The sequence below is a fragment of the Eurosta solidaginis genome, chromosome 4, assembly GCF_040869045.1.
Source record: "Eurosta solidaginis isolate ZX-2024a chromosome 4, ASM4086904v1, whole genome shotgun sequence".
In the NCBI taxonomy this organism is placed as follows: Eukaryota; Metazoa; Arthropoda; class Insecta; order Diptera; family Tephritidae; genus Eurosta; species Eurosta solidaginis.
Window position 1 is genome coordinate 195651215 of NC_090322.1, and position 144179 is coordinate 195795393.

Genomic DNA, 144179 nt, shown 5'->3' on the forward strand with positions numbered 1-144179 from the left:
ATGACAGTCTATTTTCTGGCAGATAATTCCAATGGTCTCTTTTAAATTGGCTTATACTAGTACAAAAGCATAGTAGTATATAGTTATGGTAGGTACATCTGCGAGTAAAAAAAAGTAGAAAATTGGTTTGCAAGTTGCAGCAATTAATCTTCTATTTCCATTTCCCTCTATTGTAAAACCGGATTTACTGATTTAAATAACAACGACTGTCAACCAATTTCGAAACCGTTTTGGAGAGCGATGTAGTCTAATTTACGACGAGTTCCAGGTTATATATATAATTTCGTTCCATACAACAATGAGAATTTTGCTTTGGAAATGATAAAAATTGCGTATCATTTTTGCTGCAATTTTATTGCTCGCAGGTGTATGTACGACATCCAACATTATACAAGCCTTTACACATTAAAATCTAATCCACTGTTCAAAACAATTTAACTAACTTTTTAACGCAGTAAAATATGTCGGATACAAAATCAAAACATTTACAAGTGAATTATCAAAATTTTGTACATAGTTTTGGCTGCTTTAGCTATATGCCCATTTCATATAGGGTGGTGCGTATGCTTTGGTTATTCCTCATCGACCTGGTGCCGGTGGCGAACCTTCTTTTGTTTTGTTAAAAAAAACTTGTAGAGCTAATTATAAGTTCACTCGCGCGAAGGCAAAATATAAAGGAACGGACTCACCCAGTATGTGGTTCAGGTTGCGGTGGCCGGCGTTGGTGGTTGTTTCACTCTGGTCCGAGGTGATCGAGCTAACCTGGTGGCAATGAAATTACGTGTAGACCTTTACTATCTGGATGACTGGGTGCTAATTCTGCCGTTCGTTGTATTACGCTTCAGCGTGCTGCTGGCCCTGGAGGCGGAATTGGTGTCGGACGTTTTTCCGGAGGTGGTATGGTACTTCGTACACGTATAGAAAGGGGTTTATCTTCGGATTGCAATGGTTCTCGTCACCATTTAGCGTAGTGCCGTCCGAGTCGGAATCACTATAACTTTCCTCGCTGCATCACTTGACGTTTTGTATAGTTTATTACCACCTGATTGTTCCTCTAGCAGTTGGGCTAAGGCACCGGCCTGCAATTCCTCGTTGCAGTCTTTTGGTTCTTCCCCAATGCCGCTTGAATACTTGCACAGCCGGCTAGTGTGTTTGGCGATCAGCTAAATATACGTGGGGATGTGCAGTTGAGGCAGCAATAGTGATGATAAGGCAGTTGGCGCCTTGCTGGTGAAGTTGTGTTCACGGATGTTATACGATCCGTTTTTCTCTTTCTCTTTTTCGGCCCCCCTCAAAATTTTGCTGCCGCCAACATCACAATTCTCCGGAAACTCATGGCTTTTTTCACTGTGCAGGGACGTAAAAGATTGAAACAGGGTTTATGTAGTCACAAAAGTGTTGCCCCTGTTCCACAGCATTTTAATTTTTTTCATGGCGAAAATTGTTCAGAGATTTTGACTTTCATTAAAAATTTTATTTATTATACAAGGTTACTTCTCTAAGTGTGAAAAGCATAGAAAACGTAGAGTTTTTCAAATTATTGTGAAAAACTTTTTAAACTCAACAACAAAGTATACCGGTAAAATATTTTCTAGGATTTCTGAATTTCTGTACCCAAGTTCATTATACTTGTTTAATAAAAGAGTTTGGTAACAGCATTTTTAAACGAAAAAACAACAATGTTATTGCGTAAAAATTTATCTAATAGTTAAACTTTCATTAATTCATATTTTTGGCCGCTTCTTTGGTTTGCTTCCACTCACACCACCGTTTTATTTGCGGGAGACTTTCACAGCGACGGAAATTAAGGCTTTGGTTGTGTTGCATCGATCTGAAGCCTTGGCAGGCCCATAATATAAAATTGAGACTCCTTGCCATTTTCTTTGCTTTGAAGCGATGAGAGTTGTAAATCCTTCTTTGAGAATTTCTTAACTTTTTGAGTCCTTTAACATTCAGCAAACTTTGCTTGGCAAAATAAAGGAGCTGCCATAAATTTAACTCATCTGTCGGCGAAGCATCAAAAAATGTATATAAACGTTTTGGTTGCGTGCCTACGCTTTGACGACGCCATACGAAAAACAATCAAACGCCTTGCGTTATCTTTGCTTTGAAGCGACCAAAGCGTTTATATAATTTTGCTTTATACATTTGTGAAACAGCCATAAAAGTGGTAATTTTCACGCTTTTTATTTTGTTAAGTTTCTCTAGATCTTTTTAACTCTAATTTAAATAAATTTTGCTTTTGGTATCTTTCCGCATTGTTGGAGGCTACACATAATAAAAAAAATAATAAATGTAAGGCGCGATAACCTCCGAAGAGATCTAAGGACGAGCTTCTCTTCTAATTTGCGTCGTACTCCTCTTGATTTTCCCTTCCGTTGTTGTTGCATTTGCATGTTAAATTTCTATCCGTATCTCGCTCAAGCCTCAATGGAACGTAACTACTGGTACTGTACACAATGATCCGTCCCAAACTATGTTATCTTCTTTAGATATGTTACGGTCTGCTGCTACGGTCTACGGCCATGATCCCCTTGGGAGCGTGTTCACGCGAACACACCTAGCGATGTGGTGAAAATGGCGATAAAAAAAAAAAAATATCGAAAACCGGAAAAAGACAGACCGGCCATCACTACGAAAAAATTTTTCTTTTAGCACGAGGTTCCAGCAGCGTAAAGCTCGAGTAAGTCATCCTGATAAGAATTTAAACCCAATGGGTAGAACTTGAACATTTTCCAAAGTTCTATGAAATAATCCCTTACTGGTGCAAGGAAGATTGGAAGAGCAAAAAGAAAATATACACAAATACATACTGCGAAGGCTGATGCACAATAAAAGCGGGAACTATTTTGTGGAATTGCTGCTATGTATTGAAAAGTTTAATTAATTCAACTACGCCAATAATTACTTATAAAAGTTATGGTGATCAACGCCAATCAACTAAACCTTAAAACTGCATGTGTTACATATGCACATATTTGTTGAACGTAGAATTAGTCATAAACCAACAATACGGAATCGCGTTAAACAATTGTCGCGACGCCCTGCCGTTCTAGCAAGTTGGGTGGATCATCATCATATATATATCATTACGTTTATATAGTACATCACTGGTTTCTTGGCTCAGCGTAATAGTGTCTTTATAGATTGCAACAAAGTGGCGTATCACGGGCATAAACAAGAAATAACCGCAGCGTCTTGTTCCTCGTCTTCCCAACGCTTGCGACGACGTGTACGAGATTCAACGCCCTGCCACCATCGTACTTGTATACGCAAAGTGGCTAAAATTCCAAATCCCAGCGCTAAAAATCTTATAATAATCACAAAATTTGGTACTTGCATGATTGGATTAGTACCATAATTACAACCAAGACTCCAACATCTGAAAAATTAGCTGGAGGCGCAGCAAAAGAAGCAAACATCAAGGTATAAATTTAGATGTAATTACCCTACAAAAAATTCTGGTCATGAAACTTACCCACGCCATGCAAATGTGACTAAGAACATAACCTATGACTGTATAGTAACGGGTCAAACGGCGTGGAATGACTAGAGCATTTTTGCAGGGTAGTTAAACGAACTTCCAAGTGGTACTTAGAGGGTTTCATATAGCCCGGGTAAACCATTCGACAAGGATCGAATTTTTTTGTCAAAATTACGACATTCCTTTTTTTTTGAATTATAAACATACAAGATGAACAGATAGTTTAACGTACTATAGAAGAAAAGTTACATATAAATGATTGCCACTATTTAAATTTGGCTTGTAAGATTTATCCAACCCAAAAGAATTACCACATGAACACTCATGTTTGCAACTTAACAAGATATTAAAGAATGTAACCACAGTTTAGTATATTTACACATTTTAAAGGTTTGTTCACAAAGAAACAGGCAGTTTTGTCTCATTCAGGTCAAGTAACACCTGCCTGTTAGAACGCGGAACACGAATTCCGACATACGCCGTTTATTTATGAATGCACCTTTTTTACATTATATTGAACCAAGCTCTTTAGATATAACCAAGGTTGTATTCAGCAACTTACGAGAATAATTCCATTTACCTAATACCTACCTAAGCCTTAGCTTTACATAAAAAGGAAAAACATACATTTTTTTTCGATCATTTTTAGAATATATTTTGTCACCTTAAGATGTCTAAATTTAGCTCTATACATTTTATGAATAATAAGCCGGCGCTATCACGTGAAACGTTTTAGCGATTCATTTTGGAGCTCACCCATAAAATGTTAGAAAAAAAAAAGAAAATTTATGCACGAATCGGCTAGAAGATTTAAACTTTCTTTTCTTATATCATTCAAGTACAATATATATATATATATTCACTACATCACATATATATATATATATATATATATATCTACACATATGAATTACTATTGCTAGCAATATTGTTCGAACCACCAGAAGAAGGTAATATACGTGCATATAATGCATAGCGCTATATAAAATTTATCTTTATTGCTTTTGTAACAAATTTTCTCAGTACATATTACATATTATTATTATCATTATAATAGGCGCGTTATACCAAATTGATATTTAGTTACACTCAAAAAAATAAGTTTTACCACAAAGCATATAATAAGTGATTATTGTAACAACGTACTAATGTAAGGGCAAAATGAGTAAGGGGCTAAACCATATAACACTAAAATAGTATGTGCATAGATCAAGTATGTATGTATGTAACTTATATACACTCGCAACCAACAACACCAACACAATCACCAACCCCCTACGATAATAACTAAAACTAGCTAGAACTTTATATATATTTTTTTTCTATAATGAATTGTGAATAAATATTGTAATTAAAATGGGAATGTTGACTACCCTATTCTTTTAGAAGGCACTTAGGGCATACAGGTAAGGGGCCACCGAATTATAGGTGCGTCGGTGGCCATGGTTATTTGAGGGTGGGATAAATGCACCGGGCGTCGCAACAACACCCGCGGCGCCCCCAAGTTATATTCGGCCCTTTTGATGTATTTTAATTTTCAGCTTTTTTTTATTTTCGATTTTCAGCGTTGGTAACCGGTCATGTCCGGTTCGGTAAAATTTTTTGCGGTAATTTTTTTTTGAATTTTTAATTTTGGAATGTTAACGGGTTGTCCGTGGCATCCGGTTCGACCGGATGTCGTTTTGATTTGAATTTATAAGCGTTTTGAGTCGGTCTCTGCGCTTCTGTCAGTTTGTTTTGAATTTGACAGCAGTTCGTTTTGATAGGCATGATATGACCTTTTTTTCTGATTATGGCGCAGGAACAGTAAGGTTGGCAAGGACCCGCCCCAGCCGACAATGACTAGCCACTGTGCACCAACACATCATGCCGACCGCCTTCCTTACTGCTTCCAATGTAAATGCGATTCCATAACAGATATAAGTTTTGGAAAACGCAATAAAGCTGCCGTGCAACGCACACAATTTACTTGATGGTTACCATAGCAACGTGTAGTTGTGTGCGTTTCGGGTGATTGTCGCTTGACCGGCCGCCACACAAGCAGTAGAGTTGTGCTTTTTCGTTCATTTCAGAGATTCGAATCTTTCGTTCTTTTTCTGATGAACGAACAAGTTGTTCTTTTTGTTCATCTGTTCTCTTTTTTCAAGCAAATTTGTTCACTGCTGCTTGCACCCGCGAAAAAAGCCAACAAGTATAGATGGGGGTGTGTATGCAGCAATGCTTTGTGTAGGTATATTTAAATGTGTTATGAATAAATAAGTTAATATATTTGTGTATCATTAACTTCAAAAAAAGTTACAAATTTCGGAAGATCCAGGAAATTGAAAGAGTACAGACACAAATTGTAAATATGAACTTTTCAAGTTTAATAAATGTAATAATTTGTCTCTTACAAAAGATGTTTTTCATAAATAGTCCATACATATATTGTTGTAGCAGGGCCACACACAAAGATGACCACACATATCTTTAGTGTAAGTGGCATCATCGAAATTCGTGCTCATTGTGAATTTCTGCGTACGTATGTATGAATTTACAATGTTCGCGAACAAGAAGAGAGAAAGAATAACATTAGATAAAATGAACTAAAAGAACAAATAGAACCGAAATCGAAGATCTAGTACACTTGTTCAGTTGAGAGACCCGTTCAATTGAACAAGTTCAGAACGAAACGACCCAACTCTAACAAGCAGCATTGTGAATGATAACTAAGTGTGATATCTTTTGCATAGACGTCAAAATTCCAAAGTGATTGGATCACCTGATTTGTATTTGACTATCGCTGTCTCATTCTGTATCTCTTTCTATCACCCGCTGAAGATAGGCGCCGCCATATTGAACACCCTGTCAAAACGCTAAAGGGTAGCCATATTGAACATCCTGTCAGGCATTTGACAGATATCACACTTAGTTATCATTCACAATGACAAGCAGAACACATCAAGCGCCATTTGCATAGTACAGGTATACAAGTAGGATATGTAGCAGCGCGCACATACACAGCCACGCTCACCTGATAAAATGCTTGTTCTTGTTCGTTTTTTTTGTGGATGCTATTTGGCACTGCTGTACTTCTTAGGTCCAAGAAAAGTGTAGTAGCTGCTAACGAAAACTGCGTAAAATTTTTATTGTAAAATTACAAAGAAATATCCCTATTTACTTTCAAACGAGCGCTTAATTACATCTCACTTTAAAATCCATATTTTTTCGACAATTTTAATTAATAAATTGTGATACTTTTTACCGCGGACGATTGCTAAAACATGACCAAAACCGTTGGGGGAGGTATTAATAGACGCGTTTTTGCCTCGCTTCCAATAATTCAAATACTTTTTCGCCTTTGAACTATAGATAACAGGACAAAACGCGTCTTTTCATTTCTCTTTCCACATTTTTGGACGGGTTATTGCAGTCGACCTCGGTTTCAAACTGTGTTTCGCGGAGAACTTTTGAACGGGTAGAAAAACTTAGCACTCGTGTTTCTATTCTTAATGCTGCAATAACGTGTCCTCAGATACCCCAATTCAAGACTTTTGTATAATTTTCTGTAGGACGTATATAGGTGCAATACATTTTCATACTAAATTCGTAAAAAAAATTTACCATCACGGCAACCCACATCTGATATTCCGCTCCTTTTTTTGTTTCCCTGCGTCTATTCCACGACAGCAACCCCGGTAATTTTGACACTTCGTTCAGTGTCAAACGCATGTTCCACGCAGGTTCCACACTAGTTTGACACTGACCGAAATGTCAAACGGCAGTGTGTTAGAAAGAGAAAGGAATTGTTTCCTTCTCATACATATCATACTTGAAAACCTGTACTATGGCCATTTGTATTGAAAATTCGTAGCGTGCAGACGTAAACATGTCATCGGATGACGATTTTTTATTGCTTGTAAATTTTGCGAATTTTCATAAATATTTTTAAACTTCCTTCTAAGAATTTTTACGAGTATGCATTTTTGTAGCTTATTCAATTTTAATATAACAAGATGCTAATCTTAAGCCACTAAGAAAATTATCTGATTTTTGGCAATTTTTTTTCCATCCGTCCTTTGCATTCGTAGGTTTCAATAAACCGCAACGTAAAATCTTTTTCTTCCGCGAAGATGCTCATTGCACGTTCTCACAAAACTAAAGTGGTAATTACCCACCGACGTGTGCCGTACGTACGGACGTTTGTCGTACGAAACACGTTTGAACGAACCCTCAAGCCCGTAGGAATCAATGTGTGCGTCTGTGTACATGTACATAACATATTTGTGTGTGTATTGTTTACAGGTAAGCACTGTTGCCATTGACCATTTTGCATGCATACTTATGGAAACATGAACTTTTTGCAATTTAATTTTTGAAGTTGTAAAAGGCTGGAATTAATATTAAATAAATATAAATAGATTACATATTTATAATCTGCACTTTTACATAATTATTTCGAATTATTTTCACAATTTTTCAAACCTTAATTAGGTGTTTTTGCATAAAACTGCAAACTGTCAAAAATTGGCGCACAAAATTCTATTAGGCAACTCTGTCTAGTGAGAGATCGATCAGCTGACACGTTCTTACGGAAAAAATCAAAATTGATTTCTATGTTCCGGGCTACGTACGTACGGGCGTTGCACGTCGGTGAGTTCTCGTTTACATTGCACACTCATAAGATAGGTCGTGTCAGCTGACACGATTTTGTTACGATTTTGTCAAGCTAAAAAATCTAAAAATTTTGATTTTCATCAACGCGAAGCCGACAACAAATACGTGTGAGCACCACATCGCCCGATAAGCACACCATTGTGAATGATGACAAAGTGTAACCTCTTATCTGTCAACTGCCTGACAGGCTGTTCAATATGGCTACTTTTCAGCGTTTTGACAGGCTGTTCAATATGGCGGCGCCTATCTTCAGCGGGTGAGAAAGAGATACAGATTGAAACAGCGATAGTCAAATACGAATCAGGTGATCTAATCACTTTGGAATTTTGACGTTTATGCAGAAGAGATCACTCTTTGTCATCATTCACAATGATGCACACAACTACACGTTGCTAGGTAACCATCAAGCAAATTTTGTGCGTTGCCCGGCAGCTTAATGCCGGAGTCATTGGTGCCGTATGTCGTATCGCTGTATCCGTATCCCTAACGTAATCAGCTGTTTATCGTTACGACGGTAAACCAAAACCCAATTGGTTGGCTACGATACGGTTACGACCTTACCGGCACCAATAATCGATTGCATTGATTCTCATAAGGTTGGTCGAATCAGCTGTTAAAAGGTTACCGATACGGCTACCGATAAAGCACCAATGTCTCCAGCTTAATTGGGTTTTGGTTTACCGTCGTAACGATAAACAGCTGATTACGTTAGGGATACGGATACAGCGATACGACATACGGCACCAATGACTCCGGCTTTAAGGGCGAATTAATGGTGACTTATAACCATAAAGCCATAACCAGATAAAACAGCTGATCGAACCTACCTTATGGAAATTAATGTAATCGATTAATGGTGCCATACCATAACGGTAACTCGCTTACATTGATTTCCTTAAGGCAGGTTCGATCAGCTGTTTTATCTGGTTATGGCTTTATGGTTATAAGTCACCATTAATTCGCCCTTTAAGGCCATCATGTGCCGTCATCCAGTGAGTTTTACAGCTCCGGCTCACGCTCCATTCTCACGGGAATGCTCTGTATCATTGAGAGACTTGAGAAGCAGATGTCGTGAAATGTGATAGGCAGATGTCGCCGCTGTTTTTCATTTAACTCATACGGCGAAAGGCTACGCAGCGACATCTATTTTTGAAAAAGTAGGTTTATTAAAGGCAGCGTTGCCAAACTAAAAAGAAGTAAATTAACAAATTATCTGGCTAACAAATTGAACCAGACTTCTATCTGGATTTATCTAGCTCAAGTCGTTGTTGTTGAATTTACATGCAAAATTATTTATCTGGCTCAGGATTTTTCCACCGGATGATAGCTATGATGTATTTATTTCCAATTGAAACGGGAAATAAAGCCATTATGGCCTTGTTGCGTACAGTGTTATTGGACCCCACCAACAAAGCCATGGACGCTGATTGAATGCCTGTGCGGTATTCCAAGGCGGTGCTGAGATGTTGGTAATGCGCATACGTCAACCTCCATGCAGAATGTGATCGGTTGAATATTTTTGACGATTTTTCAATGATTTGGAGCAAATTCGCAGAAGTTAATGTGTATGTTCACATATTATATCCCATCCCTAGAAGCTAGGTCATAAAGGCCCAAAATAAGTAAACGCTTCTGTCATAACTATAAGAAAGCAATTAAAACCCTTGCCATTATTTCCGCTTTGATGTGACAAATTATTCTATGTAAATGCGCCCTATCTGTCAAATATACATAATACATAAATGCAATAAATATTAGGGGGACTCATGTAAACGTATAAATGCCTTATAAAGTGTGTAAACGTATAAATTTATCTAGTTTACGCACGAGCTGTCAAATTTTGTATGAAAAATCATTTACACAATCTGTATAAATTTACGCGCACATTTCATTGTGTAAACGCGGTAAACTCAAAGGAATGCAACCTTGCAGACATTACAGACGGCATTTTCATCAAAAATCTCCAACATCAGCAAGTAAAGGCGTTTTAGTTTTGATTTTTCACTTAGTCTTGGCATTTTTTAATTTGTATAACAATCAAAAAATGTTGTTCGGCAATAATACAGCTGAAAAACAATCAAGTTTATCAAGAGTATTACTAGGTGCGTTCATATAACCGCGTGTGTAAATGGATATAATTTTACACCTTATAAGTTTATATGCTATCATGAGTCCCCCTATTAAAAGAAAATAGCGTACATAATTCTATACGACAACATGACACTATTGATTCACGTTCAAGAATATATGGAGGGGTATCAAAGCACGCGTTTTGGATCCAGGATCGCAAGTCCGAAATATGACCACGAATCCCGCCGCACTTCTGGCCCTCGGTAGCTCTTATAAAAAATTCCTGGTTTTTGCTAACGTGTATTAAGAGTGGCATGCTGTCGTATGGAATTACTAAAAAAAAATATAATTTGTTCATAAAAACCACAGTTCAAATAATAACAGTTTTTTGAAGATGGGCATTTTTATGGGAAGCCTTGGCCATAGTGTACCTATACTAATCACAAAACACCCTCGCCGGCTGTGCGCGTAAACAGGTAAATGCCCAGAAACTAGGAAGGAGTCGACTGCGCAAAGTACCGAAACCGTTCATTCCGACAAACCTCGCTTCTATGCGTCTAATTTTGGGTGGTAATAAGCCTTACACCGGTTGTGTTGTGTTGACCCAATATCCAGTTGAAGTAGGTCGGCGTTCACAGTTTCACCTAGTGAGATAAACCCCTTCCTCTACGTTTACGAAGAACACTACCACCTGCGGAAAAGCGTCCGACACCACCTCCGCCTCCAGGGCCAGCAGTACGCTGCCGCGTAATACAACTAACGTCAAAATGGCCAAGTCATCCGGCTCGTAAAGGCCAGCACGAAGCTTTATCGCCACCCGGGTCATTCGGTTACCTCGGACCAAAGCGCCAACCACCACCAACGGCGCCTACTATTACCACGGGCATCACCATCGGTAGTGCCTCCCACAACCCCTTCATTAGCGCCAACCACGAACGCAACAACCACTAGACGTACCGCCACGCCAGTTGCAACGCACGTAGCGAGGCCGCGACGATAGGCTTGCGGCCACTAATGTTAACACCAACAGCACGCGGTACCACCGACAACAATACTAGCCGCAACCTTATCAGCTACGACCATAACGGCTACAATAATACTAGCCGCGACATTATCAGCTACGACCATACCGGCTACAACAATACTAGCCGCAACCTTGTCAGCCATGACCATTCAGGCTACAACGATACCAGCGTAACAATACCAGCTACAACAACAACCGCCGGGCAGCGAACCTAGGCCTGCGGCCATCCCGATTACGACCACGAATATCAGCGGTTAAAGCGGTGAGTTCGTTCCGATATTGACTAAATATACGTATTTGTAGCCTCAACCTTGTTCTTTCATTTTTTTTATGACTCTGCAACATCATATAGTATTAATATACAAACATATTCAAATTTAAGGCTACAACCCTAGTATAGAATCTTAACATGTAATACATACATACATGCATATACTTAAGTTAAAGAGAGCAAGCAGCATCCACTTGTAAAGTTAAAAAAGTAGACGTAACGTAATGTTAAGTTAAAGAGGTTTAATTAACTTAGAAGCAAGAAAAAAAACAAAACAATACCAGCACTGACTGGTAAATGCAAAACAGTTTACGTTTTACTTGAACATGTAAAACGATTTCGTTAATTTTACTATAAATTTAAAAGTTCACGTTTTACTTGAACATGTAAAACGATTTCGTTAATTTTACTATAAATTTAAAAGTTCACGTTTTACCTGAGCATGTAAAACGATTCCGTTAAATTTACTATAAATTTAAAAGTTTACGTTTTACCCGAATATGTAAAACGATTTCGTTGATGAGTATGATGTACTATGAATTTAAAAGTTTACGTTTTACTTGAATATGTGAAACGATTTCTTCGAGGAGTATGATTTACCCCAAATTTAATCTTAATTGCTTTTATAACAAATTTTCTTAGTACATATTACATATTAGTGTCATTATACTATGCGTTATACCAATTTACTATTTTGTTAAACTCAAAATAAGTTCTACTACAATAACATAATAATTTTGTAAGGGGGCCCCAATTATCGGAATTTGTATCCAAACTTTATAGCCCTAAAATATGTTTGTGCATAACAAAAAAAAAAGGGCATTAAACCAAATTTTTACTTTGTATGTAGTATATTTACTATCCATAAGCACATTTAATTACATTTTTTTTCTCACACCAAGCGTTTATAACCCTTATCAAAAAAAAAAGGGGGTGACATAAATATAGGTATAGCTTGAAATATTACGAGCAAAAGTAAGAGAAAAGAAAGGAACCCCCAACAGGACAAACTTAGCTAGACTTAAATATTCATATTAGATTTCGTTTTCAATTTCGGCCCAATAAAGTGGGAAACTGTTGGATCATTTTTTTTTCTCTCCCTTTATATGCTACACGCACTTACATACATTTTCATAGCGTAAATAGCTGCTCGTAGCTCAACATTTTTTTTTGTTCTGAAGTTGTCTTGGGACGATGCTATAAGCAGCCTTGTTTTGGCTAGGCGGTAGCCCTGGTTAAGAAACCTGTACTACCGTAAAAATTTTTTTTGTAGCATACATACGTTAATAATAATGAAATTTGAATAAACTTTGTAATTAAAATGGGAATGCTGGTGTTCTGGCTCATTTAGAAGGCACGTAGGGTTACCAGGTAAGGGGTCACCGAAATTTTAGGTGCGTCGGTGGCCATGGATTTTGAGGGTGGGACATAGCACCGGGCGTCGCAACAACACCCGAGGCGCGCCCAAGATATATTCGGCCCTTTTCTTCTTATTTTTGTTTTTCACCTTTTTATTTTACTTTTCAGATTTTTTTAATTTCAGCAGTTAGTAACCGGTTCAATTAGTTTTTTTTTGAACAGTTTTTTTTTAAATTTTCGTTTTTTTTTTTTTAATTTAAATGTTTAACGGTCCGTCCGTGGCATCCGGTTCTGCCGGATGTCGTTTTCTTTGAATTTCAAGCGTTTTGAGTCGGTCTCTGCGCTTCTGTGAGTTTTTTTTTTGGTTTTGACAGTTGATTTTGAATAGGCATGATAGGAACTTTTTTCTGTTTATGGCGCAGGAACAGTAAGGTTGGCAAGGACCTGCCGCAGCCGACAAGCCACTGTGCACCAACACATCATGCCGACCGCCTTCCTTACTGCTTCCACCAAAGATGCGTTACCATAACACGATACGGTTACGACCCATGGTTCAATTATATGGTTGGCTCATCTCATCAGCTGATTTTATTTATTTCTCAAACTCAAAATGAAACCAACACATTGGCAACATTTTCTTACACATACAGAAACTACCAAGTTTTATGTTTCCATTCTATACCATTCGCACCAACACCAATACACAGATTATGACAATTTGAACAGACATAATTTGTTGCTTTACAGATGAGCCAACCATATAGTTGAACCATGGATACGACCTTAAGCGCCAAATATACGACACGAACGTTTCCGCGATTATTCCCGTTATGTCATGTTTCTGCGACCTTTTCTGTCGTGTATGGTGGTGTTTGCCAGTTCGCGCAAATGTTCGCCAAAAATCAATATATTTTAATTTTTGGCGAACATTTGCGCGAACTGTTCGTGCGTGTATGGCGAAATAGCTCATAATCGTAGTAATTTCTGAACGGAACAGACGTGCGCGGAAAAGTAAAATGGACAATAAAAAATTTCTGAGTGAATTTAATGAAATGTATAAATCTTTGCCATCATTGTGGCAAGTAAAAAGCAAAGATTATTGTAATAGAATTAAAAACTGCTCGTTTTTTAAACCATTCTTTGCACCAAATTCTTTTTTTGCGATCTTCTCTCTTTTTTTTACGCTTAATTGTCACAGCGAGCAATATTGCTGCAGCACAATTGTTGTCCGTATTCATCGCTGTCTGAAAGAGAACTAATGTTCGGCCAAAAGTTCGTATGGTGTCTGGCCAAAGCTGCGAACAAGATTTCGAAATGTTCGCGGGAATGTTCGTGTCGTGTATTTGGCGCTTTAGCGGCAACAATAATCGATTGGATTGATTTTCATAAGGTTGGTCGAATCAGCTGTTATAAGGTTACCGATACGGTAACCGATGGTATTTACTCATGGTTCAACTATATACAGGTTGGCTCATCTGTAAAGCAACAAAATATGTCTGTTCAAATTGTCAAAATCTGTGTATTGGTGTTGGTGCGAATGGTATGGAATGGAAACATAAAACTTAGCAGTTTTTGTATGTGTAAGTAAAATGCTGCCAATGTGTTGGTTTCATTTTGAGTTTGCCATCTCCTTTTGACAATTCCTTCGACCATGCAATGACATAAATAAAATCAGCTGATGAGATGAGCCAACCTGTACATAATTGAACCATGCATTTACTCTTAAAATAAACACAGCTAAAGGGCTAATTAAACTTCCTTAACCCCAACGCCATAGTCGTAACCATACCCATATCCATAACCATCTCCAATGTGATCGATTAATGGTACCTTAACCTAAAAATCGTGAAAATTTCATAAAAATGAAGAAAACACAAAAATTACAAACATATTCCACAAAAAATAAGTCTGTTAGACATAACGTATCCAAAACAATGAATAAAATCTACAAAAAGTTATTAAATTCAGCAATTCAAATATATTTAGGTTATGGATATGGCGAGAAACCATTTCTTCATTGTCCGCCATTTAATTGGCGTATTATATCTGTTTAAGCTATAACACTAAACTCAATTTTAACTATAGTTTAAACTCGCACAAAAATTATGCACAAGTCTCGTTTTAATATATTTTTTGCACACCCGAGGTACACGTCCGGCTTTAGTCAGGGGAGCGAAAGAACATGCCAGTTATTGATAACATTGAAAAACGAGACAAACGATGTTTTAAGGTATACCTCGCTCTCATTCGAATGTATCTTAATTGAAGCAAATGGGATAGATATATCTAACAAACGAGTAAGTGGGATAAACTGTAAAATATTTTAAAGTAATCTATTACAATTTTCCAGGAGTGCATTTGCGAGTACTTAAGCGCAGTGAACTAGGAAATCATTTGAAATTCCAAGAAATTCAGTTCAAATAATTGACAAATGTTACTTCACTTTGTTAAACAACGACTGCGTTAGCTTTTATTCAATTTTATATTGCTGTTTTTGGGCCATTTGAATGGAACTTTTTATGAGTACAGGGTGTTTACTTTTATTGCATTGCATTGGCAAACCTGTTTCGTCTCGTCACACACACGCACGAACACCGCACCAGCACAGAATTTTTCTAAGTTCCATTTTGTATGGCGAGGCGAGACTTTGAAAAATTTTCATAGCAAATTTTGCCTTTGCAGTGTGCCTCGCTGCTTTTGTATTTATATATTGTGTCGTGTTTAGTGGCCAAAAGAATAAATCTTTAGCTGCTAATTGAAGCAGAAAAGTGTGTGCGTGGAATCCATCGAATTATCGAGTGAATTTCCGTCTTAAGAAAAATGAGCGTGGATGTGGCACTAGAAAATGTAAGTACAGATTTGTGGTAACGGTGAAACTTTTACATAATTTTATTTAAGATGTGTCACCAGAAATTAAATACTTTGTGTACCTATATAAGAAATGAAGAAAAAATGCTGGGCACATATAAATTATCTGTAAACCATCATGCGAACATTTGTTTGCAATTATTGAAATATAAATCTGGCCAATATTCAAAAAAGATATATGTATGTCGGCAATTTATTGAACTTATATTTCCTTTGTGTATTGCAACTTAGCTTAACTTGTACGTACATAATTGTCTGGCTGGTTGTTCGTCGGGTCCCACCGCGATCGCCTTGAAATGAAAACGTCAAGTTTTTCATGAAAATGGCGACAAGTCCCCAATAGCAGCATATACGGACAAAAGTGCAATGGGGTAAACTCAGCGGAAGCAACAACAAATTATAGGTACATATCTGCTGATGTAGAAAAAAATTTAAATGCAGTGTATGTAGATGTGGAACGTATGCGTATGCTCGATTCATCGCTGAATTAGTTAATATTTATTTAGTTGTATTTGAATATAATTTATTCTTTTAAATACTATTCTGCCTATACATCTATTGCAACTCATTTGTCGTCTTTAAAAAATGCTTTGTACGGGTTAAGCTATGTCATACATCTACTTGTTCCAGCATTAAGTTATATGTTGTTTTAAGATACACCGCAATAGCTGCAATATGCTGAAACCAGCTGGCTTTTGTTGTTACAGAGAAAGTTAAAAGTCAGAGCCAGTGCAATATAACCACGCGTAATATAAGAACAATATACAAGTATCAATGGAAAAAGGCAAGTCGGCTGACGGAGCGAGCGAGAGCTTTTACGATGGGCTTCGTAGAGGTCGTCGTTGTCGTTGCACGGTGGTGGCATATAAAAAACTTCAAATTCTCCTGGAAAATCAACAGAGTATTCGTTGGTCGATAGTGACGGATCAACATTAATGAGCAACTATTGACTGATATATCGTGGAAGAGGGAATGAATACTTTCTTTCACACGGTATTTATGCTTTGGTGGTTGATGCGAGACTTCAAATATGTAAAAACTGTTGCCAAAAATGTTTGTAATGGTACATATTTAAATTACGTACAATTGATAAAGATTCAGTTTATGAACATATATACATATGTATGTGGGTAGTTGCTAAAGGTCGGCAATGTAAAAGTTTGCTTATTTGCAAGTCGGGAAATTTGTCACATACATGTTGGGGTGAACTTTATCTCAAATAGCCATGTTTTTTATACATGTATATACATCTACATTTCCACATCTAGCGGCAGTTGTTGAAATCTCGCGGCAGTGGTGAAATAAACTCGCTACACAACGGGTTGTGCTTAATGGCAGAGACACTCACATCTATGTTCTTATGATGACAATGAAATTGCGAGTATGTTTGCCATCTTCTTTAAATCAAATTACTCTAATAGCCGTTTGTTCCGTATATTCATACGGAGGACGTACTAAGACTACTATTCCAGCGGACCTGATGAAATACCATCTCTTGTGCTAAACCGTGTGCTGAATTCCTGCTTAAACCTCTTACATGTCTTTTTAACGATCACTAAAGCAAGGGATATTTCCCAGAAAGTGGAGTCTTTTTATAATACCACTTTAAAAAAATGGAAACAGATCCTGTCTTTTCAATTACCGACGATTTGCAATGCGTAGTGCTATTCCCAAACTCGTTGACACGATCGTCACAAAGCAACTATCTCATAGTGTATCCTCAACCATTGACTTGCGTTGTTGTTGTTGTTGTTGGTGTTGTTGTTGTTGTTGTTGTTGTTGTTTTTGCTGTTGTTGTTGTAGTAGCGATAAGGTTGCTCTCCGAAGGCTTTGGGGGAGTGTTATCGATGTGATGGTCCTTTGCTGGATACAAATCCGGTACGCTCCGGTACCATAGCACCATTAAGGTGCTAGCCCGACCATTTCGGGAACGATTTATGTGGCCACATTAAACCTTCAGGCCATTCCCTCCCTCCCTACCCCCAAGTTCCATGAGGAGCTTGGGGTCGCCAGAGCCTCGTCTGTTGGTGAAACAGGATTCGCCGCGGGTAGGTGAGGTTGACAAATGGGTTTGGAGAAGCTATATATTGCGCTGGCAACCTTAAAGCTTGCGCTACACAGCCCCTTGAATCTGGTATTTTAGTCGCCTCTTACGACAGGCATACCTACCGCGGGTATATTCTGATCCCCTAACCCGCTGGGTGAATTGACTTGCGTCAACATGGGTTTTGCATGGGTCTGCTGTAACTAACTTCTTTGAGTTCACAACTCATTTTCTGAACGGATTTAAGATTAAAAGCGAAATTGATGTCATTTATACTGATTTTAGTAAAGCTTTCGATAAAGTTTCCCATTCACTTCGGTTCAAACTCGATCGATTTTGCTTCCCGCCTTTGTTTCTATCTTGGGTATCTTCATACTTGATCCAAAGGAAACGAACAGTTACATATAATAACTGTAGGTCAGTTCCTCAAGGCAACCACCTTGGTCCAGTGCTGTTTCTGCTGTTCATTAACGACCTTCCAAATGTTTTGAAGTACTGCAAGCCGCTAATGTACGCTGATGATGTCAAACTTGTTATGCCTATCCCTTCACCATTGGATAGATCATATCTACAATCGGATTTGAATAGCCTAGTTGAATGGTGTAGCGTAAATGTAATGTCACTAAACCTACCGAACTGCAAGTTCATGTGCTTCACTAGGGAATCCTACCAATCCCACGGCAATATGATTGATGATTATACAATTTACCAATTCATTAGCTTCGTAGACCTTCGCGTTTCGATGTACCCTAAACTTGACTTTAAATTGCACATAGAAGGTGGCGTGAACAGAGCCCAAGGGAAATTTGGCGTTTGTCAAACGATCGTCTAAAGAATTCGATGATTCATATTGAAACGAATTTTTTGAAATTCCTCTTATTTGCAACGTTCTACTAACGTTCGAATCACTAAACTGTTGAATAAATAACTCCACTATTCAATAATGCAAAATGGCCTTTATTAAAGTACTTCACAATAACACTTCTACTTCTCAACAGATAGCGTGCTTAAATCCATAGTACATGTTTACAAGTATAATATGTATGAGAAGGAAACAATTCCTTACTCTTTCTAACACACTGCCGTTTGACACTTCGGTCAGTGTCAAACTAGTGTGGAACTCAGTGGAACCTGCGTGGAAATGCGTTTGACACTGAACGAAGTGTCAAAATTGCCGGGGTTGCTGTCGTGGAAAGCGACGCAGGGAAACAAAAAAAGGAGCGGAATTTCAGATATGGGTTGCCCTGATGGTAAATTTTTTTGAACGAATCTATATATATTAAAAGAAGTGTACATTTTGATTGTCACTCCATACTCGAGAACGGCTCGACAGATGCCATGAAATTTTAGGGAAAAATACAGGAAGGAGAGATGGTGGTTAGTTGATTTTGAAATCGGTTTAGCCATTCTTGAGTTATGATTTTTTTTTAGAAAAAATTCAAAGTTTGAAAAAAAAGTGTACATTTCGGTCCGACCTAACGAAAAAAATCGATCCAACCTATTGCAAGTTAATTTCATTGACAGCATACAAATGTTAAACAGATGATCCTGTCCAAATGCAAATGTTTATCAATCACTTTCTTCTGATGGTAACTATTGTTCACGCCTGCCTTTCCAACATATCTTCGTTAAGTTAATAATTTGCATACATACAAACACACACTCCCACTCATCGCACGCATTCATGCTTTTGTTGTACAACATAACGTCACCGTCTTCGCTTTTGGTTTTCGCTTTTTCTTATCATTTTGCTATTATCGCATATTCCTCAATGTACTGCACTCCCACTCACTCCCACTCCCACTGCAGCAACATAATGCACACTCACCTGCACTAATATTACTTTGCCTATATACTCTTCGCACTCATCGCTTATTTTGTCAACATTAAATAGTAGGACTTTTCCATGGAAAATTCCTAAACATAAATTCTGCTGCCTGAATTGAATTTTTTCTTAGCATATAAGATCATTGAATTTGTAATCGTAAAAGAGTTACGACAAAATAAAGCCATATAAAAACCAAATTTCGTTTGCCTATTGATTTGGCATATACATAGATGTAGAAAACGCTCTACATTTCTCCAAATGCTCACAACTAAACCAAGTACAACAATTACGAAACGCACGTCGTCATAGATCGACAGATCCAAATCCATTAAATCCAGCATCGAGACGAACGACACGACTTTCACGTCGTACTATGCAAGAGATGGAATACGCTGCTTTCGCTTACAATAGCGAAAATTCTCAAGTTGGAACGCCAAAAAATGTGTTTATCTTTGCACCGAACGAAAAAACCAAAAATACCGTGTAGCCACTTGCATTACAAAAAGATACAATAATAAAATGCTTTAAGCGAAAATTTCACCAAATGTGTGTACAAAATTCAATTCAATTTAGAGAACAATAAACTAAATTGTCAACAAACAAAACAGAAAAAATAACGCAACATTCAATCGATCTCGGGCGTTACAACGTACGCCAGGTAAAGCTAGTTTAGTATGAAAATGTATTGCACCTATATGCGTCCTACAGAAAATTATACAAAAATCTTGAATTGGGGTATCTGAGGACGCGTAGTTATTCGCGCATTAAGAATACAAACGCGAGTGCTAAGTTTTTGTACCCGTTCAAAAGTTTTCCGCGAAAAATAGTTTGAAACCAAGGTCGACTGCAATAACCCGTCCAAAAATGTGGAAAGAGAAATTAAAAGACCCATTTTGTCCTGTTATCAATAGTTCAAAGGCGAAAAAGTATTCGAATTATTGGGAGCGAGGCAAAAAGGCGTCTATTAATACCTCCCCCGACGGTTTTGGTCAGAAATCATCACCGTTAATACAGTATCACAATTTGTTAATTAAAATTGTCCAAAACATATGGATTTTAAAGAGAGATGTAATTAAGTGCTCATTTGAAAGTAAATAAGGAGATTTCTTTGTAATTTTACAATACAAATTTTACACAGTTTTCGCTAGTAGCTACTACACTTTTCTTGGACCTAAGAAGTACAACAGTGCCAAATAGCATCCACACAAAAAACGAACAAGAACAAGCATTTTATCAGGTTAGCGTGACTGTGTATGTGCGCGCTGCTACATATCCTACTTGTAGACCTGTACTATGCTTAAATCAAACTGATTACTGCTTCTCAGCTTTACCTCTTTTTATACGCTGTGATTTCCTCGTTCGCATACTTCTAGGCGTTTCTAGAATTTAGCTCGGTTACCAGCTAGAAAATTTTTGAGCTATAACTACAGATGCTCGTGTATATGTGAGTGATAATTCCACAGACGATTGCCTACTTTTGGGAGTATCTCAGATAAAAAAGGAAGCAAGTCGTCTATTGAAAACTATCGTGGAATAGCAAAGCTCTCCGCTATCCCTAAGCTTTTCGAAGCAATCGTTACTAATCACCTTACATTTTCGATTTCTACATTGATAGATAGTTCTCAACATGGCTTTTGTAGACCCAAATCAACCACAACCAATTTCTGTAATGGGTTTAGAAACAATCATCATACCGACGTTATATACACTGATTTCAGCAAAGCATTTGACAAAGTACGCCACTCATTACTTGTTTATAAACTCGAATTGCTTGGTTTTCAACCTGGCCTAACTCACTGGATCTCCTCCTATCTTTGCGGTAGAACTCAAACAGTCATTTTTAAAAACCTTTGTTCGAATGTCATCGATGTTCCCTCCGGTGTGCCTCAGGGCAGCCATCTCGGTCCTATTTTGTTTTTGATCTTTATAAACGATGTTTCCACAACTATAAAATATTCTAAAATTTTAATGTATGCCGACGATGTAAAACTTTTTAAGTCATACGCGTCGGTTGAAGAACGTTCTGTACTCCAGGCGGATTTAAATCGTTTAGTTACTTGGTGTAATGCGAATTTTATGCCTCTCAACATAGAAAAATGTAAATCCATGTGTTTTTCACGTGGGAACATACAGCCAGCTTCCTACACAATTAATGGCCAAACTCTGGAAAGCGTTGATGTTTTTGTCGATTTGGGAGTTACAATGAATTGCAAACTTAGTTTCAACCCTCATATTAATGCCACAGTCAATAAAGCGAGAGGAGTTTTAGCATTTGTGAAAAGATGGGCAAAAGAGTTTAGTGATCCTTACGTTACAAAAACCCTTTTTACATCATTGGTGAGGACGATATTAGAATATGGATCGATAATTTGGAATCCGCGTTATCAAGTTCATGTGGATAGACTAGAATCAATTCAAAAACAGTTTTTACTTTTCGCCTTGAGGAATCTTCAATGGGACTCTCCGTATAATTTTCCTCCTTACACTAATCGATTAAAACTAATAAATCTTCCTACACTCGCAAGTCGTAGCGAAATGCTAGGTGTACTATTTATGGCTAGACTTTTAAATGGATCGATTTCAAGCCCATTTCTTTTGAACGAAGTAAACTTGAATGTCCATGCCGAGTTTCAAGGCATTATAAACCTATAATTCTTAAACAATGCAGAAGCAATTTCCAACTACGCGAACCTTTTCTATGTTTGTGTGAAGATTATAACTCTCACTCGAGAATAATTGATGTTTCGGACTCGCTCTTTGCCATAAAAAGACGGTTCTATCTTCTCTTAATAATTGAAAAATTATATTTACTTTTAGTCTATTGTATTTTGTGAATCTATATTTCTCAGCTGATGAGTTTCTCTGTAGCTGAGCGGTTTTGGATCTCGGCGCTTAAGAAGCCACTGCCTCACAAAGACTCGGTAACAAAAAAATTATAAATAACAAATAAGAATTAGGATACATAAAAAAAAACACAAAAAAAAAAGTATGTATGAATTAAAAAAAACCAAAAACAGGATTAGCCTGGTTTCATCGGGCCACTTGAGGGCAGTGCGCTGCCACAACGTAAGATATATGTATGTGTTTGTGCGTCTCTCTCCGCTGCGTGTACGTACATATCTGTAACAAAAGTTCACTTCGAAACAGCTGATGTTCTATTGTGAATTCGCAGTGAACAAATCGTGCAAATTTTGTAACCAAGCATATATTTCCTTAAAATACTAAAAAAATAGAAATAAAAAATTTATAATGTTTAGTATTGCACTTCGGTTGGTATTGATTGAGCGCGAGGAGATTATAAATGTGAAAGCGATTCGGAGGCAATTAAGGGACAGTTCTAACTTTTTGGAGCTAAATGATTCACTGTAAGCTAAAAAATACTATTTTCAGCACTTTTGAATAACAAGTTAATTTTTTTTTCAATTAGCTTTCGCCAATATTACAGGCTAAACAAGCCGGCATTCTAATGTTTGCTAGATATTCTTACCAACTCCTTGCCACCATTGAAGCAAAAATTTGGAGTTCCACCAATTGTAAAGTTAAGTACATGTCTTCGTTTTTTCGCATAGGGAAAAGGCGTTGGAAAGGACCAGGAAGTGGGTCTTAGCCAATCTTGTTTCAGTGAGGTGCTCAGCATTTTGAAACCGTTGCTTTTTCCACAATGGATAACTTGGCCGGCTGATACGTTGTCATAAAAAATAGAATTTACATACCTAGCAATACAGGAATTTCACTTTTTTCCAATCATCTTCCGATTGTGCATTACTTATTGATTTATTTCTAACTAGCAAGGTACCCGACGTTGTTCGGGATGCGTATTTTTATTAAAGTGACCCTTATTTTTTTTTAAATATCGATATCTTGGGTCTTTAACTGAACAAATTTTAAAACATTTCTGCTAACCTAAATCACGAAACCATGTGCAGGCTCCGTTTATATAAAACAATATTTATTTTCCCACATTATCCCTCCTCCCCTTTTATTGCTTGGTCCATCCCACTTACTTTACTCTGTGCCTTTTTCTGGCGATCCCATTCTTCTTATCTCGCGCTCAACCTCTTTTCGGTATTTTCTTCACTCTTCCCCCACATTTCTATTACCATATCTTATTTTCAGTTCTTTTGTCTAAGCTTACCGCTAAAGCATGCAATAAAATCAGTAAATATTGCTTCAATCGGTTAAAAGTTATAAGCCGTAACTTACATACATATATGGATATACATACACATTCAAAATATAAAACAGAAAATACTTACAGATCCTGTTGATATACTAGAGAATAAAAGATCGTCTGGCCTTGTGCTTTGTTGATTGTCATAGCATAGCAAAGGCTCACCGGGAATTGAACACGTTTAAATCTAAAAGGAAAGTTGTTTGGTATAAGGGGGATACGTGGTATAAAGACTCTCTCTCCTCTGCCACTGCCTGTCAAAATTCCTGCTTCAATTATATTTTGTTTTAGAGAAACAACTTTGAGCCTCGTTCCATTGCACAATTTTGGTGGGCTTAGATAACGCAACAGAATAATTGGTGCGCCGATATTCAAAATAATTTTATGGGATGGAAGTCCAGGTGCACTAAGGCTATTTAAAAACTCCACAGGGAAATTTGTTAAGTCATCTTGCTCCAAAACTCTGTTGATTGAAAAGTATTCGACCTCCTCACCCTGAATATCGTTGAGTATATACGAATTGATTTTCAAAACCTGGTCATTTAGTGGCGTCAAGATAGCCCTCTCGCAAAACCAAAAGTTATCATGACAGAATCCTAGATCATTATAAACAGTAGAAATTAGTTCTTGCAAAGAATGTACGGTACGGCACAAATTATCGGGAAGTGTAATTTTTCCCTCTTCTTCGGGGTATGTACCATTTCCAATCTTTAGCAAAGTTTCGGAGAAGTTCTGCGCATTTATGTTGCCTCCGATTCGAGCGCGCATATTTTCTGTTAAATGCATTCTTTTAATGTTACACCATAAATATGAGCTCTTCAAACACGCTCGTATTTCATCTGCTCTTGTACCGCGTGGTATGACCGGTAGTATCTGCCGAAAATCTCCACAAAAGGGAAAAGTAACACCACCCATAACTTGGTCATTTTGGCGTATATCCCTCAGCGTTCTGTCCACAGCTTCTACGGCTGTCCGGTTCGCCATGGTGCATTCATCCCATATTACCAACACACAGTCACGAATAACGCTGGCTTTTTCGCAATTTCTTGCAATGTTGCACATTGGATATTCATTGATATCTAAGTGTATGGGGATTTTGAACATGGAATGGGCAGTTTTACCACCAGGTAATAAAGTTGCAGCTATACCAGATGGAGCCACTGCCAGAGCTATTTTGCCTTGAGCTCGCACCTTTGCCAAAACAATTTTAGTTAGGAAAGTTTTTCCTGTCCCACCAGGGGCATCTAAAAATAAAATCTCAGCTACTTCATTATCGACACTATAACAAACGCGTTGTAATACTCCTGTTTGCTCATCCGTTAAACGTTGAATGGTGTGTTGGCTGCCGAAATCGGTGCGCTCAAAGCTGCAGTGAGTTCGTGTACTTTGCCCCCAAACACAACAACGATGCTATGCTTACATATGCAATGGGTCTATGCACTTTCTCGCCGCTGCCTTCTGGCTGGCATTCGCAGTGTACGGGTCCCCCTCTAAACACTCCTCTAGAAGGTTCACAGCTACATATAGCTGATAATGCATCGGCTATGCTCACACCTACACCCCTCTCTGTGCCTATCCCACCTTCGTTTTCGTCAATTGTTTTGTCACCGTCCTCTGTCTGCAGTGACGCCAGGCTGTCTACTGTTGAAAATTCTGGCGCCGCGAATTCAAACAATTTCACCGCCGCCGATAAAGTACATACTGTCGTCCCACATACTAATAATGATGCCGTCGACACCTCAAGTACCTCTTATGCTGTAAATACCAATGATAAGCCTTCGACTGCTAATAACATTTCTGTTAACCTTAATGCTAAAGACATTACCAATAAAACTGCAAAAACTGCAAATGCCCACGCTGCTGCTGAACACATAGCCGCTGATAAAGTAAACACGAATGCTAAACCTACACCCTTGGCTCAAGTTCAAATTACTGCTGTTAATGATATAACAACCATTAATAATGACAATGCTGCTTCCAGCTCCACCAACACAGGTGGTGATTCTACCTCCGCCGCTGTGCGTTTGCCAAATGTTGACAATGCACAACCGAGGCAGGTGACTGCCGTGCCGCCTCGCAGGACAATTTTTGTATCTCGTCTTCATTCTTCGCTTATGGAAAATGATATTATTAAGTATATAGAAGATAAGCTAGACCTTTCACAACCTATTAAAATAGGCGTTTATAAATTTAATTTTAGATATGATAGGGATATTTCATCATTTAAAATATCAGTTCCAGACGCTTATTTTGATAGAGTTCTTGAACATACATTCTGGCCGAAACATTCAGTTGTGCATTTGTTTACAAAAAACCTAACGCCGCAGGAACTTCAAAAAACTCAAAAATCCCTGCGGAAACAGTGAAAAAATAACCATCACGTACCAAAATGTTCGTGGCCTAAGATCGAAATTAAGTACCTTTTATCTGAATAGTTTTATTTTTACTTCTCAAGTTATAGCTTTTACTGAAACCTGGTTAAAAGCTGATAATTTTAACTCTGAACTCTTCACGTAAATATGTAGTTTATCGGCGTGATCGTGAATCTAGAGCAGGTGGTGTCCTTATTGCTGTTGACTCGACGCTTCCATCTGAGTTGCTGCTATTGGACACCACAAATGACATTGAATTTATAGCAGTAAAGCTTGCCTTGCACAATTTTAGTTTGTTTATCTGCTGCTCGTATATACCGCCAAGATCGGATATACACGTTTATACATGTCATAGCACTGTTATTTGTAGTTTTTTACTCGCAATTGCGAGACAAAGACCGCCTAGTAGTTCTTGGTGATTTCAATTTATCATCAGTAAATTGGATCAATACCATCGACTCAAATTTTATGACTCCCACTACTCAGCACGAGTTTTTAAATAGCCTGCTAGATACATCTCTTCTCCAAATTAATAATGTTTTAAATTCCAAAAGGAAAATCTTAGACTTAGTTTTTACAGATGACTGCGGGTATTACTCTAACCCGAACTCCCCCATTATCCCTTCCTGAAGACCCTCTTCATCCTACGCTTGAGATACTACTGGATGTTGTTCAACCTGTGATGCTCGATGTTTCTAAGCCCAATTCCCGACCCCGGTCGAGATGTTTTTCAAAGACGAATTTTAGTGAGCTCAATAATTTGATTTCTGCCCATGACTGGTCGAGTCTTTATGCGTGTACAGACGTTGAAACAGCGACTTCCTTGTTTTATAGTTCTCTTGATGCTTTGTTTGAAAGCTGTGTCCCCCTTCGTTATTCCAGTACCACCACGGGTAAACCACCTTGGTTCTCAAAGCAACTATTAAGACTTGATAATATTAAATCTAGACTCTATAAGCGTTTCAAAAGATCTGGTAAAGCTATTGATTTATCTAAATATTTAGTGGCGCGCTCCAATTTTCATCGTCTTAACCAGCAGTGTTATAAAGGTTATTTATCATGTTGCAAATTCCAATTTACTAATAATCCGGAACGTTTCTACAGATTTGTTAATTCCAAAAGGAAAACTTCTGGTTTCCCATCTACTTTTATTTATGGGTGCAAAAACGCAAATTCTGATCACGAAATCGCAGATTTATTTGCTGAATTCTTTAAATCATCCTATTCATCCCAATGTGTCCAGTCTAATCTTTATCCATATTGCTTGGAAAGTTCTAATAATATTTTAAACCCATTTATTGATAAAGATACTGTTCTTAATAAACTTCTTGCATTGAAACCGATATCTTCACCGGGTCCAGATGGTGTTCCTAGTTGTGTACTTAAGTACTGTGCTGTCAGCTTATCAGAGCCTATCTTTAAATTATTTAAACTGTCTCTGGAATCCGCATCATTCCCATCTATTTGGAAACAATCGTTTATTATACCTTTGCATAAAAAAGGTAGTAGGTCTAATATTGAGAACTACAGAGGCATAGCTAAGCTCTCAGCTATCCCTAAAACTTTTGAGCAGATAATTACATACCAGCTTCAATACTTGTGTAGCTCTTTAATATCGCCTTGTTAACATGGTTTTGTTCATCGGAGATCAACTACTACCAACTTGCTTGAATTTACGTCTTTTGTTATGAATGGTTTTTTAGTTTGCAAACAAACAGATGTAATTTACACCGACTTTAGTAAAGCATTTGACTCTGTTAATCACGAGCTCTTAGTTACCAAACTTGATCTTCTGGGTTTTCCAGCGCCTTTATTAAGTTGGATTTCAAGTTATCTTGAAAATAGGACTCAGCGAGTCTTCTTTAACAACAATCTTTCAAAGTCGTTTGATGTAACTTCTGGCGTGCCCCAGGGTAGCCATTTGGGTCCATTACTCTTTAACCTGTTCATTAACGACTTACCAAAGGTTATATTACATTCTAGAGTTTTTATGTATGCAGATGATGTAAAACTTTGTTACACATCAGCTTCAGGCCGATCTTGACTCATTTCAAAGCTGGTGTACTGCAAATTTACTTTTTTTTGAATTACTCTAAATGTAAGCAAATGACTTTTCACCGTGTGAAGCCGGTCCTATCATCTTATACACTTAACGGCGACCCCTTGGAGCGGATATCTATTGTAACTGATCTAGGAGTTATTTTTGATCCGAAATTAAGTTTTACCACACATATTTCAACCGCTATAAACAAAGCAACTGGTGTATTAGGTTTTATCAAACGTTGGGCTAAAGAGTTTGATGACCCTTATTTCACAAAGATCCTTTATACTTCGCTGGTACGTCCTATTCTCGAGTACTGTTCATGTGTCTGGTCTCCGATCTATCAAATCCATGTTGATCGGATTGAGTCGGTCCAGAGGCGGTTTTTAATTTTTGCATTACGAGGTCTCAACTGGGAATCAAGTACTCATCTTCCACCATACAGGAATAGACTTCTTCTAATTAATTTGCCATCTCTAGAGAATCGTAGAGTATTACTTGGCGTTATGTTCATTCACAAGCTCATCATTGGTGTGATTGACTCCCCTGACCTAATCAGTCAACTAAATTTTGCGGTTCCTGCTAGGGCGTCCAGACATTTTGTGCCTTTTCATTTACCTCTATGCCGGAAAAATTTTGCTAGAAACAGTCCCCTGCGCCATTGGTGCTCGCGGTACAATGATTTGTATAACTGCATTGGCTTTGAATGTTCGTTTGCTGCTTTACATACTGCTATACTCTTATGTTTAGCCTGATATTTTAATTTTATTTTTTCTTATACAATGCGATGTCAAATGTTTATAACATACAAATTTTCTATGTACCTTTTTTGAATTTTTTAATTTTAAGAATGGCTCTGTATTGTACATATATATCTGTCTATTACAATAATTAGTCGACCACTTTGTGTTTGCGTCGACTTTAAATAAATAAATAAATAAATAAATAAATTACGTAGAGTGTCCGCAAGTTCTGTAGGATTATACGAAATTTCGCTTGCGTATTCCCCGTTCACGCGTTCACCGTCTATAGATGGTTCGGGTACGCCGTATTGGGATAGTAAGTCCCATCATCCCAATGCTTGTCATCGTCAGTCAAGCAAGGGGCGTTCTCGGCAAGCATCGCGGAAAGTGGGATATTCAACTCCCAAAAAAGTGCGAAGGTCCGAAAAGGAAGTAGGTCCGAAAAGGAAGTAGGTCCTCGTACTGTATGCAACAACAACCGTAAGTAAAAACACTCGGCATTGTTCGGATGAACCATATATACACGTCCAATGACATATTCCTAAAAATGCCGGGCTCCCCGTCTACAGATCGGCCCCGTTTCCTGCGGATAAAAACACCTCTTTGCTTATCATACATGTAATAAGAGGGAACCTCCTCATACATTAATGTCCTCGCAAACCTGTCTCTTTCGCAAAGCCGAAAGTATGCCAGTAAAGTGATTTGCCTCGGGTTTCTACTCGATCTGTCAAGTTTTCGCAATTTAAGTATATCATTTGCCCTCCTTCTAGATGAACCCCCAAATGCACTACAGGGGGATATCGCTCATGAATGGGAAAGCTTAATATTCTCCAAACGGCCTTTGAAGAGCTTATATGACGCCCTGATTGAAATCTAGTTATTTCGTCATTCTCATTCCTTAACGCAAACGTTGCCTGGTCACTGCCCTTATTTATATACTTGCATATATATTTAATGGATGATACACTACTGCACACTTCAACGTTGATGTGGGCCTGAAACGTTTTGGAGAGTACAGGTGAATATGGTACGACCCATCTATTGTCCAAAATTATATCTTCACAACGTAATCTTAAAGTGGCAGTAAACCCACCTTTTTCTGGGGAACGTCGCCGATAAGAGGGATATCCATCCTCTCCCGTTATGGCGTGTTCTATAAGTGCCCGTGGATAATCTTTCGAGCATCGACCGTCCTGAATGCACGGAGAGTTGCTATTTAATATCCCGCAAGGACCATGGACCATGTGTGTTCTTACTATGTCAAATAAGATGGCATCTGTGTTGCTGTCTGGAAATTCGGCACTTATCACATTATAAATATCGTTAAGGCGTATTTTGTCTTCCAACCAGAGAAGTACATGTGGATGTGGTAGACCTCGTTTTTGCCACTCAACGCTGTACATAAAGCACAAAGCTGACCTAAACAGATTCTCCTTTGTAATTAGGCGTATTAGAGCTTTAAGTTTTAAGTGGAAAACTCTAGCTGTTATGTCGTGCCGATCGTATGCATTTTGACCAGGCAAAAGTTGCTGTGTAATTTCAGCCCACTTCGGATTTGTTGTCATCGTTATAAAGAGATCAGGCTTTCCATATTTTCTAACGTAGCAAAAAGCATCCTGTGTACGTTCGTGCATGTATCGTGGACCTCCCGTAAAACTGGACGGAAGTATTACTAATCTGCCCAAATTTTCTGTACCTCCATCTTGTTGCATAGCATCACGTAAGTGCACATACTCCTCAGCATGCAACCGTCTTTGATTAGTCCGTATGTAAACCAAATGCTCGGTTTCAATTTTAGAATACATATCGACGGTAAACTGATTAAATAGCCCACGAAATCTTTGCAAGTATACAAAACTGTTTGCTCTTATCTGTAGCATGTATGCATAAAATTGTTGTGACGACAACTTTTTATGTGGGTTTGGCAATCTAATAGTAGGGTTAATTTGATGTAATTCAAAGTTATATCCATCTTCCCCGTTACAAAAAATTAATGGGTATTGAAGCGCATCGTATGATCGATGTGTCTCGTATATACGATGAAGACGATCGTCATACTCTTGGTCATCTAAAACAACTGCAACTTCATTTGTAGTAGGAGGATTGTACCTTCTTGGATGTTCTGTTGTGGGCCTTTTATCAGCACATATTACAAATTTATAATTATTATTTTGCTCTTCGGGAACGAAATCAAGGGCATTTTTAAAAAAGTAAAAATAGAGGTAGAATACAATAACCACCGATCAGTAGAAGAAATGTACGTAGTACCAAATGATATGATGCTCGTTTGGGTCGAATTTGGATTAGACATCTAAAAATCAACTTACAGCAAGTAGACAATCAATGTGCAAATAAGTTATCCAACTACCAAATGCGTAATATTTGTTCAATAGAATACATCATTCACAAATTTCAACAAGTTTTTATACAAAAAGTAGGGTGTGTGCCAAACCTTGAAGTCACACTTCAACTTCGAAAAGATGCTAAACCGAGTTTTATCAAGGAGCGGGAAGTTCCATATGCACTACGCGACCGTGTTGAGACGGAGCTAAACGATTTAGAAAAATCGGGGATCATATCAAAAGTTGAAAGAAGTGACTGGGAGTCACCCTTGGTAATTATCCCTAAAGCAGACGGCGGAGTGCGACTGTGCGTCGACTACAAAGTCGGAGTTAATACACAGCTCGTGTCTGCAAACTACCCATACGTCGCATTGACGAAATTTTGAACAATCTCAAGGGTTCCAACTATTTTTGTAGGCTTGATTTATACAAGGCGTATTTACATCTTCGAGTAAGTGAACAATCTAGCATTATCCAAACAATATCTACGCATAGAGGCACGTACAAGGTAAATAGTCTTTCATTTGGTATCAAAACAGCACCAGCTGAATTTAATCACACTTTTGAGCAAATATTATCTGGATTAAAAAATACAATGTCGTATTTCGACGATATCATCGTACATGGAGCCACAAAAGAAGAGTGCGCAACTAATCTAATCGAATGCCTTCAACGCCTTAAGGAACATGATTTACATTTAAATAAAAATAAATGCTCATTTTTTCAAACTAAGATCGAATATTTGGGTCATATTGTTCAATATAATAGAATTTCAAAATCACCATCAAAAATTCAAGCCATAATAAATATGCCACGACCCGCTAAGCAAGACGATGTTAGACGATTTTTAGGAATCGTTACGTACTACAGATTTATTCGAAACTTATCTACAATCACGTTTCCACTACGACAACTACTACAAACCCACACAAAGTTTTTTTGGTGTTCCGGTTGCGAGGCAGCGTTTTTAAAACTTAAAGAAATTATCGCCAGTGATACAGTGCTAATGCCTTTCAATCCCGAACTGCCAGTAATAGTAGCATGCGACGCAAGTCCTACTGGAATCGCAGATGTGCTTTCGCACATGAAGGATTGCCTAGAGCATCCCGTCGCTTTTGCATCCAGATCATTGACTGCCCCTGAAAGGAATTACAGCCAGTTAGATCGAGAAGCTTTAGCCATTGTATTTACCATCAATCACTTTTTTACGTATCTATACGGTAGGAAGTTTAAACTCATTACCGATAATCGACCACTTACGCGAATTTTCCATCAGCACAGTAAAATGCCCGCAATAACAGCATCACGATTACTACGTTATGCTGAATTTCTATCAAGTTTCAACTATGAAATAATCTACAAAGAGGGTTCAGAACACACTAATGTCGATTGTTTATCCCGCGCAGCGCCAACTCTAACAAAGCCGTCTACAGACAAAATTATCAATGAAGAAGTAAATGAATTATATTCAGTATAAATTTTTGAAATTTCAAGTGAGTTAATAAATGCCGAAATTCTAGCGTCAGAAACTGATAGAGATCCAGACCTATCTAAACTTAAGTCAAGTTTACTTAACAATTATGCAAATGAAGATGCATACACACTTAATAATGGAATTATCTTTAAAGGTCAAAGAGTGTTGATTCCGAAAAAGCTACAACCGCAAATACTACAAGAACTTCAGCATACCCATCCGGGAATAACTAGGATGAAACAGCTTGCTAGAAGATATTGCATTTGGAAAGGCATCGATCGTGACATTGAAACAACAGTCAAGGCTTGCGAAGCTTGCATGAAAGTTCAGTCTAAACCCGCTAAGGCACCACTCAATCATTGGGAGGAGCCAGATGCAAACTGGGACCGAATACACATAGACTATGCAGGCCCTTTTCAAGATAATTTTTTCCTAATCGTCATGGATGCGAAATCCAGATGGGCAGAAGTACGAGTGTTACGCGATGCTCCTACGACCACAACAACAATAAATCTACTTTCAAATATATTTGCGTCTCATTGCTTTCCTTCGATAATGGTATCCGACAATGCAACCATCTTCACAAGCGATCAATTCAAAACATATTGCAGTACCAACGGAATTTTTCAAAAACTTATAGCACCAGGATATCCTAACACAAATGGATTAGCGGGACGCAATGTCCAAACCCTCAAACGGAAATTGAAGGCGATGTCAGCAGAGCCAGGCTCTGTACACCACAAAATTAACGAAATTATACAAAGATACCGCGCAACACCACTTAATTGCGGAAAAAGTCCAACAGAATTATATCTCAATCGACGAATTCGAATCCGGTTGGATGCATTAAAACCAAACACGGAAAACAAATCAACTAACCCTATTCCAGGCGTGCGTCAACTAAGCGTGGGAGAAAGGGTTCAGGCATTATTCACAAGAACTAACAAAACGGCATGGAAAACAGGTACCGTTCTCAAAAGGGTTGGTAATCTGCATTACTTAGTCAAGCTGGATGACGGCTACGAAATAAAACGACACATTGATCAATTAAAATCCACCAAGGTTCAACAACGAAGAGTTAATTTTTCTCCAGATATTGAAGAAGGCACTTCAACACAACCGTCCCACGATTATAGTCAATACAATTTGGAGCCAATTATTCCACGAGTTCAACTCGAGTCAAACAACCAACCAACTGAATTGTCAAACAATCAAGCGACGCCTGATGAAGTGCAAAGAGGTCAAGAACCAGTCGTCCGTTGATCTGCACGTTCGAAGAAGAAACAAAATTTCAATATTTACTCGTATTCATGTACATATATATTTAATATTCAGATATGTAAATCAATTATATATTAATTCATTTATCACATAATGAGTCCAATTAAGCGTGGGAGATTGTTATGTCTCACTTTAATTATTATTCAAACAGTCTGGCAACAACACCAGAGTACTAGCGAGTTTTGTATATTGCTTCACATCCGGTACTTTACCTTCCTTAGAGTCAAATATATAGAATAATAAAGAAGATTGAAGAATAACGCGTGCATATTTATTTCAAGTGAAATTAATTCACAACAAGATTTATTCTTCAGAAACCTAGAGATACACGAACGGCAGACATGTTGAAGACTTTAGACTGGTTAAGTGTGAAACAAAAGATTTTTTTCCACTCCATGAAATTCATATTTAATATCAAACATGGAAATGTACCTGAGTATTTAAATAAAAATATAGCATTAGTTGAGCAAACACAACATAAATACGAGGAACAAACATAATTTCAAATTGCCGATTTTTAGAACTGAAATTGATCAACAGAACATTTTCTACAAGGGTCTGAAAAGTAGATAATTGTGCCTATGGATGTGCCTATGGATATAAAAAGTTGCAACCAAATAACAGTATTTAAAACAAAATTATATGAATATTGTAAAACCTTAGCTATAAGATAAAAAAACTGTAATATATTCTAATTTACGAATTAGGCTTCTGGCCGTAATAAATAAATAATAATAATATTCGTCACACTGCCCTCCACCTAAGTCTGATCGTCCCGATCAGACAAATCTCTCGATCTAACCGCTGCTAGCCTCTCCAAATGAACCACCCTTCTATTTCGTGGTTTCCCAATTGTTTGTATGCGGTAGATGACATCACTGATCCTCTTCACAACTATGTACGGGCCTTCCCAACTGCCCCGAAGTTTGGATGGAACACCTTTCCGCCGGTGAGGGTTGTATAACAGTACCAAATCTCCCTCCAAGAAACCTTCCGAATTATTGTTCTCATCGTATCTGCGTTTCATCTACTACTCATTATCCTGGATCGTTCCCTCGCACTCTGTTGTTTGGCCAATGAACTACTTTGTAGAGCTTGCTCTTGACGGATTGGCTTCACATAATCAGTATCGTTCCGACGTTTCAGAACAGTAGTGCGCCCTGGCTTGAAACCACCCTTGCATTCTTTCTGGGAAATTCTTTCGTTCGTTTTAGTGCGTCCATTAGGGTTTTTCAATGTCAGTGTTTCTCTCGCGGGTACCTTCGGGTTTAATTTGTTTGGCCCATTCGTTCCATCAACCTTTGCTCGATCTACTTTCCTTGGCTTTTGTGGTCTCTGTCGAATCTCCTCCACCAGCACTCGCTTACTGCTGAACCCTTTCTCCAAACTGAAGTTAAGTGGCACATCCTGGTTCTTATAGTGCATAATCCTTCTCCGCATATCGATCCTGATGTCATGGTCAACTAAGAAGTCCACTCACAATATGATTTCATTAACGATCTCCGCCAGCACGAATTTGTGTAGAACCATGACCTTCCCAATTAAGACTTCACATATCACTTCTCCCTGAACTTGGTTATACTCGCCTGTAACCGTACGCAACCTTGCTCCAGGTAACGGTTTTACTCTCCTGTTGACCGAATCAGATCGGATCAAGGAATGAGATGCGCCCGTATCGACGTTCTTTGCCATCCACATTTCCTCTGACGGTAAGACTACTCGATTTTCTTCCAATTTGCGGAACAGATATCACGGGACGTTCAACAGCTGGAGCTAGCTCTCAATTTTTACATCTGGCATGCTCTTGCTCATCTCCAGCTTTGCGTTTACGGCCACCAAAGTTGGAACTACCAGGACCGGTGCTGCAATGACGAGCAATGTGACCGCACTTGAAAAACTTCATAACTCCGTAATTATACCTTTCATGAACATGAAATGGTATATTAACTTTGGTCCGATGTTTGTAACGTTGAGAAATATAGAAGATAGACTCACCATTAAGCATACCGAATTGATCAGGGCGACGAACTGAGGTGATATAGCCATGTCCGTCCGTCCATCCGTCTGTTTGAACGCAAACTAGTCCCTCAAATTTTGAGATATCTCAATGAAATTTGGCACAAGGATGTATTTTTGTATTATATAAGACATTTGTCGGATCCGGTAGGATCGGACCACTAACATATATCTCCCATACAACCGATCGTTCAGATAAGACGATTTTGGTCATTCCTGCCGCAATTTTTTTTTCTTTATTGATGGCGTATTTTAAATATAATACAACGTTTTCTCGAAAAAAATACATTTTGTGTGAGAAGATAGCTTAACATGTATGCATATTTGCTTCCTACGCTGTCAACTGTTAAGTACACTAGTTTACATTTAAATTATTTTAGTACATACTAATACTAGGTACAAACACACGCCATATTGGCAATTTATACCATTTGGGCAATTTATTACGCAATTTATCATATAATAAATTGTAATAACAAATTGCCAATTTAAAAAAAAATTGCGTAATAAATTGTTTCAAACTGTAAATACATCCTTGTAAAGTGTGTTTATTGAGTAGATTTAAACGTCAGCTGCGGATGGATCAACTATATGGTTGGCTCATCTCATCAGCTGATATTATTTTTTTCATTTCACTGGAGTAGGAATTGTCAAAAGAGGATGGCAAACTCAAAATGAAACCAAAACATTGAACACATTATCTTACAACACACAAACATTTTTAAGTTTTATGTTTTCATTCCATTCCATTCACCTAATTCCAACACGCACATTTTGACATTCTGAACACAGGTATGTTGTTGCTGTAGAGATGAGCCAACCGGCCATCAAATTACTATTGTGTAAGCTAAATTGAGTTGTATGAACACCACTCAATTTGAATTGATATTGCCTCAATTTATTTTTCTGTTTGAACATAGCATAACAAGTGTGTTGTACCAGCTTAAATATACTGGCGCCAAATTATTTTAACATACTTATTTACTGTTTTTTCTTTTATAAAAAATAAATAAGAATAAATTATCTATATTTGTATTTTACAGGCTAAAGTTATAATCTAGTAACAAGAGCCTTTTAACTTGCCTCTTGAAATGCAAATAATTGGAACATGTTTTAATTATTCTACATTAATTTATTAAACATTCTAGCTACATATTGCATTTGTGCTTCTTTGAGTACGGAAAAAACAAGTTTTTATATATAGAGTATTTCTAAAGTTATAGCTTAGATTTCCTGCGAAATTTAAGTCAAGACTATGTTTAATCAAATTGTTTTTGATTTTGAAAACAATGAGCAGCGTCTGTAGAATACTGTTACGAATATTAGCAAAACCAAGGAGTGCTGCCAGCTCTAAGCCGATCTAAGCAGTGACGTGAATGCACATCAATAATTCAATCATTATGTATCTACATAAACGAATAAATAATTGCGTCTACACATATGTACACATTCCGACGAGCAACATTTACATACAAGGCAGCAAGAGAGGAGATGTCACACACCGATGAATTTACTTATACGCTTATGTGTGTGCGGGAGACTGTAAACTACAAACACATGCATATACCTTATCTGAGTTGTCACAAGAGAGAGCAATAATTTGTGCACGTAGTTGTGGCTGGGGATTTTGTAGCCGAAACAACTAGTAACTTCTGGAAATCGAAGAGCCTAGAAGTATGCAGCGTAAACTATAAAAGCGGCGTCAGCGAGTAAGAAGTAATTCAGTTTGAGTTGAGCAATCAATCAGTTATTGATTAAGCCAGCGAGTAGCAAAGTATAAGTGTTATTGTGAAGTACTTTAATAAAGGCCATTTTTCCATTATTCAATATTGGAGTTATTTATTCAACAGTTTAGTGATTCGAACTTAGCAGAGGATTGCAAATAAGAGGATTTGCAAGTAAATTCGTTACAATTGGTGTCAGAAGAGGAATTGTTGAATAAATTCCGAAGATTGGGAATACAACTTGGACATGGCAAAGTTCATTGAATTGAAGATCCAGCAACTAAAGAAGGAGTTGGAGACCCGTGGATTGAATACAAGCGGCGTTAAACTTGAACTTCAGGCCCGGCTACGAGAGGCAATGGAAGCAGAAGGAATTGATGTGGAAGAGCATGTCTTTCATCTTGATAGCGAGGAGACAACAAAAATTGAAGAGAAAAACGAAACATCGCAGACGGTTACCAGTACAGACTTGAACATGATTTTAGCTGCAATATCTGCTCAAACATCGACAGTGTCATCTCAACTGGCAGAACAGCAAACATATATGGAATCGCAGGAGAACCGACTAACATCGAAGATTGAAGCACAACTTGAAGAACAGAAGACGTATATGGTATCCCAACTGGAGTCGCAGGAAACCCGTATAACATCCAAGATGGAAACGCAATTGGACGAACAGAAGACATATATGGCATCCCAACTGGAATCGCAGGAGACACGCATAACATCAAAGATGGAAGAACAAGAAGAGCGCTTATCATTACAGGTGGCACAAATGTCTTCACAGTTAGAAGCACAGGAAGCAAGGGTAACATCAAAGCTGGAAGCGCAGGATGCAAAAATCTCTCAATTTCAGGCAGAAGTCGATGATTTGAAGGGTCGTATGGAGCAGTTACAATTAAATCGTCCAGCAGTTTCAGCGAGTAATCCAAAGGTAAAAACACCATCCTTTGACGGTTCTGTTCCTTTCCAGGTCTTTAAGCTACAGTTTGAGAAGACCGCAGCAGTGAACAACTGGAATGTGGAAGATAAAGTTGCCGCGCTCTTCGTAGCATTGAAAGGACCAGCTGCCGAAATCTTACAGACTATTCCAGAGTACGAACGGAACAGTTATGACGCATTGATGGCTGCTGTAGAACGACGTTATGGAAGCGAGCATAGAAAACAGATATTCCAAATTGAGTTGCAAAACCGCTACCAAAAAGCAAATGAGACATTGCAGGAATTTGCTTCAGATGTTGAAAGGTTGGCTCATCTCGCAAATGCGGACGCACCCGTGGAATACACCGAGAGGGTAAAAATCCAGAGTTTTATAAATGGCATACGAGACGTAGAAACGAAGCGAGCTACATACGCGAACCCAAAACTGACATTTGCTGAAACGGTATCACATGCATTGACTCAGGAAACTGCCTCCCTATTAAGTAAACCAGCATATAAGGCTCATCGTGTAGAAGTAGAAAGGCCGGAATGGGTAGACACAATTTTGGAAGCACTGAAGGGATCACAACAGAAAAATGCCGGAGTTATTAAATGTTTCAAGTGCGGCAACCCAGGTCATATTGCACGACATTGCAGCACCGGTCCCAATAGCTCCAACAATGTGGGTGGCCGTAAACGCAAAGCTGGCGGAAATGAGCAAGAGCGTGTCGAATGTAAAGAACGAAAACTTGCCCCGGCTATTGAATGTCCTGTGATATCTGTGTCGCAAATTGGTAGAAAATCGAGCAGTCTTACCGTCAGAGGGAATGTGGATGGCAAAGAACGAATACTGACTGTAGATACGGGCGCATCTCATTCCTTGATCCGATCTGACTTGGTCAACAGGAGAGTAAAACCGTTACCTGGAGCAAAGTTGCGTACGGTCACTGGCGAGTATAACCAAGTTCAGGGAGAAGTGATATGTGAAGTATTGATTGGGAAGGTCATGGTCCTACACAAATTTGTTGTGGCGGAGATTGTTGATGAAGTTATATTGGGAGTGGATTTCTTGGTTGACCATGACATCAAGATCGATATGCAGAGAAGGGTGATGCGTTATGAGAACCAAGATGTGCCACTTAACTTTAGTTTGGAAAAAGGGTTCAGCAGTAATCGGGTACTGGTGGAGAATACTCAACGAAGGCCACGAAATTCAAAGGTAAAGGTTGATAGATCGAATGGGCCAAATAAATCAAAATCAAAAGTACCTGCGAGAGAAACACTGGCATTGAAAAGCCCTAACGGACGTACTAAAATCGAGAAGGAATGCGAGGGTAGTTTCAATCCAGAGCGCACTACTGTGGGGAAACGTGGGAACGATACTGATTATGCAAAGCAAATCCGTCCAGCGCAAGCTCTACGAAGTAGTTCATCGGCCAAACAACAGAGTGTAAAGGAACGAACCAGGGTATTGAGTGGTACGATGAAACACAGGTACCATGAGAACAATAATTCGAAAAGTTTCTTGGCGGGAGATTTGGTACTGTTATACAACCCTCACCGGCGGAAAGTTGTTCCATCCAAATTTCGGTGCAGTTGGGAAGGCCCGTACAAGATTGTGAAGAAGCTCAGTGATACCATCTACCGCATACAAAGCATTGAGAAACCACGGAGTAGAAGAGTGGTACATTTGGCGATGCTAGCAGCGTTTAGATCGAGAGATTTGTCTGATCGGGACGATCAGACTTAGGTGGAGGGCAGTGTTACGAATATTAGCAAAACCAAGGAGTGCTGCCAGCTCTAAGCCGATCTAAGCAGTGACGTGAATGCACATCAATAATTCAATCATTATGTATCTACATAAACGAATAAATAATTGCGTCTACACATATGTACACATTCCGACGAGCAACATTTACATACAAGGCAGCAAGAGAGGAGATGTCACACACCGATGAATTTACTTATACGCTTATGTGTGTGCGGGAGACTGTAAACTACAAACACATGCATATACCTTATCTGAGTTGTCACAAGAGAGAGCAATAATTTGTGCACGTAGTTGTGGCTCGGGATTTTGTAGCCGAAACAACTAGTAACTTCTGGAAATCGAAGAGCCTAGAAGTATGCAGCGTAAACTATAAAAGCGGCGCCAGCGAGTAAGAAGTAATTCAGTTTGAGTTGAGCAATCAATCAGTTATTGATTAAGCCAGCGAGTAGCAAAGTATAAGTGTTATTGTGAAGTACTTTAATAAAGGCCATTTTTCCATTATTCAATATTGGAGTTATTTATTCAACAGTTTAGTGATTCGAACTTAGCAGAGGATTGCAAATAAGAGGATTTGCAAGTAAATTCGTTACAATACTGTACTTTCTAACGTCTAACCTATTTTCGTAAAGCCTGATAGTGGGTGTTATTCTGGGTAGTAACAGGATATTTTTTATTATTTTGTAAGTATTTTTAACTCATTTATTTAAACGTGACATAAAGTACGCATCGTATAATAGCCGCAATTGTTTTCTGGGTATATTATTTCAACTTCTATATATTGGGAAATTTAGCGGTATTAACTTAAGTTTCAATCTAGTTATATGTTCGTGCCAATTTAAATTCATGTCGAACCATATTCCCAGGTATTTCAACTTGTCTACCCTCGTGATAATTTTGTTATCAAATGCGAAACCAGGAAAATCTGTAATGCTCGGTATGGGTTTGAAGTTGTTAAAAATAATGAAATGTGTTTTTTCTAAATTAATTTTTAATATATTACAATCAAACCATTTTTTTTATCTCATCCAAATCTGTCCTAATGTTGGTGATTAATTCTTCTAACCTACTTGCAGAGTACATGAAGGTTCCATCATCAGCATAAAACTGGGGAACACCCTTTAGATTTAGTCTTAGTACATTATTAATATATATTATAAACAGAGTTGCCGCTAGTTTTGATCCTTGCGGTACGCCTGTTTTAATTTCCAAAGTGGAACTCGTTGTATTATTTATTTGTTCTAACTGTTTTCTGTTGGTTAAAAAGGTTTCAGATATCTTCAGTTCCTTGCCTTCCAAGCCTAGTTCAGCTAACTTACGAACCATTATCTTTATATTTACTGAGTCAAAAGCTTTTGATAAATCAATTGTCAAGAGAGCCACATAATTCTTTGTATCAATATTTTCGTAGATATACTCTGTGCACGATATGCACGCTGCCATGGTGTTGGAGCATTCTACAAAGCCAAACTGTTTAAAAAGTATAAACGTGAAACTCGGTGATATATATTCTAATATATCATAGAAGATATCCTGAAAAATCACTTTGATCGGAGCTATATATTCTAATATATCATAGAAGATATCCTGAAAAATCACTTTGATCGGAGCTATATATAGTATATATCCCATACAACCGATCGTTCAGATAGAAAGATTTTTGGCCATTTCTCCCTTAGTTTCCAATATAAAAACGTGAAACTTGGTGATATATATTCTAATATATCATAGAAGATTTCCTGTAAAAATCATTTCGATCGGAGCTATATATAATATATATCCCATACAACCGATCGTTCAGATAGAAATATTTTTGGCAATTTCTCCCTTAATTTCCAATATAAAAACGTTAAACTTGGTGATATTTATTCTAATATATTGTAATTCTGAACACAAATAGCGAATTGTATTAGATTGGGTATTAGATTAGGAAATGTACGACAGTAAAAATAGAAATTAAGATAAAGTATCGAGGTCGATACAGTTTCAGGTTGGCAGAGTTGTAAGATCATAAATGCAACATGTCAACTAATAAAACAGAATAAGCAAAAAATACAACCATGGGAACTAACTAATAGAATAAGCAAAAATACATCACTGTAAAGGAAGAAAATGGAAGAAAAAGATTGAAAACCGAAAAATAAAGTACTAATATAATTAATCTTGACATTTCTCCTGTTTTATTAACTATCGAAGGTAGAAATTACATCTCAGGTGTGTTAACGAACCTCGCGCACTATTATAAACAACTATTTTGTAAAATGGATGTTCGAGAGGGCATTATTAAAGTTTTAACTGAAAATAATATGGATTTTCCTCCTGCTGCCAACATTATACAATTACGCAGATTACTGCAAAATATAGTTGGCGTGGGAGATAATAGCTCGGCAAATACGATGAATACCACTCCGAACACAAATATATGGTTACGAATATTAGCAACACTAAGGGGCACTGCCATCTCTAGGCCGATGCTAAGCAGTGACGTAATGCACATCAATAATTCAATCATTATGTCTACACATATGTACGTACACGCAGCGGAGAAGAGATGCACAAACACATGCAGATATATTATCTGAAATGCTAAAGGTATGCAATAATAATTGTGGAAGTGTCGCTCACACATACAAGCGCATAGGGTATGAGAGAAGCTATACAATTTATACATCTGTAGTTGTAGCTGAACTAACTAGTAAGTTCTGGAATTGGAAAAGCCTAGAAGTATGCAACTAGGAAATCAGACAGTATAAAAAGGCGCCAACAGTAGAGGCGAGAAGTCAGTTTCATTTGAGCTATCAACCAGTTTGGTTTAATTAAGCAAGCTATTCGTTGCAAAGTATAAGTGTTATTGTGAAGTACTTTAATAAAGGCAATTTTTCCATTATTCAATATTGGAGTTACTTATTCAACAATTTAGCGATACGAACGTTAGCAGAAGATTGCAAATAAGGGGAATTGCAGTAAATTCGTTACAATATTGTAGAACATTCCGTACGAAATGATTGAGATAAACGATACCGTTTCTATTGAGTCCTCTGCCGCCATTTCCGTTACTGCCGTTCATACTGCCGCCACTGCCGTTCCAACTGCTTCTACTACCGATGTTTTGGTTGAATTCAATTCATCACCTGCCGTTCACGATGTGTTTGCTGCCGCCACTGCCTTCTATTCTGCCGCCGCTACCGTCTGCTCTGCCGCCACTGCCGTCACCGCCGTTCATACTGCCGCCACTGCAGTTCCAACTGCCTTTACTACCGAAGTTTTGGTTGAATTCAATTCAACACCTGTTGTTCACAATGTTTTTGCTGCCGCCCCATCAAACTCTGCCCTAATTGACGCAAGAGCCACGACCATAAGTGTGGATGACGAACTGGTGGCGCTACGTAAACGTATGGAAATTTTAAAATTAATGAAAGAAATCGACGAGCTAAGAGCTAGTACTGGGGTACAACAGCAACGTAGACTGGATTTTGCCGATATAGAGCATGCTATGCCCAAGTTCAGTGGTGATGTTATATCAGTGACGGTGGGACATTTTCTTCAAGATTTCGAAGAAGTAATGAAGCGTCAAGAGTAGACGAATGATCTAAATTGCTGGCTCTTCGTCGCTGCCTGGTGGGAACAGCCAAAGTTTTCCTTACCACCACCAAAGCGTTAAGCTATGCCGAGTTTAAAAAGGCCCTTACGGTGGAATTTGATGTGCCGATACAGAGGAACGAAGTTTATAAAATGTTGGCAAGACGCAAGTAGGACAAAAAGAGCGAGTCATTACATCGCTACGTTCCATTGACGCAGGCAATAGGAAAACGGGCAAACATATGCGAAACAGAAATCATCGATTTCATAATAGACGGCATAGGCAATGTAGTGCCAAATGCACATCTACTGTTACCGGCCAAAACACTTCATGAGTTGAAGGCATTAGTGAGCCGTTTTCAAAGAAATTTTTCACAGTAGAACCAGAAGTGGAAACAAAACATACTGTTACGACTATTAGCAACACTAAGGGGTACTGCCATCTCTAATCCGATGCTAAACAGTGTCTTGCATGCATATCCATAAATCAATCATTATGTATCTACACAAACGAATAAATTATGTCTACACATATGTACGCACACGCAGGGAGAAACAGTGCACAAACACATCCATATATCTTATCTGAGATTCTCCCATAAGTATGCAATTGTAATTGTGGAAGTGTCGCTCACAAATACACGCATATGAGAAGCTATATACGTGCATCTGTAGTTATAATTATATGGCGGTAACTAAGTAAATTCTGGAAGCGCCTAGAAGATGCCACGAGGAAATCACAGAGTATAAAAGCACCAGCGGTAGAGGCGTTACGGGCAGTTTCGATTAAGACGCTATCTAGCGAGCAATAGCAGTATTATTTGAAAATAGAGTTATTAATTGTGAAGTACTTTAATAAAGGCCATTTTGCATTATTAAATATAGGAGTTATTTATTCAACAGTTTAGTGATCGAACTTAGCAAAAGGGCAAATAAGAGAATTTGCAGTACAATACAAATGCAGCAAAAACGTCAAATGACCCGAAACCACTACAAAAATGCTACAATTGGTCCAGGGTTGGGCCTCAATGCCCTTACCCGCTACGACCCACTGGTTCTTGCTTCCGCTGCTGGCGTATGGGCCATGATCATCGCTCGTGCCCAAATCCAGAAAAAATTTTAAAACCACGTAACGAAATTGCAGCCATAGGTGAAGACGTCAATACTCAGTCATCCGATGATGCCGTAAATGCTTTTAATTTTGTAAGTATTAAATTCGAATTAGGTGAGAAGTCAATATCTGAAACAGTTTTTTCTTTGTTTGATACCGGCAGTCCGGTTAGTTTTATAAGAGAGTCATACGTTCCACAACAATTAGTGGAGAACCGGATGGCAAGATGCTCCTCAAGATTTAAAGCCATTGGAGGAAAAAACTTAAAAATAATACAAAAGATATTTTGTTATATTAAGTTTAATAAAAAAGTGAATAAAATTAAATTGAATATCATACCAGACAATGATATGGTTGTACCAATTATTTTGGGACGTGACTTTCTACGTATAGTTAATATCAAGTTGACGAATGTTAAGAAAAAATCAACCTAATTTTTAGATGTAAGACCCAAAAGTAAATTAAAAATGCCCAAAATTCTTCAAGCTTTAGCTGATTCCAAACAGTATCTATTATAATGCAACAAAGTGCCGCTAAGGATGAATATTTTTCCGAAAATGTTACCGCCGATAACTGCCGAGAAAATTTTGACTCCACTTCCGCTTGTGTGCCTGACATATTTCATATCGACGTTTCTTATAACGAGAATGAAATTGATATAAACAATATACTTACAAATGAACAAAGTACTGAACTGAAGAAAGTTATAAATAATACTTATTTCAATCCTAATATTTTGGAAAAACCACTCATCGGCTGCCTTATCTTGAACGTACCGAAGTACGAAATATTTTAGATGAACTTCTGAAAGAATACATTATACGACCTAGTGATTCACCTTATGCTTCCACCATTGTGGTGGTCAAGAAAAAGAACGGGAAAACTCGAATGTGCGTAGACTATAGGGCACTTAACACACTAACTCTTAGAGATAATTATCCGCTACCACTGATCGATGACTGTATTGAGTACTTACAAAATAAACGATATTTTTCGGTATTGTATTTAAAGAGCGGGTTTCATCAGGTTCATATGGCTCCTGAGTCCATACCATTTACATCTTTCGTAAAAAAATGATTATTATATGGACGATATAGTTGTTGCCACCGAGGGGTATGACGAGCACATCAAACTTTATTATATGCACGATATAGTTGTTGCCACCGAGGGGTATGACGAGCACATCAAACTTTTAAAATCAGTACTGCAACGAATTTCATTACGAAGATTGAAACTTAATATGAGTAAATGTAAGTTTGGTTATAAGGAAATTGAGTATGTAGGTTACAAAGTCATTCATAAAGGAATAGCACCTAGTAATTCTCACATAAAAAGTATACAGAATTTACCTGCCCCTTCGAACTTGAAGCAGTTACAATCATGTTTAGGGATGTTTTCTTATTTCCGTAGATTTATACCGTCCTCAGAAATAGCTAAGCCCCTGCAGAATTTACTTAAAAGGAATACCCAATTTGATTTTGATGACAAATGCCATGAAGCTTTTCTGGAGCTGAAGTCTAACTAGTTAAGAGCCCTGTTCTAGCCATTTATAGCCCTACCAAGGAAACTGAGTTACACTGTGACGCCAGTAGTATTGGCTTCGGTGCAGTTCTACTGCAACGCCAGGAAGATAATAAATTCCATCCGATATCCTATTTTTCTAAAACCGCATCGAGTTCGGAATCGAAATACCACAGTTTTGAATTGGAAACGTCCATAATATTTGCTTTAAGAAGATTTAGACATTATTTAGAAGGTATACCATTCATGCTAGTTACTGATTGTAATTCCCTGACTATAACCCTTGATAGAAAACAGCTGAATCCTAGGATAGCCAGGTGGGCTCATGAACTTGAAAATTATAACTATAAAATATAGCATAGGAAGGGCACATCAATGGGTCATGTAGATGCTTTGAGCAGGAGACAGATAGCTTCAATCATAAATTCAGATGAAGTAGAATTTTGAATTCAAGTAGCACAAGAAAGAGACAAAGATATTCAATCGGTGAGAAAACAATTGGAAAATGAGGAACTTAAAGATTATAAACTAATTGATGGGCTAGTATATAGAAGTAAACCGGACGGCAAAGATGCGCTTTATGTACCGTACGAAATGGAAAATAATGTTATACAATTGAAATTGAGAAAATGGGCCATCTATCTATAGATAAAACTCTCAGCAAATTGAATTTATATTACTGGTTTCCGCGAATGAGAATGAAAGTGAAAAAGTTCATTAGAAATTGTTTAAAATGTATTATGTACGCTAGCCCTCCTCATTCTAAGGAGAAAACCTTATACCCTATTCCAAAGGAGCATTTACCATTTGACACTATCGATATTGATCACTTTGGACCACTGCCGTCATTGAAGTCTAAACGTAAGCACATTTTAGTGGTAGTACACGTCTTCACTAAGTTTGTTAAATTATATCCAACAAACTCTACCAGTACCCGAGAGGTCACAGCTGCCTTAGAAAAATATTTTAATTACCATAGCCGACCGAGACGTATAGTAAGTGATAGGGCAACCTGTTTCACCTCCCTCGAATTTTCGGCCTTTTTATTAAGAAATAACATAAATGATGTGAAAGTCGCTATGGGATCGCCTCAAGCTAACGGACAGGTAGAGAGAGTGAAGCGGGTATTGAAAGCTGTTCGGCCGGGGTGCGTCTACTCCTGGAGGTAGGTGGGCGCACCGGGTCGATCTCAATGAACGGGATGGGTTTTGGAATAAAGAAGAAAAATGAAGACGAAAATTTCTCGTTATAATAATACGTTTTATTGGGTAGAAGTAAAATAAACTGGTTACAATATTACCTGAGTTTATTGTGATCAAAACGGCAGAGATCGCTGGCGGCAGATGCTTATGATACGACTGTTGAAATCCAAGAGGCCGGTTGTATAGCAAGCTACAACCGTTGACCCGCAAAATCCTCCGTTTTGGAGGGGAAAGGCACCCACACATCAACCCCGACATGCATATGCATGAGTGCTGACAAAAAGCACACATACACGTGCATGTACATGCATGAGGGTGATGGTGTGGGTGGTTATAAATTAAGTCGAGTATCGAGTATCGATTTGCAGAGTTGCATTGGGGGGATCGCAATCAGATGCGGAAAAGTTAGGCATCCTGCCTAAACAAAAGCAATGTTGGGGAAACAAAATAAATCATGATGACTGGGTTAAGAGATTATTAGAAGTTGAATATGCAATAAACAACTCTGTTCATAGTACAGGCAAAGAGACACCAAGCCGGTTAATGTTTGGGGTTGAGCAAAGAGGCGTAATAGTAGCTGAGTTTACTAAGTATTTTCAGGACAAACTTTGTCCGGATCGTGATAGGAATCTTGATCTTATACGTACAGATGCATCAAATCGAATAGTAGCCAAGTAAGAGTATGATACCAACCGACAGTCCCAGAATAGGACTACAACCAAGACGTACGACGTACGAAACTATGTTGTTATAAGAAACGTTGATACTACTTGCGGAAGTAATAAAAAATTTATTCCCGTATACAAAGGTCCATATGTAATACACAAGCTGGTCGGTCATGATAGGTATGTTGTACGGGATATTGATAACTGCCAGCTCACACATTTGCCTTATGATGGAGTAGTTGAAGCCTACCGAATTAAAAGCTGGCCTCAATCGCCCGATGGAGATGTAGAGGAATCAGACTAATATTTGTTAGAAATTAAGTTATACTGTATCGAGGTCGATTACAGTGTCAGATTGGCCGAGCTGTAATTCTGAACAAAAATGGCGAATTGTATTAGATTAGGAAATTTACGACAGTAAAAATGGAAATTAAGATAATGTATCGAGGTCGATACAGTTTCAGGTTGGCCGAGTCGTAAGATCATAAACCATGTCAACTAATGTAACAGAATAAGCAAAAAATACAACCATGGGAATTAATTAATAGAATAAGCAAAAATACATCACTGTAAAGGAAGAAAATGGAAGAAAAATAAGATGGTGGACTTCCCGTTCATTATTAGATTGAAGTCCGAAAAATAAAGTACTAATATAATTAATCCTGACTTTTCTGCTGTTTTGTTAACCATCGAAGGTAGAAATTACAATATCATAGAAGATTTCATGAAAAAATAATTTCGATCGGAGCTATATATAATATATATCCCATACAACCAATTGTTCAGATAGAAATATTTTTGGCCATTTCTCACTTAGTTTCCAATATAGAAACGTGAAACTTGGTGATATATATTCTAATATATCATAGAAAATTTCCTGTAAAAATAATTTCGATCGGAGCTATATATAATATATATCCCATACAACCGATCTTTCAGATAAGGGGGTTTTTTGCCATTTCTTATTTTATATTTATCTTAAAAATCGTTTAGGTATGTACATCTATATATTTCTTATCTTATACATCCGATTATTTGGAGATTACGAACGGGATAAGATTGTTCAGCCACATTCATGAAACGCATGAAGTCTTCGGCATAGCCGAAGACAATCCAGTTCTTACTTGTTTTTCTGTTGTGATCCCTTCAGCACCTCCAATATTGTGTTCACCCAGTCTGGCCTTTCCACTTCCACACGGCGTGCTTTAAAAACTGGCTTACACAGAAGCGACGCTGTTTCCTGAATCACGTGATACCGTTTCTGCGAATGCTGGCTTTGGGTTTGCGTATGTTGCTCGCTTCGTTTCGATTAATAAAGCTCGGAATTTTTACCTTTTCGGTGTACTCCACGGGTGCGTCCGCATTCGCTAAATGTGCCAGCCTTTCAACATCCGACGCAAACTCTTGCAATGTTTCACCAGGCCTCTGGAAGTGCTTCAATATCTCCATTTGGTATATCTGTCTCCTATGCTCAGTTTCGTATCGTCTCTCTAGAGCGCCCATCAATGCTTCATAACAGTTCCGTTCGCCCTCTGGAATGGTTTGTAAAATCTCAGCTGCAGGCCCTTTCAATTCCATGATCAGTGCAGCAACTTTATCTTCCGCGTTCCAGTTGTTCACTGCTGCGGTCTTCTCAAACTGTAGCTTAAAGACCTGGAAAGGGACAGACCGTCAAAGGATGGCGTTTTTACCTTTGGATTACTCACTGAAACAGCTGCGCGATTTAGTTGTAACTGCTCCGTACGACCTTTTAAAACGCTTCCCAAGGCAGTTGGTTCTATGCACCGGAGCGACTCGGGATTTTTCCCGTCCAAGGACTGTCATTTCAGTGTAACCCCATTTAATTTGTTGCGTCCCTCTAACAAATTGTCATCCACCCAGCAGCTCCTTGCAGCGGGACTGCTCCATATTCTCTTGCTCCGGGAAGGTATCGAACCCAATCCGGGGCCGTCTCCTGACCCCGGTCCTGAGAAATGGTTTTGCTGCATCTGCCAGATGTAATGGTAAAATGACCCAAGTCATCTTTTCGCTGACACATATGGCAACACTATAACTTTCATTACTAACATGTCGTTGTGAATGCTAAGAGGAATAGGAAATATATATATATATATATAAATAAGTATTCAGCCATTGTAAGGCTGTTAGGCAGAAAGAATAAGATACATATGTGGGGTGAAATATGAAAATGGCGAGGACACTATTGCCAATCGACATTTTCATATTTCACCACCATCATTCCATTTTTGTGCAACTAAGTGCTCGGTGGCAATTTTTAATAAAACTTCTGCTTTTTCGTATTCCGGGTTAAAGTAAAAACAATTAAATAAAGTTAATTGAAACCCCATTCGAAGAGTTTTTACTTAAAATGGGCACCAGTGCAACGATATGGAGGCGGCGCCCTCCACGATATAAAACTTGGGCATTCCACGACCATGGGATTTAATCCCAAGTAACCACGGGTGAGTTATTTTGGGTCGGCTAGCGAAGCCGAACCCAATATGGCGACCGTGACGGTTTCCAGCGGTGGTACAGCAGCGGCATGGACATTGATACAACGACGGTGAGTGCGTGTGGTTTAAAGATAATTTTGGTAATTTAAAGACTTAAAATTTTTCAATAAAAACCTGTGCTTGTGGGTTAAAGACAACTTTTGTAATAAAAAGACTTAAATTAATTAAAATAATTAAGTGCGGAGATAATAATTCTAATTACAAACAATTTTTAAAAAATAATACTATGCAGAGATAATACAAATTTTTCTAACAAATGTGGTTTCCTACAAAATCTAATAATACTATGCGGAGATAATAATTCTAATTAAAAACAGTTTTCAAAAATCTAATAATACTATGCGAAGATAATAAATTTTTCTAACAATGTTCAAAAATTATAATACGATGCAAAGATAATAAAGTTTTTCTAATTAAATACAATTTTTAATAAAAAGCGGAGTTAAAAGATTTTCCAAAGCTACTAATACAACAATACATAATGGAAAAAATAAAACTGTACTAAAACTAAATACTACGGAAATAATAAAAAGAACTAAAATTCAAATATCTAAAAATTTATAAAATAATACAAATTATTACACTCATCGGCATTCAAAACCCACGCCCCTCAAACAACGTGATCAGCAACTGTACCACCGCCAGGAGCAACACCGCCAGCAGCAACATCAGCAGCAGCAATTGTGGAAATAGGCAGCAGCAACACCAGCAGCGAGGCAGCAGTTGAAGCAACGAAACAAGTATATATGTATATGTATTGATAAATTTTTGCCTACGTTTTTTTATAACACATATATGTATGTACGTATAGAAAATAGAAAAATTCTTTTTATGTGGTGCGTTACAATATATATATATATATATATACATTTTGGATTTTTTTACTAAAACGATAAAGTGGTGCGTTCTAAATTTATCTACTTCAGTTTCCAACAATGTTTAAATTTTCAAAGCATTTTATAAAGTCCAACATTTTCAGATTTACATATAAATTTTTTTTCCTCTCAAGGTTAAATTCATTTCACAAATTTACAATTTCATCAAAAATTTCATGTTTTCAAAATTCTAAATTAAAAATTCATGAATTTATTTTACAAATTCACATATTTTCAAGCTTCCTTCTTATGAATTTCAATGACATTAATTTTGTCTTTAATACTCAACACTACTTTAGGCATTGCGATTCACGTACGTACACACACAAGAAGATACTAACTACGTGTATGCAATAGGTACATACATATTTATGTATTGAAAAGTGTTGTAAGCTGTCCGGTTATGAGAAATTAAAAAGCCCTTTGGGGTAAAAAGCAAGTGTCCGCGTCCTGTTATGTGAGGGTTGTCCGCTCAAGAGGGAAAAACTTAAAAAATGCTTAAAGATTTTTTTGGTACTGAAAAAATTTTCCGTTTATGAGAGGTGTCCGCTTAAGAGAGGTGTCTGTTAGAAGAGAGTACACTGTATCTGTATTTCATGTTACTGATCCTTGAGCGTACATGGCAATCCAAACAGACACAGAGGTACCTTATGCATCAGGTCAAATACATATATCGCTCGCAATCAAATTGGGAAAGAGTTCCTGATAATATCGTCCCAGACAAACAGTTGGAGTGTTCATGAGAATAACGTCTATTCCAACAAAAAATAATAAAACAATAATATATTATAATTAATTATGTTTACATAAAAGCTGGTACAGGGAGGATTGGAAACACGTCCTTTCCAACCGTCCGATAAGAGTGGCTCATTCTGTTGAGCTGCTAGCTTTTGGATTGACCGGAATCAAATGCATTCCGACAGCATAAATAATAAAACTGTATAATCATACGTCTTGAAGTAGGGCAGGATTGAGAACACGTTCCTTCCAAACTCCCAATGAGATGACTCCAAGACTCGCCCGTTGGGACCACCAGTTCTCGTGCTGATCGGAATCTCATGCATTCCGACACCCCAAATTCTAGAAATCCTATTATTATTAAAACGTACTTATAATTTGTAATAATCTAAGTTTTAGGCTTAAAACGCCGTAATAATAAATAAATAATAATATATTATCGGTACCCGACAGATGATGTTCTGGGTCCTTTTAATTTGATACCCATATCGTACAAATTCTAGAGTCTCCCCTGGCCCACCTTTATGACGATATCTCGAAAAGGCGTCCACCTATAGAACTATGGCCCACTCCCTTTTAAAATACTTTTTAATACCTTCCATTTGATACCCATGTCATTCAAACTAGAGGTTTACGCTGGTCACCTAATCAGCGGCGGCGGCGCGCCGACAAAGTGATTGGCGTAAACCTCTGAATTGAATGGCTGGACTTCAGAGTATCACATTGTGCACAACTAATGAATATGGAAACATACTGCTGACGGCAATGGTATGTTTGACAATCTGGAACAATATCATTAACTTGCGGATGAGTATCTGGGAGGCATATATGTAATACTCCTATATTGCTACAAAAGGCAACATTCCCAAAGGTACATTCCCAAACATCATAGTGCCGATATATTGCTGTTTAAACGTATTTGTTTTTGTATTCAATAATCGAATGTACCTAAATTTTAATTTTTTCGTGTCACACTTATGCTGCTACAATCACAAAAATTTTATAGGCTGTATTGTTATGATTTCGAATTCAAAACACATTGCGAGCATTTTCTATTAGCTATATAGGAGTATTACATATATGCGGGGAGGCTTGTAAGCTAAAATTTAAAAATAATATTTGGAAAGGTTTTCATTATATGTATTTAAGGAAGTCGACGTTTCGGCCCTTTCGGAAAGATCCGCGGTTTTTGCCTCAAAATCTTGCGGATCGATCAAAAAATGTCGGGTGTAGCTCCTTGCGGAGGCAGGAAGAAATACTTAAAATGGCCATACTTTTGTAGCGTAGTTTCCCGAAGGAGATATTCTGGGCTAACTCTAATACCCGTCGTCGGCACGACTTACGGTTGCTATCAATTATCTACTAATAGTCATGACTCTCGTGGCACAGTCTTAACGATTAACGTCAATGCTGGCTTATTGTTGATCGCGCCAAACGGCACCTTCAGTTTTATCAGCTGTTTCTAGGAGCTTACAATTCCCGACGTGCAACAGTAGCAATCCCGACCATCAGTCGCTAACACGCCTCCTGGCCCTTATACCATATGCAAGCACAAAAGCTATAGGACCGCGACTTCGAACTCATACCTTCGTCGACGTCAACTTCCTAGAAGCTCTAGGTGTAGCCCGAAGACTTTCTGACGGATGTTTTTGTCGCGCTATGCTTCCGAGCTACGTCAAAAAAAAACACCTTGAAACGATAGGGAGTAACTATTCGGCCAAGAATGCCGTCCTCGAAATCATAAGCAGTCTAAGTGGATATCATTGGGTAACACATGGGTGAAAATCCTATAATCCTTGGCGCATCTATATAATTTAAACTTTACAAGGACCGTGGATAAAAGTTTTAAAATGTAGACTAAAATTTGCAGACGTTTGTGTTCGATACATTGACTTCAATAGTCTTCGTTTCCGGCCTTATGACATAAGAGCTCATTATGAATGACCGCCTTCAGTTTTCAGACTAGTTCGACTATTGGAGCCTTGAAAATGAAAAATCCCGATTTCGACCGAAACAAGTCACAAAAACCAAAAAAAAAAATTTTTTTTTAAAAACAGTTAATGCCAACGTTTTTATCGCATAATTTTAAGTGGGATAGGAGGAACTATGAGACAAATTCGTTTTCATCGGCAAAAAATTTGTTTTTTTTTTTTTTTAAAACTGTTATCGCCAAAGTTTTTAGCGGACAATTTTGAGTCGGACAGAGGGTATACATGAAAATTTTAAAATCAAATGAAAATTATTTAATTAGGTCATGAAAAAAACCTTAAAAATCAAAGAAAAAAAGTCAAAAAACTAAAATTTTGCAGGCTCGAAAATAATTTTTTTGGGTATGCTTAGTGGAACTTTTTTCCTGAGCCCAAAACCTATCGAAAAATCGATGGCGCGATATAGGTTAATAAATCGACCCAGCTTAATATACAACTTAAGTTTTATTCATTTAAGTGTGAGCTGACCATCATTTCAAAGGAGAATTTAAACCACTGGAGCCTACTAAAGGGTTTTGCATCACTGATTTCGCTTTTCTTTCAGCCAATCGGGATATAAAATTCGGCACCTTTTTCAGGAAACTTGCTTCTTTAACAACTTGAGGACAATTTGAAAAATGTGCGACATTTTGAAAAACTTTATTTAAATTCATTGTTCTTTATTAATTTTTTGCAAAAAATTATGCGAAGTGAGCATTTGTATGTATGGAAGTATGTATTTATTTGAAAATTTGTTCCTAGCACAACAATTTTGACAAATTCAAAGCAGAACTAAACTTATACTTAAAATAATTTGCCTTGGCCAGCCTTATGGCTTTGTTTGCAGTAAGCCGAGCTGTTTTAAAGCTGCTATGCGCTTCGACTGTTTTGTACCTTTTCCACCGTGAGTAGGCTTGGTTACGAAGGTGGATAAGGTGGATAAGGTGTTTTAATGTAGCATTGAACCAAAGGCTATTCTTGTATTCAGGTGTTTTTATTTTTAGTGGAACGTGATCATCGAATAACTTATTTATGTTATCCTGCAGAAACTTTGGTCATCAACCGATGTTAACGTACGAATCAAGCTCCATTCAACCGACTCAACGGACTCAGCAAGAGAATAATAATCTATACTTCTGTAATCGCGATACGCGAACGAACTTGGCCTACATGATGTTTGGAAGTTGTAGTTTAGGAATATCAGATCGTGTTTTGAGAATTTATTATATAACTTTTCTTTAAGTGTTTTGTTTAAATAACTTGGTGAATTCGGTGATGAGAAATCCGTGTTAAGTTGGCATTGAAATCGCCTGTTTTCTCAAATAACTTCTGAACGGTTAGAAAGTGTTGAATTTCGCAATTGGATTTTTATAACTGGCAGTGATGCGCATCCCTTGATACCCCTTTCGACCATATCGGACCAATTTTCGAGATGAACAATGGCTTAGACAGTCTTAAAAGAGTAGAAAATATAGTAAGGCGGTGTATATCTCTAATACAAACACATCCCAGGATTACCCTAGGTTCATTTTCCTACATGGTGATTTTCCTTTATGTTGTCTCCAAAGCTCTCAGCTTAGTATGTAATGTTCGGATACACCCGAACTTAGCTTTCCTTACTTGTTTTGTTTAAGGTTTTTTTTTTTCGGGCAGGCTCAATTGTTTTCGTAGGATGTAAAAAACGTATGCTAAATAGCCAATAAAAATTAGAGCAACGTGAGTTGCACATCGGCTTTGGGAGTGTTCGAGAGAAAAGTTCTTCGAAAGATTTATGGACCTCTAGTATTGGCGATGGCGAGTACCGAAGAAGATTTAATAATGAGCTGCACGAGCTATACGCAGACATCCACATAGTCCAGCGAATTAAAACGCAGCAGCTGCGCTGGCTAGGCCAATCGCCCCCGCTCTGATCTGGAACTTATGAAAATTATAAAATTTTGTTTTAATGACATATACAATTTTAGAATTTTTAGCTTTTATGTATGTATAATCTATAAGATCGTCCTAATCGCCCTCCCTCCCAAATCGTGCTGAATCTGCCCCTGTCTCAATTTGTTCTTAAATTTACTTTTGCTATTCCGAAGCGGCCACCGTGGTGTGATGGTAGCGTGCTCCGCCTGCCACACCGTATGCCCTGGGTTCAACTCCAGGGCAAAGCAATATCAAGCGCTCTGGGTGTATTTTTGCAATGAAAAGCTCTCAGTGAAAAGTCATCTGCCTTGCAGATGCCGTTCGGAGTCGGCATTAAACATGTAGGTCCCGTCCGGCCAATTTGTAGGGAAAATCAAGAGGAGCACGACGCAAATTGGAAGAGAAGCTCGGCCTTAGATCTCTTCGGAGGTTATCGCGCCTTACATTTATTTATTTTTTTTTTTATTCCGATGCAGATATAAAAATGTTTCTAAAACATATGGGATGAAAATAAATGAACCAACATACCTAACAAAGTTTGATTGGTGTTACCCAGGGCTTGGACGGGAACTGTATTTGTTTTGATGTCAACGATATTAGCCGGTGTCTTGCATGAATAATGCAAAAATGGTTTAACAGAAGTCTGTTATTTGTTTATGTGGCTGTTTTAGTTTTTGCATTGCGTTATTTTGAGGCTGAACTTGAACTAGGGCAATATTCCTGCTATATTATATACCTTCCACGTTGACTGGAGATGAATTTGAACTAAACATGTAGTACATATTCTTACATGTACGTAAATGCATGCGAACATACATACATGCATACATATGCATGTATACGATCGTTTTCAAAAACTGGCTTTCAGGTTATTCGCCCCTTTTTCATTTAGTTTTTTGAATACTCCTTGTTCGCGATACACCAATGCACATATTCTCTTTGCCAATGTTACATGAAACAACGTTCGCACAGCTGAGTTAGTGCCGATCGCTCGCTTTGGACTTCAGTAGTCAGACTGGTTTATGGTTGTTTTAGCAGCTAATATACCCCCGCCGGAGGCTTGTCAAACATATCTACATAGTTATAAACTGTCGCCTGATTCATTTAAGGGTTGCCTGATAAACTTCGTTTGTTAAAACAATGCATTAATTACATATCCCCACAGAAAAACAAAGTGGGATGTTCAACGGAGGAGACATCCCACTTATTTTTTTCTGTGGGACTGTGTTATGTCAAGAGATGACTGTTATCATGATTCTTCATTTATCGGCAATTGATTTGGTATTTGTCCAGTGTGGATAAGTATAAGATCAAATGTATCACAATCTGAGTTGTTCCAGTGTATTTATGTTATTTATTTAAATACTTTCCTAGCACAACAATTTGGTAAATTATTTTACAGTGCTAGCCATGAATTGTAAATAGTTGAATTTAAAATGAATTAATATGACAAAAAAAAAACAAGAATTAACAACAAGTAAATAAAACAATACAACAATAATATTAGTAAAAATAAAAATAATACGTATACAAATATTACTAGATTAAGTAAATAGAAATCAGCGTTAAGACATTGAGGGGAAAGGGGGAAAGGAAAAAGGGAAACAAGATGGCGAGATAACACAATTTCATTAGCAAGAATACAAAAATAGTTTCTGCTTACAAATCATTATAAAAAGTGGTTAGCTCACTTTTGAAGTGCCGAGCATTTCCTTTTTGTCTTAAGTCTTGCGGGAAGAGCGTTTCAAAGGAGTATGGAAGTGACGAAGAACTACCGTCCAGAGGTTATAGCTCCTACACATAAGCAGTTTTTCATATAGATGAGTTTAACACATGCTTATGCATTATGAGTAGATTGCACGTTTTTTTATGGAGAATGGTAGAATGAGCGACACTAGCGCCATCTGATATTGAAAAGTAGCCAACTCCCCAATTTTGTTCCAAGCAAATCATAAGAAGGAGAATTTGACATTTGCTGTTGTGTTGGCACACTTTGCAAGTGAAATTATTTTTTCCACTGGTTGGTAAATTTTCTAACATTTTTCACAATTTAAAACTACAATATAACAATCGATTACGACACAAAATATGTTAGCAAGTATCAGGGCCGTAGCCTAGGGCGGCAAAGTTTTGGGGGTCGCCACTTAGGGGGCGAACAATTTTAAGAACCTAACGACAATAATTTATGATTTGGAAATCAAATGTGTAAGGAAAAAAATTATATTGGATAATCATTTTATATCTCAAATAAAGGAAAATAATGTAACGAATTTGCTGCAAATCCTCTTATTTGCCCCTTTTGCTAGGTTCGTATCGCTAAACTGTTGAATAAATAACTCCAATATTGAATAATGCAAAAATGGCCTTTATTAAAATGCTTCACAATAACACTCAAACTGTGCAACGAATAGCTTAATAACCAAACTGATAGCTCAAATGAAACTCCACTATTCAAAATAATACTGCTATTGCTCGCTAGATATCGTGTTAATCAAACTGCTTGACAACTCAAATCAAACTGAATTACTTCTTACTCGCCTGCACCGCTTTTATAGTTTACGCTGCATACTTCTAGGCTCTTCGATTTCCAGAAGTTATTAGTTGTTTCGGCTACAAAATCGCCAGCCGCAACTACGTGCACAAATTATTGCCCTCTCTTGTGACCACTGAGATAAGATATATGCATGTGTTTGTGCATTGCCGCTCCGCTGCTCGTATACGTACATATGTGTAGACGCAATTATTTATTCGTTTATGTAAACACATAAAGATTGAATTATTGATGTGAATGTTTGTAGTTTACAGTCTCTCGCGCGCACATAGCCGTATAAGTAAATGCATCTGTGTGTGACATCTCTCTGGGCTGCCTTATATATGTGTATACTTGATTTGATTATTAACGTAAATACTGCTTGGCATGGCCTTAGCATCGCCTTAGTGATGGGATAACTTAGGGGTGGTAATATCCGTGACACTGCCCTCCACCTAAGTCTGATCGTCCCGATCAGACAAATCTCTCGATCTAAACGTTGCCAGCCTTTCCAAATGGACCACTTTCATTTTGGTTCGTGGTTTACCGATGGTTTGTATGCGGTACACTACATCGTTGATCCGTTTTACAACTTTGTATGGGCCTTCCCAATTACACTGCAATTTCGGGGACAAACCTTTTTTACGTTGTGGGTTGTATAACAGCACCAAATCTCCTTCCTGAAACCCTTCTGAATTAATTGCTTTATCGTATCTGGCTTTCATCTTGTCACTCATAATCTTTGTTCGTTGCCTTATCAGATCATGTATTTCTCTTAGCTCTTCTTCCAAATCACTAGTGGATTTCCTGACATTTCTCTCCGCATTGGCATCTATCCCAAACTTCAAATCAGCTGGCAGTCTAAGGTCATTGCCAAAAATTACTTTTGCAGGGGTTTGGCCCGTTGTCTCATGCACTGCTGATCGGTAAGCCATCAAGAATAATGGTATGCGGGTATCCCATTCTTTATGGTACTTGTCTACTACTTTCCTTAAGTGCTCCTCCAATGTTCTATTGAATCGTTCTACCATACCATCGGATTGAGGATGCAATGCAGTTGTCCGTGTTTTTCGAATGCCCAATGACTTACACATTTCCTGGAACACAGCTGATTCGAAATTCCTGCCTTGGTCAGAATGTAACTCCATTGGTACACCATACCTTGCAACCCATTCGTTTTTAACCACTTCTGCTACTGTTTCTGCTTCTTGGTTTGGGATTGGGTATACCTCTGGCCATTTACTGAAATAATCCATAACCACCAGTACGTATTTGTTTCCGCGGTTACTAGTAGGAAATGGACCTGCGACATCCATGGCGATCCTTTCAAATGGCGCACCTGAGTTATATTGCTTCATCTGGCCATGACTTCGTGTTCTGGGCCCTTTCGCTCTGCTGCAAACCTCGCAGTTCGCAATCCACTCAGTGACCGACTGACGGCAACCAACCCAATAGAATCTCTGTTTAATCTTCTCGAGCGTCTTCGTGATTCCAAGATGACCTCCGCTTGGACCATTATGCAGCTCGCTGAGCACGTCAGGAATCCTCTTTCTGGGAACAACTATCAGTTTATTTTTGTATTTACCATCCTCACTCTCCCATGCTCGATGAAGGCAACCGGATATCAATTCTAAACTGTTCCACTGTGCCCAATATGACTTCGCAATGGGACTCTCTGCTGACATCTCTTCTCTGTTTGGTCTTTCATTTCGTTCGAGCCCTTGCATAACACGTGACAGATCTGCATCTTCTAGCTGGCACTTTCTTAGCTGTTCCTTGTCCCATTCATCTGTACATGTTATATTCATTAGCCGGACATCTATAATGTCTTCTTTAGCCTCGGCTTTTGAACAGTGCTTGCATTCCAAACTACATGGTCTTCGTGACATTGCATCAGCATTTCCATGGGTACTACCTTTTCGATGCTCAATGGAAAATTCGTAGCTTTGTAGTCGCTCGATCCACCGTGCCAATTGTCCTTCCGGATTACGGAACTGCAGAAGCCATTTCAACGCTGCGTGATCTGTCCTGACACGGAATCGCTGGCCGTAGAGGTATTTGTGAAAATGTTTAATGCAGTCTACCAATGCCAACAGCTCTCTCCGCGTAACACAGTAGTTCCTCTCTGGTTTTCCAATCGAACGGCTGTAATATGCAACTACCTTCTCCTGTCCATCGACCAGTTGTGATAAAACGCCTCCTATAGCATATCCACTCGCATCTGTATCCAGAATAAATGTTGCTCCTGGAATCGGATATGCTAACATTGGGGCAGTGCACAAACGCTCCTTCAATGTTTGGAAAGCCACTTCTTGCTCCTTCTTCCATTCAAAAGCTTTGTTTTTTCTTGTAAGCTCATGGAGGCTATGGGCTACGCTGGAAAAATTTGGTACAAATCGGCGGTAATATGTGCACAGCCCAAGAAAACTTCTCAATTCATGTAGGTTCTGTGGTCTTGGCCAATCCTCTACAGCCTCTATTTTTTCGTTCGCAGTGCAGATGCCCTCTGTCGTTACCTTGTGACCCAAATAATTGACTTCCTTTTTAAACAGCGCACACTTTTTGGGACTTAACTTCAGACCAGCGCCAGCTATTCTCTGGAAAACTTCCTCCAAGTTCTTAAGATGTTCATCAAAGTTCTTGCCCAATACGATGATGTCGTCCAGGTACACCAAGCATGTTTTCCAATGTAGTCCTTTCAGTACCTGGTCCATGAGTCTCTCAAAAGTAGCTGGTGCATTACAAAGTCCAAAAGGCATCACTGTAAATTGCCAAAGACCATCACCGACACTGAAGGCTGTTTTCTCTTTATCTTCCTCCTTCACCTCCACTTGCCAGTAGCCGCTTTTCAAGTCCAGCGTGGAAAACCATTTCGTACCAGATAGCGAGTCCAGAGTGTCGTCAATTCTTGGCAATGGGTAGCTATCCTTTTTCGTTACGTCATTCAACTTCCGGTAGTCCACGCAAAACCTCATTTTTCCATCCTTCTTTTTTACAAGTACTACCGGTGAGCTCCATGGACTAGCTGATGGTTCGATGACGCCGCTGTCGCTCATTTCTTGAATGATTTGACTCACAACTTCCCGCTTCGCCAGTGGAACACTACGTGGAGCTTGACGGATCGGCCTCGCATCTCCAGTGTCAATTTGGTGTTTCACAACGTTGGTGCGGCCTGGTTTAGAATCATCCTGGTCAAATATGTTCGCGTACTTTAGGAGCAGTTGTTTTGCCTTACTCTGATAGGCTTCCTCTAGCCCATGCGTCCATGCCGTGATATCATTTGAAAGATCAGTATTACTAGATGAAACGTATTCCTGGAGCTGTTCACAGTTAATAACTACTTCGGCCTCTTGGCATCTTCCCAAAATAGCTCCTTTGGTCAAATTGAATGGTGACTTGAACTCATTGAGTACTCTTACCGGAATACGTCCATCTTGTTTTGTCATAGCCAGGGTTTTTCCTACAAGTATGTTCAGTGCTGATTTATTTGCTGCTTCGACAACCCACAATTTGTTTGTCCCACAATCTCCATCTACCTTTGCCCAGATGACTGCTTCTGATTTTGGTGGTATTTGCTGACTCTCTTCCACCAGCACTCGTTTACTGCTGTAGCCTCTCTCGTAGCCGAAATTAAGTGGCACATCCATGTTCTTATATCGCATCGTCTTGCTTTGCATATCGATCTTGATGCCTTGGTTGATTAAGAAGTCCACTCCAATTATGATTTCATCAACAATACCTGCCACTATAAAATTGTGAAGTACCGTGACGTTCCCAATTGCTACTTCACATTCTACTTCTCCAATTACCTGGGTGTCCTCTCCCGTGGCTGTACGTAATCTTGCTCCAAGCAATGGTCTTATCTTCTTGTTGACTAAATCCGCTCGAATGATGGAATGAGATGCACCCGTATCTACAGTCAGTAACCGTTCCTTTCCGTCCACATGTCCTCCAACAGTAAGATTGCTTGACCTTCTTCCAATTTGCGAGATAGAGATTATGGGGCATTCAATTGAGGGAGCCAGCTGTCGCCCCTTGCGGCTGACTCGCTTTAGTTTAACGATTGAGTGGATTTGGAGATTTGCTCGTCTCCTTCAGCTCTGCGTTTACGGCCACCCACATTGTTGGAACTATTGGAATTGCTACTGCAATGACGTGCAATGTGACCTGGGTTACCGCACTTGAAACATTTCATAACTCCGGCATTTTTCTGTTGTGATCCCTTCAGAGCTTCCAAAATTGTATCTACCCACTCCGGCCTTTCTACTTCCACACGATGAGCTTTGTATGCTGGTTTACTCAATAATGACGCCGTTTCCTGGGTCAATGCATGGGATACCGTTTCAGAAAATGTTTGCTTTGGGTTCGCGTATGTGGCTCGCTTCGTTTCGACGTCCCGTATGCCATTTATAAAGCTCTGAATCTTCACTCTTTCCGTGTATTCCACGGGTGCATCCGCATTTGCAAGATGAGCCAATCTTTCAATGTCCGAAGCAAACTCCTGCAAAGTCTCGTTAGCTTTTTGGTAGCGGTTTTGCAATTCTATTTGAAATATCTGTTTCCTGTGTTCGCTTCCGTATCGCCGTTCTACAGCAGCCATCAATGCGTCATAACTGTTCCGTTCGTACTCTGGAATAGTCTGTAAGATTTCCGCGGCAGGCCCTTTCAGTGCCACGAACAGAGCTGCAACTTTATCTTCAGCATTCCATTGGTTCACTGCTGCGGTCTTCTCAAACTGTAGTTTAAAGACCTGAAAAGGAACAGAACCGTCAAAGGATGGTGTCTTTACCTTTGGATTACTCGTTGAAACTGCTGGGCGATTTAGTTGCAACTGCTCGATACGTCCTCTCAAAGCATCCACCTCGGCCTCGATTTTATCCTGTCGACCACTGAAGCCTTCATGAAACTGGGTTAGTTTTTCTTCCATATGCGCTTCCAGTTTAGATGATATACGGACTTCCTGCTCTTCTAGTTGTGTGGAGATCTGAGATGATATCTGTGCTGAAATTTGTGAAATACGCGTTTCTTGTGCTTCAATTTTCGATGTTATTTCTGACGACATTTCTGCAATACGTGTCTTCTGTTCTTCCATCATGGATGTTATATCTGTCTTTTGCGATTCCAGTTGAGAAGCCACTGTTGATGTTTGAGCAGATATTGCAGCCAAAATCATGTTCAAGTCTGTGCTCGTAACTGTCTGCGATGTTTCGTTTTTCTCTTCAATTTTTGTTACTTCCTCGCCATCAAGATGAAAGTCATACTCTTCCACATCAATTCCTTCCGCTTCCATTGCCTCTCGTAGCCGTGCCTGAAGTTCAAGTTTAACGCCGCTTGTATTCAATCCACGGCTCTCCAACTCCTTCTTTAGTTGCTGGATCTTCAATTCACTGAACTTTGCCATGTCCTTGTTGTCCTCCGGAATTTATTCAACAATTCCTCTTCTGACACCAATTGTAACGAATTTGCTGCAAATCCTCTTATTTGCCCCTTTTGCTAGGTTCGTATCGCTAAACTGTTGAATAAATAACTCCAATATTGAATAATGCAAAAATGGCCTTTATTAAAATGCTTCACAATAACACTCAAACTGTGCAACGAATAGCTTAATAACCAAACTGATAGCTCAAATGAAACTCCACTATTCAAAATAATACTGCTATTGCTCGCTAGATATCGTGTTAATCAAACTGCTTGACAACTCAAATCAAACTGAATTACTTCTTACTCGCCTGCACCGCTTTTATAGTTTACGCTGCATACTTCTAGGCTCTTCGATTTCCAGAAGTTACTAGTTGTTTCGGCTACAAAATCGCCAGCCGCAACTACGTGCACAAATTATTGCCCTCTCTTGTGACCACTGAGATAAGATATATGCATGTGTTTGTGCATTGCCGCTCCGCTGCTCGTATACGTACATATGTGTAGACGCAATTATTTATTCGTTTATGTAAACACATAAAGATTGAATTATTGATGTGAATGTTTGTAGTTTACAGTCTCTCGCGCGCACATAGCCGTATAAGTAAATGCATCTGTGTGTGACATCTCTCTGGGCTGCCTTATATATGTGTATACTTGATTTGATTATTAACGTAAATACTGCTTGGCATGGCCTTAGCATCGCCTTAGTGATGGGATAACTTAGGGGTGGTAATATCCGTGACAATAATATGAAAAACATGTACCTATATCAATAATTTAATATAAGGAATTTGCTCATTCATTTCATGGATCAGCAGTCGTAAGCATTCAGATAAAGGCGCGAAAATTTTTAAAGTGTGTGCAACAGAGCGTCTAACATGTCGTCTGCCACTCTGTGCAACAACGTATCACGTGACCTTGTTTATCACTAGAAACAAGGACTACATAATGCCAGCATGAAAACGAAACATCCATTTCAGCGTTTGTTACTAGAATTTCCCATTTCGAACCGTTCGAACAACAACTAAAAAATTCCTGTATCGCTATGTCTTCACGCCGACTTCGCCGATATCCAATTTTTCACCAACAGAAATGCTAAAATTTTTGCGGAAAAATGATCTTCAAATGGTGTTTCCAAACGTCGAAATAGCTTATGGAATACTTGTATGCACTGCAGTAACAAACTGCAGTGCCGAAAGATCTTTTTCATATTTACGAAGAGTAAAAAATTAGTTACGTTCAACAACATCAGAACACCGAACGTCGGCTACGGCTTTACTTGCAATCTTCATTATGTGTAAAACTTGATTGTGATAAGTTGATAGAAGAATTTGCAAAAAATAAGGTTCGACGCAAATTATTGTGAATAAGTGTATTTTTATCCAAAGATCAAAATTTGTTAAGCATATACATATCTATGTACATGGAATTATTAATATAAATAAACAAGTAAGGAAGGCTAAGTTCGGGTGTAACCGAACGTAGCATACTCAGCTGAGACCTATGGAGATAAAGTAAGGGAAAATCACCATGTAGGAAAATTTACCTAGGGTAACCTTGGAATGTGTTAGTATGCCATGCGTATCAAATGGAAGGTATTAAATAGTATTTTAAGAGGGAGTCGGCCATAGTTCTATAGGTGGACGCCATTTAAGGATATCGCCATAAAGCTGGACCAGGGCTGACTCTAGAATTTGTTTGTACGATATGGGTATCAAATAAAGGTATTAATGAGGGTTTTAAAAGGGAGTGGTGGTAGTTGTATATGTGAAGGCGTTTTCGAGATATTGACCAAAATGTGGACCAGTTTGACCCAGAACATCATCTGTCGGGTACCGCTAATTTATTTATATATGTAATACCACGTATAGTATTCCTGCTGGTTAAATGAGCACACGATCCACATATACACCGCAGTTTCACACTCAACATTTAACATACAACTCTGTATCCCCACACACACACCTACACGCATACACAATGTAACACAACACAAAAGAAAACGTCCGACACAATTGTAACAAAAAGACTCAAAAGTACATAATTTTGCGACCAGCGAAGCGATCACACGTAGATAAACCCCGTGCTCCCAAAATAAAGTTTGAATTTGAATTTTGAGTTTAATGTCGCTTCATTTTGTTTCGCCAATTTATATACGCGTATCAACTGCCGTGCGAAGCCCCTACGCGCCTTGGAGTGACATATAGTGTGCCCCCACCCCATGCCTATTTATTTACCCGCCAAGATTCTAAGGGCGTTTGATTTCGCCTTGCAGAACTTTTTCATTTTCTTCTACTTAATATGGTAGGTGTCACACACATTTTACAATAAACCAATCCAATTACCATGTTTCATCCCTTTTTTCGTATTTGGTATAGAATTATGGCATTTTTTTCATTTTTCGTAATTTTCGATATCGAAAAAGTGGGCGTGGTCATAGTCGGGTTTCGGCCATTTTTTATACCAATACAAAGTATGTTCAGATAAGTACGTGAACTAAGTTTAGTAAAGATATATCGACTTTTTCTCAAGTTATCGTGTTAAGGGCCGAGCGGAAGGATATACGGTCGACTGTCTATAAAAACTGGGCGCGGCTTCAACCGATTTCGCCCTTTTTACAGAAAACAGTTATCGTCCTAGAATATAAGCCCCTACCAAATTTCACAAGGTTTGGTAAATTTTTGGTTCAACTTATGACATTAAAAGTATCCTAGACAAATTAAATGAAAAAAGGCGTAGCCACGCCCATTTTGAAATTTGTTTTTATTTTTGTATTTTGTTGCACCATATCATTACTGGAGTTGAATGTTGACATAATTGACTTATATACTGTAACGATATTAAATTGTTTGTTAAAATTTGACTTAAAAAAATTTTTTTTTAAAAGTGGGCGTGGTCGTTCTCCGATTTTGCCAATTTTTATTAAGCATACATATTGTAACGAATTTACTTGCAAATCCTCTTATTTGCAATCTTCTGCTAAGTTCGAATCACTAAACTGTTGAATAAAAAACTCCAATATTGAATAATGGAAAAATGGCCTTTATTAAAGTACTTCACAATAACACTTATACTTTGCTACTCGCTGGCTTAATAACCAAACTGATTGAGAACTCAATTAAACTCTACTATTGGGCGCCAGATCGCGTGCTTAATCAATAACTGATTGAGTGCTCAACTCAAACTGAATTACAGCGCCTCTACATCTGTCGCCTTTTATACTCTTTGGTTTCCTCGTTCGCATTTTCTAGAATCTACTAGCATTGTCCAGGAGCTCTCAAACTTCTCAGCTGTAACTACAATTGCACAATTTTATAGTTTTTATCATTGCATACTTATAGGAGTATCTCAGATATATGCATGTGTTAGTGCATTGACTCACCGCTGATCGTATACGTACATGGTACATATATGTAGACGCAGTTATTGTTTCGTTTATGTAGATACATAATGATTGAATTATTGATGTGCATTCACGTCACTACTTAGCATCGGCTTAGAGACGGCAGTACTCCTTAATTTTGCTAATATTCGTGACAATATAGTAATAGGAGTAACGTTCCTGCAAAATTTCATCATGATATCTTCAACGACTGCCAAATTACAGCTTGCATAACTTTTAAATTACCTTCTTTTAAAAGTGGGCGGTGCCACGCCCATTGTCCAAAATTTTAGTAATTTTCTATTTTGCGTCATAAGTTCAACTCACCTACCAAGTTTCATCACTTTATCCGTCTTTGGTAATGAATTATCGCACTTTTTCGGTTTTTCGAAATTTTCGATATCGAAAAAGTGGGCGTGGTTATAGTCCGATATCGTTCATTTTAAATAGCGATCTGAGATGAGTGCCCATGAACCTACATACCAAATTTCATCAAGATACCTCAAAATTTACTCAAGTTATCGTGTTAACGGACAGACGGACGGACGGACATGGCTCAATCAAATTTTTTTTCGATGCTGATGATTTTGATATATGGAAGTCTATATCTATCTCGATTCCTTTATACCTGTACAACCAACCGTTGTCCAATCAAAGTTAATATACTCTGTGAGCTCTGCTCAACTGAGTATAAATAGTATCAGCTAAAAGTATGTAGATATTATTTGTTACGATTTCTTTTATTTCATATACATATCGAAGAGAATTTTTAAAAAGTTGGGGAGGGGGGCGCAGAAAAATAAACAGCCTAGGGCGGCAAATACCTCAAGTCCGGCCCTGGCAAGTATTTTTGTTGTATAGGGAGAATGTTTACAACAGGCTTCTCGAAATTTTGTATGTGAGTGGGAAAGGCGTAATAAACTTCAATTGCGAAGTCTGAAGTTCCTTCATATTTACAAACGCAACATCTTGGTTGATTGTGGCGATGTTATTGGAATTTATAAGCTTGTGCTAAACGCATCTATATGAAAAATGTCATTGTATCACCGCCTTTAGCAAACGGTATCCTATGTGCATAAGAAGAAACACTGATCTCGATGAATGAAGAAACGCAAGCCTCCGATATAAATAATCAGGTTTATTTGTATATATAACTAGCAGACCCGGCAGACATTGTTCTGCCCTAAATTTGGTCTATCTGCATACATTTTAATAAACTTTTTCCGTCTAACTCTGCCCTCCCCCCCCTCTTCTGTTTTTCCTAATCCTTTTATTTACTCCACCCTCCGTCTTTTTCGCTTCATCTATCTCTATCTTCGTCTCATTCTATCTCTTTCTCAGTATCTCCTCTTTCCTCTTCTCTAAAGTTCTTCTCACTCTTCTTCATCCCTTATGGCCAGTCCAAGAGGATGGTATGTATTTTGTTCCAGTCCCATTCCGAGTCCCACCCCGAGTCTCAGTCCCAGTCCTAGTCCTAATCCCAGTCCCACTCCCAGTCCATCTCTGGTATACTTCCTGGAAAAAAGGATCGTAAATACTAATATAGGCAAATTTACATACCAAATTTCAGGCAAATCGAGTAGGACGTAGGTAAATAGGTATGTGGTTATTATTAATTCATGTATTTATTTCGGCTTTGCATGCATATTTATCAGTTTTGCTAGGTTGATGCGACTAAATCGAATATCACAATGAAATTTACTTTAAAGCTCTCAGCAACAGCTTTCATTTTATATGCATATGCTATAAACACATTCTAGGGGTACCCGGGACTACATTTTGGCCTATATCTCGAGACCCTGTGCGTCGATCGCAACCAAACCTATGTGCAAACCACCACGTGAGGTATACGCAACTTATATGAAAGCTTGAACAAAATCGACCGGCGCATCTCTTCAACCACCGGCTACAAACTATCACACATTTTAGGCTTTCTTTTTATATATAATGGTGTTTTCTTTTCTACACGAAGATGTCGCCTTCACGCCAACCCTTCAAAAAGTTGTCTTCTGTTGTAAAATCAGCTTAGCCTCAATAGAGGGCATCATTATCTTTTCTCAACAACCTACCCCTAAAAATGGCAAAAAGTGCCAGTGTTGCCAGGTTAGCCTTTTCGAGGCTAGATTTAGCCTTTTGTTTTTGCCTTTAGCCTCGAAATGTTGGGTTTAGCTTCGTGACTTTTTTCTAGCCTTTTTTAATCCGAATGTATTTTTAATAATTTCTAAAATAAAATAATTTCAATAGTTCCTGTGAACACCTAATACCTAATAATATGAGTTCTCTACAAAAGATTAATTCGTTGAAAGTTTCAAAGCCAGATGTATTTTCTTACTTTGAAAAAGAGATGTATAGTTATTCTTCAAGTCAAATAGCATTAATAGAGCTGCAGTGGCGAAAACTTATAATTATACAATGGAAAAATGTACACTCCACCATGGAATTTTGGTCGGAAGTCCGAGAACATAAAAATGCATTAAACGAACCACCTTTTTTAGAACTTGTCGGATTCATATTTAGTTTTTTAGTATTACCACTCAGTAACGCGGAGGTTGAAAGAATTTTTAGTGGCATGAAAATTCTGAAAACTAAATCAAGGAACAAACTAAAAATTAAAATGCTTAATGCGCTGCTTAATATTAGATGCTCGTTAAAACGCTTATCTAAATGTTGTAATGATTTTGAAATTACCGATGATCTCATATCTATGGTAAATAGCCAAACTTTATACGCAGACTTAAGCTCTTCTGATTTTTCAGACGGGGAATATTTTATATAAATAATTAGTTTGTAATATTTTTTTTTGTGTATATACACATATGCAATCATTTAAAGTAATTCCATGTGCTAGTCAAGGAATGTTTTGCCTGATGCCTGATATGTTTTGAAACAAGAAGTTATGTTTAAGTTATGTTTATAAGTTTTTATTTACAAATGTGTAAACTAAAATATAAAAAAAAAATTTTATGAATTAACCAAACAAATTTCTGGCCTTTTTTTAGCTTCTTTTTTTCTAAATTTAGCTTTTTCTAACCTTTTTTTTTTTTTGCCAATCTAGCTTCTTTTTTTTCATCACCTGGCAACGCTGTTGACAGTGCAGAAAACATCCCTGTCAATTAGCTGATGAATCACACGAAGATGAAGCGAATGCTATGAATCATACGAAGTGAATGCTATATATGTACGTATGAATCATGCCTCACTCAAAAGCAATTTGCGATCACAGTTGACAGCGAACAACCACACGAACTGCATTTTTTTTGTAAAAAGGGTTACAATTTTTGTTCTTTTCAAGTCATGCAGGGTGGCACTTAACATTTTAAGTGGCTACAGTTTCACAGGGCGAAGTGAGAATCTTAAAAATGTTTGCCCCTGAAAATGGCGACATTTTCGTGTAGAAAAGAAATCACCATAAGATTTTGTCAAGGATAGTTGGTATTTTAACTTTTAAAAGATTGTGAAAATAAATATTTAGCAACCTTTCAGCGTGATGTGAAACATGGTCAAGTCTTTTCAACCCAAATACATATCTAGCAATGTTATTGTAAGCAACATTAAGTTTATTCATACACACATAGTCACAATTTGAGTAAATCTCACATCCATAAAGGAGTGTAGGCATTAGGTACGCTTTCGCTAGAAGTGGTCTAATATGTAACGGAGTGAAATATTCAGTTGGCCACAGTGTACGAAGCATTCCATACACTTTTCCCCTGATAAAAATGGGGTCTTTCCATGTCAAGATCGTATTAAAAACTACTCCTAGATTTTTTGCAGCGTCTAGAAAAAAACTTCCCGAAGGCTTCGTGTTGTATATCCTTGTTGGAAGCCCTTTTCCGGATATAGATCTGATATAGCACCAATAAAGTACTGACCCGATCATCTCACCCGCTACATCATTGAGGAACATGCATCCACAGAACAAAAAATGTATTCACTTACGTTTAATCGGCCATTGAACTCAACAGGAACAAAAGGCTTCTACACACTATCACCGAAGGTTGTTGTTGTTGTTTATCATTAATAAACATAAACAAGTAAGGAAGGTGTAACCGAACATTACATACTCAGCTGAGAGCTTTGGAGACAAAATAAGGGAAAATCACCATGTAGGAAAATGAACCTAGAGTAACCCTGGAAGGTGTTAGCATGACATGGGTATCAAATGGAAGGTACTATAGAGTATTTTAAAAGGGAAGTGAGCCATATGCTAATATTCCAATGAACTTTTTCATTTTATTCTACTTAATATGGAAGGTGTCACACCCAATTTCTAAAGTTATATTTTGGTCAATAAACCAATCCAATTACAATGTTTCATCCCTTTTTTCATATTTGGTATAGAATTATGACATTTTTTTTTAATTTTTCGATATAGATAACGTGATCGTGATCATGGTCGGATTTCGGCCACTTTTTATACCAAGATAAAGTGAGTTCAGATAAGTACGTGAACTAAGTTTAGTAAAGATATATCTATTTTTTCCCAAGTTATCGTGTTAACGGCCGAGAGGAAGGACAGACGTCGAGTGTGTATAAAAACTGGGCGTGGCTTCAACCGATTTCGCCCATTTTCACAGAAAACAATTATCATCATAGAGTCTATGCCCTACCTAATTTCATAAGGATGGCATTAAAAGTATTCTAGACAAATTAAATGAAAAAGGGCGGAGCCACGCCCATTTTGAAATTTTCTTTTATTTTTGTATTTTGTTGCACCATATCATTACTGTAGTTGAATGTTGACATAATTTACTTATATACTGTAAAGATATTAAATTTATTAAATTTGTTAAAATTTGACTTAAAATGGGCGTGTTCGTCATCCGATTTTGCTAATTTTTATTTAGCGCACATATAGTAATGGGAGTAACGTTCCTGTCAAATTTCATCATGATATCTTCAACGACTGCCAAATTACGGCTTGCAAAACTTTTGAATTACCTTCTTTTAAAAGTGGGCGGTGCCACGCCCATTGTCCAAAATTTGACAAATTTTCTATTCTGCGTCATAAGGCCAACTTACCTACCAAGTTTCATCGCTTTATCCGTCTTTGGTAATGAATTATCTCACTTTCGAAATTTTCGAGATCGAAAAAGTGGGCGTGGTTATAGTCCGATTTCGTTCATTTTAAATAGCGATCTGAGATGAGTGCCCAGGAACTTACGTACCAAATTTCATTAAGATACCTCAAAATTTACTCAAGTAATCGTGTTAACGTTCAGACGGACGGACATGGCTCAATCAAATTTTTTTTTCGATACTGATGATTATGATATATGGAAGTCTATATCTATCTCGATTCCTTTATACCTGTACAACCAACCGTTATCCAATCAAAGTTAATATACTCTGAGTGCAAAGCACGCTGAGTATAAAAATAACGCAACATTCATTCGATATCGGGCGTTATAACATACGCCGGGTAAAGCTAGTTAAAAATAAAAACACAATTGAAATTCGTGACATATGTATTTCATTGGCTTTTACAAAGTGGTGGGTTTCCTCTTTTCCCTGTTGTTACCAATGAGTGTTGATAAGGATATTTTCTATGCGCTATGGTGTTATCAGAATTCCAAAAAAACAAATTTAAATTCAATTATACTTATTTAAAACGGCCTTGTCACATAATATAGTAATATTACATTAAATTACCTTTTTTTTCATTTGCAGGACATCAAGACTCAGAATGGGTCGTCAGAAGTGGTGCAGGTGAATGGAGTTAGTAACGGCCACCACAGCAGTAGCAGCAACAGCAGCAAACATAAATCCTCGAGCAAGGATAAACATCGTGATAAAGAACGCGATCACAAGAGTTCAAGTTCCAGTTCGAAGGATCACAAGAGTAGTAATCGGTGAGTAATAAATTTTGACGTTATTTGCTCTTGATAAGCTTTACAAATAAATTATTTTCCTCTACTGTAGCGACAAAGACAAACACCATAGCAGTTCATCCTCCAGTAGCAAGGATAAGCACCGCGATAAAGACAAAGATGGCAGCAAGCATAGTTCCAGTTCCAGTTCAAGCCACCGGGATAAGGACCGCGACAAGGACAAGGATAAACATAAATCATCATCATCATCTAGCTCTAGTCATCATAAGAGCTCTTCAAAGGATAAGGAAAAAAGGGATAAGGATCGCGATCGTAAAGAGAGCAGTAGCTCGTCTAGCAAAGTTAAGGACAAGGATAAAGACAAACAACGTCATCACAAATCGTCGTCATCATCCAGTTCACGTGATAAGGACAAGGATAAGGATCGTCATCGTAGCTCATCGTCTTCGAAACACAAACATTCCAGCTCGAGTTCTTCGAAATCTTTATCATCAAGTGGTGATAAAGCCAAATTAACCGATGGAGAATTTATAAAACCCGAACCCATTTCACAACCTTCAACAGCTGCACCTTCGAATGGTTACAATACAGATTTTGTTGCACTCAAACCAGAGCCCGTTGGAAATGAACTTATGGATGACTCAAATACTGGTTTTGAAAATAGAAGCCAACCTAAAGATGGCTATGAAGAGAAGCCGAATTTTAAGGTCGAAGAAAGTAATATAAATATTTCACAAGCCAGTTCATGTGATTATTCAATGTCACAATTTAAAGAAGATGAACCAGATTTTATTGTGAAGGAAGAGGCAGAGGTTAGTGGCGAGGAAGAACCGGAACAAAACACGGCTGAATGCGAAGAGGACGATGATGAAGATATTCCATTGGCCAAACGAAAAGCAAATACTCAAGTACGTGATCCACTTGATGATGATGTAGATGATGAAGAGGATATACCATTGGCGAAGCGTAAAATTAAAACGGATATTGAGGAAGACGATGATGAGGATGTGCCATTGTTGGCACGTAAGAAGGTTAAGAAAGAAGCATCATCTGGCAAGTCTAAAAATAAAAAGAAACGTATCAAGGAAGAGTACGAAGAAGACGATTACGAAGAGAGCAAACCGAAAAATAAGAAGACTAAAAAGGTAAACAACATAAAATTAATAAATCAATTATCCTCCATCGTTATATTAATCTACATACAGGTCGAGGTAAAGCAAGAAACTGCTTCTCCTGCAAAGCGCAAGAAAAAACAAGATGAAGAAGAAGAAGAGGTGTGGAGATGGTGAGTAATAGGCTGTGTTTTGATAATATAATAAGTTCATATAAATGCGAGGTACCAGTTTGTACTCTTTGCGATTCTAATGTCCAATCAGGCAGGCAAATGATAATTGCCTTTTACACAGTTTTAAGGAGTTTAGACTAATTTATTTTATAATATATACGACATGAAAATGTTGAAGCAGTTTTCAATACCCTTCACTTTGGATATAAGACATGAATTACGCAAACGTACAAACTGGTCCCTTATTAATATAAACTTAATTTCAACACAATTTTCACAGTCGAATTGCTTTGTCTTTATTACAAGTAGTGTTTAGCCTGCTGTAAGTTTCTATCCTTAGTTTATGGCGAATATTCGCCCAGCCACCCATCAACATGGCTTTCGCTCAAAACGCCATGAACACTCAGATAAATAACGGACTAAATCGCGGCACTCGTCCTGTCAAAACCTTTTAGCAAGAGTCTAAAAATGAACCGCAAATTATCTGAAAGGTCGACAAGCGTCGCCTCAATTTAGGAACGAAATCTCAAAAACGAAATCTAAGAAAATTAACCAGGTGGTGTCCTATACACGCTTCTTTTAATCTGTTTTCTGTCTCCATATCAAAGCTCCCTTCGCCATCAGAAGGAGTTACAATCATTTCCTTGCCGACGACTGTACTATTATGGCCACGGGACCTGGCCCTTCAATTTATGAACTAGTTTCTAAAATAAACAGTTGTCACACCGGTATTTCTAGTTTCTTCGTCTCGCTTAACCTGGCATTATCACCGATGAAATCCATGGCAAGAGAAACGCATACTGCCCAGGGAAACGCGAGTCACTCTACCTATCCAGAATCAACCCCGACATGCAAAATGTATGCCCCGCTTGCAATGTGTCCCCACATGACACCAACCATCTCTTTAATTGTAATGTGGAACCAACGAAGGCTTTGGGGGTGTTATCGATGTGAATGGCCCCTTGCCTGATACAGATCCGGTACGCTCCGGTAACACAGCACCATTAAGGTGCTAGCCCGACCATCTCGGGAACGATATATATGGCCACATTAAACCTCCCTCCCCACCCCCAAGTTCCATGAGGAGCTTGGGGTCGCCAGAGCCTCTGCTGTTAATGAAACAGGATTCTCCACGGATAGGTGGGGTTGACAATTGGGGTTGGAGAAGCTATGTATTGCGCTGGCAACCTGAAAAGGTTGCGCTACACAATCCCTTGAATCTGGTATTTTAGTCGCCTCTTACGACAGGCATACCTACCGCGGGCATATTCTAACCCCCTAACCCGCTGGGGTTCAGATATTCTGTTAATAAGGCTGTATCTGATCGAAGTCGTTAACAAAGTCGTATCTCAGGATACCGGTTAAAACTGAAAAGATTTCGTTGTTCTCAAAAAAGCTTTGAATTTGACTTAATTTCAAGTGTGAAAAGACATAAAACTAAATTGAATTCATATATCTTCTGTTAAAGGTTTTTTATTTCAATTAAAACCTTTTAAAATATACATTTTATATTAAACCTTTGGCGCTAAATGCAGAATCAGATCGGATGGATAGTCTTTGTGTTGTTGTTGTAGCAGTGCTTCGACCCATCCAATAGGTGTGACCGATCACAAATTGTCATCAATATCCTCTAACGGGTGTCCAAGGACACTTGCTGTTTAAACAGGGGAGGACCATAATGAGAGGGGTGTTATAGGCGTTGGTTTCACATTACAATTGAAGAGATGGTTGGTGTCATGTGGGGACACGTTACAAGCAGGACATATTGTTTGTATGTCGGGGTTGATTCTGGATAGGTAAGAGTTTAACCTGTTACAGTATCCAGATCGAAGCTGAGCTAGAGTGACTCGCGTTTCCCTAGGGAATGTGCGTTCCTCTTCTGAGAGTTTAGGGTATTGTTCTTTGAGTACAGGATTCAGGGCATTTCCTGGCATAGAGGTCCGACGCCTGTTTGTGCAGTTCACGGAGGGCCTGCTTGTGTTTTTGGCTTCATACGGCTGTGTTCTCAGGCCATTTAATTTCTTGTGTAAGTGGTGCATTCTGAGTGATATAAAGGCGAATTGCCCATGTTATTTCCGATTATCAAGTTTCAAAGGTAACGCAACCTAATTGTTTCTACGTTGCTATAAAATATCGATTAATCGAAACTAAAAAGCGTTCACGTCTAGATAACATCAAAACAATTGTAAAAAGTCGATTTAAATCTTACCTCGTGCTCTTCCTCGCCCTTCCTCTTTTTCATGTGGAACTTAGCAGGTGCCTTTTTGCCCGTACCATACTTTTCCATTTTTGCCAGCTGCTTTCTGCTATCCACCAGTAGCCGCCTTGCACCCCTTCTTGACACTTCCGGCACCACACTCAGCATCAGCAAGTTCTTCTGGAGCCGCTTTACGCTTATTAACTGTTTTAGCACCGCCTCCTGTACCGCTGCTACCCTCTTCCTGTGGTTGATCTTCATCTGTGAAGCTACCCTGTACAAAAATGGATCTCATTACCAACTATATTCGCAACGGAAATTTTTCAATCACTGCTCGACTGCTGTTGTTGTTCTTGTAGCGATAAGGTTACTACCCGAAGGCTTTGGGGAGTGTTGTCGATGTGATGGTCCTTTCCCGGATACAGATCCGGTACGCTCCGATAACACAGCACCATTAGGGTGCTAGCCCGACCATCTCGGGCCCGATTTATATGCCCACACTAAACCTTCAGGCCATCCCTCCCACCCCACAAGAACAAAATGAAGAACTAGAAAAAGACGGGTGGTGAAGTTTTGGCTTCTTAGCTTTTTCAGTCTCCATTTTAATCGGTCTTTCTGAAAATTTTAAAGAAGTGTGGTAAATTAACAACCAAGCATTGATAAAAGAGTCGTCGTTAAGGAACTTTCTTGTACCCTTGTTTAATTTTCGTTTTACCAATACTTGGGGACATTGTGAATGATGACTAAGTGTGATATCTTCTGCATAAACGTCAAAATTCCAAAGTGATTGGATCACCTGATTTGTAAATGACTTCGCTGTCTCATTCTGTATCTCTTTCTATCACCCGCTGAAGATAGGCGCCGCCATATTGAACAGCCTGTCAAAACGCTGAAAAGTAGCCATATTGAACAGCCTGTCAGGCAGTTGACAGATAAGATAACACACTTACGGCTGAATTCTGTAATTCGGTCTCATCTCAAGTCTCTAAATTTGAGATTTTCCTTTAGAGACAATTTTTGTGACTTGTGATGATTTCGGTATTCAGTAAACGAAAGTCACAAAAACAATTCACCATATCAACGAAATTCACCAAAATGACAATTTACTCATACATTGAACAAATAATATAGCATTGCATTTGCCGTTCACAATTTTTATAGAAAATCCCAAAGTGTGTAGGTTCGAATCTCAGCGGCTCCACATAGAGTTCGATGTTTTTTTAAAGTATTTTCTGTTTTTTAATTTTTTCTATGCTTATTTTAATTTGAGGAATAAAAAAAATATATTTAAAGCGTTTTTCGCAAATAATTTTCATACTTTTTCTGAAATTTTCACTTTTGTGATCTGCCCCGGCCCATCTCACAAATTAGTGATTGCTTTTATGAGGCTGGAGACGCGAGACAGCTTACAGAATGGCAAATTGTCTCAAAAGTGATTTTCACCCCAAATAGTCTAATAGTGACTAGAGACGGCTTACTGAATTCAGCTGTTAGTCATCATTCACAATGCTTGGGGAGGGTTTCAACTGATAATGTAGACAAAGAGGATAAATATAATAAGAGCCGTCACTCGTTATTTTTTAGGCATTTACTCGATGTAAACTGTGAGGTAGTCGCTACTTTTGTTTTATGAGGGACATTTTTGAATTGCCTTCCATTTATCCATGCGGTGTTGTCACTTTATGCAAACGTGTTTTTGGAAAGAGATTTAAATAATTAATTAAATACAGTTGAAAAAATAAACACAAATACCCCATGAAAATTTATAGAAGACATTTATAAACATCTCGCCCAAAAAAAAAGTAGCGACTACCTCACAGTTTACATCGAGTAAATGCCTAAAAAATAACGAGTGACGACGGCTCTTATTATATTTATCCTCTTTGATTTAGACCACCGTGGTGTGATGGTAGCGTGCTCCGCCTATCACACCGTATGCCCTGGGTTCAACTCCCGGGCAAAGCAACATCAAAATTTTAGAAATAAGATTTTTCAATTAGAAGAAAATTTTTCTAAGCGGGGTCGCCCCTCGGCAGTGTCTGGCAAGCGCTCCGATTGTATTTCTGCCATGAAAAGCTCTCAGTGCAAACTCATCTGCCTTGCAGATGCCGTTCGGAGTCGGCATAAAACATGTAGGTCCCGTCCGGCCAATTTGTAGGGAAAAATCAAGAGGAGCACGACGCAAATTGGAAGAGAAGCTCGGCCTTAGATCTCTTCGGAGGTTATCGCGCCTTACATTTATTTTTTTTTTTTTTTCTTTGATTTAGATCAAATAGCTGATTTACCTAAGCACAATAGTGGGACGCATGTAACCGTATAAATGCCTTATAAAGTGTGTAAACGTATAAATTTATCTAGTGCGTAAACGAGCTGTCAAATTTTGTATGAAAAATCACTTACACAATTTGTATAAATTTACGCGCATATTTGATTGTGTAATCGCGGTAAACTCAAAGGAATGCAACCTTGCAGACATTACAGCAGGCATTTTCATCAGAAATCTCCAACATCAACAAATAAAGGCGTTTTAGTTTTGATTTTTTACTTAATCTTGGCATTTTTTAATTAGTATAACAATCAAACAAATTTTATTTGGCAATAATACAGCTGATAAACAATCAAGTTTATCAAGAGTATTACTAGGTGCGTTCATATAACAGCGTGTGTAAATGGATATAATTTTACACCTTATAAGTTTATATGCTTTCATGAGTTCCCCTATTAAAACAGCAACACAGCTGATTAAATACCCTAAAACTGCAAACTAAAGTTGGAGTTCCACTGTTGTAGTGTTAACCTACAAAAAAAAAACACTTTGATAGCCACAGCAAATGACACAAGTGTCAAATGATGTATTGTGAGGTTAGGGTCGCTTGCTGTCATTTGACATAAGCATACATTTTTTTTGTGTTGTGTGTCAAGTTTGCGTAATGAATTGAATGCATCGCTGTTATTTGATGGCGAAGGTAATGAATGTGTTTATATCAGCTGGTGGAAAATATTTTGCCTTCGTCATAAGCAGTGATCTATCAAATGCTTTAATTCGTCGCTTATACACTACAATCACAAGTGTAGCTGCGGCAAGGGCACATGCATATGGTTGTGCCCAATGCGCCACTACATCAACCTTTCGTAATATAAAACATAAAAAAGAAAACATTGCTTTTCCTAATGAAACTTTCAGGTGGGAAGAAGAGAAGCGTGAAGACGGTGTTAAATGGAACACTTTGGAGCACAAGGGTCCTGTATTTGCACCACCTTATGAACGTTGTCCGAAAAATGTGCGTTTCTTCTATGATGGCAAACCGCTCGATTTATCTGAAGAGACTGAAGAGGCAGCCACATTTTATGCCAAAATGTTAAATCACGATTACTGCACAAAAAATGTCTTCAACGACAATTTCTTCAAAGATTTTCGTAAGACTATGATATCGAAGGAGCGTGAAATAATAAAAGATTTCAAGAAATGCAATTTTGAAGAAATGTTCCAATATTTTACTGCTGAATCGGAGAAACGTAAAAATGCAACTAAAGAGGAAAAGCTAGCCAAGAAATTGGAGAATGAAGCTTTAATTAAGGAGTATGGCACATGTCTCATTGATGGTCACAAAGAGAAGATTGGTAATTTCAAATTGGAACCTCCCGGTTTGTTTCGTGGCCGTGGTGAACATCCTAAAATGGGTATGATCAAACGTCGTATACAAGCTGAAGATGTGTCAATAAATTGTGGTAAAGAAGCAAAGGTGCCACCACCACCACCAGGACACCGTTGGAAAGAAGTACGTCACGATAACACAGTCACTTGGCTAGCTTCATGGATTGAAAATGTACAAGGACAGGTGAAATATATTATGTTGAATCCATCGTCAAAGTTAAAGGGTGAAAAGGATCATATAAAATATGAAACAGCACGTCGTTTAGCTAAATCCATTGATAAAATACGTGCCACATATCGTGATGAATGGAAATCCAAAGAGATGCGTGTACGACAACGAGCAGTTGCATTATATTTCATAGATAAATTGGCGCTAAGAGCTGGTAACGAAAAGGACGAAGATCAAGCGGATACTGTTGGTTGTTGCTCGCTACGTGTCGAACATGTTAAATTGAAAAAACAGTTGAATGGTAAAGAGAATGTGGTCATATTTGATTTCCTTGGTAAAGATTCTATACGTTATTACAACGAGGTTGAAGTTGAGAAACGAGTTTACAAAAACCTAGAACTTTTCCTGGAAAACAAAAAGGAAGGAGATGATTTGTTTGATCGTCTTAATACGCAAGTGCTTAATGAACATTTAAAAGAGCTTATGGAAGGTAGGTGGAGTTTGATAATAAGCAATTGACAAATAAATATGTGCATGGATGATGGTTTTATGTCACAATACTGGACTTTAAAATTTTAAATACCTTTGTTGCGATATATAAATTTTGAGATACCTTTATCCATACATTTCTCTAAACCCGTATGTAGAATTATAATTTTCTTTTTCATTTATTGACAGGACTCACTGCCAAAGTTTTCCGTACCTACAATGCCTCTATTACGTTACAAAATCAATTGAATTTACTTACCGAAGAGAGTATGTCGCCTGCGGAAAAATTACTTGCCTACAATCGTGCTAATCGTGCAGTAGCTATATTATGTAACCATCAACGTTCAGTGCCAAAAGGGCATGAGAAATCGATGGAGAATTTAAAAGAGAAAATACGTCAGAAGCGTGAGCTAATTGAAGACGCTGAGTCAGAGTATCATGTAAGTTTGCAATTGTGTTGATGTTTATGCTACTTATAACAGGAAGTCTCATAGCTTGAAGAAAATGTAGGGTTTCGTTTCGATTTGCTTAAATTTTCCAATAAATGTTGTTTACCTGTAATGAATGTGTGTGGGTTAAAATTACTAAAACTATCGTTGTGATATCCACTAAATATAATTTTTTTAAATGCATAAGAAAAGCGAAGTATATTAAAAAAATTACAGAAAAAGTAATATCAACAACGATAACTCTCCCCAAAGCTTTCGAGGAGTGTTAAAACAACCCAAAATAGAGGTCGCGATATAGATAAGCGATATAGCATTATTTTGTGATCCATTTGAGTTTAATAATAATAATAACAATAATGCGCACGTTCGGATTAGAGGCACTAATGCAAGCACTAATCTAATTGTTGCTGACCGCTACAAATGACTTCATCTGTCCTTTTCGCCATCCCTCTCTGAAGATGATATCAAAGATTGCGTGGCTAAGCAAATCGTTTTGGATAAAACTTCATTATCTTTACTAAGCTGGTAAAAAAAGATGCCGTACTCTCATCGTTGCATAGGGTTAATTTCAAGTTGCCACTGAGTCCTCCTTTGAAAAATTATTACGCCCGGAAATCTGGCCAACAAATGTTACAGTGAAACCTTTTCAGAATTTTCGAAAGTCTGCGAAAACTATCGCGGACGTAGCAAGTACCAACCACACGCTCATTAATAATGACAATAGCACTAGCGCTATAAATAATAAGTTGTTAAGTATTTATTTTCAAAACATCTCGGGAATGCGTGCAAAAGATAGTGACGTATTTTTAACATCGTCTCGCTGTGAGTTTGATGTTTATGTTATTGTGGAAACATGGTTGAACAGCAACTTCGGGGCTGTTGAATTCTTCGATCCTAACATCTATAATACATATCGAAAAGATAGAGACGCAAATAAAACAAATTGCTTAAGAGGTGGAGGCGTTTTAATTGCGGTGAATCGGATGTTCCGTTCTTTTTCAGTCCATTTAGAAAATGATGATTCTCTCCTCGACCAGTTGTGCATCTTTGGAAGTCTCGGTAAATTATTCATTTTTACTTCTTACATTCCACCTTCCAGCCCCTACTCTTTGTATGCTGCTCATATAAACAATATTGTGAATGTTTATGAGAACAACGAAGCGTGTCATTTTTGTATTTTGGGTGATTTTAACCTCAAAAAAATTGTATGGTCAAATTTACTTTATAATGGTATCTTAACACAAACAAGGGTGAATAGCTCGCACGAAATAAATTTTATAGATAGTATTTTCAGTATTAACTTAACCCAAATTAATTAATTTTACAATGAGCTTGTTAAAATTTTAGACCTTATCTTTGTAGATGAAAACTTGATTTTTAATGTTTCGGAGGTCACTAATATGCAGGTGCGATATACACCATGCCCCACTCTCCTTAACTCTGGATTTTTTTAATTTTGTTTCAGGCCCGAATATAATCTCCAATGCAAAGTTTGATTTTCGTGCCGCCGATTTTAATACTTTAAATGAAAAAAATTTGGATTCAAATTGGAATTCAATTTTCACCTCTAAAGCGTAGCGGAATGTTACGATGCCTTTCTTCTTAATATACTCGAAATTTTCTCTGATAAGCTGCCCTTACTTCCCGCGAGAATTCATAAACTTCCGTGGTATACGAAAAATTTAAAAAAGCTTAAGAATCTTAGAAATAAACATTTTAAGTTCTATAAAGTTTCGAAGGATGTCTTTCATGAAGAAAAATATATTTATTATAGTAAAAGCTTTAAAGTCCTTGAAAAATTTTTATACAAGCAATATATTTCTCGGTATGAAGTAGAGATGAAGGAACCCCCTAAGGCGTTCTGGAGATATATACGATCTAAAAAAGTTGGTTCTAATATCCCAAATTGTATGTCGTACGGCGGTATACCTTCTGAGAGCTTATTGGATACTGTTAATCTTTGCCGCCGATGTCGAACAAATGGTTGACTTCGGATCCATGTTATTCTCAGAGGAAGACGTTATGAAAGGCATCCTAGCTCAAGAAACGTGAATAAAAAGCAATAATGGCGGGCTTTCGTCGGTTATTCTAAAGTTATATTTTAAATTTTTCCCTAGCAAGAGGTGATTTTGTTGATAGGTGGATAATTGCCCCGATTTCTCCTATCTTTAAATGAGGCAACAAAAATATAGTAACTAACTACAGACCCATCTCTAAACTGTATACTTGCTCGAAGCTCTTTTAAAAAGTGGTAAAAGAGATGCTGTCCTTTGCAATAAAAGGATCCATAGATGAGTATCAACACGGGTTTCTCAGTGGTCGCTCCACAGTTACGAACCTAGCCTCATTTTTGCATTTCGTGGTTCAAAAATGGACATCAAGTTGATGTTGTATATACTGACTTCGCGAAGGCATTTGATACCGTCACCCACATCATACTATTGCGTAAGCTTGAGCTATTGGGTTTCCATTCTACCTTTTTACGTTTGATTGGGTCCTATCTCACTATTAGAAACTCATTCGTCGAAATTGAGAATATCAAGTCTTATTCATTCATTGCCACATCTGTGGTACCTCAGGGTAGTATTCTCGGGCCAATTTTATTTCTTCTTTTTATAAATGATATAGGAACCTGTTTTAGGAGTTCAAAATACCTGCTCTACGCAGATGATCTAAATAGATTAACTAATTGGTGCATTATAAATAATCTACGCCTTAATATAAAGAAATGTTTCTTTATAACGCTTTCGAAAACCTCAATACGATTAATACCGCGTATTACATTTCTGATGATAATCTCTCTAGCGTCAGGGAATTCGTTGATCTTGGAGTAATGTTTGACTCTGGTTTTACCTTCGCGAATCATATTAGCTCTATTCTACCTAAAGCCTATTCTAATTTGGCTTTCCTGTGGCGATATGGGCGAGCTTTCAAAGATCCATACACCAGAAAAATTTTATATAATTCTTTAGTTTACTCAAAGCTGGAATATGCTTCCATAATTTGGAACCCAATTTATTCCTCTCATTCTCAGACTGGAAAGAGTACAGAAAATTTCACTCGACTCGCACTCCAACCGCTTAATTTTTTAGAACCATTACGTTCTTACCGCGCCCGCTGTGCCCTCATAAACAGGAAGTCGCTTGCGGCCAGACGTTATATACAATATCCGCTGTTTGTGTTGCCGGGTTGCCTTCCCGGAACTACTAGCGCAAATTGGTTTCAATGTCCCGAGAAGAACCCTTCGTGCCCAATATCCGTTCCATGTGAAAGTTATCGGAGCTAATTATCACAATTTTGATACTATCTCTAGGGCCCTCAATGAATACAATAGGATCTTTTTTAGCTTTGAGCTTGACTTCGCACTCCCGAGAGCGTCTTTTAGCGCTAAACTTTACTCGTATTATGTATACAATAAATTTATTAGCATTTAAGTTTTTTTAATGTAAATATAGTCTGTAAGATTAATGAAATCATAGACTAATAAATGAAATTAAATAATTACTATATTTTAAGGATCTTAAAAAAGCTGCTAAGCGTGGATCTGTCAAAGAGCGCGTTATGGCTGACAAGAAAATTAAGCAATTGGAACGACTTAAGGAGCAATTGAAAAAATTAGAACTACAAGAGACTGACAGGGATGAGAATAAAACAATTGCTTTGGGCACATCTAAGCTGAATTACCTTGATCCACGTATCACTGTCGCTTGGTGGGTATTTTAATTAACAAGTACTGCATGTATGTATATATAAAAAATATAAAAAAAGTCGAATAAAATGCTAATAATAATTACTATGTATATTAGTTTTGCCGGGAGAGAAAAAAATAAAAGAAAAAAAAAATTTAAAAAAATAGAAACAAAAATAATTTGGAAAAAATAATATGGGTAAAACAAAAAAAAAGTAAAAAAAAAGAATAATAATAAATTAATAAAAAAGTAATGTAATGAAAAATGCTATTACAATTAAAAAAATAACAAATGTACGAGTATAAAAATCCCTAGAAATAAAAACGGGAATTTCAGAACAAATATTTCTAGACGAATTAAAACGTTTTAAATTTAAAAGCCACTTGACAAAAAAATTTAAATGAACTGACTTAAAACTAAATGTTATGCTAATTTCACAAGGAGGGTTAATGAAATGATCATTCAAGTGTTCTACTTTCAAAAATAGGCACATATTTGGTAAGGTACAGCATCTATGAGTAGTTGCGCATGCTTTTATTTTGTTTGTCTTTATAGTAAAGGAGGAAACGGCAACTATTTGAACTATATTTTGTAAAAGCGTAATGTTTGTATGGGGCTGCTACCAGATGTTCTTTTAATGAAGCAAGTTACTCTGTGTGAAAGGAAAACTTAATTATTTCATTAAATAAAATTGTGGTTTGATTAAGTTCTTTTTTGTGCAATTTGCATTAGGATTTCTTTCAGAATGGCATCTATTTTTTTCTAATCTCAGAATAAAGTTTAAAATTTGGTAAAAATGTATAAGCCTAATCCCTCAAGAGAAGCTAACTATGACTTAAAAAATATGAATAAATAATACAATTACTTAATATATTAATAAGGTCTGCGTTTGAAAAAATTGTCACCTTTATTTAATCAAATAACTCTTTTCCAAATTGATGTATTTAAATTATTTTTTTGCGGCATATTTTGCTATAAAAATGGCAAGCGAATTGGAAGTACGTAAACAAATTTTGCAAGTTTATCAAGACCATCCTCAGTGGACTTTCAAAAAAATTGGGAGGGATGTAAAAGTGTGCCCAAAAACTGTTTCAAGAGTTTTAAAAAGCTTCAAGGAGGAGTTGGCTGGCTGTCACTCGAAAGCCTGGTTCTGGCAGAAAAAAAGGAATCAGTGACCAAAATAAGAAGAATAAAATTTTAACCAGTTTACGTAGAAACCCCAGTATTTCGGGCAGAAAATTGGCGCAGATACTGGAATGTTCCGAGTTTTTGGTTCGCAAAACTAAAAAAGAGGCTGGTCTCAAGACATTTAAAGTTCAAAAAGTTCCAGACAGAAATGGTGTGAAGAATATTGAAGCAAAACAACGTGCCAAAATATTAAAAACAAATTTTTTTCAAAAGTTCAGTTGCTGTATTATGGGCGACGAAACTTATGTTTTAGCCGATTTTTCGCAGCTTCCAGGCCAAGAATTTTACACTGCAGACTCGCGGAAATAAATGGTTAATGGAAGGGGTACCCAAAAATTAAAAAATTTTACAAAATAAAAATAAATGAAAAAGTTTAAACATATAATAATAAAGTTGTAACTGAATAAACATGTAAATATGACATTTACTTCTAAAATCGGACTACTGGTTTAGAAAGTTTTTCGTATTTAGTGATGGACAATTTTTTCAAACGCAGTCCTTATATCATAAAAAATACAAACAACGATAAACAAAAATTTAGAACGTAAAAAATTAAAGGAGTAAAATTAAACTTAATTTCTCTTATAATTGCAGGTGCAAAAAGCACGGCGTGCCAATTGAGAAGATTTTCAATAAAACACAAAGAAATAAATTTATGTGGGCCATACACATGGCTGATGAAAATTATGTCTTCTAAGTGGATTACTTATACACTGTTGTGTTTATTTCCAAACGAAGGAGGCAGTGCATGAGTCAAAGCAAAGGGCAGTTGAACATTCAATGTAGCATGCCCGTTAGATGTTGATGCACTACCACTACCTTCAACACCACCACCAACTTAACATTATAAAGATAAAGTTGTGGAAAAAAGCATGGATAATTGTGAAATGTTAATATAAATCAAAAATATTGTAACATCATCAAAATTGCAACACTAGACGGAACAAAGAGTATGAGGAATTATTATATGCCTCATACTATGTCGTAGTATATATGCATAATGTTATATATACACATACTTACATATTATCCATATTATAGCTTAGAGAGTAATTAATGAAGACACTTCATTATAAATACATAAAAATGTAAACAACTCTCGCAATAGATTTGTAAACATACAGCACACATACATAGCCTTAATATGTATGATTAGATATTTAAGTAAATAGGATTGTGGGTTGCCATTGAGTGTGTGAATGGCAATAAACTATTATCCCTATTATCATGCACACGTATTATAATACACATATTTTACACACAGACATGGCAAGCATCTTTAGGGGAACGTTTTAGCGTACAAACACATTAGAAATTTTTGAAATAAACAATTTTGGTTTCTACTTTATAAAGTGCGATAGAAACAACAAACAAGAGAAAAAATAAAATACTATTAAGCGTATGAAAAGGTAACCAAGATAATCGAGCAACAAAGCGATCTTTAATTAATACAAGATTGAAGATATGAATTTTAATTAGAATTTAGTAGCAACTTTATTATGAAAAAATAAAAGGTGTGCTAAATTTTTTGATTTTTCTTCAAGAAATAACACACTCCTATGCATAGAAACACAACAAACCAACATAAAAGCATTATTTGAGTTAAAACAATTTTTAGCATAATTTACAAACAATTTTATCTTATCTATAAAAGTAAGTAAATACACTATACATAAAATATAATTATAATAATGATAATAGTTTATAAGTTGTCAGAGGGACAGGCAAACCGCTCCGCTACTCTTTAAGTATGCAATATCTACATACATTCATATAAACGTGAAAAGTATATTTTCTTGCAGCGGTGTGATTCAAAATTTTCCCAATTTACGTGTAATAATTTAGATACGATCTATTATATTAGATGCAAATATGCAAACATTCAAGGTATGCAATGAAAAACTATATACATACATAGATATTTAATTACAATAAAATAAAAAACAAGTACGCAATTTAGTTTATGATTTATAAAATTTTTTTATTGTACACTTAATAAAAAGGAAATGTTTTAAATGTACTGTATTTTACTGAAACTATATTCAATTATTTTCAACGCAAACATTAAATCAATTTTGTACCCGATTCCCAATACGACCTACATACCTAACACAATACTGTACATATGTACATATATGCAGTTAATTAGCTGTATATATGTATGTTTGTATGTACCGGCAATTGTTTTTGTATAACTTAAGTTTCAAAACAAATATATTAAACAATACTGTACTGTAAAATAATAGAAAAAACATTTATTTTTTTTAAATAAGAAGCTATTGATGACAATATTTTTGCTAAATAATGCAAGAAAACTTTAGGCGTTAAGGTAAGTCTGGTAACTTTGATAACTTTCCTTTAGGTTAGGTTAGGTTGCAAAGGCTGAGCTGTACAATATGGTAACAGCTCACTACTTAGGCCACCAATGGGCCCATTGTAATACCCTATACGGTCTCAAAGAGGATCCCTACCCTGCCTAAAGCGGGTCAAACCACTTCGAGGAAATTATATATTTTGCTAGAGCCCCTATCATAGCTAAAGACCTCAGCAAGGTCATGTAGACAAGGTTTACCAAGGATGGGCAACCTACGCCTACTAAGCGCTGGACAATGACAGAGAAGATGCTGGACACTCCTCCTCTTCTGTAAATTTGCAGCTGCGACAATAGTCGAAGGTCGTTGCCCCCATTCTAGCACCATGCGTGCCTATTAAACAATGCCCTGTTAGAACCCTTATCAGGGACGATAGAACTGATTTGTTTAAAATCAGAAGCGCTCCTGTGCGCCCCTTGTCATATGAGGGCCAGGTTAGCCTAGATGTCTCACACGATGATATGGCTAACCATAGTCCGTTTGCAATTTTTATAGTGCTTGTGTTCACACGAAGCCTGAAAGTGGCCATGGGTATACCTACCGAATCATGGTCGTTGGTGCCTCTTCTGGCCAGCTCGTCTGCTCTGCAGTTGCCTTCAATATTCCTGTGCCCATGTACCCATATAAAGCCGATACTGAAGTGCTGAGCCATCTCGTTAAGAGATCTACGGCTTTCAGTTTCCTGTTAGTAAAATATATTTTCTATCTTAAAGCACCTGTTGATAACGCGCAAAGAAGCTACCTGTATAATTCTATGTCTGTAAATTGAGCAACACTGCCAGCTCAGGATTGGAAATCAAATGACAGCTTATAAATCCTACAGAGAATTACACTTGCCAACAAGTGCTTTTTGGAACTGAGTAGGAAATCAAAGAGAAAAGTTCAACAAGGCTTTCTTCACAGCTGGATTGGAAGAGTGGAAAGTGTCGGAACCAGATGCATGGTTCCTATTACGGTACCCCATGCATGCTTTGCGGAGAGATCGTGGAATGATTCACAAAGACATATGCGGGTTTGAGTTAAAAAATTTATATTCACTTGAATACAAATGCAAATAATTTCAAAATAAAATTACAAAATTTCCCTTTTCTAATTTTAAAATTAAAATCCGCCACTATTTTGTTGGGAATCGGTCCGCACTCCCTCTGCAAAGCATCCATCGGATACTGTTAATAGGCACGAGTGACGCGTGTGTTGAGAGAATAATTATGAGCTGTACGAGATTTACGTAGATACAAACCTTAGTAGCGAATGTTGACATCACTAGGCTGTTAGTAAATAATCACGCAACAACAAAGACCACACTTGTGTATATGAACACTTCAACGCTTCCCAAGGTAGTCGGTTTTATGTAGCGCAGCGACTCGGGATTTTTCCCGACCAAAGACTGTCATTTCAGTGTAACCCCATTTGCGTCCCTCCCACAAATTGTCATCCTCCCAGCAGCTCCTTGCAGCGGGACTGCTCCATATTCTCTTGCTCCGGGAAGGTATCGAACCCAATCCGGGTCCGTCTCGTGAGTCCGGTCCTGAGAAATGATTTTGCTGTGTCTGCCGGAAAAGAATCTTTTTAGGACGGTCATACTCTTGTCAGTGTTATAAATCTTTTTTTTTTGTGGCTCCTTGCTGTTCACGCCCAAGGGCGGCCCCGTAGTCTACGCCTTAGTGCCCCCCCTTCTTATCAGCCCCTGCCTCCGTCTTCTTCCCCCTCTTTCGGCAGCAATCATGTAGGTCAGGGAAACAGACTCCTAACCCCCTACCTCTTTTTGCACCGTTTGCCAGCACAGATATATATGTTTGCGACATCCGCCCAATGCAGCTCCTGCCATGGACAGTGCCACTTTCCTAGATGTTCTAGTCTCCGCGACGGTAACCCCCTCCCGACGGGTTTCATTGCGCCAGGTCGCAAACCCAAATACACCGGGTACCCCAATGCTAACCCAAGGACGTCCAGTCCTAGGGCACAACAGCAGTGGCGAGTACCGAAGAAGATTTAATGATAAACTGTACGAGCTATACGCAGGCATCCACATAGTCCAGCGAATTAAAAGGCAGCGGCTGTGCTGGCTATGCCATGTTATTCGAATGAAAGATGATGCTCCGGCCAAGAAAGTGTTTCTATTGGAACCCCCCTATGGAAGCAGAGGTAGAAGTCCCCACTCCGTTGGAAGGACCAGATGGAAAACGATTTAAACTCCCTTGGTGTGACCAATTGGCGCCGGTTGGCGGAGCGAAGGAGCGACTGGCGCGCCTTGTTCGACGACCATAACCGTTTAGGCGGTTAAGCGCCAATTAAGTAAGCCTTATTCACAATGGCCCCTTCTCGTTGTAGATGATTGTTTTGCGGCCATCACTGATTGTTAAAAAAAAAAACAGTTATACATTTCATTCCAATAATAGACATTTATTACAATATTTACTATGCATATAGAGATTTTGCACATTTAGATAACATCAATTAACTTTTCGAAGTTTTGAAATATTTGGAAATGATCTATTGTTATGACTTAATAATTATAAACTTAAAACATTTAACTAAAATCTTTATAATGTACATTTATTTACTGTAGTGATTTGATTAATTTTTATATTTAAATCTTAAATTATTCGCTAGTGTTTTTTAAAATTATGTACCTGCAAATCAACGGCTGAGTGTAATATCACGGTACTTTCATTCAGCCGTTGATATGCTGTCCCAATATGCCCAACAACGAGAGCGAATCGTGGCGATTTCAAGCAAAATGGTACATCCCTTTATATATTTTTTATAATCCTATCGAAATTGCGGCAAGCTTGCGTAAATCAAGGGCAGAATTCGATAAACATGGAGTGGCCATTAACTGAGTTTTAAGTCACATACATATGTATGTATGTTATATGTCCTACTTTGGTCAAAGTTTTATGGAAGAGTGAAAACTTAAACATTTATTTCACAACAAATGCAAACAATTTTATTTGGCAACTTTTTTTTGTAACTAAATTTGGCATCGTTTTACAATACGGTACGCCACCTAATTTTTATCAAACAAAAAGTTAAAATTGTATTTCTGTCGAAAGATATAAGCAAAAAATTAGGGCACATTTTAATGAGGTTGTTTGTTTCTGGCAAAGTTGACATGGTCATAACCATTAATAGCCGTATTTTTTACACGCGTATACGTTTACGCGTAAAAAACGCTTATCCTCCCTTAGATAATGATTAGGAGACTCATCTAGCGGCAGTGGTTAAACAACCAGCTACAGCACAGGGTGTATCGAAAAGCGGAGACACAACCCTCTGATGGCCATAGTGTATAACATATAGCTGAATCAGTTGCGATGAATTGTGGACACGCACCATTTTAAGAGGTGATACATAGAATTAGTATAGAGGTGAAATATAGACACATATTTTACTTACATATGAGTATAATGCGTATTGAAATTTAGTAGTACTAATTTAATGCGCAGCAATTTCATTTAAGCGTAAACGTCTATAGATGTAAAAAAAATACAGCTAATGTAATACTCCTATATTGCTAGTACAATATGCTCGCAATAAGTTTTAAATTCGAAATCAATAAACGGACAGCCTACAAAATGTATGTGATTGTAGTAGCATAGTGAGAAAAAGGTTTTAATATATGTAGGTATGTACATTCTATTTTAAATACAAACAAACAAAATAACAAGTAAAAACGGGACTGTCTTCGGCTGTGCCGAAGACTTCATACCTTTCATGAATGGGGCTGAACAATAATCTTATCCCGCTCGTAATCTCCGAATAATCGGATGTATAAGATAAGAAATATATAGTGAACAGATCTACATACCTTAACGATTTTTAAGATAAATATAAAATAAAAAACAGGTAGGTACTTTGTGTGAGGATGCAAAGTTTCAGGTTTTTTGTGGTCTGCGTGTAAAAACTATGACTACGAATCACATATTTCAACAATATATGACGTGAACGTAACTATTTGATGAAATTTGATGAATTTTGAAGCTTCTAGCCGTAAAAAGGGGGCAAAAATTAGAGTTTATATGGGGTATATAATATATATACCACCGATCTCTATGATTTTTTCAGACAACAATATATGCTATACACGTAAGCATTTGGTGAAATTTGAACATATCTTAACGATTTTTAAGATAAATATAAAATAAAAAATAGGTAGGTAATCTGTGTGAGGATGCAAAGCTTCACTTTTTTTGTGGTCTGCATGTAAAAACTATGACTACGAATCACGTCTTTCAAAAATATATGACGTAAACGTATCTATTTGATGAAATTTGATGAATTTTGAAGCTTCTAGCCGTAAAAAAGGGGCAAAAATGACAGTTTATATGAAGTATATAATATATATACCACCTATCTATGATTTTTTCAGACAACAATATATGCTATATACGTAAGCATTTTGTGAAATTTGAAGCTTATAGCTGTTAAAATGGGGTAGAAATTGCGAAAAGTTTCTTATCTGAACAATCGGTTGTATGAGATATATACTATATATACAACCGATCTCTATGATTTTTTCAGACAACAATATATGCTATATCCGTAAGTATTCTGTGAAATTTGAAGCTTCTAGCTGTTAAATTGGGTTAGATATTACAAAAATCCTCTTTTTCTGAAAAATCGGTTGCATGGAGGATATATGCTATAGTGGTCCGATCCGGTCGGTTCCGACAAATGTCTAATCGGACACCCAAATACACCCGCTCACCAAATTTTATCAAGATATCTCAAAAATTGAGGGACTAGTTTGCATACAAACAGACAGACGGACAGACGGACATGGCTAAATCAACTCAGCTCTTCACCCTGATTATTTCGATATACTTAATGGTGGGTCTATCTATTTTCCTTTAAGGACTTACAATTTTCGGTTTCGTGACGAAATTAATATACCATTTCATTTTCATGAAAGGTATAAAAAAAAAAAAAATTTAAACAGCAATACATCGGCACTCTAATGTTTGTGAGTGTGGTTATATAAAAGTATTACGTATATGGTCAAAGCCATTATTTTCCTAATCCATACCTACTGACAGCCGTTATTGGTGCCTTGATCAAAAAAAATTTACCATTTCATAAAAAGGAAGAAAATGCAGAAAGTCAGTCAATTCCACAAATAATAAGTCACGTAGTGAAAACATACCCAAAACAAATAATAAAATATCCAAGAAGTTAGAAAATTCATCAACTCAAATATGGCGAAAAACCTATTGGCTATTATATACGGCTTCGACGTTATGGCATGGCATCATTGACTTAAGGGCCAATTAAACTACCTTAACCGTAACGCCATAGTTGTAACCATACCCATATCCATAACTATCTCCATTGTGATCGATTAATGGTGCCATAACCTTAAACATCTGACATGTTCATAAAATCTAGGAAAACGCAAAAAATTTCAAACATAGTCCACAAACATTAAGTCTCTTAGTCAAAACGCATCCAAAACAATACATAAAATATACAAAAAGTTAATAATACCTATATGACACTTCATTTTCTTGTATTTTTTCTTGTATTTTATCTTAAATTTTTTGTCACACTCCCTCCTAATACAGCTTCAATCTGGTGTAAGTGTGTAAACTATATTTCAAAAAACTAACGAAATACAAGGAAAATACAAACTAGTTCATTAAAAACAAACAAGCCAGTTTGTATTTCGATAGGTTTTTTTGACATTCGGCCGTTTTTCTTTATTTTTTTGTGACACATGAAAATTTTGTTTTTAGTTTGAAAATTTGGTGCATAAAAACACAATTAAAATCAACTTTTTAGTGAAAAAAGTGAACCATTAGAGACCGAAGTAATTTTCGCGTGTTATTTGCATTGTTTTTATTGTTAAAAGTGTTAATGTAAAATTAAAATGTAAACCATAAACAATAACATGTCAAACTCACTAATTTTGGTGGAATGGTGGTCTCGCTTTATCATGATAGAAATTGTTTTTGTGTTTTGAAGTTCGGATAAAGTTTCGTCAGTTTTTTTAGCTTTGAATCCAAGCAAAAATAAATTAGTGTCATATATGCTTAAATTCACCAACTCAAATATTCTTAGGTTATGGATATGGCCACCAACCAAACCCAATTGGTTGGCTATGATATGGTTATGGCTTTGGCGTTATGGTATGGCACCATTAAGGGCCAATTAATGGTGACTTATAACCATAAAACCATAACCAGATAAAAAAGCTGATCGAACCTACCTTATGGAAATCAATGTAATCGATTAATGGTGCCATACCATAACACTAACGCCATAACCATACTATAGCCAACCAATTGGTTTCTCGCCATATCCATACCTTAAAATATTTGAGTTACGGATACGTTCTGACTAAGAGACATATTATTTGTGGAATATGTTTGTAATTTTTTGCGTTTTCTTCATTTTTATGAAATTTTCACAATTTTTATGTTAAGGCACCATTAATCGATTACATTGGAGATAGTTATGGATATGGGTATGGTTACGACTATGGCGTTAGAGTTAAGGAAGTTTAATTAGCCCTTTAATCGATTACATTGATTTCCATAAAGTTGGTTCGATCAGCTGTTTTATCTGGTTATGGATAAGTCACCATTAATTGGCCCTTTATTACGTTAATTTCCGTAAGTGTCGTTGTATGCGCTGTTTTATATGGAAATAGATATGGAAAGTTTGCCACCAGCTAGTTACACACACACACCCACCCCAACGCAGAGGTGTTCTACGCGGATGCAATTTTGATCCCCAATCGGTTTGGACCCACCCAGGGTTATTTTTTTAAATAGCGACCGGAGGTAGCCAACGCAGAAAGGTGTTCTGCGCGTATAACTATGGATCGGGTAGTCGATTTGGGATAATTTTTGATAAAAAATAAGGTGGTAAACCGTCTTGTAAATCGTTACCGTAAATTCCTGTTATTAGAATTATGTAACTATTTTCAAAATTTTAGACTTAGTAAAAAGTCGACGTTGTCTTCAAGGATTAAAAAGCACCATTCATCCCATTTATTTTTACTGTTAAAGCTCTTTTACACCAGTCGGTTTCCTAGCCGACTTACTTTACGTTCAACCATATTATATAATATTGCTGGTTGAACAACAAGAAATCGACTAGAAAACAGTAAAAAAGACCTCAACTTCTAAATTCTTGTTTTTATTTCTGATATCCTTGATACCTTGAAAACTTGTGCTTACAAATACCATCGATACCTACAATGAGGATTCGCTTTGCCTTACAAGGTGCACATATAGCTTATATCCCACGGCAATGAACATTGTGTATAAGACAAATGTGATATCTTCGGCATACACGTCAAAATTACAAATAGAACAGATCCATTGATTTTTAACGGTTGTGGTCTCATCCTGCATCTCTTCTGGCGGCGGCACGATGACATTTTTCATATATGTAGATGCCTTTAACACAAGCTTATGCATTCCAATAACATTGCCACAATCAACCAAGATGTTGCGTTTGTATGAAGGAACTTCAGACTTGGCAATTGAAGTTTATTACGCCTTGCCAATTCACATACAAAATTTTGCAAAGCACTGTTATAAACATTCTCTCTATACAACAAAAATACTTCCTATCATATTTTGTATCGTATTCGATTGTTATATTGCAGTTTTTAATTGCGAAAAATATTCGAAAATTTACCAACCAGTGGGAAAAATAATTTCACTTGCAAAATGTGCCAACACCCTTAACTAAAGCAAATGTCAAATTCTTCTTTTTATGATTTGCTTGCAACAAAATTTGGGAGTTGGCTTCTTTTCAATATCAGATGGCGTCAGTGTCGTTCATTCTACCGTTCTCCATAAAAATACGTGCAATCTACTCATAATGCATAAAGCGGAAGTCATTGGTGCCGTATGTCGTATCGCTGTAGTCGTATCCCTAAAGCCGGAGTCATTGGTGCCGTATGTCGTATCGCTGTATCCGTATCCCTAACGTAATCAGCTGTTTATCGTTACGACGGTAAACCAAAACCCAATTGGTTGGCTACGATACGGTTACGATCTTAGCGGCACCAATAATCGATTGCATTGATTTTCATAAGTTTGGTCGAATCAGCTGTTAAAAGGTTACCGATACGGTTACCGATAAAGCACCAATGTCTCCAGCTTAACGTAATCAGCTGCTTATCGTTACGGCGGTAAACCAAAAACCAATTGGTTGGCTTGGTACGGTTACGACCTTAGCGGCACCAATAATCAATTGCATTGATTCCCATAAGGTTGGTCGAATCAGCTGTTATAAGGTTACCGATACGGTTACCGATAAAGCACCAATGTCTGCAGCTTAAGGTTGTGTTAAACTCATCTATATGAAAAACTGCGTATGTGTCGGGGCTTTTACTATCAATCGCCGAAGATGGCCGGATATATACGTCGCCATATTGAACATCCTGGTAAAACGCTGCCAAAACGCGAAAAAGCAGCCATCTTGAACATCCTGTCAGGAAGTTGACGGATAAGATATCAAACTCTTTCTGTCCACAATGACAATGATTGCAAAACTACGTGAGCACCCTTTTGGGAAGTTATAAAAAGAAGCAGTCACGCAATCCATCGTAGACTGTTTTTTCGGGAAAGTTACGAAATTGCTATCATGCAATTCGACCGTTTTTCCGAACGTCTCCGAAAGTAATCAGCCCAATCACGCAATCCATCGTAGACTGTTAAGTAAATTCGAAATTCGTACAGCGGCATCACTGAATTCACTCGGAACGTAAACTTTTGACGTTTATTTGAAATTTCTACGACAACTTCTTGCCAACACAGAAAATTTAAGAAACGCAAAAAATATTTAAAACAAACAGCCCAATCACGCAATCCATCGTAGCAATGTTATGAATTCGAATGTTACGAATCCCGAAAAAAAACTGTCTACGATGGATTGCGTGATTGGGCTAACTGTTAAAGCAGGGCTGATGTCATACCATCCGTTGCACTAAAATATACACAGGTTTAATCTTTGCTTTAAATTTTTCCGATTGCATAAATTTTTTTGCGTGTATTATGTTGTTTTGACTTAACAATCCGCCGTGCAATCCATGCATTCCGTGCACCGAGCTCTTCTAAAAAAGTCGAGACAAGTAAAACTTGGTTTGACTTCTGTACCAATAATACGCAGGCGGAAACGAAAAATCATCCTTGTTACTTCCGTCAGGAGATATTTGTGAATAACTGTTGCCATTTTTTAAGTGGTTGTTGTATTTTTAGTGATTTGCCGGGTTGCTTCGCTTTGACAGCACGAAAAGTTCGGACTTATATCCTGCTGCACAAAGATGGTGAAATATAAAGCAGGGCTAAAGCTAAGATATTTTTAAACCCTTTACAAGGAGTTTTATAGCGCTTTCAAAGTGTGAAAGCGAAGTTTATTTAAATACGCCGTGAGTGCACACTAAAGCTAATGACACATTGAGCTGCACTGCACCAAGCGGCAAAATATTTTTTGCATGTATCCTTATAGAGCAATTCACAGCAGCAGCACTGCGCGACGCGGCTATGAGCGGCAATGTTGATCAAACAGGAGAGACAGTGTTTGTTTGCTTATTAATCACGTGTTTTTTTGCGTTTACATTTAAATTATTTTTAAATTTTGAATGTTTAACGGTTTGTCCGTGGCATCCGCTTCTGCCGGATGTTGGTTTAATTTGAATTATAGCGTTTTGAGTCGGCTCTGCGCTTTGTCAGTTTTTTTTTTTTAGGCATGATAGGATTTTTTTTTTGGTTATTGCGCAGGACAGCAAGGTTGGTAAGAACCCCGCCCAGCCGACATGACTAGCCACAGTGCTCCACGATATCATGCCGACTGCCTTCCTTGCTGCTCCACCAAAGATGCGTTACCATAACAACGACGCCTTGCGTAGTGCTGCCAAAGAGGATAAATATAATAAGAGCCACCAGTCTGCTGCGAGTGGCGAGTAACTCGCTGGAAATTAAAAAAAATTGATGCCTAATGTTTTCTAAGAGCGACATTTTTAATTGTCTCGCATTTGTCCATGCCGTGTAGGCACCTTATGCAAATTTCATTTCTGGAAAGAGAATTAATTAATTAGTTAAATACAGTCGGAAAAATAAACACAAATACCCCACAAAAATGTATAAAGACATTTATGCACATCTTGCCAAAAAAAAGAACCTGCGATTACTCTAACCAAAGAGGATAAATACAAAAAGAGCCGTCAATCGTTATTTTTTTGGCATTTACTCGATGTATACTGAGAGGTAGTCGCTACTTTTTTTTTTTGGACGAGATGTTTATAAATGTCTTCTATACATTTTCGTGGGGTATTTGTGTTTATTTCTCGGCTGTATTTAATTAATTTATTGAATTCTCTTTCCAAAAATCACAGTTGCACAAGGGGCCTACACGGCATGGATAAATGCGAGACAATTAAAAATGTCCCTCTCAGAAAACATTCGGCATCAATTTTTTCAATTTCCAGCGAGATACTCGCCACAAAATAACGAGTGACGGCTCTTATTGTATTTATCCTCTTTGCTCTAACCAAAAACATTATGCAAATGTCTACAAAGTAACGAATGAAGTCTCTTATTATATGTATCCCCTTTGGTGCTGCTAGCGCTATATGTAACTTGCATACATGCAAAGATAATTTTGCCACGTAGGGTAGTGCCGCTTCGTATGTTCTTAGCTTTAATTTAATCTCAACTTCTTGCCTCGCTTTGCATCCCACCAACTTTGTATAGCTAGATATATTTGTGCCCATATATGAACTCATATGTTCTATGTAAACGGCAAAATACAAACCTATATACATATATGTATGCCCATTACCCACGAAATAAATGTGCGGCAAAATTTTTGTTGGATAAATCGTACTGCGATACAACTCCTCTTTTAGCTGGAGACATTGGTGCTTTATCGGTAACCGTATCGGTAACCTTATAACAGCTGATTCGACCAATCTTATGAGAATCAATGCAATCGATTATTGGTGCCGCTAAGGTCGTAACCGTATCGTAGCCAACCAATTGGGTTTTGGTTACCGTCGTAACGATAAACAGCTAATTACGTTAGGGATACGGATACAGCGATACGACATACGGCACCAATGACTCCGGCTTTTCTCATATCTACTCAGTACTCAATGCAAGGATCGACTACAAACTTTCTTGGTATCGAACCAAAAGTATCGATACCCGCCTGTAGTTACTAGTATCGTTTCATCCCTATTCTGACTTTGCCGCCATGGCCGTTATTAAAGTGAAAATTTCTTTAGCGGTAGTGAATACAAAATTTTGGAGCAAAACATTAAAAAGTTTTACTCAGTGGTTAGTGATTTAATTAAATATAAACTCAACGATTTCGAAAAATAAAGAATTCGCGAACCACCTACAAATCGCAAAGTATTAGAAAAAAGTTTAGTTTACGCTTATTACTTGAATTCATCAACGAACAAGTATACTTGTCATAAATTCTAGCCAAATTCATGGTACCTATTTATCGAGTTAGTACTGAAAATGTAGCCAATTAAATGTACGAGTTAGAACGCATAAACTTTGTAAGTATGTAATGGCTTTTTAAAAATCTTAAGCGTATTAACTGCATGATTCAGCGCATAATTTCTTTTGAATGAAACATATATTTTACTTCTATTTAATACTAGGTTTTTCTTAATGTGGTATCTAAAGAAAATTCTTTTAGAGCTTTCTTAGTTTTACCGCCTTATTCTAGTGAGCTCACAACGTTAGACAGATTTTTTAGAATAGTAGCTTTTGCTCTGTTGTGCTTTCTAATGCAGTCTTTTTACATCAAGAAGCTTGTCGTTAAGTACAGGGTGGCGACGAATAACTTACACTTTTTTAAAGTGATATCCTGCTAACAGTAGCAGGCATAACCAAACTATTTTGTTTAGCATTGATTTGCGTGTCGTTAGTGTTTTCACAAAAGCAGTTAATTAATGCATTCCGTGTAGAAGGTCTGAGAATCAGTAAGATTTTATAAAGCCAATTCAACAACTAAATTCATTGTTTTGTTTTTGGATGAATCTCTGTCCATATCCTCGATTCCAAATCCAGTGGATAACTGCATATGTGGTTAAATGGTCGAATAATGAGGAACATAAGACAACTTCAGATGCAACAATGTTTATGGAGGATGTGGAACGAAATTATCGGCCTAGTCGTGCGTGTTGGCAGTACAGTTTTCACGAAGCATTCGAAAATCATCAGTGAGTGCCGCTTAACCACTTAAGTCATTGTAACAAGTCACGCCAGATTTCCATGTTTCGCGATATCTGACGCCAATTCGGAGCACTAAGGGAGGACGATTCTTCCTCCATCTGCCTCTCCCAACTCAGTGGAGGTGGCCCCTTCCTCTACTTTCAAACTGCGGTGTCGACCAAAATTTTTTCGCGGCCAAAGCGTCCTCGTTTATTTCATTTCATTTCATTTTCTACTCACGTGAGTAAAATACAACATGAACTGAATAACCTGTATAAATGGTTGTGCGGAAATAGACTGAAACTTAATATAAATAAAACGAAATTTATGATAATAACAAGGAGGAACGTTAATGAGGATATAATTGGTTTAAAAATAAATGATGAAAGCATACAAAAAGTTGACAGTATAAAATATTTGGGAATTATAATTGATAACAAACTCAAGTTTGAAGAACATATAAACTACACAGTCCAGAAAGTTGCGAAAAAAATTGGGGTTATGCAGAGAACATCCAAATATATTCAAAAAAAGTACAAAATAATTATATATAAGTCCATTATAGAACCGCACTTTGTAAACTGCCCATCTATTCTATTCATTGTGTCAGACAAAGAAATAGATAAACTTCAAAAGATGCAAAACAGATGTATGAGATTTATTCTTAAAAAACCTAGAGATACTCGTACGGCTGATATGCTGAGAAGTTTGAACTGGTTAAGTGTAAAGCAAAAGATTTTTTTTCACGCTATGAAGTTTATATTTAATATTAAAAGTGAAAATGTACCTGAATATCTAAGTAAAAACGTAGTATTAGTTAAGCAAACACATAACATTAATACAAGGAATAAACACAATTTCAAACTGCCTTTATTCAGAACTGAAATAGATCAGCAAAATATTTTTTATAAAGGTCTAAAAAGTTTCAATGAACTGCCTATAGATATAAAAAGTTGTAATGAAATCGGGGCTTTTAAAGCAAAACTTTATGAATATTGTAAAACCTTAGCAATAAGATAGTAAATTGTAATATAATTTAATTTATGAATTAGGCTTTTTTGCCGTAATAAATAAATGAAATGAAATGAAATGAAATTTACGGCATTACCTACTTGTTTTGCTTCTTTATCTATCAATATCAATATCATCAGCACAACGAGCAAGTAATTGTACGTTCTTAAAATAGATTGCACCATTACGGTTTAGTTTTACTGCTAGAATTTTCTTCTCCAAGAGAGTCTGACGCCTTGTTTGTTTTTAAATGGCTCGGAAAGCCAACTCGCACTAGCGGAGAAGGAAAATGTTTAATGATTAAACTAAAATATAAATAAAAATCTTTCACAGTTTTAATAAAACTTTTGTAACAATTATTAGTCGCCACGCTGTATGGACTAAAGTTCTGCAAACACAAAATAAAGGTAAAAATAATGATTGACAAGCGTTGTCAGTTTATTAGAATAGGGGGTAGGATGCTAAACTTTAAGTTTTCTTTATATATATATATATATATATATATAATATAGAATATAAATGTTTCTATTATATATTATAAGTAAGTACATTAAGTTTTTAATGCACGATAGCCGTTGTATTACAACAAACGATTAAAAAGCTTTCATTAAAATTAAAAAGAAATACTAATGTGTACAGAGAAACAAAAGTCGCTATTGCAATTGGTAGTAATAGCAACCAATGCCTTTAGTCATCAGAAAAATTATTAAGTGCCTTTAAACATTTAAAATATTTTTTATTGAAGAATTTGCGTTAGCAAGCTCTTTGAAAACTATTGGAATACATGAAGTCCCTGGAACTCAATGATTTAAAACTAAATTGCAGTACTACCTGGTTCGGCTTGATTTTGCACATTTTTTTTTCCAAATGAACTTTAAATTTTTCCATTACTTTTATAATTCCATTAAAAAATAAAAATAGAAAATACCGTTGCGTTTCCTCGTAAAGCAGTTATAAACAAAATTGATTACGCATTCAATTTCTTCGACGAAGATTTGGTAAGCATTTATTTTACTGCAACCATAAAATAAAATTGTTTGCCAAACGGGTATATCTAGAAAAAGAAATTTAATTTTGTTTAACTAGTTTATAGGCAATTAAGAGTTTTTCTGTTTCTATAAGTTGATCAAATTAACCATAATTTGTTTGTCATTTGCGATTGAGAAATTTGATACCTTAAATGATCATTACAACTCATATTGCGATATTAAATAAGAGGCTATCAGCGCAAAAGCGGTGTAACCGACATTTCTTAATTAAGTTACGATTGCTGCAAAATACTTCCTTACATTATGACCATTTAATACAATAGTGCTCCCCCAGCGGGTTAGAGGGTCAGAATATACCCGCGGTAGGTATGATATGTAAGAGGCGACTAAAATACCAGATTCAAGAGGCTGTGTAGCGCAACCCTTCAGGTTGCCAGCGCAATATACAGCTTCTCCAAACCCAATTGTCAACCTCACCTATCCGCGGCGAATCCTGTTTCATGGAACTTGGGGGTGGGGAGGGAGGGATGGCCTGAAGGTTTAATGTGGCCATATAAATCGTTCCCGAGATGGCCGGGCTAGCACCTTAATGGTGCTGTGTTACCGGAGCGTAGCGGATCTGTATCCGGCAAAAGACCATCACATCGATAACTCTCCCCAAAGCCTTCGGGGAGCAACATTATCGCTACAACAACAACAAGAACAATACAATAGTGAAACAAGCTCCGTCTTTATATCCATATATATAACGCGCTAAAAGTATTATCTTTCCAAAGGCGAGGAGGGGGAATAAATAGTAGACAAATGGTTTAATGGTGAAAAAAGTGGTCTACGTTTGTGTGTTTTAAGTCTGAGTTTTTACCACGTCAACGCTGATAGCCTCACATATGCATACAGTAATAACGACGTAAAAATAAAAGCTAATTGTTAAACACTAAATTATAAATAATGTTAGCTAAAGAAATTAAAATTACGTAGATAAATTATTGCTCGGTGACTAAATTGAGAAAAAGCTTTCCAAAAAAAAAAAAACAAAAAACACTTAAAAAAAAATGCGATAACACTAAAGACTTACGCAAACATTTATATACAATATTTAAGTTGAATTATTCGTATTAACACGAGTTGCATTATTTCCATCACCACCACCTGCACTCGCGCTAGAGCTGCTACCATCTAAACTAGTGACGTTAATAACACCTGTTGACAGTGTACCACCCATATCGCTACTTATGAAGCGATGCATGAAATCACGGCAGCGTGTCTCACGGTAAATATCGCGTACAGTGTTTGTAGTGCTATTGCGCAGCAATACGCTACCAAAAACAATAGCTGTGGGAAAAAAGTAAAAAAAAAATTATTTGTCTCAAATTTACAACAAGGAATTCGTTTGGTACTACAAATTTATCACATACCAACTTGCTGTAAATTATAGTACTGCCGCTCAATGCCTTGACGTAGAAACATACACAAATGTACAAATACGTTACGACGCGGCGAGCTAAGCAAGGCAATTAATTCCATTGCTTCAGCTGTAGTATTCGTTTGCAGCAAATCTTCAACAAATGGATCGAGTAATGGCTTCTCGGGCAAATCTAGGAGCATAAGTAATGCTTCAGCGGCATCTTGGGGTGTGCCAGCTGTGAAGTAATATTAAATTTTATAATTCGTTATCTCTTATATTTTTATATTAGAGTACTCACGAAACTCTTCACTTGACCACATATCCAACCAATCTCGTATAACATTAAATTGTGGACTACGTGCATACTTATATTCCAATGTTGAAAATGCACCTTCGACTTTGTCGCCCTGCTTATGTAAATAGTCGATGAGAAAGAAAAATTCGCGCGGCATTGTTACACGGAATTCTGGTGATTCATCGTTCATCTTCAATTAGAGTAAAACATAATTGTATTGGGTGACAATAAGTAAGCAATGTTAAGTTTGGTTCAAGTGACACTTTTTAACACAACTTATTTCGTTGACGCCTGAATGTCAATTGCGCCCACTTTCACCAGCAGGAGGCGGTGAACGGTAGAGAGGGAGAGTTAAAGAATAGGAAAGGGGACGGCTATGGAGGATAAAAAGAAGATACGTTCAGAAGGAGGGAGGCGAGTTGTCTGCACAGAGCATGGCGAGAAAACGGATTGGTCCCAGCGGGTTATGGGGTCAGAATATACCCGCGGTAGGTATGCCTGTAGTACGAGGCTACTAAAATACCAGATTCAAGGGGCTGTGTAGCGCAACACTTTCAGATTGCCAGAGCAATATATAGCTTCTCCAAACTCAATTGTCAACCACATCTATCCGCGGCGAATCCTGTTTCACTAACAGACCAGGCTCTGGCGACCCCAAGCTCCTCATGGAACTTGGGGGTGGGGAGGGAGGGATGGCCTGAAGGTTTAATGTCGCCATATAAATCGTTCCCGAGATGGTCGGGCTTAATGGTGCTGTGTTACCGGAGCGTATCGGATCTGTATCCGGCAAAGGACAATCACATCGATAACACTCCCCAAATCCTTCGGGTAGAAAACTTATCGCTACAACAACAACAACCACAACAGAAAACGGATTGTTAGAGGGTAGGAAGAATAGAGATAGAGGTGCGGATGGAGAATAAAAAGAGAAGAAAGAATCTATACATTTACCACTACTCACCAACTCTTTTAGCTGTGTTTGCGTATATTCGCATAGGGGACGTTCAGTGCGGCACAAAGTCTCTACTGAAAGACCAAAGCAACTTGGTTTATATTCCCCAGTAACGGTTAGAAATATATCTGGTCCATTTTTTACATGCAATATTAAAATATCAAAATCAAATTTCCAATTGGTTGTACGTATCTTTTTTAAGAGTCCAGTAATTGATCGTATATCGGCAAGTAATTTTACGCGTACACTTTTGGTACTTTCCGTGATGAGCAAATCTGAACGCGGCTCCACTTGTAACCACTTTTCGCATATATCATTCAATGGTGGATCTTTAACTTTGAACATAAATTCCACTGGCATTGGACAGTTATTCGAGACCGTGAAATCACTCACTGCCACTTCATTGAAACGTATCACACCAAAGTCGATGACTGTCTTTTCAACAATTATTTGTGGCTGATTTTCATTTTCACGTTTATCTACCAACTTTAGTACTTCTTCGTGTACACGTTTGTAAAGTTTTTCATCTTTAGTTTTTATTTTAACACGGAATATAGCATAGACTGGTTTATGATCACTCATACGTATATCCATTATGCTATCGTATGCCAATTGTTCGATACGTACACCTTTCCAAAGAATGCGATCACAAAATGCAGGTGCGCGTTGCTTTTCGCTATTTGTAGGAAGTGAGAAGTGTTGAAATAATTAATTAATTGAAATAATTATGTACCTAAATACCTGCTGTCAAAGTTATCAGTACCAACATCGTATTTATAAGTTGGTCGAAATTTGATGCGCCCTTCAGAGAAGCCATCAAAGCAATTACCTTTACCCATTTCGATGCGCAACTGATCATAGTTCACAAGTACATCGTAAGCGTCTGGAGAAGCGCGATTACATTGTAGTTGCAAGCCAGGCGGCTCCTCAATACGATAATTTAAGTCACCAATCCAAAATATATGACTAAAAAGTTTTTTGATAGGTGTTTTTTTTTCAAATATAATTATCAAATATTTATTACAATAAAACCGATTAAATTAATTTCAAAAGTTGAACGTTCTACCAATAATTACGGTCATGATAAAAACACCAAAGTGAGAGTTTATCATGATTACAGTCAAGCATTGCATTTTTATTATTCTCTAAAAACGATAACGTTGTTTTGACTTAAGGCTGTGATTTTTTTGAAATAACCGTGTTTTACTAAACATATTCAGAAACTAGCGCGTATTTTCACTTACTCATGATCATTTATGGTACGTTTAAGATCATCGTCGAATATCATACCACGCACAATACCACCATAATCCTCATTTCTTGCCTCAACAAATCCCATATGCGCCGCCAGATGACAGTTTATAAAACAAATATTTCCCTCATTCAATTGAATGCTAACGCCAACACCACCTTTATTACCAAGCGTATTGAATACACCACGCGCTACAGTTTTAACACGACATCGTGCTATATATGGCCTCAGTGATTTGCGTATGAAAATTGTTAACATCATTCCGACGAGGCGAACGCTAGTCAACTCTTCATATTCTGCGCCCTTGTGTAGACTCGATAACAATTTACTTCTATAATATGAGAGTTTATTACATTAGATAGTTATGTGTATAAGTACTTCTTTTAAACTTGCATCCATAGTGGATCAGGGCGATTTTCGCTAAACGTCAAAGCTTTTGCGGATGTTCCCAATTCTTGAAACCCAATGGCATATATATCGGCAGCTTCATCACCATTTGCCAGCCATAAATCTAATGGGCTATCACTATATGGTTTGTTATTTACATTCCATGTGCCGCAATATATTCTAATAGATAATGATATAATATATTGATTAACATGCATAATTCAGTAGTATGTGAAACTTAAATCCCGTTCACACGAACAAAGTATACAAACCTAAAATCATTGAAAACAATATATTCATTTTCGCGTCGTTTCAGTTCTTGCTTCACTTCGCCTATCTGTCGATAATCATTGAGCCAACTATAACTTAATATCGACTCTGTGGCAATGCTTGAGTGCGTCATTGAAAATTTAGCTGATACGATTTGTGCATGAAATGTTTCGAAATCTGATGCACCATCCGCTGATATGATGGGGTAATAAAAGTACTTGACGGCCGATTCACCGCTAGTTTTGAGATTAAAATTCAATTGCGATATTGAACCTTTTTTATCTAATAATAAAAAAATAAGACTTAATGTTGTTGTTGAAGCGATAAGAACACTCCCCGAAGGCTTTGAAGAGTGTTATCGATGTTCATAGTCCTTTGCCGGATGCAGATCCGGTACGTTCGGGTAACAAGCACAATCAAGGTACTAGCCCTACCATTTCGGAAACGATTTGGTATGACCACACGAACCGTCTAGACCATGCCGCCATCCCACCCGTAGATACTTGAAGAACTTGGTGAGGTTGACAATTGGTATGGATAAGCTATGCAACCCCTTGAAAGGGTTGCGCTATACAACCCCTTTAATCAATTTGGTATTTATGTCGTCTCTTACTACAGGCATACCTGCCGCGGGTATATTCTAAGCCCCCTAACATGCTGGGGGTATTAATTAATTAAAATTTAATCCTAACTCGAAGCGTTACGTTAGATAGTGACCTTCAAATTGAGAAAGCAATCTTAGGAACTTTGTATTTGGAAATAAACCTTTAAAAGTTACAAAAGTTCTACATAATTACATAAATTTTCTGAAAACCCATTTTCACATTTATTGAATGAGTATACCACACTAATATTTGGCAAAGTTCTGTCCTCTTATTCTCCTTCTCGTTAAATACACTATTAATGTTGATCCGGTACGATCCGTAAGCTAGCACCATGCTCGACTATGTTGTTGTTGTTCTTTATCGTTAATACAACAACAGCAACATGCTCGACCATCTCGGGAACGATTTAATATGACCACGTTAAACCAATACCTTAAACTATCAGGGGATGTTTTCCTCTTATCATACCTATCATTCAACTTATGGTCAGATACTTTTGATTTGAACTGTTGATATCAAATCAGAATCAATAATTTCCACAAATTTCAACGTTATTTCACTTTGTATAAAAGTACAGATGGGTATAAAATATACATATATGTATATACAGATATACGCAAAACAGATTAGATAACACAGAGTAGCAATAAAAAAAAATAAAGAGAAAATGTAAACAAAACCTTACCACTGCCCATCTGAAAACTTTCGTTCAATGCAAAAACCTTATCAATGGATAAATCGTTAACATTGCGTGGGGGTAAACGCGCAGCAGCTAATGAGAAAACTGCGTAAGTTCCGCCCGCCACTGACACCACCAAAGCTAATAGACGGCTGCGATGCTCTTGTCCAATTATCTGGTAGGCTTCGAAAATCTATAAAAGCAACACAAAAATAATGTTACATACATTATATACTTAGAGCACATCTATAGATACAAACATACTGATAAGACTTTTTCATTATCCTTGAATTTTCGTTGCACTATCTCAATTGTACTCAAAGACGGCGACTCTCCATCCCTCACATCACTTTCCCTAGCAGCAGCAGCACTTCCCAATAATCCAGTACTGGATACAGCAGCTGATATTGTGGGGATACTATTCAATGACGATAGCGTTGGTGTTGAAGACGCAGACGTCATGGCTGCTCTTGGTTCACTATTCATATTTTATTTCAAACTATTAATCAAATTAAATAGAATGCAGGTAAATATTCAGCGAAATAATAGTCCGCTTCTCAATTTTTTCTCGTATCTATTTTTAGCAAGTTTCCTCTACACTCTGTTTTGTTTGTTTTAAAAAACGTCATTGAAAAAGCCAAGTACGTCAGATTGTGTGACCTATGACTTCGACGTCAGTTGTCACTTCCGAGTTCCGCTGCGACGTCTTCGTTATGGGTGAGTTGTTTTAACTCCATTGCATTGTTTTCGTATTCACTTTGCTTATATTTTGATGAAAAAAACTTTGTCAAATTATAATTTATTTTAGTGTTTGTAATACACTTTGGTTGTTTAGTAAGTATACAAATTAAATTAATATTGTTTAATATGAAGCTTCGCTGCTCCTAATGTCACTCTGCTATTGTGCGACCGTTGAAAATTTATTCTCAATCATGAAATGTCAAATACAGCACTGCCAACCAGTGATGGAACGATATTTCACTATCGTGGATTGTATCGCCGCGAATGAAAAATCGCTAATAGTCATATCGCAATCCAAATATATCAGTGATTGGCGATTTTCCTTCATTCGATTCCTTTGAATGATAATCATCTCGCCAATTGCCGTCATCCAGTGAGTTTTACAGCTCCGGCTCACGCTCAATTCTCACGGGAATGCTCTGGATCATTGAGAGACTTGAGAAGCAGATGTCGTAAATTTTCGCACACGAATGAAATGTGATAGGCAGATGTCGCCGCTGTTTTTCATTTATCTCATACAGCGAAAGACTAAGCAGCGACATCTACATTTGAAAAAGCAGGTTTATTAAAGGCAGCGTTGCCAAACTAAAAATAAGTAATTAACAAATTATTTGGCTCACAAATTGAACCAGACTTCTATCTGGATTTATCTGGCTCAAATCGTTGTTGTTGCATTTACATGCAAAATTATTTATCTGGCTCAGGATTTTGCCACCGGATGACGGCAAATACCGATATTCCTTCATGAAAAATGAAAATCACCTCTGGTAGCATTTCGCCAATAGCGATATTTCTTCATGAAGCGATATTTCTTTACTCGGTTGTGTTTACTTTTAGCTAGTTTGCTCTTTCAGGCGACGTTATTTTGAATTGATAATTTTAGAAACGACGGTTGGCTGCGAAAATTTGGTTGTATTACTGTATTAAAAATCCGTTTTAATACCGAGTAAAAGTCAACCCATTCTTCATTCAGTAGTGGGAAAAAAAGAATGCACTCTTGAACTCATTCGAAGAAAGAATGAAGTAATTGAATGAAACACAAACATTTTTCAACACAGAATAAGCATTCAAATGAATGAGTGTGCACACACTTTTCTAGTACCAATCACCCTACAAGACAGGTACCCGTTACCTAATCGATTACTTAATCGTTACCAATAACTTGGTCACCAATTATCGTCTTAATGACTTTTACATTAGCCGTGTTTTTTAACACGCGCGTATACGTTTCGTTTGCGCGTGTTAAAAAACGCCTATCTTCGCTTAGATAATGCTTAGGAGACCCATCTAGCGGCTGTGGTAAAACAACTAGCTACAGCAACAGGGTGTACCGAAAAGCGGAGACGCAACGCTCTGATGGCCATAGGGTATAACATATAGCTGAATCAGTTGCGATGAATTGTGGACACACATATAATACATAGAATTAGTGTACAGGGTGAAACAAAGACACATATTTCAGTTACATCTGAGTATAATGCGTATTGAAATTTAGTAGGACAAAATTTATGCGCAGCAATTTCAGAGGTGTATTTATAGTTTGTCTCTTAGCAGTCAATATAAAGTTTAAGCGTAAACGGATATACGCGTGTTAAAAAACACGGCTATTGCTGTCGTGAAAAAGGTAATGCGGCAGTTACCCACCGACGTGTGCCGTACGTAAGGACGTTTGTCCTACGAAGCACGTTTGACCGAACTCTCAAGCCCGTAGGAATCAATGTGTGCGTCTGTGTACATGTACATAAGATATTTGTGTGTGTATTGTTTACAGATAAGCACTGTTGCCATTGACCATTTTGCATGTATGCTTATGGAAACATCAACTTTTTCCAATTTAATTTTTGATATTGTAAAAGGCCGGAATACTATTAAATAAGTATAAATAGATTAAATATTTATAATCAGCACTTTTACATAATTATTTCGAATTATTTTCACAATTTTTCAAACTTTAATTAGGCGTTTTTGCATAAAATTGCAAACGGTCAAAAATTAGCGCACAAAAGTTTACTAGGCAACTCTGTCTAGTGAGAGAGCGATCAGCTGACACGTTGTTACGGAAAAAATCAAAATTGTTTTGATTTCTACGTTCCGGGATACGTACGTACGGGCGTTGCACGTCAGTGAGTTTTCGTTTATATTGCACTCATAAGATAGGTCGTGTCAGCTGACACGTTTTTTCTACGTACGTTCGTCAGTAACCACGGCTTAACGCATGCGCTCTCTCAAAATAGTGTACGTGTGACTCGCTTTCTCGCTCTTACCTATTGTGTTTTCGACATTCCTTCTCGCTCGATGTTATTTACATTTTAAAGTTACTTCATTAGGTATGTTTTCGTTATCGCTAACCAAAACATATGCAACAACAACAACACGGGTAACTGGCCTATCGGTTACCCGTACCGGTTACCTTCTGTCAATTTGCTTTTTATATGAATGAAACGCGTCCCTTTTGTTTAAATAATATTTAATTATGAATAAATTATGTATACAATGGTTTTTACAAATAATTTCCTTAATTTTCTAGTAAACCTTACATATGTGCATATTTATATGTACAAACTACATACATATGTAGAGACATAAACTTATTCGTAGTCGTGCCCTTTCTGAAACCATTTTGAGTTTCGAAGCTCACACTGATGGTGCTCACTTTTTCCTGCGCGGGTGGTGTTGTTAGTATCAGTTTGCATAGATATGAGTGTTGTAGATATAATACCGGAATATATGCAGCCCCATTTCGTGCTATCAAAGTCGATTTGCAGGTGATGTTGAGCCTTTGAACTTGACCCTTTTCCATAATATGCGTGGTAGGGCCTTATATGTGATACTAAAAAGGGACAGTTGTCGCAGTTTTCTTGTAGTTTGAGCAAATGTACGTTCTTCTTACAGCCACAGCTGGAATATTGCTATGCCCACATCGGCAAATCGAATTACCTAGAATGAAAAAGAAACCAATATCAGTAAGGATAGATAATAAGTTTTTAATATAACCGGAAGTGCTTAATAAATACAAGATACTCAAGGGGATTTCAGATAACCAGAATCAGGACCTGTAAAGTAAATTCAAGTGATTCTCCACCATGCCAAGGCATCTTCCGGTAGCGGGGGTACCCGAAGATTATAACAAGGGATAATTGATAGATGTTGGGGTAATAGATAGTAAATTAGGCGTGCTACAAAAACAAAAACGAATAAATGCAGATGACTGTTTAATCCATTATGCGAAGTTCTTTGATTGGATGTGCAAATTGAAACGGGCAAAGTACTGCTAAAACTGCTTTCCCCGAGTAACCCGGGAACGAATTGATATGACTACGTCTATTCTTGTTGTTGTTGTTGTAGCGATTAGGTTACTCCCCGAAGGCTTTGGGGAGTGTTATCGATGTGATGGTCCTTTATCGGTCAGTGCCGAGCACCAATTCCCTTTTGGACAGGAAATTAAACGTTTGGTTGTCTGCAAGTTTATCATACGCCAGTACAGAACATACTCGTTTGCTGGATCTGAGCAGTACATCTAATTTTCCCAGATTTTCTGGGCTCAGCGAAGGTATCCTCCTGAATGGTGCATGTGTACCCTGCTGCCTTGCCTGGCCGCTCACCCAACAACACCAGGTACGACGGAACTTGCCGTGCGACACCCAAAGTGCACTCACGCTTCTCATGGCTCCAGCGGCCCCCAGCGGGTTAGGGGGTCAGAATATACCCGCGGTAGGTATGCCTGTCGTAAGAGGCGACTAAAGTACCAGATTCAAGGGGCTGTGTAGCGCAACCCTTCAGGTTGCCAGCGCAATATATAGCTTCTCCAAACCCAATTGTCAACCTCACCTATCCGCGGCGAAACCTGTTTCACTAGCAGACGAGGCTCTGGCGACCCCAAGCTCCTCAAGGAACTTGGGGATGGGGAGGGAGGGATGGCCTGAAGGTTTAACATGGCCACATAAATCGTTCCCAAGATGGTCGGGCTAGCACTTTAATGATGCTGTGTTACCGGAGCGTACCGGATCTGTATCCGGAAAAGGACCATCACATCGATAACACTCCCCAAAGCCTTCGGGGAGCAACCTTAACGCTACAACAACAACAACAACAACATGACTCCAGCGGGTTAGTGGGCTTAGAGTATACCCGTGGTAGCTATGCCTGTCGTAAGAGGCGACTAAAATACTAAATTGATTCAAGGGGTTTTGTAGCGCAATCCTTTCAATGGGTTGCCAGCGCAATATATAGCCTCTCCAACCCAATTGTCAACGTCACCTACCCGTGGCGAATCCTGTTTCTTTAACAGCCGTGGCTCTGGCGACCTCACGTTCCTTATGGATCTACATTTGAAGGCGCTTAGTTAGCTGACATCGCTTACTTAACCGGTAGATTCTAAAGTAAAAACCAAAACACAAAATATAGGTTTGGTTGAAGTGGTCGGTTCATGAGGATCTCACATAGACTGAATGAGTCCGTAGTGTTACCAGAAGTTTTAACGACCAAGCTGAAAACCCTATCAAGAACCAGGACCTATGTTATAAAAAAACTCCGTCCTCTTGACAAATACTAGAAGCTTCCTAGGACTTAAGCCACTTGCTGCTTCTGGATCTGACAGCTTTATCACTCCTAATAGCTGGAGCCTTAGCCTGGCAAGCACAGGGCACGATATTTCTCAGGGGGCCAGGTATTTCTCGAGGGGGCCCGCGATTTAGAGGTACTAAGACATTTTTTTTTAATTCAGGAGAGTCTTTAGTTGTTCCATGTGGAAATTCTAAGCCGAATTTCAAAAGCAACGAATATTGATAATGATTTTTTACCTGGTCCCTCGAACAGTGAGGAGACGATAAAAACATCCAACAAAAATATATGTTTACATGAATCCGAAATCGTAAAGTTTTCGTGGTAACACTGGTTCATCTTCAAAAAGCCTTCCAACAATACCACCAACTCTGTATCAAAGTATAGATTATTTAAACGACTTCGATATCGGTACCGTGAATAATGAGTTTTTGCGATCTGAAGAAGTCAACGAAATAATTCGTCGAGGTCATCAAAAGTGCCCTGTATTTTTCCACGTGATTGTCATGACGAGGCATTTCCTACCTCGTTGTTAAACAGAATTTTGCCAAATGGAGAGAAAGTGGAGCGTCACTGGTTGGTGTGGAGTGCCAGTAGCAATGCTTTTTATTGCCTACCATGTCGTCTGTTAAGCACCAATACTTTAAATCGACCTAAAATTTGTTGTCCTGGCGAATATTCGAAATTCCAGGTATGGAAGAAGCTATACGCTAAACTGGCATCACACGAAAATACTGAAGATCACATTAAATGTTATATTCAATGGCGATCTTTACAAAACCTAATTCGAAAGGAGGCTACAATTGATACACTTATCAATGAACAGCTAATCACTGAAACTCAAAAGTGGAAAGAAATTTTATATAGAATTTGGGACACTATTTTTTTTTTCAAAAAGCGAAAGGATGGTCATTTTTTGGGCATCTAAGATCTCATAAGCCATTATGATCCGATACTTAGAGATCATTTGGAGAAAGTTAGGATTTCACAATAGTAGCACAAACGTTTACAAGTTCACTATCTTTCCCCAGACATTTAGAACGAGTTTATAGAAATTTGTGCAAAGCATGTGAGGGAAACTATATTAGATCAAGGCAAGAAAGCTAAGTATTTTGCTATTATCGTTGATGCTATGCTTGATGCTAGTCACGTTGACTACGTTCATTTTGCGCTCACTCCATTTCAATTCGAAAGCAACAAATTTACAATTCCAGAACAGATTTTGGCTTTCGTGCATTGTAACCAAAAAACTGCTAAGAAAATCGCTGATCTAATTTGCCATACATGATTGAAGATTGTCGTGCACAAGGGTACGTTAACGGCGCCAATATGAAAGGAGCTTACAACGGAGCACTACGTCACATTCTCGACAAAAACTCGAATGCTGATTACTCGCCTTGTGCAACCCGCAGCTATGATAGCGTTTTCTTTTCTGGATAAAGTGTTACGCAAGCGTTGTTGTTCTATTCTAAAAAACAGGCAACGCCTTTACGGGTATTTCGTTCTTTTGTGAAAATTCTTGCCTGCTCGCAACGCAAAAGCGTTACACTTTTACCCTGTATAAAATGGCGGTGTGGCAGTGTTTTTTTGTGAAACTCTCAATTCGCTCTTAAGTTCCACATATACTCTGTTAATATGAGTGAATTTGGTGAGTTGAAATGTTCTTTGTATGCACTATAAATGTTTACCCTTTTCTGGGGTAGGAGTAACTCTATTGTTGTTGTTGTTGTTGTAGCGATAAGGTTGCTCCCCGGAGGCTTTGAGGAGTATTATCGATGTGATGGTCCTTTGCCGGATACAGATCCGGTACGCTCCGGTACCACAGCACCATTAAGGTGTTAGCCCGACCATCTCGGGAACGATTTATGTGACCACATTAAACCTTCAGGCCATCCCCTCCCTCCCCATCCCAAGTTCCATGAGGAGCTTGGTGTCGCCAGAGCCTCGTCTGTTAGTGAAGCAGCATTCGCCGCGGATAGGTGATGTTGACAATTAGGTTTGGGGAAGCTATATATTGCGCTGGCAACCTGCAGGGTTGCGCTACACATCCCCTGGAATCTGATATTATAGTCCCCTCTTACACATACGACAGGCATACCTACCGCGGGTATATTCTGACCCCCTAACCCGATGGGGTAGAATATTACCATTTACTTAGGCAACAATTTATTTCAGAAAAGAAAACGCTATCAATTTATGTGGTGTTGATGCTGCAGAATGTTGTACGGGTGCAATTATTTTCTTCGGCAGCACTCCACAACGATGTGACATCCTCAAAAAAAATGAACCTAGCTCTCTTCATAGTCTTTCAGCCAAAAGCCAAATTTGACTGCGCAAGCATACGGCGATGTTACCGGCATTCTCAAGTACATCAACAAGTTCGAATGTATCTTGCTGTCCTCAATTTGGTTCAAAACCCTACCATTAATGAAAGAAGCGTGGTCCTCCAAGCGAGAGACGCCACCACAGATGTTGAGGTCCGACATCTAGATGCCTTATTAGCTGATTTGAAGTTGATCCGGAACCAATGGGAAACAATTTTAAACGAATGCAAAACAGTTGCTATTCAATTGAACATCTCGCCAAAGTTTCCGGACATTCGAAAGAGAAAACCCAAAAGGCGTTCTGAAGATAATTTAAATGAGATGATTACGGATGATTCAGAGTCTGATTTCAAAACAATACATTCTTGGTGATCGTTGATTCGGTATTCACTGGCATTACTGAACGATTTGCAGCTATGAGAAATTTGAACGAGACGTTTTCCTTTTTGTGGCAATTTGAAGACATGGATGAAACTACGGTGCGGGCGAGCGCAGCAAAATTTGTCGAAAAATACAAGTCGGATATTTCTCTAAGCTGAGAATGTGAAATAGTTCACTTGAAACACATTTACGAAGCAAATTTTGATAAAGGTCTGTCACCATTGGAATTGCTAAATGCCGTCTATTTTCAAAATATGTATACAATTTTCCCCCAACTTTTGTATTGGTTTACGTACCTTTTGCACTTTACCTGTCACTGTATCTAGTGCAGAACGTTCCTCCAGCGTCCTTTCAAGAATGAAAGACTTTCATAGATCGTGTTCATCTAAAGAGCGAGTTTTAGGACTCGCCACGCTTTGTGTTGCATCCGTTTTGGCAAGACAGTTAAATTTTGATATAATTATAAAAAATTTTGCAGCGAAAAAAGCAAGTAAAGCCACTCATTGATATCCGAGCATTCTATATTGAATAATTAAAATGTATAATCATCATTAAATTTATCAGAAATGTATGAAAATGTTACCAAATAACTAGAAAAGATTATTTGAAATAATATGTGGCTGTTAAAAGAGAATTTTATTTCTACGTTACAATAAAATAAAACAAATAGTAAATATTCTGTGTTTTTTATTGTCAGCTCTTAGCCAAAAATCATTTAGTTGATGTGGCAAAAATTTTTTTTGATGTAATCCATCAATAATGATTTATGAATGAAACGTCATTAGTTCACGTTAATCAAATGTATTAGTGGATTTTTTATAGGGGGCCCGTCAATTTTTTTAGTCCCGGGCCCGGATTTTCTCTACGGCCCTGGTTCGAAGACGCCAGTCTCCGGACCCAGAGCCAAAATATCAGTACCTCTAAAAGCACATACGAGCAGCTTTCAAGCGGAAGTATTCGCCATATGTTGGTGCGCTAAGCTGAACCTTCAGCGCTGATACTCCAATGAAACAATTGTCATACTCCGACAGACAGTCAGGTCCCACTAAAGGCAATTGGGGCGTTCGAAATAAAGTCAGCACTGGTCCTTGGGTGCACAACGTAGTACTGTTGCACTGGGTCCCAGGCCACAGGGGAGTACAGGGTAATGAGCAGGTGGACTCTAGTGTTTAGCTTGTTGCGTCCCTCCCACAAATTATCATCCTCCCAGCAGATCCATGCAGCAGGTCTGTGCCATACTCTCCTCCTCCGGGAAGGTATCGAACCCAATCCGTGTCCTTCTCCTGACCCCGGTCATGAGAAATGGTTTTGCTGCGTTTGCCGGAATAGAATATTTTTAGGACGGTCATACTCTTGTCAGTGTGTCATGTGCAAGGGATGTTTGCATCGGACAGGTTGCTCTGGGCTTGATCCCAAAACCCGACGTCCTCGTAACTTTTACAAATCTGTTGTATCTTCTTGTTGTTCACGCCCTCATTACATTATGAGAAAATACGGCACCTGAGAACACAGCCGTATGAAGCTGAAAAACACAAGCAGGTCCTGAGTGAACTCCGCAAACAGGCGTTGGACCTCTTTGCCAGGAATTGCCCGGTGAATCCTGTACTCAAAGAAAAAAACTAGCAGAGTAGGAACGCACTCTCCCTAAGGAAACGGGAGAAGAACACTGGAGCAATACGCCAGGTTTGAGACAATCTGAGTTACTGTTAGGAAGTTATAGCACAAGCGCTACAGGGCAATAATAGACCTATCGAAAGATAACCGAAGAATCCCAAGAGGTATTCTTACAGGGCATTATAGACTGAGCAGCCGTATGCAGAAAGTGGGCATACCATCGAATAACACATGCCGATTTTGTGATCGATCAGCAGACGGCGGACCATATTCTCCAAGAAAACGAAGCAATCTCAATACGTAGGGCTAAGTTTATGGGCTCACCATGGCCAGTGTATTCCCACATTTAATCCCTCAAGCCATCCCCTTGTGGGTAAGGTGTTGATGTCCTCTCTTAACGCAATGTAATGGCAACGGCGACGCAGGGAAAATAATAAAAATCCTATAAATCTACTGATCATAATTAATTAATCCCTCCCTTTCTATGCAGTTGTATGCATACATACATATGGGTTTTGTTCTCCAAACGCTATTTAAAGAAATCAATTGGTATTTACATGAACTTCGAACTCTTTGGTATTTGCCTTCTTCAGTTGATTATCAACAAAAGCATGACAAATTATCACTAACAAATTCATACATGTTGTATATATATTTAATATGGTATACAATTTACTTACCCTTTCTGGTGCGATGATCCTGGACAATCGGGCCTGACTAGACGAGATTTATTTTGCTTTAACATAGCGTGCTTAACGCGAACCATATCATGTTAGGGCACAATTTCGATTATGCAACCAATCAAAGGAATGTCGTGCTTGTAATATTGCTATGATAGCAGCAGCAGCTCCCAATGGCGGCACATAAACAACAGTTGCATTTTTTGCTTCGGCTACCTATTCAATTTTAATTCAAATTACAATATCTACTATTGCAATTTTTAATCAATACAAATCAATATAAATTACCGAAGCAAATACTGGTAAACCAAGATGCGTAGTTCCACCCTTTTTTGGGTAAATACATCCAACCAATTTTGTACCGTATTCCAAAGCATGTTGGTTGTGGAAAGTACCTTGTTTACCGGTAAATCCTTGGCAAATGACACGTGAATATGCATTTAATTGTAGGTTTCTTGTTGTTTTGGCATATCCTGAGCTGAATCGCACCCCGGCAGAGATGATATATATTAGAATAATATAACATTTTTTTTATTATTTAAAAATACACATACGTATGAATGAAAAGCAGAGAGTAAATAATGTTGCTTTGGTTGTAGCGATAAGGGCACTCCCCGGGAGCGATTTAGTATGACCACCTGAAACCTTCTAGGCCATCCCTTCGATTCTATACAACTTTCAGATTCTAAAAACGGATCTCGACACGCGTCTTTTGATACCACGTTTGTTTAGGTTGTGCACTGTCTTGAAAACGTTACCTTTTTTAGTTTTGGAAATCGAATCTTCCAATTCCAATTGGTGGCAAGAGGACTTGGCTGCCTCTAGTTAATGCGCCAGGTTAATTTAGAAGTGCCTAAACAGCTAACACACGTCACACCTAAAAGCCCGTAGCACAAGCACTTTTTTAGTTTAATTACCACAATTTTGTGGTATTAAGATGACGCTGTCATTTCGATGACAGCAAGACACGTCGATAGGTTAGTGGAGAGCGAAAAAGCTTTGAATGTGTGGGTGAACTAGTTACCTCCGTCTTGTAGGGCAGTTATGAAAAATGGCGTACATGCACAAAACCCGCTCAAATATCACTTGGTTGCATTGAATTAAAGCCACTTCAAAATATCTACACACAAATTTAACTATTGTCCGTAATGACCAGTTTTTTTTCGATATATAAATGATAATAAAGCACAAAGAAGTTAACTGGAAAAGTATTCTTATTGAAATTTTCTTAAAAATTTTATAATAAAAAAAGCAAATGACAAAGATTTTAACATCCCTGTTCCGAAAATTGTCATCGTTCTAAAGAAGTGTTGCCAATGTAGCATATAAAAGGCTTGCAGGAAAAAGTACTAATCTACATTTGAACGTCCTCAATTGTTGATTAAACAATTGAAAGATATATATTATAAAAGCTCTTACGTTCCTTCATATATTCTTCCTAGCGGTTTATGGTCAAATACTGTATAGATAATGGTTTGTGAGTTTCCAAATTGCAACAGCAATATACTATTTTTATCTATTTTCTAAGAAAAATATTCTTCTAAACACAATAGTTTGTAATTACAGTCTTTTAAAGTAGGCTCTATAGGTAGTTGTAGCTTTGTTGATAACAAAGAAAATTAACTTTGAATACCAATCTGCTCAAGTAAGATAGAATTCAACCTACAAATGCCATGCAAATAGGCTGAGATACTAATGGTCCTTCTCAATCACTCGGGTCCTATATTTATATTCCGTCAAACACTGTCGAAACATCAGCTGTAAAAACTGTAATCCGATGGAGCCAGTCAATCTCTTTGTCGGGAGGGAAATTAATAACCTCTGAAGAGTTTCTCCCAATGAAACATTTTTTTTTCGTGGCACATATGAAGGAAAACTGGGAAGGTGACTCAGGTGAATAGAAAACGCCTGAATCGCTGTAGGACGATGCCATGGAATTAGACATATATTTATCGGAATTAGGAAGCTCCAACGAAATCGCCGATAGACCTGTGTACTTTGATGTATTTAAATTTAAACGACTTAAACTCAAGTATCTGTTTTTGTTATATTATCGGCAAAAAATATCCACAATTTACTCTATTTGGTCAATGCACAATGTGTTCAATTACAATATCCATTTTACTACAATAGCAAAATAAGTAGGACATATAGAACCATTTTGACATATAGAAAGAAAGCAACAGATTGTCTTTGCGAAGTTTAAAGAGAAACTGAAAAGAAAGAAACATTTACTGGCATATTTCGATGATTTAAGTCAACTGCAGTTTCACCGTGTGATTCGCGGTTCGAATATCAGTAAAGCCTTTGATAACATTCGAAATTGACTGATGATGATTATGTGGCGGTTTTCGAAATGTTAAAATCGCAGTATGCCAGTAAATTTTTCTTTCTTTTCAAAAATAATGATGGAATATTCAATTATTATAAGCCGGTGTTAGGCTCATGAATTCGTAAATATTAAACTACTTGAATAATTAGAAGGGGCTATTATTTCTATTGATAAATTTTACGCCTTTATTTGCACCCACCTCCTAAATTGATTTAACATATCCGATGGCAATGAAAGTATACAAAAACAAGAACCCTGGGGAAAAAGTATTTAGTTTACATTCATTAAAGATTGGGAATGGTTCCTACATTCCCACTCTATATTGAATTATATTTTACCATTCAATAACACACACACTTTAGATTTGAGTTAAGGTATTTTGAGCCATTCAGGAATGGAGATCTATAATATGCATACTCAATTTATTCAATCTATTTACAGCTCTGCTAGACGATATACCTAGTTTATGCATGTGGCTCATTAGCCTGCAGTGACCTGTGAGTATGCCTGTTAAAATTCTAAGGCTGCTTTGTGGGAGGTTAATCATGGCTCTATATCGCTTTGGGTTGTACCCCTCTATCCTGGACTTTCGCGCCAGTGTTGTTTTCAGAGGCACGCTTCTTTTTGCCCTCTTCCCTTATTGTGTGTGACCCTAACGGCATGATGGGCTCGGATCCCATTGGCTTTTCAGCCGCCGCCAACCTGGCAAGCTCGTTACCATCATGTCCTCTGTGTCCAGGTACCAAAGCTAAACGGATGGTTTTATTGGCCTCTAGACTGTTTAACCTGTCTACGCACTCAAGGACTGTTGATGATTTAATCTCCACTGAAGATAATGCCTTGAGCGCAGCCTGACTTGTCACTGAGTATAGCGATTCTCTCGTTTATATATCCCCGCTATAAGTTTATCTGTGCACATTGGCTTATGGCGAAAACTTCGGCTTAGAAGATGCTCGGATATTTTCCGAGTGGAAGGAACATTTTAGTTCGGAGGCCGAAGATCCCCGCTCCTATGCCCTTTGGTGTCTTGGAGCCATCGGTGTACCAACTTATAGTGGTTCCTGGTGAAGTGCTTCAATTCCCACGTACACTTGTTCCCCAGCTCTATTTTGAAGCACTTCTCAAACTCAATTAGCTTTCTCGTGTCATCACTGGGAAGTTGGATGAGTGGAATCTGCTCCTTCAGCTTCTCTATGTTCCGTGACTATATAACTTTGCCTCTTCCACATCCCTCTTTAGGTATGTTTACTAAAGTACTCCTGGCTGCCTGCTCAATTATTATGTGTAGCGGCGTTAATTTAAGCAGCACCTCTATTACCGCCGTCGGGCATGTTCGCATGGCCCCCATAATGCAGACACATGCCAAGCGTTGAAGCTTCGCGAGTAACTTTTGTACGGTCACCATGGTTGTCCTTGATGCCCACGCAACTGCTCCATACACTATGATAGAGCTAACTATAGTAGTGTACATCCATTTTAGGATCTTTGGGCTGCATCCCCAGGATCTTCCTGCAATACGTCTGCACACCATTATTGCTCTTGTGGCCTTTGATATGGTGTTGTCGACGCGCTGCCTCCATAAGAGCTTAGAGTCGAACGTGACTCCCAAGTATTTCATCTCGGCCGTGTGTTCCAATTGTACTCCATCCGTTCTGGTGAAGAGCACAAAGGCTGTCTTGTTAGGGTTGATACTTAGCCCTACCTCAGTACACCATTCTTTCGTTAACCTCAATGCCCTTTGCATTATGTCGCAAGGGGTGCTCTCAAATCTGCCTCTTCCAATTATAACAATATCATCCGCGTACCCCTGACATCGGATTCCATTTTCTGAGAGCCTATGTAGAAGTTCATCTACTACCAGGCTCCACAGCAGGGGTGACAGGATGCCCCCTTATGGACATCCCTTCGTTGTCTTGATCTCTACTGTACCAGTAGGCCTGCCTGTCCTATATGCATGCTGATCGCGATGTAGTGGTATTCAATCTTCTCCATTGCTTTCAGAGCAAAGGATGTCAGATGCTGCAGTGACCAGCCAACTTTAATTTGCGGCTTACATTTAGCTCTCGACAAAAGAACCCCACCAACCTTTCCGTCCATATTCGACCCATCCGTGAAAAAATAAACCGGTCCCCTTCCCCGGATGAGTCCTCTTCCCCATTCCTCTCCCGAGGAATGACTGGGGTGAAGGTTGCTCAGGGAGCAGTTATCGGCATACAATAGTCCGTCCTGTCAGGGATAAAGTCGAAGGCTAGCAGTGGATCTCCTAGTAAATAATAAACAATTTTTTAAGAATTTTGGAAATTAGTGCTTCTAATTTATTACTAGTTTCTTTTCGGGCATATATCATCTCTTTAGCCTCATTCTTATGGCTCTTCGCTTTCTCTATCTTTTTATCTCCCTCCCTGTCATTCTCCTTCCCTTGGTCTCCCCCTCTCCCTCCGCCTTTCCTCTCCTATCCCTTTCTTTTCCTTCTTCGCTCCCCTTTTCCTTTTTCTTCGCCTTCTTTTCCTTTACATTTTCCCTCCCCTTCCCATTCTCCTTTTCCGTTCCGTTTTTCATTTCCTTTCCTTCCCCTTGTTTTCGTTTCCTTTTACTTCCTCTTTTTCTTCTCTCTTTCCTTCCCCATTTTCCTTTTCGTTTTCCTTTCCTTCCCCCTTTTCCTTTTCTTCTCCTTTACCTCTCCATCACCCTCTTCTTTTCTTCCATCTTTTTATCCCTCTCTTTCTCAGCCTCTCGTTCGCCCTCCCGATATCTTACTGTTCTTCATTTCCTTTTCCCTATACTTTTTAATTTTCGTTTCCCTTCCCTTTTTCTTCTCCTATGCCTTCTTCCTCTCCCTATTCCTATGCTTTTTCTACCCTTATCTGTATTCTTGTATCTATTCTTATTCGTAGGAATGGTCCCTCCCAAGAAGTGGGTTTACCTCAAGTGGTATACATCACTCTTTATCACTACTATATATATATTATACTAGCCTTTACCCGCGGACTCGTCCGCAAGGAGAACATAAAATATATGTGGGATTTCCGAGTCTCAAGCACTAAAACTGATAGTTCTTTTATTTAAACACATATAATGATCGTTTATTGAGTTCTGTTAATTACATAGAATCTCTTATAGTTATTATGTGTACGCTTAGGTGTAACTTATAAATTTGCCCGCACTACGCACTTATTCTAGGCTATTTAGTACCACGTCCGTTTGAGTTTAAAGTCGCGCAATCAGTGTCGTTTTCGTTCGGTTCTCTTTTGTCCAGTCGCTAGTGTTTCGTCCTTTGCCAATTTGTTCCCAAGTTAACAGGGTTGCTATCGGATGCAACCTAAAGACATGTTCCCGTGGTCATGTTCCCACATTCGGCCATCCTGACTTATCGTTTGGCCTCAAACGATGGCTGCCACTTCTTCATATACTCGGCTGTTGTTGTTGTTCGCTTCGGCCCTTGGCTCTCGCCTACCTTTTCAACTTCGTATTTGTCGTGGTTTAAAACTTTAACAACCTTGTATGGACCGAAAAACTGCGGACGTAGACTTAGGGAACTTCCGAACTGAGTTCGCTTGATGGCTATCAGTTCATCAACACTGTATTTTGTCACTTCTTTTCTTTTTGAGTTAAAACTGTTCCTGTTTTCTTGTTGTATTTTTAAAATATTTTCTTGTGCCTCTTTTCTCATATCATCTCTTTCTTGGTTGAGCTCATTAATATCGTCATCTTCAAGGAATTCTCTTAGATCTAGAGTCGCGTTAGAGCGCATTTCAATACCAGTTAGCAATTTAAACGGAGATATCTTTGTGCTTATGGGCGGTGTATTATTTAGTGTCTGCTGTACTTGTTCGACGTATTTGTACCAGCTGGTTGGATTCTCGGAACATAATTTGGCCAACATCGGCATAACAATACGGTATACCCTCTCGACTTGTCCTTTACCTCTGGGAACTCCCGTTGTTATTCTTAAATGTCGAATATCTGCGTTTCTGCAGTATTCTTCGAATGTGTGAGACATAAATGCTGCTCCTCTGTCAGATATTATACGTTTTGGGTTTCCGAAAATATATGCCTGCCTCTTTAGGTGTTCGATTACTTCGTCTGTTCCAGTGCTGCGTGTCGGGTGCAGCCAACCAAATTTGGAAAAGCCATTTATGATTACGAGAATGTAAGAATATCGCTTATTTGTTTTCTCAATTGGGCCAACGTGGTCAATGTGGTAGGTTCCCAATGGGCGATCCTCTTTGTGTATAGGCTCATAAAGACCTTCCTTCTTACCCGCTTTGGCTTCTGTGATTATGCACTGTACACAGATTCTGACTATTTGCCTCACTTTCGTTGAGACCTGGAGTATGTAATATGTTTTTTCCAAAATGTCTTGTGTCCTCTTAGCGGAAAAATGGCCTTGGTTATGAGCTACCTTTATAATTTCATCTTCCATTGCCGAAGGAACTACCACAAGTTCCTTAATGGGATCTTTGTATAGTATTCCATGTTTCAAGTAGAAGTCATCGTACGAATCCTTCTCTAACACTTTGATAACAGCGCGAGCCCAATCGTCTTGAGCTTGGGCTTGTCGTAACTTATGGCATAAGGAATCCTCTAAAAGCAAGCAAGTAACTCTGCTCAGCGCATTACATGTTGCATTTTACTTCCCGATCGGTGCTCAATAGTATAATTAAAATCTTGCAAGAATAGTGCCCACCGTGTTACTCTCAATAGAACGTCACTTTTATGCATAGTCATTGCAAATGCATTGCAGTCGGTCATGATTTTGAAGGGTATACCTAACAAATACACCCGCAATTTCTTTAACGCCACCACAATGGCAAGAACCTCAAGCTCGTATGAATGGTATCGTTCCTCTGCTTCAGTAGTTTTCCGGCTCATATAGTGTACCGGGTGATATTGCTGGTCCTCACTATCTTTTTGGAGGAGCACGGCTACATAGCCGTACTTTGAAGCATCGGCGTGAACTTCTGTCATGGCTTTAGGGTTAAACAACTTTAGTACTGGTGCACTTATCAAACAGGCTTTCAGTTGTTGAAACGCTGCAAATTGTTCATCTTTTATCTCTAACTTTGTTCCCAGGCACAAAAGATCCGATAGTGGTTTAGCGACCGCTGCATAACCGTCTATGAAGCGCCGGAAGTACGACTTTAGTCCTAAAAATCTTTGCACTGTTTTTCGGTCTGTAGGTATTGGAAAGTTGTCAACTGCATGCGTTTTCTCTTTAGATGGTCTAATTGTGCCGGCCTCAACAATGTAGCCTAAAAAATCCACCCTTTCTTTCAAAATTTGGCATTTGCTCCATTTAATACGCAGGTTGAAATCGGCTGCTCTCTTTAGGACTATTTTCAGTCTAGCCAAGCCTTCTTCTTCATCCTTTTAGGGTATAATTATATCGTCCATGTAAGTCACTACAATATTGTTATCTACTAGGTCTCGAAATACAGCAGAGATATATCCTGAGAATACTGCAGGTGCATTGCATATGCCGAAGGGTACAAAGGAGAACTCATACTGACCTTGATGGGCATTTGTGACCCATACGTATACTTTTTTGAATTTGCCTCGATTGGCACATGGAAAAACCCGTTCCGCAAGTCGATAGTAGTGAAAATATGCGCCCCCTGCAACTTCTCAATGACATCATCCATTAGTGGCATTGGTAAGTGGTCTTTTATAATTTTTTCATTGAGTGGGCGGTAATCACAACAACGTCTTTGGCTTCCATCTCCTTTTGCCACCAGTACGGCTGGAGATGCGTATTGTGAATTACTCGCCTGTATAATACCATCTCTTAGCCACTATGATACCTACTTATCTACGACACATCTATTAGCGTAGGACGTACGTATCGGAGGCTGATAGACAAGCACGTCATCCAGCAAACAAATTTTCATTTCAATCGGCCAAGTTCTTTGTGATCTCGGTGTGTAACCTTTTACAAGGACCTCTACTTCATTGGCTTTCAAGGAACTGAGGTGTGATAAATCAATTTCATAGTTATCTGTATTAACGGGTTCGACTGTAAGGCATAGATTTTTGAACTCATTCACCAGCTCGACTGCATCCGAATGCTCTACCGCATCCACGACCGTACTACCATTACTCTTTTCCCTGAAGACCACCTCGTCCTCAGACACAACCAGATCTACTTGCCTTAAAATGTCGTTCCCAATAATGGCTTGGTATATAACATCCCGTTCGCGTACTGCATGAAAAGTTATTTCCATCTCAATACCATCCACTACTAGTTTTATATTACAACTACCCATTGTGCAGAGACCACTGTCGCCTACTCCCTCTAACCGATGCCTTTCAGGCGACAACTCGACATCGCCCATCATTAGCAGTACATCATACCGCATCAGGCATAAATCACAACCAGTGTCCAATAATGCTGAAAATTTGAAGTTATTAAATTCAATATCTTTAAAGACTACACGCCCCATCGATTTAGTACGCTGCATTGTCCCTAAAGTATTTATTTTGCGTTTTTCTTGTTTCGCCACAGCTTGACCTCCAGGACACTGAGCCACCCTATGGCCGGGTTTGGCGCACCCATAACAAACTGATTGCTTTTGAGAGCAATTTGGTGCTAAGTGACCGACTTTTCTACACCGGTAACAACGCTTCGAGCTATTTGTGACTTGACTGTTTGATGCATTATTTTTGTCATCAACCTTTTGAAAATTACTAACGGGCTGTCGCCCTGAACGCACTTTCTCATAGATGGTTATCTGCACTTTTAATTCTTGTATAGTTCTTGCTTGATACAAATTACTTTTACCGGCTCTAGAATCTGGAATGCCCTCAACAAAATATTCAATCAAGCTCCTATCATCTAAAGCTACGGATTTCCCTATTTCCATGAGGCTGTATAAATATTCACGCAAATCTTCATTTGGGCGGTTGCGACGGCTTCTAAGCATTCGATGTACGTCAATTGATGCAGTTACGATACCAAATTCACTTTTGAGTGAACGCTTTAATGAGCTCCAATTCGTAACGCTACGCTGACTGCGAATGAAAGTTTTTGCTGCGCCCTTCAAAAGCTGCTTCGCATAAATGTACTTCTGCAGATCGTCCCACTTCACTGCCGAAGCATTATCTTCAAATACTTCCAACCATTCTTCTATGGTGGGGTAACCTGAACTAGAGGTTTACACTGATCACTTTATCGGCGGCGGCGTGAGCGGCGCGCCGACGTACGCCGGTGTTCTTACTTTTCTTGATTTTTCTATTAAAAAAAAAAGGTTTTTTTTATGTATTTAAGGAAATTAGCGTTTTGGCCATTTCGCCAAAATTTGGCCAAAATCTCGCAGATCGTTCAAAAATTTTTAGGAGTAGCTCTTTGCGGAGGGATTGTCCCTCGTTCACTTACTCCAGAGAGGCTTCGGTCTTCCGGTCTTTGGAATTGGTACTGCTGCATCTGCTGAAGAGAAATGGAGATACATAAAATGGTTACACTTTTGTCTGTATATCTGGTGCAAAGCGTAGTTTCACCTGGCGTTAACTCCTAATAATCGTGGCAAACACAATTTCTTTAAATCATGTGTGGCTCCTTGGCGGTCACGCACAAAGGCAACTTACGGTTGCTATTAATGGTCTATTAATACTCAGGACTCTCGTGGCACATGGCGCCTCCAGTTTTTTCGGCTGTTTTTAAGAGCTACAATTCCCGATGTGCGAACAGTAGCAATCTCAACCACCAGTCGCTACCACGGTTCCTGCCCCCACACCATATGGCAGCACAGAAGCTATAGGACTGTGACTTCGAACTCATACCTTCGTCGACGTCACTTTCCTAGAAGCTCTAGGTGTAGCTCCGAAGACTTTATAACGGATGTTTTTGTCCCGCTATGCTGCCTAGCTACAACAGAGAAACACCTTGAAACGTTAGGGAGTGACTATTCGGCCATGGATGCCGCCCTCGAAATCATAAGCAGTATAAGTGGATGTCATTGCGTAACTCATGGGTGAAATAAAATTTTTAAAATGTAGACCAAAGTTTGCAGACGTTTGTGTTCACAATATTAATTTCGATAGTCTTCGTTAAATCAAAACGATATTTAAGAATGAAAGTCGCCCGATTTTAAGTTGAAAGATGTTAACTGCTGTTTTCCGGCCGTATGATATAAAAGCTCATTATGGATGACTAGTTCGACTGTCCACTACGTTAGGGTAGTAGCACATTAGTTCTGTAGCATTATGTGTCATGCCCACCAATGCAATACATTTGTGGCATTACGCACCATGAACTTCTAAGCCAATACATTTTTGTAATAGCATAATCATATTACCATATTATGCGACATAAATTACATTGACCTAACACAGCGGTAAGCCAACATCAATGGAATGCCGAATATGAAACCCTTGTCAGTTCGCTTAGTCACTCACTCCGGTCAATACACTGCCGATCGTCAATGTTAGTTTGCCACCAAAATATTTACATACAGCCAATAATGTGAATTAACCGAATATTCACATACAAACATTTTACATGAATAGCAATCTCCTGGCGTTGCATACAAATCTACATGTATGCATACCATTTATACAAATATACATATATGCATACTATTAATACAAATCTACATGTATGCGTACCGTTTATACAAATCTAAAAGAACGCTTTTATCTCATGCTTAAGAATGTCTGGGCGCTTTTGCACAATTAAATTTATGTTACGCAGTGCCACATATTGAACCTCGGGCTCTGAGGAGGGTAGTGTCACGAATGGTGGCGCCAACTTCTTAGTGAGTGTGGCACCGAAATCGCTATCACTTGAAAGCATTTCTAATAATTTCTAATTTCATGAGCACTTTACCAGCGCTCTACACAACTGCTGCATTAGCGTGTGCTAAACTTGGTGTCAAAAAAAATCAAATCAATTGAGCATCGCGCTCACCTTTAGGACTATAATTAGCCAATGAATCAAGAATGAATACTTGTCCCTATTCGGTGCATTCGTTAAACGCAGTAAGCAATTTGTTAATAGTAACTGCGTTCATTTCAACAAGGGGTTGACCCGACTGACTGGCTTCGGTAATTTCACCCAGTGCAGGAACAGCATTGGCCACCATCATGAGATTCGAATCGGAGAGTAAATCTTTTAATTAATCTAAAAATTCTTGATCTTCGACCATTGATGATGAGATGTCATAAAGCTTAGCAACACAAACCGCGGCTGTTTTACCTACCTAGGTATCCTCATCCTTCAAGCACCTTCGTAGTGGCTCGCATAAATATTCGGTTATCTTATTAATGCGTATACATCAAATCGTACGTACAGCCAAAGCACGTATAAGGGGATTGGAGTCTTCGCAGTCCTACACAAACGTATTAACTGCCATTATTGCCATCTCTGGTTGCGATGTAGCGTAATTCATTAAACATCAATAAACCAATTTTTTAAGCTCCAAATTATCCGTTTGCATACAATTGACCACATCAGGAAATCGCGTAAAATTTCGCTTCCCAGCGTTACCATGGAATGAAAACCTGAAAATAAAAATACAAAATTAGTCAATAAAATGTAAGATTACGCAGTTTAGCATCTATACTCACCGCGTGTTTTATATGAATGACATTTTTTTTCATTCAGGAAATGGAAAAACGTAGCAGATGTCAAAATCTCTACATTTAATGTCCGACTGTCAATGATTATTGTAATACAAACGTTAGGCCTCATGCGCAAGCATCTCGCGCACTACACGTCATGCACTACACGCCGCAGTACACGTCATTCACTACGCGTCATGCACTACACGCCGCACTCCACGTCACGCACTACACGTCAGGCATTCCATGCCGCACGACATATCGAGCACAACACGCCACACATGTCGCGTATTACATATCTCGACCAACCATTCATTTGGTCGAGATTTAAAATACTTAATTCAACGGATCTCCACATTATCGACAATACACGTCAAAAATAATGTTGAATGGTGGAAGTGCAACTCTGTAATACCTTTTCAGCCAGGTTTCGAACCGTTCCGTGTGGTGGCAGGCCACTTGTTGTGAAAACAAAGTTCACCACAAAACAAAAATAAATCTTTAGGACTACTTCGGCGACATCTACCGACATAAAATAAATTATAAAATCCCTACAAAAAATTTGGTCACAAAACCTAATCACGCCCATGCAAATGTGACTAGGAATATAACCTATGACCGTAAAATGACTAGTCAAATGACGTGGAATGACTAAAGCACCAGCCACATCGCATGGATGCGTGCTAAAGCCGTTTTTTCTTCGTTTCCCTGCGCGCATAAGTATTTACTTATGGTCTTTAATTTTATTTAAATTAAATTTTATTTCAATAAAATGTTTTTTTTTGGATAATATATTAGAGATAATTTTTTTGGTTACGCCACTCAAACAACATTCCGCCAACCTCAATTTGGGCATGATCAATGATATCAATATTCTTTCAGATCATGACCCGCTACCAAACTTTACTGGCCAAGTCAGAGGGAGGCGCAATGCGTTTCGACGTCGCTTGCCAGCTCTGCGGCAGGGACCATAGTCTCCGAATCTGTCCCGAATATCGGAAAAAAATCTCCAGAAGACAGGTTGCGGGCAGTGCTTCTATATAAGTACTGTCCGAACTGTCTGTCACCCTTCCACCGCGTAAACAAGTGTAGCAGCAAGTATCGCTGCAAGAGGTTCCAAGAGAAGCACCACACCACGCTTCATTTAGATGAGCGTCGGCCGGTATGCGACGAGACAGCCACAAATGGCGACGACAACACATCCGACGACGCGTTGTCAATCAACCTGTCGGGACCGGCTAAATCCTGGGCTCAGCAGGTGGAGGAGGAAGAAATGGAGGAGGAGAGAGCAAAGGCGGAGGAAGAAAGAAGTAAAACGGAGACAACAAGACCGTCAACGGTCAACCATGGGATGCGCAGTTTCCGGCCGCTGTTACAGCATGAAAGAAGCGCGGCGAAAGCAAACAAACGTCGAAACGAACGAGACAACTGGCGGCACCGCGACATTGGACTCCAAGGAGGCCCGACCAAGTCATCCAAACACGGCAGACAGCAGCGGCGAGATAAATCGACGCCATACCATTCTGACGCCCAAAATATGCAAGCACTATCACGTGGTACACCGGAAGGCTTCCGAACCGTCCGGCTGCTCCCAACCACTTCAGCGCCCATCATGCGGTCTTTCGTGCCCATTGCGCCGACGGCCATCGTACGCGTCGAATCGCGTGGGCACCTACACTTGGTACGTGCGATCATTGATCCCTGCGCCGCCAGCACCATTGTCGATGCAGAGCTGGTAGGCGATTTGCAGTTAGAGCGCCAAGGACCAGGGCAATGTACCCTTATTCTGCGCGGCAAGTTCGGGTCAACGACTCATGTCACTACCCAAGCCGCCGTGGTCAACGGCCACTATCGGTTGAGTCCGCCATCCAATGTGGATCCAAAGGTTGCCGTTCCATTTGAATTTATGCGGCTGGCAGATCCGCAGTTCTACCGCTCAGCGCCAGTTCGTCTTACACTCGGCGCTGATCTATACGCCGAACTGATGGTGAGCGGAACGCCAGCAACAACAGTTGGCGGTCTCCTGACCCAACCGACCGTATTCGGGCTGGTAGTCTCAGGGGCCTGCCAAAAATAGGAGCGTTTCATAAAAACTAAGTAATTACTGCACGGAATTTAAAACCACGTACGTATATTTAATAACTTCTTTTCTTTTTCCACAGGAGAGCGAAACGTGAGGTCAACCATCTGGCGTGCAGTGCTTGCAGTCCGCATCTGCACTGCCTTCTGTCGTTACAGCGCCTTACTGGACGTGCGATCGCGTGGCATCCCTTTTTTTAAATTTTTTTCTTTGTTGCTTACGGCTAGGGGGCCGGTATGTTTAGGCCACAGGCCTTAACACTTGTTGTAGTTATATAAATAAAAGCACACTGTGAATTCCTTTTTATTAATACGAAACCCTTTTGGTGTTTTTATTTTCTTCCTCTTTTTTCGCCTTAACTAATCTTTAACAAATACGTTGGTGCGCGCTGTTGCCACCACGCATTTATCCACTATTAATACAAATCTACATATCTTTAGTTCGTAAGTATTAGAATAATTATGAATGTATAGGTTAAGAAATTATGTATAAAAGGGAAAGAATTTCCCTTAATAAAATCAATCATTATCCGACTTCCAAAGTCAGAGTTTCTTTTATTTACTATTAAACATTTCAGTTCGACTGTCTTGGGAAAGCTTTTGTTTCACCCCTTTGAGTGTTCTTGCGAAGGACAAAGCCTCACCTGCTAAATACATATATGTGCCTACGTATTCACATTTGTAAAAGGAGCCGTAACGTGTAGGTCATATTTAAACTTGGTTGATAGGCCATAATCAATGTGATTCACTACAAGGGACTAGTTTTGGATAGGGATTTTGCCTCATTGATTTAGCTTATTCTTTCAGCCAATCGTAATATAAAATTCTTTAAAAAATCGGCACCTTTTTTGGGTAATTTGCTTTTTTTAACAACCTGAGAACAATTTGAACACATGTTCGCATTACGTGATTTTATTTGAATTCATTATTCATTATTAATTAAAAAAAAAAAATATGCAAACTGAGCATATAAATTTATTATATAACTTTTCTTTTGGTGTTTTGTTTTAATAACTTGGTGAATTGGGTGATGCAAAGGCGGTGTTAAGCTGAAATCGAAAGCGCCTGTTTTTTTAAATAACTTTTGAGCAGTTAGAAAGAGTTAAATTTCGCATTTAGTGTCTTATAACTGGCAGTGATGCGCATCCCTTGATACCATTTTCGACCATATCCGACAAATTTTCGACATGAACAATAAATGGGCTAAAGTCTTAAACGAGTAGCAAATATAGTAATGCGCCGGGCGCCGCCGCCGCCGCGCCGATATTTTTGACATTCGGCGGCGGCGTGCGAAAAACGACCCAAATCGGCGGCGGCAGCGGCGTTCATCGGCGGCGTATATCTCTATCCTGAACCGCTAAATGTCAACATCGAACACTCAATATCTCGTAGTGTGAAGGTTGCGCGCACACTACTAGCCTCCGGTGATGCGTAGCTTTGCTCCGATTCACGTTCATCATTTGAGACATCATCATCAGTTACAGTCAGGCCGAAGTGTTCGCATAACCTGTCCTCTGGGCCCTATTCGCTAACTGTGAGTTTTAAGGTGTACACAAGAAATTGTGTAAACATTGAAATTCTGATTCTGTAAAGCAAAACTGTGAACAAAAAAACTCGCTGATAAAAACTTCGTGAGTGTAAACTTTTATGACATTCAAAACTCATATGCACTGTTGCAGAATGACGTTTTTGTTTTCATGGCGTTTGATGAATATTTTCCCACTGACATACGACTTTTACATTCAGCGCTCATTCAGCAAAACAATATGCACAATAATTTACAGAATCGCATGAAAATTTAAAGTGTAAATTGTGTGTGCAAATGAGTTTTCAATGAGTGTACATTTTTCAGTTTTTCACAGTTGGAGAATTGACCCCCTGTAACGTAGCTTTGCGTCCAGTCGTGGAAAGATTGAGACCTAATAATGTTCTTTAAGTTCATTAACTGTGAGTTTAAAAATCTGTTCTCTATCTATTGTGGTAATTTAACTTATGGGGCTTAAAGTAGATATAAGTGAAATTTAATATAGCTACTTAAAACTTGCTTTCGACTACAGATGATTACTTGAATCTTAAACAAATAGAAATTCTTTCCAAGCTACACAATTCTGATTTCAATTACTAAAAGTATTTATCTGCATTCACTTTAATTTACATACAATTGATATTCTTATTAGGTTCTCTTTATTTACTATTCAGTTTGTTTTGCTTTTAATCAATTATCATCTTCTCTTGTATGTTTCTTTTTACTTTTCTTGCGGTTGCATATTCTTATTAGATTCGTATTTTAATTTAAATTTCTTCGCCAGCGGAACAACAACAACAAAACATACCTTACAAAGGAAATTGGTTCGCAACAATGCGTTCGTCTTCCGCAAGTTTTGGGTACTGTTCTTTGAGTACTGGATTCACCGGGCAATTCCTGGCATAAAGGTCCGACGCCTGTTGGTGGAGTTCACTGAGGATCTGCTTGTGTTTTTTTGCTTCATACGGCTGAGTTCTCAGGTGCCATATTTCCTCATAATGCTTACGGAGACGACTCATTAAGCCCTCATCAATCAGATGTCTGTTGGGACGCCCAGGTTTCTGGGTATTCAACAGGAACTGTTTGGCTAGCATCTCATTTCTTTCCCTGATGGGGAGTATTCTCGCCTCATTGTGTAGATGGTGTTTTGGGGACATAAGAAGACAGCCCGTGCCGGTTCTGAGAGCAGTCTTTTGGCAGACCTGTAGCTTCTTCCAGTGAGTAGTTTTAAGGCTTGGCGACCATATAGGGGACGCGTAGCATGCAATTGGCTGGCCAACTGCTTTGTAAGTGGTAATGAGCGTTTCTTTATTTTTTTCCCAAGTACTGCCAGCAAGAGATTTGAGGATTTTATTACGGCTCTGGATTTTCGGTAAAGTTGCGGCTGCATGCTCACCAAAATGTAGATCCTGATCAAACGTCACACCCAAAATTTTGGGATGTAAGACAGTCGGTAGCTTAGTGCGTTCGACGTGGATGTTCAGAATGGTCGACATTTGGGACATGTTGTAAATAAGGTGGCGGAGGATTTAGTCGGTGATAATGCCAGGTTTCGCGAGGCGAAGAAACTGGAGATATCAGGGAGGTAGCCGTTTATTCTGTTGCAAAGTTCATCGATCTGTGGGCCTGCGCCTGAAGCCATTATTGTGCAGTCATCGGCGTAGGAAACGATAGTAACTCCTTCTGGTGGCGAAGATGGACACAACCCTGTGGCTCCCTTGTTTAATTCTTCTTGGTTTTCATGTTTCATTTCTAAATTGCACCGATGCCTGCCGACCACCCAGATAATTTGCGGTCCACCTTTTAAGACATGGGGGAAGGGTAGACCCTTCCAGGTCTTGCAGTAATGTGCCATGGTTGACCGTATCAAAAGCTTTTGATAGGTCTAGCGCAACGAGTACTGTTCTATGGTGGGGGTTTTGATTTAAACCACAATTTATCTGGGTGCTGATGGCATTTAGCGCGATGGTGGTGCTATGGAGTTTCCCGAAGCCATGCTGATGACAGGTAGCGGAGGATTTAGTCGGTGATAATGCCAGGTTTCGCGAGGCGAAGAAACTGGAGATATCAGGGAGGTAGCCGTTTATTCTGTTGCAAAGTTCATCGATCTGTGGGCCTGCGCCTGAAGCCATTATTGTGCAGTCATCGGCGTAGGAAACGATAGTAACTCCTTCTGGTGGCGAAGATGGATACAACCCTGTGGCTCCCTTGTTTAATTCTTCTTGGTTTTCATGTTTCATTTCTAAATTGCACCGATGCCTGCCGACCACCCAGATAATTTGCGGTCCACCTTTTAAGACATGGGGGAAGTGTAGACCCTTCCAGGTCTTGCAGTAATGTGCCATGGTTGACCGTATCAAAAGCTTTTGATAGGTCTAGCGCAACGAGTACTGTTCTATGGTGGGGGTTTTGATTTAAACCACAATTTGTCTGGGTGCTGATGGCATTTAGCGCGATGGTGGTGCTATGGAGTTTCCCGAAGCCATGCTGATGACAGGCTAGCTGCAAATTTTCTTTGAAGTAGGGGAGCAAAATGGCTTCAAGCGCCTTGGCTACTGGCGATAGGAGAGATATTGGGCGATACGACTCTCCTATGTTAGCTGGTTTCCCAGGCTTTAGTAGCGGGACCACCTTGGCCATTTTCCATTTTTCGGGTATGACAAAGGTGGAAAGAGACAGGCTGAAGACATGTGCTAAATATGTGCTTAAACCCTCTTTCCCTCTGCTTTTAAGCATCGGCATGGCTATGCCGCCTGGGCCCATTGCTTTGGATGGTTTAGCATGACCGATGGCGTCCTCAACCTCTTTGGCGGTGATGGTAATTGGAAATGCGCTGAATTTATGTTTATGTGCCTGTCTGTTGGCCCTCCGTCTCTCTTTGTCTACCGTAGAATGCATTATATATTGTCAGCAGAAAGCGCTCGCGCATTTTTTCGCATCTGACAGCACTTTATCACCAAAGGCGATGGAAATTTTATCATTGAGCTTAGTCGGATTCAATAGGGACTTTACGGTGGACCAACGCTTACCTACACCGGCAGAGAGGTTACAACCGCTTAGGTGCTCCTCCCATTTTGGCCGCTTGTGTTCATCCACAAGCAATTTGATGCTTTGGTTTACATCCCTTATTTGGGGGTCGCCGGGATCGAGCTGTCTTATAAGGTCACGTTCTCTCGCTAAATTTGCTGCCTCCGCCGGAAAGTGAGGCCGAATTCGGGGAATTCTACCGGCGGGAATGAAGCGAGCCGAGCCGGATTCAATGACTTTGCGGAAAGTAAGCTCCCCTTGGCGAGCATCTGTCGGGATAGGGAGGGCAGCAAAGCGGTTGTCTGTAAAGGATTTGTATTCGCCCCACTTTCATTTTTTAAAGTTTATGAAAGTGCGTTTTTCTGTAACTTTCTGATACGCTCGAGCGAAATAAGTACCGGCTGCCAGTTGACGCAGTTTACGAGTCCTGCGCTCACGATTGATATATCCAGCGAACTGTGACAGCATCCTCCCATACGTGTGGGGGCGTCTCCGTTTATTGAGCAGAACGTCGTTTCTTCTATTTGATCCGCCAACATCTCAACCCTACTATCCGCCCGCAAGTTTGAATGCCGTAGATCGTGATGAGCATTGAAATCGCCTAAGATAATGCGATTTTTGCCAGTGTGTAAGGCGCTGATATTAGGGCGGTATCCGCTGTGGCAACAGGTGGCAGGAGGGATGTAAATGTTGATGATTTCTAGGTTTGCATCGCCTGACGGGACAGATAAGCCTTGACATTCTAAGACACTGTCCCTGCGGCCGATGTCGGGATCAAATGTATGATATTGCACAGAGTGGTTTATGATAAATGCGCTCTCGCTATCTTTTCTGTGGACATTATACCCAGAACAGGTCTGCAGAGCAGATCTTGCTGTGAGTTTAGTCTTTTAAATCGCAGCAATGCGGATATTGTGCCGCTGCATGAAATTGAGTACCTCCGCGATCTTCCCAGTTAATCCATTAAAGTTTAACTGCAGAACACTGAAGTGACGTCGTCACTCTGCGGGTAAGTGACGGGTGACTACGCCTGGGTTGTGAAAGGCAAGGATGTAACTGCTGATATGGCCCTGAGACTGGACGTCCTTGGGTAAGCATTGGGGTACCCGGTGTATTTGGGTATGCGGCCTGGCTACATGGCGCAATGAATCTCGTCGGGGGGACCAGAACATCTAGGAAAGTGGCACCGTCCAAGTCGTAGACTACGGGACGCCCTTGGGCGTGAACAGCAAGGATCAACAAAAGATTTATAGAAGTTACGTGGACGTCTGGTTTTGGGATCTAGCCCAGAACAACCTTTCCGATGCAAATATCTCTGACACGAGACACACTGACAAGAGTATGACCGTCCTAAAAAGATTCTTTTCCGGCAGATGCAGCAAAACCATTTCTCAGGACAGGGGTCAGGAGATGGACACGGATTGGGTATACCTTCCCGGAGCAAGAGAATATGGAGCAGTCCCGCTGCAAGGAGCTGCTGGGAGGATGATAATTTGTGGGAGGGACGCAACAAATTAAATGGGGTTACACTAAAATGACAGTCCTGGGTCGGGAAAAATCCCGAGTCGCTCCGGTACATAGAACCGACTGCCTTGGGAAGCGAAGTACGTCCCGTCCCGGCAATTTGTAGGACAAATTAAAAAGGAGCACGACGCAAATTTGAAGAGAAGCTCGGCCTAAAATCTTTTCGGAGATTATCGCGCCTTATATCTATATTATAAAAATTTAACCTCATTATAGATAAGAACAACAAAAGTTTATAAAGCTTTTTAAAATAACATTTCCATATAAAATTCCTACTATAGGAGCTTAATGAACGTATCTGTTGTTTCATGAATAATAATGAAAATTTGAAATCATGTGAACAAACAGTTTCTGCCTTACCAAAACAACAAATTCAATATCATTATTGATATTCCAGCGAAATGTTATTAGTCCACGTTTCGCAAATATTTTGCTATTTTGCTTTTTCAAAAGAAAATTTCCTTATAATTTTTGGTTTATATATTTGCACAACTGAATGTAGTATCAATACGTTCAGCATATAATTTATGAATAAATAGAAAAAAGTAAACAGACTCCACTAATTAGTTCTATCTGTTTTCAAACAGGTGTTCTATCTAAGTTAAGTGGGTTGACATAATCAAGATCTTGAGTTAAGTGTAAATGAGACGTTAATTTCCTATATATTTAAAAGTCTGTTCATCTGTTACATATTCGTGAAATTTAATGAGCTTTGGGCGGCTTCTATAAGAATATAGAATTGAGTTTACATCGCTACAAATAAAACAGCCTTATATTCTACACACTACCCATACACTTATTTTAAATATTTGGGTGTCTGCAGGAGAATGTGGGGCCCTAAGCACAGTAAAAGCCTCTTTATACTTATTTGTTAAACGTATATTGGCCTATGTACACGATATTCGGGACGGGGTCTAGAGAGCGTGTTCTTGTACACAAGGGTATAACCGTAGCACACAATGGTATAAAGGTACCGAGATAGATAAAGACTTCCTTATATCCGCTCGTTAACACGATAACATGAGTTACAATGAGATATCTTTACGAAATTCGGTTTATCCTGACCCACAATAGATTAGTGTTGAAAATGGGCGAAATCGAGTGATAGTCACGCCCAGCCTTTCAACATCGAAAATTTGAAAAATGGAAAAGGTTATCGAACCTTATTTTTTCGGAACCTTATATATTATTTACAGAGCTGTTACCAATTTCTTATGTGAGTGTTATCCAAAAAATTGGCGACTGGATTATCATTATGACACAAAATGGGAAATTTAGTACAATTGTGTTAAATGAGCGTGCTGCCGCCCACCTAGGGGAGGTAAATTTGAGTTCTGCAGAAAACAGAAGTAATTTTCTTAAAAATTGTTTTTTTTTTAGCTATGACATAGTTTTCTTAAAAATAAATAAATTTGTATTGAATGACGTATATTTATTTTCACATCTGTATTTTAAGGAAACATACCAAAACTTGAAGCTTTCGATATGTTTCAATATTATGAACTTTGGTAACATAACGGTTGATCGTAACGGCATAAACAAATTAAGATAAACAACTAAAGAAGGCTAAGTTTGGGTGTAACCGAACATTACATACTCAGCTCAGAGCTTAGCTCCGTTGGTTCAGTAGGGTTTCATAGATGGTTTATAAGTGGTTTTTAATTCTATATCACATACGTTTGGGAAATATCGACCAAATTGTAGACCAATGATGACATTTTTTCGAACGATTTTCCTTCATCCTTTGTCAGTTAAGGGAAAATCACCATGTAAGAAAATGAACGTAGGGTGACCCTGGAATGTGTTTGTATGACATAGGTATCAAATGAAAGGTGATACAGAGAATTTTAAAAGGGAATGGGGCTTAGTCCTATAGGTGAACGCCATTTGGAGATATCGCCATAAAGGTGGACCAGGGGTTATCAAATTAAAGGCATTAATGAAGGTTTTAAAAGGGAGTGGCCCTTAGTTGTAGATGTGAAGGCGTTTTCGAGATATCGACCAAAATGTAGACCAGGGTGACCCAGAACATCATCTGTCGGGTACCGCTAATTTATTTATATATGAAATACCACTAACAGTATTCCTGCCATGATTCCAAGGGCTTTTGATTTCGCCCTGCAGATCTTTTTCATTTTCTTTTACTTAATATGGTAAGTGTCACACCCGTTTTACAAAGTTTTTTCTGAACTTATATTTTGCGTAAAAAACCCAATCCAATCACCATGTTTTATCCCTTTTTCGTATTTGGCATAGAATTATGGTATTTTTTCATTTTTCTAAATTTTCGATATCGAAAAAGTTGGCGTGGTCATAGTCGGATTTCGCCAATTTTTAATACCAAGATAAAGTGGGTTCAGATAAGTACGTGAACTAAGTTTAGTAAAGATATATCGATTTTTGCTCAAGTTATCGTGTTAACCGCCGAGCGGAAGGACAGAAGCACAGAAAACAGTTACCGTCATAGAAGCTATGCCCCTACCAAATTTCACAAGGATTGGTAAATTTTTGTTCGACTTATGGCATTAAAAGTATTCTACAACATTTAAATAAAAAAGGGCGGAGCCATGCCCATTTTGAAATTTTCTTTTATTTTTGTATTTTGTTGCACCATATCATTACTGGAGTTGAATGTCGACATAATTTACTCATATAATGTAAAGATATTAAATTTTTTGTTAAAATTTGACTTTTAAAATTTTTATTTAAAACACATATAGTAATAGGAGTAATGTTCCTGCCAAATGTCATCATGATATCATATTTGTAGTCGCTCGATCCACCGTCCCAATTGACCTTCTGGACTGCGGAACTGCAAGAGCCATCTCAACGCTGCGTGATCTGTCCTGAAGCGGAATCGCTGCCCGTAGAGGTACTTGTGAAAATGTTTAATGCACTCTACCAATGCCAACAGCTCTCTCCTTGTAACGCAATAGTTCCTCTCTGGTTTTCCAATTGATCGGCTGTAATATGCCACTACATTCTCCTGTCCATCAACCAGTTGTGATAAAACGTCTCCTACGGCATCTCCGCTCGCATCTGTATCTAGAATAAACGTTGCTACTGGAATCGGATATACCAACATTGAGGCAGTGCATAAACGCTTTTCAATGTTTGGAAACCCACTTCTTGCTCCTTCTTCCATTCAAAAGCTTTATATTTCCTCGCTAGCTCGTGGAGGCTATGGGCTACGCTGGAAAATATGTGCACAGCCTAAGGAAACTTCTTAATTCATGCAAGCTCTGTGTTCTTGGCCAATCCTTTACAGCAGTGATCGCCACAAGCTTCTTATGGAAGCGTGACCACACCTACTTTGAAATCCAAAAAGTACACTGTAAAAACTTCGAAAATTCATAAAATGATATTATTTTATTTAGAAAGAAAATTATATATTTTGTAATCCTGATGAAATAAAAATTCATTAGATTTTTTTTTATATTTAATTTTTTATAGGTTTTTTTTTGTTTATATTTTTTTAAACTTTTTTTATATTTTTAGGCTTTTTATTTTTTTTGTTGTGTTTTTTGTATATTTTATTTTTATTTTTTTATATCTTGTTTTTATTTTTATATTTGTAGCTTATCAGGAAGTTACTTAAATGTCGATTACAAAATTCTGTTCGCTACACAGAGTCAAGCTAAATAAAACCGTTACAAAAAACACGGCTATTATTTATTATATTCTATTAGATAAATGAGTGATAATCTTAAATTATCTTCTCCGATTAATAATGATGAAACAAAGCATGCATGTACTTCAAACTTATCATTAATATGTATATTCCATATTAAATTTGTAAGTTCAAGTGAGACGAAATAAATTTGTATCAGTACACGTCTATTCATCATATTGTTTTCTAAAAAAATAGCTACAACCATTCAGCGAACAGAAATGGCGCTGGCACGTACACAAACCCAGTCGGACTTGGTAGCTTTCAAAATGAACGTATCGCATTGTTTCCTTGAATGCATTTAAAAATACTTCTACATGCGTTCGATTCAAATTTAATTTAATTCAAATTTTAATTATTCAATACACTAGAAGACCCGGCAGACGTTGTCCTGCCCTAAATTTGGCCAATCTGCATACATTTTAATAAGCTTTTCCGTCTGACTCTGCCCTCCCCCCTCTTCACTTTTTCCTAATCCTTTTATTTACTCCTCCCTCCGTCTTTTTCGCGTCATCTATCTCCATCTTCGTCTCATTCTATCTCTTTCTCAATCTCCTTCTCTCTTTTCTCTTCATTTGATATCCATATTCTATAAACACATTCTAGGGTTACCCGGGTCCACGTTTTGACCTATATCTCGAGACCTTAGTCACCAGAGGTATGAAAATTACCCTCTAATAAAGCACTCAACAGCTTTAATTTGATATCCATATTCTATACACACATTCTAGGGGTACCCAGGTCCACGTTTTGGCCTATATCTCGAGACCCTAGTCACCCAGGGGTATGAAAATTACCCTCGACTAAAGCACTCAACAACAGCTTTCTTTTGATATCCATATTCTATAAACACACTCTAGGGGTACCTGGGTCCACGTTTTGGCCTATATCTCGAGACCCTAGTCACCCAGGGGTATAAAAATTACCCTCTACTAAAG

General features: G+C 38.3%; 2 protein-coding genes and 1 long non-coding RNA gene across 7 annotated transcripts; 1 reads left to right on the forward strand and 2 right to left on the reverse strand.

The window, feature by feature from the left end:
• Positions 1 to 15439: 15439 nt before the first annotated feature.
• On the forward strand, positions 15440 to 89076 carry Top1 (topoisomerase 1). 2 transcript variants are annotated; one of them, XM_067784489.1, is made up of 8 exons: positions 15443 to 15711; positions 73543 to 73724; positions 73795 to 74848; positions 74909 to 74988; positions 80370 to 81499; positions 81688 to 81938; positions 85464 to 85657; positions 87419 to 89076. In XM_067784489.1, the coding sequence occupies exons 1-8, from the start codon at positions 15685 to 15687 to the stop codon at positions 87519 to 87521; spliced, it is 3021 nt and encodes a 1006-aa protein (XP_067640590.1). In that variant the 5' UTR covers positions 15443 to 15684; the 3' UTR covers positions 87522 to 89076. The 2 variants fall into 2 exon arrangements, with proteins under 2 accessions (XP_067640589.1, XP_067640590.1); XM_067784488.1 differs by having other exon boundaries at positions 15440 to 15711; positions 73795 to 74988.
• Positions 77216 to 110152, reverse strand: Ocrl (Oculocerebrorenal syndrome of Lowe). Of its 3 annotated transcripts, none has more exons than XM_067784492.1 (11): positions 109494 to 110152; positions 109236 to 109422; positions 107948 to 108227; positions 107682 to 107855; positions 107281 to 107619; positions 106778 to 107002; positions 106046 to 106712; positions 105088 to 105274; positions 104800 to 105024; positions 104460 to 104716; positions 77216 to 77459 (listed from the first exon to the last, which is right to left on the reverse strand). In XM_067784492.1, exons 1-10 carry the CDS (start codon positions 109713 to 109715, stop codon positions 104481 to 104483), a joined length of 2742 nt encoding a protein of 913 aa, XP_067640593.1. In that variant the 5' UTR covers positions 109716 to 110152; the 3' UTR covers positions 77216 to 77459; positions 104460 to 104480. The 3 variants fall into 3 exon arrangements, with proteins under 3 accessions (XP_067640593.1, XP_067640592.1, XP_067640591.1); XM_067784491.1 differs by lacking the exon at positions 77216 to 77459 and adding an exon at positions 101795 to 103449; XM_067784490.1 differs by lacking the exon at positions 77216 to 77459 and having other exon boundaries at positions 101795 to 104716.
• Positions 110153 to 112429: 2277 nt separating this feature from the next.
• On the reverse strand, positions 112430 to 120463 carry LOC137250865 (uncharacterized). 2 transcript variants are annotated; one of them, XR_010953104.1, is made up of 5 exons: positions 120084 to 120463; positions 119818 to 120007; positions 119530 to 119745; positions 117532 to 117754; positions 112430 to 112907 (listed from the first exon to the last, which is right to left on the reverse strand). It is a non-coding gene; the product is annotated as an uncharacterized lncRNA (long non-coding RNA). The 2 variants fall into 2 exon arrangements; XR_010953105.1 differs by lacking the exon at positions 117532 to 117754.
• Between the last annotated feature and the right edge of the window lie 23716 nt (positions 120464 to 144179).

Bases quoted from the DNA above. Each gene is read 5' to 3' on its own strand.
- Top1 (XM_067784488.1), top strand. From the start codon at position 15,685: ATGAGCGTGGATGTGGCACTAGAAAAT. The intron at 74,989-80,369 runs GTGAGTAATAGG...TGAAACTTTCAG, and splicing joins GAAGAAGAGGTGTGGAGATG to GTGGGAAGAAGAGAAGCGTG. The intron at 81,500-81,687 runs GTAGGTGGAGTT...ATTTATTGACAG, and splicing joins TTTAAAAGAGCTTATGGAAG to GACTCACTGCCAAAGTTTTC.
- Ocrl (XM_067784492.1), bottom strand. From the start codon at position 109,715: ATGAATAGTGAACCAAGAGCAGCCATGACGTCTGCGTCTTCAACACCA. The intron at 106,713-106,777 runs GTATTTAGGTAC...TCCTACAAATAG, and splicing joins ACTGATAACTTTGACAGCAG to CGAAAAGCAACGCGCACCTG. The intron at 104,717-104,799 runs GTATGTGATAAA...TTTTTCCCACAG, and splicing joins CTATAATTTACAGCAAGTTG to CTATTGTTTTTGGTAGCGTA.